At 32.2% G+C, this 119,692-nt stretch overlaps 22 protein-coding genes across 22 annotated transcripts in view; 11 read left to right on the forward strand and 11 right to left on the reverse strand.

Annotated features, from left to right (window-relative positions):
* HELRODRAFT_172942 (hypothetical protein) overlaps positions 1 to 2,692 on the forward strand; it is a gene marked incomplete at both ends in the record, with an annotated part of 2,904 nt that extends 212 nt beyond the window's left edge. Inside the window, 3 exons of the mRNA XM_009019602.1 lie at positions 520 to 755; positions 2,032 to 2,353; positions 2,568 to 2,692. Coding sequence (XP_009017850.1) covers positions 520 to 755; positions 2,032 to 2,353; positions 2,568 to 2,692 — 683 coding nt within the window. The remainder of the gene's footprint in view (positions 1 to 519; positions 756 to 2,031; positions 2,354 to 2,567) is intronic.
* Positions 2,693 to 2,911: 219 nt separating this feature from the next.
* Positions 2,912 to 5,743, forward strand: HELRODRAFT_172943 (hypothetical protein; the record flags this gene model as incomplete). The annotated part of the gene is made up of 6 exons (XM_009019603.1): positions 2,912 to 3,001; positions 3,299 to 3,539; positions 4,124 to 4,318; positions 4,532 to 4,567; positions 5,037 to 5,133; positions 5,386 to 5,743. The coding sequence occupies 6 exons, from the start codon at positions 2,912 to 2,914 to the stop codon at positions 5,741 to 5,743; spliced, it is 1,017 nt and encodes a 338-aa protein (XP_009017851.1).
* A 507-nt stretch (positions 5,744 to 6,250) lies between these two features.
* On the reverse strand, positions 6,251 to 8,374 carry HELRODRAFT_111854 (hypothetical protein). Its single transcript, XM_009019604.1, has 4 exons — positions 8,240 to 8,374; positions 7,281 to 7,409; positions 6,745 to 6,872; positions 6,251 to 6,444 (listed from the first exon to the last, which is right to left on the reverse strand). The coding sequence occupies exons 1-4, from the start codon at positions 8,291 to 8,293 to the stop codon at positions 6,387 to 6,389; spliced, it is 369 nt and encodes a 122-aa protein (XP_009017852.1). The 5' UTR covers positions 8,294 to 8,374; the 3' UTR covers positions 6,251 to 6,386.
* Positions 8,375 to 10,121: 1,747 nt separating this feature from the next.
* On the reverse strand, positions 10,122 to 12,404 carry HELRODRAFT_185592 (hypothetical protein). The gene is made up of 4 exons (XM_009019605.1): positions 12,134 to 12,404; positions 11,147 to 11,244; positions 10,645 to 10,863; positions 10,122 to 10,411 (listed from the first exon to the last, which is right to left on the reverse strand). Exons 1-4 carry the CDS (start codon positions 12,282 to 12,284, stop codon positions 10,274 to 10,276), a joined length of 606 nt encoding a protein of 201 aa, XP_009017853.1. The 5' UTR covers positions 12,285 to 12,404; the 3' UTR covers positions 10,122 to 10,273.
* A 7,985-nt stretch (positions 12,405 to 20,389) lies between these two features.
* Positions 20,390 to 21,759, forward strand: HELRODRAFT_172946 (hypothetical protein; the record flags this gene model as incomplete). Its single annotated transcript, XM_009019606.1, has 2 exons — positions 20,390 to 20,430; positions 21,450 to 21,759. 2 exons carry the CDS (start codon positions 20,390 to 20,392, stop codon positions 21,757 to 21,759), a joined length of 351 nt encoding a protein of 116 aa, XP_009017854.1.
* Positions 21,760 to 22,941: 1,182 nt separating this feature from the next.
* HELRODRAFT_191798 (hypothetical protein) lies at positions 22,942 to 24,604 on the forward strand (the record flags this gene model as incomplete). The annotated part of the gene is made up of 5 exons (XM_009019607.1): positions 22,942 to 23,036; positions 23,414 to 23,492; positions 23,788 to 23,986; positions 24,198 to 24,325; positions 24,398 to 24,604. 5 exons carry the CDS (start codon positions 22,942 to 22,944, stop codon positions 24,542 to 24,544), a joined length of 648 nt encoding a protein of 215 aa, XP_009017855.1. The 3' UTR covers positions 24,545 to 24,604.
* Positions 24,605 to 25,198: 594 nt separating this feature from the next.
* HELRODRAFT_79614 (hypothetical protein) lies at positions 25,199 to 28,333 on the reverse strand (the record flags this gene model as incomplete). The annotated part of the gene is made up of 9 exons (XM_009019608.1): positions 25,199 to 25,393; positions 25,522 to 25,661; positions 26,106 to 26,226; positions 26,495 to 26,541; positions 26,827 to 26,917; positions 27,229 to 27,263; positions 27,564 to 27,657; positions 27,920 to 28,053; positions 28,138 to 28,333. 9 exons carry the CDS (start codon positions 28,331 to 28,333, stop codon positions 25,199 to 25,201), a joined length of 1,053 nt encoding a protein of 350 aa, XP_009017856.1.
* Positions 28,334 to 34,971: 6,638 nt separating this feature from the next.
* Positions 34,972 to 36,321, reverse strand: HELRODRAFT_172950 (hypothetical protein; the record flags this gene model as incomplete). Its single annotated transcript, XM_009019609.1, has 2 exons — positions 34,972 to 35,930; positions 36,129 to 36,321. The coding sequence occupies 2 exons, from the start codon at positions 36,319 to 36,321 to the stop codon at positions 34,972 to 34,974; spliced, it is 1,152 nt and encodes a 383-aa protein (XP_009017857.1).
* Positions 36,322 to 39,438: 3,117 nt separating this feature from the next.
* Positions 39,439 to 43,546, reverse strand: HELRODRAFT_172951 (hypothetical protein; the record flags this gene model as incomplete). The annotated part of the gene is made up of 5 exons (XM_009019610.1): positions 39,439 to 39,469; positions 40,088 to 40,240; positions 40,591 to 42,009; positions 42,940 to 42,961; positions 43,525 to 43,546. The coding sequence occupies 5 exons, from the start codon at positions 43,544 to 43,546 to the stop codon at positions 39,439 to 39,441; spliced, it is 1,647 nt and encodes a 548-aa protein (XP_009017858.1).
* Positions 43,547 to 50,185: 6,639 nt separating this feature from the next.
* Positions 50,186 to 53,557, forward strand: HELRODRAFT_172952 (hypothetical protein; the record flags this gene model as incomplete). Its single annotated transcript, XM_009019611.1, has 4 exons — positions 50,186 to 50,223; positions 52,389 to 52,617; position 53,306; positions 53,460 to 53,557. The coding sequence occupies 4 exons, from the start codon at positions 50,186 to 50,188 to the stop codon at positions 53,555 to 53,557; spliced, it is 366 nt and encodes a 121-aa protein (XP_009017859.1).
* Positions 53,558 to 53,748: 191 nt separating this feature from the next.
* HELRODRAFT_172953 (hypothetical protein) lies at positions 53,749 to 54,723 on the reverse strand (the record flags this gene model as incomplete). The annotated part of the gene is made up of 1 exon (XM_009019612.1): positions 53,749 to 54,723. One exon carries the CDS (start codon positions 54,721 to 54,723, stop codon positions 53,749 to 53,751), a length of 975 nt encoding a protein of 324 aa, XP_009017860.1.
* A 3,415-nt stretch (positions 54,724 to 58,138) lies between these two features.
* HELRODRAFT_172954 (hypothetical protein) lies at positions 58,139 to 60,162 on the forward strand (the record flags this gene model as incomplete). Its single annotated transcript, XM_009019613.1, has 6 exons — positions 58,139 to 58,177; positions 58,475 to 58,526; positions 59,027 to 59,100; positions 59,278 to 59,424; positions 59,799 to 59,895; positions 60,014 to 60,162. The coding sequence occupies 6 exons, from the start codon at positions 58,139 to 58,141 to the stop codon at positions 60,160 to 60,162; spliced, it is 558 nt and encodes a 185-aa protein (XP_009017861.1).
* A 599-nt stretch (positions 60,163 to 60,761) lies between these two features.
* Positions 60,762 to 63,323, reverse strand: HELRODRAFT_172955 (hypothetical protein; the record flags this gene model as incomplete). The annotated part of the gene is made up of 7 exons (XM_009019614.1): positions 60,762 to 60,917; positions 60,998 to 61,067; positions 61,182 to 61,273; positions 61,381 to 61,452; positions 62,442 to 62,693; positions 62,918 to 63,006; positions 63,302 to 63,323. The coding sequence occupies 7 exons, from the start codon at positions 63,321 to 63,323 to the stop codon at positions 60,762 to 60,764; spliced, it is 753 nt and encodes a 250-aa protein (XP_009017862.1).
* A 2,798-nt stretch (positions 63,324 to 66,121) lies between these two features.
* On the reverse strand, positions 66,122 to 69,701 carry HELRODRAFT_151843 (hypothetical protein; the record flags this gene model as incomplete). Its single annotated transcript, XM_009019615.1, has 3 exons — positions 66,122 to 66,357; positions 66,501 to 66,645; positions 69,633 to 69,701. Coding segments are annotated over 3 exons (450 nt in total), but the record flags the coding sequence as incomplete, so codon positions are not given.
* Positions 69,702 to 73,755: 4,054 nt separating this feature from the next.
* Positions 73,756 to 75,056, forward strand: HELRODRAFT_172958 (hypothetical protein; the record flags this gene model as incomplete). The annotated part of the gene is made up of 2 exons (XM_009019616.1): positions 73,756 to 73,881; positions 74,766 to 75,056. 2 exons carry the CDS (start codon positions 73,756 to 73,758, stop codon positions 75,054 to 75,056), a joined length of 417 nt encoding a protein of 138 aa, XP_009017864.1.
* Positions 75,057 to 76,930: 1,874 nt separating this feature from the next.
* HELRODRAFT_172959 (hypothetical protein) lies at positions 76,931 to 78,196 on the forward strand (the record flags this gene model as incomplete). The annotated part of the gene is made up of 1 exon (XM_009019617.1): positions 76,931 to 78,196. One exon carries the CDS (start codon positions 76,931 to 76,933, stop codon positions 78,194 to 78,196), a length of 1,266 nt encoding a protein of 421 aa, XP_009017865.1.
* A 4,504-nt stretch (positions 78,197 to 82,700) lies between these two features.
* On the reverse strand, positions 82,701 to 83,954 carry HELRODRAFT_172960 (hypothetical protein; the record flags this gene model as incomplete). The annotated part of the gene is made up of 1 exon (XM_009019618.1): positions 82,701 to 83,954. The coding sequence occupies one exon, from the start codon at positions 83,952 to 83,954 to the stop codon at positions 82,701 to 82,703; it is 1,254 nt and encodes a 417-aa protein (XP_009017866.1).
* Positions 83,955 to 84,714: 760 nt separating this feature from the next.
* HELRODRAFT_172961 (hypothetical protein) lies at positions 84,715 to 86,734 on the forward strand (the record flags this gene model as incomplete). The annotated part of the gene is made up of 4 exons (XM_009019619.1): positions 84,715 to 84,907; positions 85,015 to 85,250; positions 85,315 to 86,196; positions 86,468 to 86,734. 4 exons carry the CDS (start codon positions 84,715 to 84,717, stop codon positions 86,732 to 86,734), a joined length of 1,578 nt encoding a protein of 525 aa, XP_009017867.1.
* Positions 86,735 to 89,282: 2,548 nt separating this feature from the next.
* On the reverse strand, positions 89,283 to 90,536 carry HELRODRAFT_172962 (hypothetical protein; the record flags this gene model as incomplete). The annotated part of the gene is made up of 1 exon (XM_009019620.1): positions 89,283 to 90,536. One exon carries the CDS (start codon positions 90,534 to 90,536, stop codon positions 89,283 to 89,285), a length of 1,254 nt encoding a protein of 417 aa, XP_009017868.1.
* A 3,360-nt stretch (positions 90,537 to 93,896) lies between these two features.
* On the reverse strand, positions 93,897 to 95,150 carry HELRODRAFT_172963 (hypothetical protein; the record flags this gene model as incomplete). The annotated part of the gene is made up of 2 exons (XM_009019621.1): positions 93,897 to 95,000; positions 95,097 to 95,150. 2 exons carry the CDS (start codon positions 95,148 to 95,150, stop codon positions 93,897 to 93,899), a joined length of 1,158 nt encoding a protein of 385 aa, XP_009017869.1.
* Positions 95,151 to 106,351: 11,201 nt separating this feature from the next.
* On the forward strand, positions 106,352 to 107,618 carry HELRODRAFT_172964 (hypothetical protein; the record flags this gene model as incomplete). The annotated part of the gene is made up of 4 exons (XM_009019622.1): positions 106,352 to 106,377; positions 106,596 to 106,800; positions 106,868 to 107,119; positions 107,199 to 107,618. The coding sequence occupies 4 exons, from the start codon at positions 106,352 to 106,354 to the stop codon at positions 107,616 to 107,618; spliced, it is 903 nt and encodes a 300-aa protein (XP_009017870.1).
* A 7,279-nt stretch (positions 107,619 to 114,897) lies between these two features.
* On the forward strand, positions 114,898 to 116,966 carry HELRODRAFT_172965 (hypothetical protein; the record flags this gene model as incomplete). Its single annotated transcript, XM_009019623.1, has 3 exons — positions 114,898 to 115,455; positions 115,523 to 115,774; positions 115,854 to 116,966. The coding sequence occupies 3 exons, from the start codon at positions 114,898 to 114,900 to the stop codon at positions 116,964 to 116,966; spliced, it is 1,923 nt and encodes a 640-aa protein (XP_009017871.1).
* Between the last annotated feature and the right edge of the window lie 2,726 nt (positions 116,967 to 119,692).

Consider the following 119,692-nt stretch of genomic DNA (forward strand, 5'->3'; position numbering starts at 1 on the left):
GGGGACTGGGGTTGTTAAGCGTGGTCCAGCTGGCACCTATTGTTTACAAATCATCTGCCGCTGCCACGCTCGACCTGCAGTCTGCCCTGCTCCGGCAATCTTTCACGAATCTTGGTACCCCACCAGCATCACCCAACCGAGCAAAACATTTTCAAGCTCGGTTGCTGGAAGAGGCATACAAAACAACTTTTCAGTTTTTGTTGTCCTCTAGTCCCGACGATGCAACTTCGGCTCGTCTGCTGGCCGCGTCAAGCGACGCGAGCTGCGGTTGGTTGAGATCCTGGCCCAACTCATCGGTGGGTACCCGACTGGATGATGAGACGGTCAGGATGGCCATTGGTTTTCGTCTGGGTTTAACGGTCCACCATAAATATCTGTGTAGGTGCGGTGCGGAAGCTAACGAACTCGGTCACCACGGCCTGGTCTGTCGTTTAGGTGGAGGTCGTCAGTTGCGCCATTTCGCATTAAATGATTACATCTGCCGGCTTTTCTCCAAGGCTTCAATACCCGTTCTTAAAGAGCCCTCGGGAATTTCCGCGTTGGATGGAAAACGTCCGGATGGCTGCACGTTGATTCCTTGGAGAGCCGGTAGATGCCTGGCGTGGGACGTAACCGTTCCGGGCACATTAGCGGAACGGTACGTGCACTTAACCAGCAAAGAAAGTGGTTTGGCCGCAACCAGGGCATCGGATGAAAAGTTTAAAAAATATGAAGGTGCCCTGCCTTCGATGGATTTTTTACCTGTTTGCATCGAGGTTCTTGGCCCGATGGACAACAACACTTCAATATTTTTTAAAAAGATTTGCAAAATGATAAGTGGCAGGTCCGGCGACAGCAGAGAGCTATTTTTCGCCATGAATAATATATCTTGTTTGCTGCAAAGGTTTTTGCGAGTCTGTGTTACCGAAAATGTTCAATTAAACGCCGACGTGAACGAATAACGAGATATCAATTGTTAACCGATTTTTTCAGATGTTTGACTGTTTAGTGTCACTCATCGCTGATTTGGTTTTAACATACATACATACATACATACATACATACATACATTTATTTCGGTTGGTCTGAGGTTATGCAACATATTTTTACATAGCACAAAACGATGCATAACGACCATACCTAATTGAACATACAGATTAACGATGCAGTACAATATATTCCATACAATACAATACAATATATTCCATACAATATAATATATTCCATGCCATACCATACAATATATTCTATACAAAGCAATACAAGTGACTGATACAAATATAAACATACTTTCTTTTCTAATGAATAATGATTGTTTTTATTAAGCCGATCCAGATATAATTAAATCGAATCTATAAATTGATGAAGCGCCCGCCATGCTTGCATGCCATGACTTCCAGGAATCAATCAACTCTTTTTTGTCTAAATTTTATTACCTGATATATTTTGTTTATTTATGCTGCATGTTATTTGCACTGTTGTTTTTTCAAATGATTCAAATTCGAATTCTGATCTCTAAGGATTGTCAGGAAATCTACTTTCAAATAAATTATTATGTAAAGTTCTTCCTCCTCCATCTCAAACGATCGCAAAAGCATTTCCGATAAAAAAGCGAATTCACTGCTCTATAATTCACTTACGTAAAAAAAACTTCAAATAAGACTTGATGTATGGCTGATGCCCCCTACAGTGTAGCGAGCGTGTGTTTTGTATGTTGCATGTGTGTTATATGTCATGGATGTTGAACATTTAGAAGCCGGTTGCGGCGTGTTTAAAACGTTTGTCCGATGGTTTTGTTCGAATCTATCAATGCATTATTATAATATCGTTTAACTTTTTCTTTAAATTGCTGAATTGTGTTTCATTGTAACAAACGTATTAATTAATGTTTGTAACAAATATCCCTTGATTGTATTTTTGTTATTGGTAGATATATTTGCGCAGATTGCAGTGCCAAACTTTAATTTAATTTTTTTAAATTAAATAATTTCAATTCATGTGTTGTCGTTCGGTTGTGTAAAAAAGTGAACAACGTTTCAACATGAATGACAGCTGATGACGTTCCAACTGAAGAGCGTGGCGAGCGTGGAGAAGGAGGTCTGCAACTTTGAGACCTGGAGTGTCCGCTGTTCACAGCTTCACGATGTCCTCTTCATCGTGTCGGCGTTGTATGGCAGGATTGCTGTCGGCAAGTGTGTGAGGGACGACCTCGGTGTGGTGGGCTGTCACGTAGATGGCGTTCAACTGCTAAATGCATTGTGTCTAGGAAGGAAGGACTGTGTGGTGAATGTTGAGGAGGTGTTTGCTGGAGTGCATGGAGGCTGTGGTCAAGAATTGAAGAACCATTTGCTGCTCAAATATCAATGCATTCGTGGTTGTTAAATTCTTGTTTATTTTTTTTTATTCAATTTTGTTTCAACAAATGCAGATGATGTTTTTAATATCAAGTAGCAAGTCTGATGCCAGTGTTAAAAATGTTAATTCCATTCCGAAAACTCAATCGCAGTTCAATTTTCATAATTTGATTAAAAATTTTTTTAGGTACATTGCACATGCAAACCACTAAAAATGTTTTTTGATTTACATAGTGCAAGGCGCAAAAGTCTTCAACCTTCGCATCGGCACGAGCAACATTCGAACCACGGCAACGTGTAGTAGCGACAGTGCAACACGTGGCAACCACACTGACCACGTTAACAACCGACAAAATTGAATAAAACACTTAAATCAGTTAGCTTTATCAGCGTTGATTGACGGTGTTTCAAATGAAACTGTTCCACGGGAACATTATTTATTAACATACTTATATTATCAAAAGATTTTAAAGATTATAGAATTTGAAATTCAGTAAATAAAAATATTTATTCACTGTGATGGTTTGTGTCCGACTTCAAATAACTTCCTCACGTAGCATACTACTCCTTTTCCTCCTATGACCTCATGCGCAGTCGTCCTTCAGCTGGGTGCAGGCCGATCAGCCCGACCACCAGCAAGTTCCTGCTGCCCCACCATCCCGTGTGTGGTACGTCGAAACTAACAGCGTGGAAGCTGAACATTGCACGAAACAATCTATTTCAACTCCATGCAGAGAGTTTATTCGCAGTTAAACTTTCATTATTTATTTCAAGAGGTGGGTGTTACTGTTTATGTGCTTTAAAGTTTAAACTATGTGGCTGACTTCAAATAACAAAGTTTGCCTTTTTGAAAGTTGCGTAATAAAAAAAACTATTTAACAATTTTTTATGCAAATATACATGCTCAAATTATGTGCCTAAAATTTTATTGTTTTATTTTTTAGATTTCATTTAAATACTATCAGCAATTTCTATATCTAGTCAACGAAGCAACCCAACACAACTCATCAACATGCCTGTGTTCGGTGAGTTTCCATTTCAAGACGGATGCTGAGCAAGTTTGGTTCGAGAAATGCCATCAAGATGATCCGATAATCAACTCCACCCACCTCCTCCTCAGCTCCCTGCTTGTCACGCCTTCCAGACGAATAGAATTCTATTCGAAAGACTGCAAGCATCGTCACAAACTGGACTGGATTGTTGAAGGTTCGATGTGCCGCAAGAACATGTTGGACCTCGCTTTTCTTGGCCTCAATGTATTTTGTCCCCGCTTGTCTTGACGTCAATGTATTTTGATCCCGCTTGTCTTGACTTCAATGTATTTGATCCTGCTTGTGTTGACCTCAATGTATTTTGACCCCGCTTGTCTTGAGTTCAATGTATTTTGACCCCGCTTGTGTTGACCTCAACTTATTTTGACCCAGCACAAATTGTTACAAATTATAATGAAACTCCAATTTGATTCAATTTTAAGTTAAAGTCATTACACTAGACATTTAAATGGACTAATTAGTTATTTTGTAAAAAATTTGTCTACTTTAAGTGAAGTTTTAGTGGTTTCAATTGTTAGGAGTTTTCAACAAGCAATCGGTTTGTGAGGGCTGATGATAAAAATCTTTCATTATTTCAAAAAAAAACAATCACGTTATTTTTTTAGGGCTTTAAAAAATACTTGGTCAAAAATTGTTTGGATCTAAATAAGGAGGCCAAGCTGATGAACACTTTCTTGTTCTTCCTTGAATAATTGTTACAAAACATTTTAACACCCCACGTGATCAACTTAACGACAGTGCTGCACGGCCGAGGCCAATCACACGACGACCACCAATCCGCTGACCATCAGCAGACCAACATGCAAACTGAAGATCAGCAGACCAACATGCAAACTAAAGATCAGCAGACCAACATGCAAACTGAAGATCAGCAGATTAACATGCAAATAAAAAAGGAAAAAACCAAAAAGTCCCATCTTCAAATCAGTGCAGGTAATTACATGCATCGTCCATCCTCATCATTCTTGCCACTATCGTCTGCATCTCGACTAAACAACTTCACGTCATCTTCATCGTCAACATTTTCCTCCTATTCGTTGCCTTCCTCTTCATCTTCAACATCGACATCTTCGTCATCATATTCATCATCGTCGTCGTTTTCAGTATTCAAGACGTCTTCATATACATTCAATTCCTCCTTTCCAGCCAGTTATTTGAGTGCACACTCCAACCAGCTTGAAGGTCAGCATCCTTTGCAAGCACGTTTTTTGTAATTATTCTACTCCAATTTTAATTATAAACTTATTAAAAATATTTTGATGTAATTACATAAATATTAATAAGCAATTGTAATAAGTCAATACAATTCTGCTCTCATAATTAACTGAACAAAACCAATTTCCATTCTTAATATGTGACGGGCAGTTGAGCTAAATTCCTTTTCAACTGTACTAATTTAGTTTTTGTTTTCTTGTTCAAAAAATAGACAGCTAGAAAAATATCTGAGAGCAATAGACAAACAATGTTGTGTTGATGTGGGAATCACTTATAGAGCATAATACAAAAATGCTTTGTACAAACATGTGTAGCTATGAGTTGAGCTTATACAAACAATAATAACCTTTATTTTTGAAACTTTATTTGGTGAACTCATGCTTACAGAAACAATAAACACTACCTTAGAAAACACCAACATGACCTTCGTTTGCAGTTCACTTCCCACTCTCCTTCATGTTTCTGGGGCTGTTGGTCACTTCAGTCGTCAGCTTCCTCATCCTCATCATCGGCCTCTTCATCCACCACAGAAGGTTACGTTGTTGTTGTTGTTGATGTTGCTGTTGTTGTTGTTGATGATGATGATGTTGCTGTTGTTGTTGATGTTGATGATGATGATGTTGCTGCTGTGGTTTTTAATGTTGTTGCGGTTGTTGGTCTCAACTGCGTCCACTCGTCGCCACTGCCCTTCATCGATAAACATATTCATCAACGATAAACACAATTTTAACAACGATTTCAACATTTATTAACAAAGAACGTTTATTAAATTTTGTTCTTGGCAGATGTCGCAACAGTCAGAGAGAAAGAGAACTTGGAGCGCTGAGGAAACCTTTGCTGGGTGACGAGGCAGACGAGTTGAAGTTCACAAAAAGAAATTCGAAAGCTCAATTGGAGGTCACGCCAGACATAAACTGTGTTGACGATCATCACAATCATTACGGAAAAAGACAATATAAAAACATTTCAACAAATAATAATAGAGATATAAATCATTCAAAAGAATGTGAAGTTGTCAATAATTTGAAAAACACGACTTGCTTATGTAGGAATGTTAATAATAATTTTTATTTCAAACGGACCAACAGTTCAAAAAGTAAACAAATAATTTCTGCCAAAATCAAGCGACATTTGTCTCTCTGAAACTTCACTCAGTTTCATGTGATGACAGATTTATCAGTTGTACACATACAAAGTTAAGTTTAACTGCAATAATGGAGAAACCTTTTCGTAATAAATGTCTGTCGAGATGCTTGTTGGACTAATGAAAAAAAATAATTTTTTCATTTTTTCAAGTGTTCACTTGAATCGAAATCAAATTGATTTATTCCGGCACATCAACATACCAACTAAACATTTATAATAACGATGTCTTCATCAACACAACTGATCAGCTAAAAACCATGCAATTCATTTTACAAGGTCTCATCATTTATTTTATGGTCGTACTATTTAAATGTTGGAAAGTTTAGTGAATTTTAAAATGTTGCAGGCATCGTTTAGTAATCGTTACGAACTGGTTCAAGTATTAAGGATTTCGTTTGTTTGTGAGTTGTTTTTCGAGTTTTGTGAGTTTTATGAAATCCATCAGCAAACATCTTCATGACTGAACACATCATACAATATTCATCAACAAATGAAGTTCCCAAGTCAGTTTTAATTGTTATTAATAAATACTTTTTGTATTGTGCTTACTAAAATTTTTTAAAAACATTTCAAGTCAATTTAAAAATTAAAATAATAGTTCAGGTAATAAATTTATTAAATGAGGACACGTGAGAAGAACTCAGAGGTGCAACTTTCCTGAATATTTTGAATCGGTGACTTTGATGTGGTGGACCAACCTGTGAGAGATAATTTTTAAGAGTAACTCAAACATAATAAAATGTCTTCAAAAAAGTTCAGCTTTCTTAATTAAGATTGAATGATGGCAGCCATTTCAATCCACAATCCTAAGCAAATATCAAGTAATTAATAACTTCATTTGCAACTGAATTCATGAAAATAATATTGCACACGACATGTGCGTGTATGTGTGTGTTCGTGTGTGAGAGCGTTTGTATTTGTGTGTGAGAGCGTTTGTATTCGTGTGTGTGTGTCTGTAAACGCATATCAATGTACCGATCCAAAAAAAATTGACAAACCAGTTTTTGGCCCACTGTACAGACTCTTGCGCCACAGGTGTCTTCAACTTCTTGAGTGAGGCGAGGAATTCATCGTGGTTATCCTTGTGCTCATCGTGTCCGTCAAAAGCTGCTTTCTTCATTTCACGCTGTCACAAAATATGTTGTGTGTAAAGTTGTGATTAAGTTTTGGGCATTCTCAAATCATTCAACGTTTCGGTCTTTAGTTTCGGCATGCATGTAGGTGGTTGGTTTTTAATGAATAAAAATAAAAAGTATTGTCGTGTGTGTGTGTGTGTGTGTGTGTGTGTGTGTGTGTGTGTGTGTGTGTGTGTGTGTGTGTGTGTGTGTGTGTGTGTGTGGCACAGCCAATGTTGTACTTAAGAATATTCAAGATTATTTAAAATGCGTCTAAATAATGAAAAATTAATAAAAAGAATCTTCATTTCAATTTTCAAATATTTAGAATTTCAATTAAGTACAATCAAAAGAGAATGAATAAAAGAAGTGACGAGCAGAAATGGAGCAAAATTTCGTTAATGACTGAGAGTACATACTTCCTCGTGGGCAAAGTGGCTGTCCATGAGTTCCACCAGCTTGGCGAGGACCCCACTATCGTTTGGAGTTTTGCCGACATCGAAGATCGCCTGGAAGAGGCCCTGGTGCTCTCCATCCAATTTGTCGTACTGAAGCGAACAGAGTTGAAAATGTTAATTATACCGTCGTAAAATGGTGTGGTTTAAGAAAGGTGATATTTTTGTTATGTTTTATGCCTAACTAATGTCATATAATAACAAGATTTTCAGAAACAGTACATAAATAAGCTACAAATCAACACAAACAATTTCAAAAACGTCATCTAGTAGAGAATTTTATTAAGGTTAAACTAGTATGTCAGCAAATTTGGCAGTTGTGTGAAGATAGTAAAAAAAGTTTCGACTATGATAAATTATTTTGTGATTTCATCGCATGAGAGCTGCAGAAATTTCTTGAAATTCAACACCGAAAAAAAACAACAGCAATGCCTGTAGGTCCGTTTTTATTTAAATAAATTTACAAAAATTTTGCGAAAGTAGTTAAAACTAGGTTTTATCACAAAGGCACGCTGTTGGCGAACGAACGTTATTTAAAAGGTCATTAAAGAGTTGAGGTCATTCAACAGCCTTTGACCTTTAACGGTTGAAATGATCATTAAAAATTCGTTTTTATAAATTCCGTAATGAATTAAATTAATGGAATAACAGTAAAATACAGAAAACTTCGAGAAGTAAAAGTTATAAAGTTTCCACCAATTGTCCTTTTGTGGAAGCTAAAAAAATATTGGCTCCGTTATTATTTATTTTGCCTGGTTCGCAAAAATGTATGATACATTATTTTTTGTTCGTCTCCTTTTTATTGCCATTCAAAAATATCAAAGACACAATTGCAATGCCTGCAAATAAATTTCTATTTAAACTTTTCATGAAAGAACTTAAACTTTTCAAACAAATTAAGCAGAATAAAAATGAAAACTCACAAAAACTTTGAAGGACTCATCCCACACAAATGGTTCAGGAATTGGATGACTCATATTCAGTGTTGACGGATAAAATGCTTTTCAAACAATTTATTAACTATTATTTTTACTAAAAAACTCAAGCAACACAAAGATATAAACGGAGAATGACCTTGCGAAGTTAGCAGAGTTCATATGGCTGTTTATATACATCGTCTGTGTGTTTGTTTGCACAGGCATTTGCACTATTCATCATACCACTACAGTAGAAAATATATTCATTCTGTATATTTATGCGTATTAGTAGCAGCGAAAGTTGTTTGCTATGATGGTTGGAACACAGGCGTTAGTGATGTTTGCAAGTAGGAAAGTATGCCGCTCTTTAACCTAACCTAACTGCAATTCGATAAACATGAAAAATTAATCAGTAAGTGTTATATAGTGTTAATTCAAAACTGATAATTGCTTAAACAAAGCTTGTGCTGAATATTTAATGGTTTTATTAAAAAACAAAACAATGAGAGATCGTAATACAAATCATTAAACGAACTCAGTAAAGTAATCATGGACATGCAAACATAGAGACACAGACACACAAAAAAACAGATATATTATATATATATATATATATATATTTGTGTGTGTGTGTGTGTGCAATTTAACTGCTTTATTCTTGCGTGCTAATCGTATTGAATTAATTGCATAAACAGCGAAATCACTTTTACTGTTTGCCCGTGTGCCTATGTCTGCATGTTTGCTAACTTCATCAAATTCAAGCTCAATAAAAAAACACGAATCAACACCTAGCTTTTTAAAATTCGTGTTTGATTCTTAAGGAAGATTCGAGATATAATTTAACATCGTCTGGAATTTTACCACAACATTTCTAGATTTTGGTTTACACTTTGTTTTATTTCAGGCTGATCCTTTTTGTAATCCTTTTTGATCAAGTTTAGCGAATAATTCTTTCATAAAGATGTAATCTAAGAAAATCTTCGTCTATTAACATTTTCGTTACATCAACTATCCATTAATTTCCTTCGATATCTTTTTATTCGTCGTAGTCGTCAAGCTTCATGCATATATTGAATTTCACTATTTTGAAGCATTCGTTAACTATTTTTCGTGACGTTGTCATAGATGAGTGTTGTGCATTTTTATGATATAACATCGTTACGAATCGATTCAATTCATTAAGTGCCGCACCCCTTGACTACCTCGAGAAAACATCGGACACACATCTCGACGTCACAAACGAACTTTAACATTATTTTTTAAAAATTGCATTGTTGGAGCTCGTAAATAACAGCAGCCAAAAAAATAAAATGGAACTCGAAACAAACAGACGTCGTTTGTCGCTGACAGAATATTTTCAATTTCAATCATGTTTGTTGCAAAAATATTTGGGCCAAAAACATTCTCAGAACTTAAGCGCATGACGGCTTAGTTGTCGCCATGTGCTGTTTAGCAGTACATGCAGAGACCGAGTTCGAGACAAAAAGACTTCCACCTATAACATACTTCGAGTATGACGTGTCGTTTAAAAGGTTGAAGGTCAATACACTCTTCCTGGGTTTAAAGGAATCAACCACACACTTATCAAGCATTCACATATGCAGTTTGTATCGTTACGATTCTTTTGAACCTAAGAAGAGTGTTTCAGACCATTTTCCTATTTTTTAACAAATAAAGACATTATTCATATACGCCTAGTTACGGAATTCGATGGTCCTAACTGACAGAGGTTTCAGTTAATTTAATGTGCAGCGCCTAAAACGCATTCTGGAAGCAGTAGATTCGGGAGATGGCAAAAAGTTTCGATTTAAAGCAACATTTAACGATATGATTAACACGGAAATCCCTGGACATAGTGACGCCAGAAAAATAAAACAATAAAAATCAATTAATTCGGTTTAAATATATTATATACGTACACATTTCCAAATGAATAAAAGTCATAATAATTAACTGCTGGTGCAAATTAAAATAATATTAATTATGTATTGAAGATGCTTACATAAAAATTTTCCTAAAATATTTTAATCACGCCACTTGTTATTTATTATCTTTTTCACTTTTGTCAGTCAATAACTTTTTTAAAGCTGAAGGTTTCAAAAAGCTAGTTAATGGTTCTTTGCTGTCAGTCGGTTTTGACGGGATTTGAAGGATGAAAACGTTGAAGTATTTGACAATCTGTTGCAGCAAATAAAAATTTACTTGATGTAGTAACTTGAATTTAATGAAGTGAACGTTGAATCTTAAAATTTCATTCAAGAACTGTAAAATATTACCAGAATTTAATAAATTTCAAAAGAGTGATTAAAAATCATGAAAACAAAAAAAGGATAAATAAAAAAAACAGATTGATAGACGGACGAGCAAATAAGTGAACATAGGTGAGCCAAAGAATAAAATCTTGATACTACCTTACGAACATCTTCAATATTTAATTTATAGTCTTTGGCAATATCTTCAACAGGGTACTTTATAGGATCAGTGAAATGTTTGCTCAAAAACTCCATGGCTTGTTTGATAGTCACATGTCCTTCTCTTACAGTTTCAGGTTCAAGATAACCAAATTCAGGGTCTTCTACTTTTGATCGATTTTCTGGAAGGTTCTTTTTAACTTTTTCTTTCGTTTTTATCTTGCATTGAATGAAACATATTTTTTAACAAATATATAAAACAAGCATATTAAAAATGCCCCATGAGCAATAGCTTCAGAAGCATCCAAACACTTTGAGAACTAAAAAATGACAAAAAAGTTGACAGAAACACAACATAATCAACGTAACCTGGAACGAACATCAAAACAGACTCAAATCAGAAACAAAATAAACCCAATATAACAACCAACCAACAATACAACTTCACAAAACCTCAAACAATTTGACTAGCATGTCAACCTCCTTATAAACAAACATTCACCTCTGCTATTTGTGGAGTGTTAACAACCATTCCTTTCAGTCTGTTATGGAGACTTTCATTTTTATCCATAATTTCCTTTTTCAGTTCATCTTTATTTTCTGTGAACAATTGTTAGTTCATCTATTAAAATAAAAAATTGTTTGAATCTCAGCAAATGACATAACATGGGTGACAAGATGGTGTAATGTTAAAGTGACTGGCACTGCCATCACAGTGACCAGATTCAATTTAAAATAAGATCCATGCCTATAACATGCAACTTGAGTGATGCCTTATTTCATGTGTATTTAAATGCACTGCATGTTTGTTGTTTAAACCTCTGAAAATAGTGAAAAGAGAGTTGTAATAAATAATAAATAAAATGAATGGTATAAACACCCAACTAAACTTCTCAATAATAATACAACTAAACTACAGCATGCTCTAAAAAAATTTCATTTCACGAAACTTCAAATAATGACAAAACTTTATAATTTATAGGTAATGTTTTAAAAATCATATCAAATCCTCAAAGAGTTATAAGAAACACTATGAAGATTGACTTATACCTAAAGGAATCATGATCCACATATGAACTTTTAGCTCATCAATTGGGAATTGCTTTCAAAGAATTGACCTCTATTACAAATGTTCACAATAGGGGTCAAAATAGCAAAACCTCAATGCATTTCAAATACTCAGAGGAAATGTGCCACATGAAAATAGCCGAGAACCTAGATCAGACTTGTCAGCATCTCCATGCTCAGTCATTGGTCTTTAAGCTTATTTGAAGATGTGGTTTTATTTTTATGCCCAAGGATGCAACGTCATCATATGTCATATTACTTACAGTTACAATTACTATTAAATTACATTACATTACATAACATATAACAACTACCTACATTAACATTACTTTCTTCTAGAGTACATTTTTAATTTATTTATGATAAAAACATGAATAATAACAGAATGACACATAAATGTACTTTAAGACACAAAATAAACCTGAGATGTAGGATTGAATTTGATCGACCGATGATGGGTGCAGTGGGGCGGTCTTTGGTTTGTTGGACTTTTCAACAAGTTTGTGGGCTCTGTGCTCCACTGCAACATTTTGAAGAGGTCGCTTGATCAAAGTTGACGCCACTTTCCCCATCGTGTGACACGCTTACGAGCCAACAGACAGACCAACAGAAAATGAATCGGTGAAACCAGCAAACGCAAAACCTGGCCTCTGACCTTCTTCAGTAACTTCGCAGTCGGCTTTTGCTGACAGTTTGCATCAAATTTTACTTTTAAAAAAACGTGGGGTAAGATTGTAAGAAAATTATGTAATTGAAATTATATGCCTAGAATCATATAATTAGAATAAATATAACGGCCTTCGCTCATTTTTGGCGGTCGAACAAGGAGCTTACTTCCGGAGGAGAATTGGAGGGTGATTTTTTATCGCCCAAGTCAAAAGTTACGATTGTATATTTACTAATTTCGGAATATTGCTTTTATTTGGAATGTTTTAAAAGGTGATACTAGATGCTGTTTTAGGATAGATACTGCGGTATGACGGTTAAATATCTTTTTACAGTTTAAATGAAAGTTTTTTGTGAACCACTAACACTTAACTGTTAACATTATTTATAACAGATTAACTCATTAAGATTAACTGTAAGTAACAACACTAACGACGACTAATTAGTAATTAAATTAAATTACTAAACTCTAATAATTAAGCTAAAACTAAATTTACTAATTCTGATTACTAATTAAAATAAATAACAGATAACGATAACACTAACGAACATTAACAGATTAGAGACTAGACTAGACTAGACAGAGACTACCAACCACTACACTACTACATACTATGACTACTACAAGTACTACACTAACAGCACTTGTTCCTAAAATCCTAAATCCTATTGCTTGATTGGTTTTAAAATTTTTATTTATAATGCTTAGGCCTGAGAATAAAAAATATACTAAATTAAACAAATATATTAAACAACTTATCAATTTTGTTCAATTTAAGCTTCAAGCTCCTCAAGCTAACATTGCAATTTAATTAAAATTTATTAATTATGATGTGAGTGATTCAAACTAAATTTTTTTTCATTTAATGTTTTACAAAATATTCCTCATTCGTAAATTGTAGTACATGTTGTTATTAAATTTATTGAAGATAATGTGTCATTCCAGTGATTCATCAATCCATGACTTATTAGATCATGATCATTCAGTTTTAAAGAATCCCCATCACCATAACATAACCAATGAGGTTTGTAGAAATTGTACTTTTAATTTATTATATTTTATGCAGTTAGAATGTTGTGTTATTAATTATTATCATTAATTTATTAAATGCTGTGCATACCTATGGCAAGTAAATAAAATGATTAAGCATAGAAATAACCATAATCAAATTAATTTATATAGGCATGTGTATAATTTGGATAATAATAATTAAAAAATTAAAAATATCAGTATCATTGAAAATGGATAGTCATAAATAAAAAAGTAAATCATAAATTGCTAAAAACAATAGTTCTAGTAAGATTTTGCCATACATCTACATCTTGTTTTCATTCTTACATTATAATAAATGTTTGTTATCAAATATATCAAGGACAATGAGTGATTTCATAATCCATGACTAGATTGAATGTCATGATCTTTCAGTTCTAGAGGATCCCCATCTCCATTAGTCAATAAGGTTTGTAGAAATCACCCCAGGCGTACCATCAATGTTTTGTAGCCACCTTTTAATGTAGTGTTAATAAAATGTCATTGAGAATAGTTATTTAAAACAATCTTATTGAAATTATTGAACAGGTATGACAAGATTACTTTCTTAATGTCCTAGTGTGAGGAAGATATAGGCTATTTGTCGGAAGATAATCATATGCCTTAGGCTCATACAAATGCAGTGTCAATGCGAATGATTTTTGATCAGAGTCATATGTTCTAATTTTTTTAAACTTTTCCAGAAATTTTTCTGTTAATTTATTACTTACATTAAATACTAGATGTGTATTTCATATAAAAAACTTGATTATGCCAATTTAGTTAACTTGTTAAGCATTAATATAAAATTGACTCTACTTGTAATGGTGATTGGTATGATGATGATGATCCCAGTCCTAAGCAGGGTTTATTATCCACAATGTCATTATGCCTTAACTAAGTTTTAATAAATAATAATAATAAATTAATGATAAATACATGGGAAATATTGTTGAATGCATTTTATATTTTTTGTATAGATAAGAATGTTGCAATGTACAATGATGATGTGAATTGCTTCCTTGTGTAACTGATGACATATAAATATAAAACATGGGGATTCTTCCTTCAGCATTACTTTCCTTTCTCCGCCATAGCCCTTATAATAACAATCTTTATTACAGAAATGGTCACTGCATATTTTTGCATTTTTTGATGGAAGCCATTTGCAATCATTTATTTCCTGTCTGATGCACTTAATGTTAATCCAATCGTTTTCCATTTCTACATTTTGAGGAAATCTAAAATTTTATAAACTGTTACAGAAACTTGTGCATTTCTTAAGTATTGCTTTTAATAATAAAATGGTAATCCATGATAGCATTATAAATTATAAAATAAAATATATGTAATTGTAAAATGGTTCTATTCAGTGAGAATAGGGATAGTTGTTACATTTATTTTAGTGTGAAGTTAAATTTGGAAATAAACCTGTGAAAAGATGCATCAGAAATTTTCTTATTTCTATCAATATCAATGATTAATTTAATTTTAATATTAATATTAATAATGCAATTTTCAATGCAACAGTAGGCATATTATATTTGTATACCTACGAAAATGGAAAAATAAATGATGATATAAAAATTTAAACATTGATTGAAAGAATTTATTCAGTCAGAGAAATTAACAGGACAAAACCGAAAAGTAAAAAAGCTTCGATTAACACCATAAAAAACAATTTTTAAGTCATTGAAATTTGTAACAAAATTTTAATTTTTTTAATTGTTATTTAATGTGATAATCAATTATTTTTATTTGGTATAAATTTAAAAAAATAAGTTGAAAAAATTGAGGTTCTTTGCATATCTCTGCTTCAACCTAATGGATCCTATATGATAACAAACGACGTTCAGCTCAGTGGTTGGACCATGATGAAAGTCCAAACACTTTTCCAAGCCAAAATTGTACCAAAGAAAGTTAATGGTGACAGTTTGGTGGTCTGCAGCTGGATTGATTCACCATAGCTTTTTAAAACCTGGTCAAACGATTAATGTAGAGTTGTACTGCCAACAAATTGATGAGATGCACCAGAAATTACGCCAACTACGTTCTACATTGGTTAACAGAAAGGGTCCGATCCTTCTCCACGATAACGCCAGGCCACACGTCGCACAACTAACGCTAAAAAAATGAACGCGTTGGGTTACGAGATTCTCCCTCGCCCCCCATACTCACCAAACCTCTCACCAACAGATTTCCACTTTTTCAAACACATCAACAACTTTTTGCGTGAAAAGTGCTTCAAAACCGAAGAAGCTACAAAAAATGCCTTACTACAGTTTGTCGCCTCTAGAACCCCTTGTTAGTACGAACTTATGCTACTAACAAGACACCTTGTTGTGAGTTAAAATAAATAAAACAAACACAATTCAGGCGTAATGAAATATTATCTTTATTCCCACGTGAATCTCGAACCGTTTCGTTTACAAGCTCCCTGGAAAAAAAGGAAGAAGTCGAGAGAGAAGCAAAGACATAAAAATTAACATAGATTAGGTAACATTGAAAATTGCAATAATCTTTAAAAATAATTAATACATAAGATAGTTAATAAATGAATGTTTGATCCCTACAATACTACCACACAAAAGGCGGAGCCGTTTAAAAATAAAAATATTCATTTCGTTTGTTGAATGTCATTCGCCTCCCTTTTCTGGAGTGTTGGGTTGTTGGTTCCGATGTGGTTGACGTCGGTCATGTTTCTTGTGTTGTTGTTGCGCCTGATGTTGTTGTTGCTGTTTCTGGTGTTTCAGTAGATTTTGTGTCTGATGTTGCTGGTTTTGTTGAATCTGTTGTAGAAAGTTTGTTATTCGTTGTCGAACTATTCTTGTTGTTTATTCCGGTTTTGGCTGTTAGAGGTAATGATAAACAAGCTGGCTTTTGGGGTGAGTGATGTTGATTGTTAGTTGTTAGGTAGTCATTAAGTTTAAACATTTCTTTTGCTAGTTGTTTGATTTGACTAGATGTTATATCTTCATTTGAATCTGGGAATAAAAATCGACTTGGTAATAATAAGTTGGTTCCTGTTACTGCTATTGCTGGAGATATTTCATTTTCACAATATTCCCCGCAAGAGGTGGAGCCATTCAAATGGAAAAATGTTTGTCTTTTTATTTGAATTTGAATTTTCCACTCTTCTTTGAAGATATGGTTATTGGTACTGATATCGCTGACGTTTAACTAGTTTCTTGTAATGATGTTGCTTTTGTCGCTGATAATGTGGTTGACATTTTTCTTGTTTCATGAGATGATGATGGCGTTGTTGCAGAAAACGTTTTTGTTGCTGGTTCAAATTCAAATTTGATGTAATTACGATAAGAATGTTCATTTTCGTTATTTATGATGTCATCTATATTGCTTTTGTGGTGATGAAAGCAAGCATTAATGGCCAGCAGCTTAATGGACGAAAGCAATAATAATATACGCAAATGAAGCGAATTTAATTAGTCAAATTAATTCGCGAATTACAAAATATTTAGTTTAAAAAGATTAGCAAGTTTTTGCATCATAAAATGATATCTGAATAAAAAAATTATTTTAGCAAAGAGATATTGTTTTAAAAAGTTTGTTGATGTTAATATAAAACAAAAACCATTATCAGTAAACATTCTTCACATCACTCGAATTAATCTTTTTCAACTGCTTAGTCAAATTAATTCGCCAGTTACAAAATATTTAGTTTAAAAAGATTAGCAAATTTTTGCAACATAAAATGAAATCTGAATAAAAAAATTATTTTAACAAAAAGGGCATTGTTTTAAAAAGTTTGTAGATGTTAATATAAAATAGACACCATTATCAGTAAGCATTCTTCGGCTTATAACGACAAATACAACAACGGAAAGTTATAAGTCTACGCACAGGAGATACCGTGATCAAGAAGGCGGTTCTCCGAGGACGAGATCCAACCATTGCACTGAGGTTGGATTGAGTCTGCGATTACCCCAAAAGTGGGTAAATCGATGTCCAATTTCTGATAGTGGGAGACTGCGTTTGCGCTATTTCCCTAATCACCAATTAAAAAATAAAATTTGTTGTTAACGTCATTGTTGTCTTTTTTTGTCAAGATCATTACGTCTCGAATGATGATGTAGATATGACAATCTGAATAGATGGGAATGTTTTAAACCAACGTTTTACAATCACAAAACTTATTGCGTGTTTGGAATTTATTGTATAACTATTATATAGCGATTATGTAATAACAGGTTAAGTTTAATTTTTTATAAAATTAAATTTAATATACAGTACATAATTATCGTGTGTGTGTGTATATTTGTGTTTGTGAGTGTGTGTGTGTGTGGCCATTCGATAATTACGTCACGCTGGGATGAGGAAGAGAGGGGGTTTGTCCAGCGTGACAGTGTGTGACAGGTCATTAAAAATTCACATAGTATGAATATTCATAAACATGTATATTTGTTAACCTAATGCGTACGTAAGCATATTGTTTTTATGCTGCTGCCGAAATGCCGATTAGAGGTGAGCATGGGAATGGAAACTTTGGGGAATAGGTAATGATGGACTGGAATGGGAAAATGGGAAAAACAGCATGCACATGCCCAAATTTGAAAAATTATTTTTTTGATAAAAATGTCAGTTATCTAATTAATCTACGCAACTCTACACGTGTGTTTTAACAAAGAAGATAACCACGTGCAAACAATGGAAAAATAAAAAAATTGTATGTATATATAAATATATATATATAATTATTTTATATATATATATATATATATTTATTTATTTATTTACAAGTACACATGTGATCGAGACATACACATTCACATACGTACACACGTGTGCGTTAACAATGAAGATAACCACGTGCAAGCAATAGATCTATGAAGAAATTTCATGTACAACATCTACGCGCAAACATATGCTCGGCTGCACTCGACACACACACACACACACACACACACACACACATTGTGGTCATTAAAAATTCACATGGTATGAATATTCATAAACATGTATATTTGTTTAAAATTGTTTTAATTGTTATAATTGTAATTTATTATTGTTGCTTTAATTATTTTTAGAGGTTTTGGATTTTTATTTTGTTTGGTACTAAATCCAGCGCCTCTGACGCTATGCATAGGGCGCTCATAAATGACATTATTATTATTATTAAATCCATGTTAATTGTGAATTCGTGAGTGAATCGGGAATGACAAACAAAAATGGGAGAGAATTGGGAACAAATTTCAATTCCCACTCGCTTTTAGTGCCGATACGTTCCAAAGTACCAGGTCGGGTTATGTTCGATATTTAGGCAGAACATTATTGCTGCCATTTTAGTTTTAGATATTTTAGATAATCTATGCACGCAATATAAACAATTAAACAAATGTTCAATTTTAATATTAAGCAACAGAAAATAAAACGCCTAATTTCTTTCTGTACAGGATTGAATATAGACAATGCTGGCAATGATACACACATTTCATTGGTTACAACGGAGCAACATCTGGCAGCAGTGTGGACCGAACTGTAAAATTAGCCATGAACATGAACTTGATCGTTACGAGACATTTTTATTCTGATTTAAAACATTGTACTTATGTCGTGATGTTATCTCTATAATATATTAATAATAGATTACAGGTCGTGAATTAGGGGGGATCAGCTGAGCGTGACAGGGTGTGACAGGGAAGGGGTGGAGGGGTTAAAAATGGTATAAAACCGTGACATAATTATTGAATGGCCTCTTTGTTTATTTGTTCCCAATTCCCTCCCATTTTTGTTTGTCATTCCCGATTCCCTCCCGAATTCCCATTCATGACAACGTTTCCGTTTTCTTTTGTTTAACTCATTTCCGCGTTTTCCTTCCATTTCTCTTTTTTACATCCTTCCATTTCTTTTTTTTCCATTTTGCTAATTTTCGAACACCTAAAACAATTTTTTCAAAAAAGTAAATATTAAGAACATGTCTTTAGTACCAAACAAAATAAAAATCGAAAAGCTCTAAAAGTTAATAAAACAGCAATATTAAATTAGCAGTTCATATATATATCCTTGAAGTTAACTAACTTCATGAGAAGTTAACTAACTTCATGACGTATATTCATAAGCTCATGCAAATTCATTCGCAATTACTGCTTTGTTTCTATCCCCTTGTCATTATCAACTCTCACTATCATCATTTTTTCCCAAATTTCATAATTACAATAACTAAAATTATCATTATCGCAACTGATAGTATCAGTATCATAACTAAAACTATCATCATCACCGCAAAAAGATACTGCTTTGTCAGCTCCTCGTTTAATTATTCTAGCTCATGCGTGTAACTAAATTTTTTTAGGTAATTTTCAAGAAATTTATAAACATTTAGCCATAAAAAATTAAAAAACAATAAATTCAAACCAAAAAATCAAACTTTTACAAAATAGTAAATTACAATCATACCTATTAAAAACATTTTTAGACATTTTTATACTAATTACCATAAGATGCATATAGATGCATTTATGAATGAATGAATTTCATAAATTCGAATGAATTTTACAAATTCATAATCACAAATCTAAGTTCATCCAAGTTTCCCGAAACGATTTTTAAAATATTTAACAGGGCACGTGGCATTAATGCACTGTTTGTAAGTAAATGAATGAATGAATTAATGAATGAATTAATGAATGGATGAATGTATCTATGTGAAAGATTTGTAACAATAATCTGTTTATAAACGGTGTTTTTAATTTTGAAGTAAAAAAAAACTGTTTTTCGGGGTCGAAACATTTATATATAGTACATAATTATCGTGTGTGTGTTTATTTGTGTTTGTGTGTGTATGTGTATGTGTGTGTGTGGCCATTCGATAATTACGTCACGTTGGGATGAGGAGAGGGGGTTTGTCTAGCGTGACAGTGTGCGACAGGTCATTAAAAATTCACATAGTATGAATATTCATAAACATGTATACTTGTTAACCTAATGCGTACGTAAGCATACTGTTTTTATGCTGCTGCCGAAATGCCGATTAGAGGTGAGCATGGGAATGGGAACTTTAGGGAGTAGGTAATCACTGTTCGGGAATCGGAAATGATGGACTGGAATGGGAAAATGGGAAAAACAGCATGCACATGCCCAAATTTGAAAAATTATTTTTCGGATAAAAATGTCAGTTATCTAATTAATCTACGCTACTCTACACGTGTGTTTTGACAAAGAAGATAACCACGTGCAAACAATGGAAAAATAAAAAAATTGTATGTATATATAAATATATTTATATAATTATTTTATATGTATTTATATATATACATAAATTTATCGATATATATATATATATATATATCAACATCACAGTCAACAACTATAGTAACCAAAACAACACCTACTACAAAAACGCCAATATTAACAATAACAATACTACTAACAGCATTCACAACAATAATAATAATAATGATAAAGATATTATTCTATATTACCGCAACATCATGTCCACTTCATATAAAACAGATGAAAACATTTTAAGAAAACTAATTTACAACAATATCAAACCCGTCAATCCCAATTGCAAAGTTAAGTTAAGAATATATTATAAAAACGCCAAAACATCACACATGATAATCAAAAATAACTGTCAACCCAACAACAATTCCATCATGAAAAATAGTCATCTTATATATAAATTTTCCTGTCCCATTGGTAACTGTGTGCACCAAACTTCTTTATATATAGTAATGACCACCACTCAACTTTCTCGTTGACTTACCATGCACAAAAGAGAGGGTGCGATCAAATCTCATATAGAAACGACACATAATACAACATTAACACGTTCAATTCTTGACAATAACACAAATGTTCTTTACAAAAACTCCGATTATTTCACCTTAAAGATAGCCGAAGCCATATTAATAGAAATAAAAAATTCAAAATTAAATGTTCAGCTACAAAGTTTAACAGTACTTCCGACTCACAAGCAGTTATCTAAACTAATTAATAATTCTCTCACCACCAATAATAACAATAACAACCACGTTACCACCACCACCACCACCAACAACCATGTTACTACCAACAACAGTGTTAACCATGTTAGAGATGCCAACGACCATGACCACAACACCAACAATAATGTTAATAATTGCAACAACAACACCAATACAAATGTTAACAACAACAACATCATCATTGTCAATAACAACAACAACAATAACAACAGCAACAACAACAATAACAACAGCAGCAGCAACAATAACAACAACAACAATAGTAATAATAATGATAATAACAATAATAACAACAGCAATAACAACAACTACAACAACAATAGTAATAATAATAATAATGATAATAACAATAACAATGATAATAATATAAACTTGGAAACATGAATGTTGTAGTATGATGATATGGCTGATTTTTGTTTTTTATTTGTTGATTTACTTTATGGTGTTTTTTCAGCAATTTTAAAATTTTAATTTATTTTGTTTAATTCTAATATATATCTATGTAAATAATTTTAAGTTAATTTTATCAATATGTTAAATATATAGTATATAATAATTAATAATAGTATTTTCAAAAATGTTTCACGCTTAAAATTAAGTTATACGGTCATTTTTATTCGTTATTATTTAAAATATTTTGCACTGAAAATGATATATTTTATATCGAAAAAGCTTCCTGTAATTATTTATTTATTTTAATAAACATGAACAATAATAATTTTAGTTTTTTACTTAATAAATTAAATATCTATAAAAAAATTTTAATTAGAAAACTTAAAAAATTAATGTATAAATATAATAATTGTATTAATGAGGTTGATTTTCTTAAAAACTGTATATATATATATATATATATATATATATATATATATATATATATATACAAGTACACATGTGATCGAGACATACACATTCACATACGTACACACCTGAGATGTAGGATTGAATTTGATCGACGGATGATGGGTGCAGTGGGGCGGTCTTTGGTTTGTTGGACTTTTCAACAAGTTTGTGGGCTCTGTGCTCCACTGCTCCATCGCTTGATCAAAGTTGACGCCACTTCCCCCATCGTGTGACACGCTTACGAGCCAACGGACAGACCAACAGAAAATGAATCGGTAAAACCAGCAAACGCAAAACCTGGCTTCTGTCCTTCTTCAGTAACTTCGCGGTCGGCTTTTCTGACAGTTTGCATCAAATTTTACTTTTAAAAAACGTAGGGTTAGATTGTAAAAAATTATGTAATTGAAATCATGCCAAGAATACATTTAGAATGGAATAAAATAGAATAGAATAAAATAATTTTGCAGCGCAGACAAAGTTTCTTGCCATTATAATGATAACAGTTTTTAAGAATAAATAATTCTATAATTAAAATGTTTGGTAGAAAATGTTCAGTTTAGCTGTACATCTTTTCTCTCTTTTGGTTTGACATCTTTACTTCCAGGTATAGAATTTACTCTGCTGTATACAAGAAAATAAAATATTCAAATAAAACCATATATGTGTATTTCAAGTATTTGACATATATGAAATATATGAATCTGTTTGGTACTTCATACCAACATGGAAGAAAACTCAGACTGCCTTCACTTACGTGGGTTTACTTTTACTCAAAAAAAGTTTAGAAATCGAAAGACAGGACTTCAGATAGCAGGATGGTAGTTTGAAGTTTTGTAATTATGTGCAAATCTATATTTATTTTTTAATTGCCCTTTTCTTTAAATCAAAATTTGGCAAATTGTTTTATAAATTTGAAATATTTTATTAATGATTGTAACAAAAATCAAAGCAACACTGCTCTAGTCTACTCTCTAACAACTAAAACTAAGTCAGTCTAAAGTCTAAAACTAAGTTTGTTCAACAAACGTTCCCTAACCCTGACACTAACCAACTCACAAATATTACTAAAAATCATCATAAACCTAAAATTATTTATTATTTCATTTAAATTTAAATAAAAACATTTAATACACTTTTAATTTTTTCAAAATGAATTTAATGACACATTCTAATCACCATAGAACACGGCTTGCAGCCTCCTCAAAAGCAGCAAAACTCTCATTGTTGCTACCAGATTAACATCCAGCTTTAAGTGGTACCAAATTCTCAAAGAGGTATTTTGAGTTTTGTTTTTGTTATTTTTTCAAATGTTTCATTAACTTGTAAAGTTGAGTTTGTTTGCACACTGATGATAGGGCAAGCTGGCATTCTTCTAATTTATAAGACACAGCACAGTGGAAAGAGATACCGCATTTCATTATCCCATCATTATCTGAGCCCCAATAGATAGTTTATTCAGTTTATGATAAAAGTTAATTAAAGATTTTCACATTCTAAAGTAAATCAGTGAAACATGAAGAAAGTGCCAAACACTCATTGCATTGTTCATTTTTTGATTGTTCCATTCAGCCTCAGCCATGCGACATTCACACCTCAAAAGATGGCATCCCAGTCATCAAACCACCAGAGCCAACGCTGACTGAAGTAATTGAATCTAGGGATCCAGAGGAGTGGAAGCATGTGGAGAAGTTGTTTCCTCGTGCCACCGTCCCTGACCCTCCTGTCCACACATCCTACCCAACACCATCCGGATGGTTCCCACCAAAAGGTTGTCTCAAAATATAATTTGTTGGTATCCATTGTATTACCTATTTAGAAAGGTTTTGTAGTTAATATTTGATAGCTGCCTGAAACACTCCGGTAATATGTAAAGGTATTAGATTACTCCTTGATCACATAACAATTCACCTTATTTTGTTGCTGGCACTTTAAAAACAACACCCACAAAACTTTCATGATACACTATATATATCAAACAGATCCACTGCCAGGTGAACTTTACAGAGTGAGAAGAACTCGCTTCCACAACTTTCCACTGTACAAGGTCACATTGAATGGAGGCAACAGACATTTCACAGTTGTACACAAAGTTGAAGGAGATATAAAGGTTTAACCTCTCTGCTGCTTCAATTAGTAACAATTAACTTTACATCTGTCATTTACAAATGTATCCCTGCAGAAATTTGATGAAGAAGTCAAAAAATATCTGAGCAAAAAGACCAACAATAAAATATACACAACAGTCAATGAGGTTTGTTGCAAATTGTGGATCAGAGGACTCCATCTGGAAAATGTTTCTCAATTTCTTACAGATAAAGGATTTTAATCTATTTATTTACAACATAGTTTAGATTAGAAAAAATAATAAATGCAGTTCACAATTTTTTTAATTTTTGAGAATTTCAACAACTGGCTGACAAAATTCTTGAGGCTACTAAATGAGCAGGCATAAATAAGTAAGTGTTGGCTAACCTGGCACTTCTTGTTGAGTCATTTTATATTTAATGTGATCGTTTGAAAAGTTTAGATCAAGTCGAAAATGAAGAAGATGATTCAATGCAATTAAATAATTGTATTTTAAAACAAACAATAAAATAAACGTAGCATTACATTTTAAACAAATTAAACAGCTAATGTTGATCACGTAAGACCGGCTCTCCTCAGTATGGCTGCATGTGGTTGGTTCCTCCTGGCATGAACCAACTTTTTCTTTTTTAGATAGAATGGTTTGTCCAGGTAGAACCAATTGATATCTCGTTTCGGTAATTCACATTTCCCGCCATAATACAGCCTTTCAAAATCAACCTGTTCAACAAAAACAGGTTTATTTACTGTTCACTTTGCTTAGTTTTGTTCCTACCTCCCACGTGTGCAGCATTTGACTATCCCCCATTTGTCATTAATAGAATATTTTTCACACATTAAATGTTCCAATATGGAGATGCAGAAACCATAAAAATTTTTAGATGGGTGAAAGCAATTAAAAGCATAGCGAAAATGCTTCAACAATCAAGGCATGGCAAGCACAAACTTCAAGGTCTTCAACTTCATCTTCAATTGGCTTCTTATTAGCAGGAGTTGAAGGTGAAGCAATCAGACGAGGGAAGTAATCCTCCTCCTTCTTCATCTCGACCACGTGGTAGCCCATTCTTTCTGCCAACTCTGCATGGGTCTCCTGTCACGTTGTACGTCATTACATTACATACATTAAAATTACTTACAATTGTTTAAGGAAGAGTATGTTCAGTAAGTAAATGGATGCTGCGTTGCGTGGTTATTCATCTGCAATAAATTGATACAAACCTGATGTGTAACCGCATCAAAAAATGCCCTTGTAACACTTTGGACATTTTTTGTGCTATTTTCAACTTTGCAGTGCAAATCTTTGATGCCCAGCAAGTCACAAATTGTCTTCAATACTCTGTGGCACCTCAGACCATAACCTGGAAAAGGAATCAAACAGTAACAAGCTTCATTTTCGATGTTGGTCAACAGTTCAGTTGGTGTGGTAAGAAGGCCAGGTATCATGTTGCTGTTGCAGGCTGCCTCAGTTCAAATGTTGTCTCACAAGCTTCAATGGCTACCACACAATATGCCAACCATTAGCTAGGTGATGTGGCTGGACATGTAGACTTTGTAGCACATCCTCAGTAATGGAAGAATTGTAAGTAGATTTGCTTTGCAGGAGATGCATAATTAAAGCCAAAAAAAATGAAAACGAGTTTACTGCATCACTTTCATTTATATTACTGATGAATTTGCTTGATGAATGATATATTAACTTGAAAGGTTTGCAAAATACTTGATACGAGGAAAACTAAGTGAACCAACAAAAATATAATAAATTTATATTACAACTAGCATGACAATTCCAAAACAACATCAACCTCTTTCCTTCTTGTGAATGAATATTTTGGACCTGTGGTATTGAGCGAACATGTTGTGGTAGACTGTGTGATCCTCAAACCTCGGCACGTACACCAGCTTCTGGGCTGCCTTATTTTTGGCCTGGTACATTTATAATGATACTACAGGTAATTGGCGACAGTAAACATCATAAATATTTCTATTTTGTAATTATCAATCATCATCTATCAAATGAGAATCTTTATTTACGTTCTTCATCATTTTTATCATCGTATCGTTGTCAATAAACATAAACATAAAGAAATAATGGACGCGAAGAACATATGCCCATATCTAAATGAAATAAAATGTTATTATAACATCATTATATATGATGACTCTTCAAAATCGTTGTCAATAATTCACTCACAACTCTGATGGCAGCCTTTGCATTTAGTGCCTTGCCCAACCCATAGCCTGCAATGAAAGCATGAAGTGCTAGATGAAGTAAATTGAAACTGCAACAAATGTGGATTGAATGTGATGGTGCAAAGATAGTTGGCAAACAAATCATTTTAACTGCTGGTGTAATTGATCAATTGGTTGGTTAGTTGGTTGGTTGATAGGGCTGATGAGGAAATTCAAAGTTGTTATCATAACAAACTACATCTTGAAAACTTTGATTGTTAATGTGATGAAATAGTGAACAGAAGACTTGGAAACATTAAGATGGAAAAATGAGTGACTGTGCGAGCCAATGACCTGCTACTCCGTTTTTGTTGCCAGTGACAACAAATGCAGAAAACCTCATCTTCCTGCCTAGGGTGCCTGTCATGTTGCATACTGTCTTGAACTGGAAGTCAGTGGATGGATGGTCAGATGGATGGATGGTCAAATGGATTGTTGGTTGGATGGATGGATAAACAGACGGGAAAATGTGTGTACATGAAATTATTCATTTACAGTTTAATCAATTTTATTTTCTGCCTTATTCGCATGAAATTAAAAATATGTACAAGCCATTTAATGACAAGCAAACTAAATATTGAAAATAATAACGGTGATGTTTATAATCACTGGGAACAATTTTGAGATTCGCTGGAATGAAGATAATCTTGATGATGAAGATTTTAAATTGAAATGATTGAATAAATTTGAACTGACCTCAAGGACCCTCGTGTCAAAATCATCAAATGTATCTGTAGAATTTGTAAATTATGTTGAATGCGTGACAAGGGTTGGCTAATTTGAATGTCTGTCAGCACATATATACAAGGCTTGTGAATTGTGCAAATCAGGCATTCCATTACAAAACATTCAGATATTATTATCCACAGTTTGCTTTCCAATTCGAAGCTTTCATGTTTTGAAAACAAAAATTTTTTAATAATGATTCATTGATATATCAAATACATTTTCCTTTTGTTGTTCTTTACTTCAAGAACAAAGTGAATGGGACAAAATTTAAATAAGAAACATAACAAAATGCTGGAACTCACAGTCAGCAACGGGGTCAGGAGGTCCCACACTCTGACCATTGAACTTTGACCCTGAATAACCTCTCAGTAGGGGAGGCAGTGCTGGATATCGAACCTTAATAACCAACAAAGATTCACTATTGTATTGTTTGTTACCAAGATATTTTCAGACAAGAATAGAAAATAAAATCATCTCATGCTCTACATGGGTAGTAGAAAGTTTCCATATTTTGTCATGAAACAACTAGGCTTTATATTGATATAGAGAGATTTACAAAATGATAACATGAAAAACGTTTAAATTTAGACAAAATAATTATTTAAGAATTATTGATAATCAAACATTATGAAAAAGTAAAAAAAAAATAAGACAGAACCTTGCTCATTTGATCTCTCATTCTAACAATCTCTTGAGCTTTTTCTGGATCAGGTGGAAGTTTTTGCCTGGAAACAATGGCCTTCCCCTTCAAGATGGGACTGTTCAGACCAGGCCACAACATGTTCTCACGACCTGTGGAATGAAATGATTGCTGCTTCATTCAAGAATAGGTCAGTTGTTTGAATGTTGGATTGATGAAACAGATGAAAACCTCACCAGCGCCAATAGTCTGTCCCCTGTTCAGATCGGTGACCTTCTTCCTGCCAACTCTTTTGCCTCTCCCTTTTTTCTTACCAGCATTACTGACACTCACAACACCTTCCCACAAATCTGACGCAGGCACTGGTAATGAATAAATAATTGACAGAGTTTTAAGGATGAGCAAATTGTTTCTCAGGAGTGTCAAATGCATATATAATATATTCAAAAATGAGGAAAAAAGAATCAAAGAATAATTTGCATAATAAGCAATTTAACAATTTCAAGCCAAATTGAACAATACAATCATTGAATTAAAAATACAAATGAATATATTACAATAAGAAGAAACCTTGGGTCATAAAACTGGAATTTCTTTTCTGTGTAAAGGCGCTGCATTGGACTGTGGTGCATGTCTTTAATAACTGAGCACACAAGTTTGACTGTGTGGCATCTGTTGTAATAAAAATAATTTTGTAATATGAGAATGATCAATTGAATTGAATTGTTCTAAAATCTAAATTCTAAACTAATAGATTAGTGTTAGAGTAAAATAATTTTTATCATAAGAAGTTAGATGAGTTTTAATTTTGCATGATTTATGAATGATGTGATCTGTGATGAATTACTAAAAAAATTATATAATTAATTTTAATTAAATTAATATATATAAATTTTCTAAGCATAAAATTATTAGGTAAACCAAGAAAAATATTTATAATAAATTTTTTTTTCAACTTAAAATTCAAACTATTTTGCTATTAATTTTTTTATTATTTATTAATAATTTTTTCGTTTTTTTTCAATAATTGAATTGAAATTATAATATAAAATTTAAGATATTATAATTATAAAAAAAATATTTTGTTGTTACCTATTTGAATAATTCTCCGTACAGAGGAAATAGCAACTTTCCACATTATAAAATCAACAGTTCAGATTTATTCAACATTTATTTGAAAAAATTTAAACTGTATTTATATTTTTAATAAATTCAACTTTCAATGCCTCGACTACGAAAAATTAAAACTAAAAGTGCATTCAGAATTTGGTTGACAATAGAGGGTGGGAGAGCAGAAAGGGTGAGTCAAATAATTTTATTGCAATCAATCATCCGTTTATACTGTATGTTCGTCATCATTTTCAATATTATCTAAAGATGAAGAAAATACTGTTGTTTTCTTCATTTCATCTGAAAGGAGAGAACTTTCATTCATCTTTGAATGAAACGTGAATGGGATGGAATTTTGCTGTTTTTTTCGTTACTTTTTAATCTCAAACACACATTCGCCCAAAGACAACAATCACAGAGATATCATACGTACGTGTCATATATGGAGACGACAATAAAATACATTATGTTTATTTGTTATTTATTTATTCATCCATTCATTCCATTCATGGATATAGGAATCAACATGAACATTTATTTGAAAAAATTCATCAACATTTGGATTTGTTTTTTAAGTATATGGATTTTTAGTTATTTATATATTATTATTGCTATTTATTTTTTAAATATTATATATAAACATGCGGTTATATATCATTAAATTTGGTTTGGGTATGTTATGATGTTGAAAGCAAATATTCCTTTGTATTGTAAACTTTGGGGTGTTGAAAGATTCTAGTTTAGGACATATGCACAGGAATTACATCTTAATTTAAAAATTATTAGTTGATTAATTTATTTATATAACAATATAAAATAAATTGATTGTGATGAGTTATATTTTTTAAATATTAATAACATTTCATTTTTACAATAAAATTTTTACCGACTTCTTTTCGTTTTCTAGATTCTAATTTAATTTAGGAATGATTCTTACTCTAATGAAATGATATGAAATGAAGTAATGTAAATGAAGTTCATCATCATCGTGATTCGTGGGTGCTGGGAAAATAAATGAAGAAATCTTTATTTCAGAAAAATGAGGATCGCTAACGAACTTATTATAAATCTTCGATTTTTCTGATGCATCAAAAAAATGGCAATATCTATTTAACGATTAAATACGGCATCTTATAAAACCTAAAACTTCACGGAATGTTGAAAACGAAATAAATTTTAACTAACAAGCTGAATGCAGATCGGCAAAGAGTCATTAACATAACTTCGGGAAGGCCAAGATTTTTTCTAATTATATCTCAGATTTTTCTAAAAATAAACCAAAATGCTCATGAATAATTAAATTTTAGGAACTTGCTTCCAGATGTAACTTGCCCGTTGAAAAAAAAATTCAATGTTAAAACGCTGGTAGGGCGCTTCCAGTTATAAAATTCCATGTTATATATAATCATGGTTGCGGTTGACCGGTTATGGGTTTTAGTCGGCGCGACTGCGAGTGGCCTCATTCTGTTGCGGTTGCAGTCTCAGTCAGGTCTTAATCGGTTGCGTTTCAATCAATCAGCCAATCAATCAACTAGTTTGCAGAGCACATTAGTTATACTTTACAAATATGCTATATTAATGTGTCGTAAAAAACACTACATTTCATTATTTTGTACAACGTATATATTGTAAAATTTAAATGCATGATTGTCTGTGCTATTCACTGAATTATTACGCACGCATTTTTCTTGTATTATCGGCTGCTCACTGAGATATTTAAAATATATCAGGATCAACTATTAAAAACTTCTGTTCACTTTTACTATGTGCTACTGAAAGTATTTACATTTGGTTGCCCAGAACCATGCTAAGTTTTGTTTGTTTTATAAATCAATTCTACATTTATTTGCTACATTAGCGAAAATGTTTTTAATGTGGAAAAACTTCAAAACAAAATGGAGGAAGGCCTCATTCGCCAGAAAAGGATTGCCGTTTTTTGTTAGTAATTTTTTTGTGTTTACTGTTTACTTTTTCTGTTTGTCTGAAATTTATTTCTATTCATTTAATTTCTACTTCTAACTCCTCTACTCTTACTTTCGGAGTACCTCAGGGTTCTATCCTTGGCCCTCTTCTATTTATACTCTATACTTCTGAACTACCTCATATTATTAATAACTTTTCCTTCTCTAGTCAACTATATGCTGATGATTCTTACATTTATACTTCTTTTCCTCCATCTAACTAATATCAATAGTGTTCTTCATAATTTATCTCTGTCTTTCTTCAATTATCGCTTGGTCTGACTCTATGTGTCTTAAACTTAATCCTTCTAAGTTTGAATTAATTTGTTTTAATAAATCTAAACACATTACTATTCCTCCTATTATCTTACCTGATTCTAAAACTCTTAATGTCTCTCATAAGTTTCATAGTCTAGGTTTTATCTTTGATTCTACTATGTCTCTCTCTTCTCAGATTAATAGTGTTGCTAGAAGCTCTTACTTTCATCTACGTAGAATAAAAAAACTTTTGCCTTTTTTTGATGATCCTACTTCTCCTTCTTGTTACTTCGTTAGTCTTATCTAGGATTGATTATTGTAACTTGCTCTACTATGGTCTTCCTGATTCTATACTCTATCCTTTAAGTAAAGCTTTTAACTCTGCTGCTCGTCTAGTTGCTCGAGCCCCTTTCTTTTCTCATATATCTCCATATCTTGTTCTCTTGCACTGGCTCCCTATAAATGAACGAAATGAACGAAAATACTTTATTTGAACCAACTGAAAGAAAAATTTAAAAGAAAATAAATCCATCAGACAGCTGATTCCGGAGACCACATAAGATAAAATAATCTTGTGAAGGCCACCGTGATCACTGAACAGTTAAATACAATTTATATACTTTTATTAATTAAACATAAATGAAAGATAAATGTAAATTTGATGGATTACATACATAAACCAATGTAACAAGCCCACGAAAACAAAATAATATCTAATACTATTTGTAATTAGTTAAACAACAGAAAAGAAATTAAATGCAAGTTTGATAGATAAATGTTACAATGTTACAGGTCCATTAATTAAAATAATAGTCCTCATGGTGGATCATATTTTATCAAAAATTTCTTCAAAAACTTTTTAAATGACTTCAAATTAGATATAATTTTAATGTCCTCTGGCAGAATTCCATCCCATATACTTGGGCCAATTACAAATATACTGTGTTGGTAAATATTTAACCTATTTGGGTATATGTAAAAAATATTATTTTGCCTAGTCGATAAAGAATGAATGTTAGATCTTAGATGAAAACATTAACAAAATAATTAGGTAATAAGTGTTAATCAATTTAGACATAAAGATTGATGAATAATAAATGTTCAATTGTTTAACTGTTAAAATGTCTAATTTTAAAAACAAATGATCAACATGAGACATTAAGGTTAAATTATAATATATTTTAATGAACCATTTTTGCATAATAAATAAATGATTAACAATATACGACGGGCTATTACCCCAAATGATATTACAGTAAGATAAATAAGGTAGAATGAAACTATTATATAGAATAACAAGTGTATTTTTATTAAGTTTATTTTTAATCCTGTTAATTATATAAAGAAATCGATTGGTTTTACAAGTGATATCTAATATGTGATCATTCCACAATAAGTTACTTTGTAAATAAACACCTAAAAATTTTATCGAATCAAGTTTTTTTATTGCGTGGTTACATATGTTAATATTTAAATCAGGAATAGTGTTAGTTACAATCTTAGGACCCATAATAGTATAAGAGCATTTACTTGTGTTAATTAATAATTTATTTATATTAAACCAATGTTCAAATTTAATCATTTCACTATTTATAAGTAATTTTTCATTCATAAGATTTTTCGATGAATAAAATATGTTAGTATCATCAGCATACAAAATACAGCGAAAAGCAGATGAAACATTTGGTAAATCGTTAACAAAAATGATAAAAAGTAATGGACCGAGTATGGAACCCTGTGGGACTCCGCAGTTCAAAGGCAAGACATCCGAGACATGATTTTCCAGCCAAACGTATTGCAGTCTATTTTCCAGATAACTCCTGAACCATTGATTAATTTTTCCACGAAAACCATAAAAATTTAACTTTTTGAGAAGCAACGAGTGATTGATCAGATCAAAAGCTTTCGACAGATCGATGAAAATGCCCATCGTAACGTATCTATCATTCATGTTCATTAGTATACGATGGGTAAGCTCAACAATTGCCAACTCTGTCGAGTGAGCGTTTCTAAACCCGTACTGATTGCTGGATAAGATATTAAAGCGGTTGAGAAAGGTCATCATTCTAACACTCATTATTTTTTCGAGAATCTTAGAAAATGGAGACAACAAAGAAATTGGTCTGTAGTTGCCAGCATCTCCTTTATCTCCCTTTTTATGTATTGGAATAACTTTGGCTAATTTGAACCGATCAGGAAAAGTTGCCGATTTTAGAGACAGGTTGCATATGTGCTTTAGTGGAAAAATGATTTCGTCCACAAACAGTTTGACCATAAACATATTGAAACCATCATCAGACGTGGATTTGTTAGGTTTGAAGGAATTGACAATGCTGAACAACTCAGCAGTATTGATTTCATCTATGTAGAATGTGTTGATATTCTGATCTGAAAACATTTCATGCTGCAAATTCTGGTTAAATCCGCCTTGGAGTGAATTTATCGTATCAATAAAATTTCGGTTGAGTGTGTTACAAATCTCTTTTTTATCGGAGATTGTGCAATCATTTAACTTCAAATGGTCAATTCGAGTGGTCTGCTTTTTAACATTCATTTATCAAGCGCCATTTTGCCTTTATATTATTATTATTTAATTTAAAAAGTTTGTCGTAAAATTGTTTTTCTGCATTACGTTTAGCTTTTGTAAAACTATTTCTAAGGCATTTATACACAAATAAATTATTCGGAGATGGATCTTTAATGAGTTTTAAATACTGCTTATTTTTTTCTTTGCAGAGCTTCAGAAGATCCGCATTCATCCAGCTTTTTTTAAATTTAGAACTCACAGGTGGCAAAAACTTACAACAATCATCCACCGTCCTTCGAAAATAATCAAGAAATTTTTGCACACAACGATTCACATCACCATCATTCAAAATGAAATCCCAGTTGGTGTTGTTTAGGATTGACTTTATTTTATTTACGTTCAATTTGGGTACATTATTTCGATTCGAACTTGAATTAACTTTTTGAACTTCCATATTGTTCGTTAAACAAAAAACGGGATAATGGTCAGACAAATCTGCAATTACAACTCCAGCCTGATGAAAACCATTTTGATTAGTTAAAATATTATCCAAAACTGATGCAGATGAGGTTGTAACTCGCGTTGGCAAATTTATCAAGGCGTGAAATTTGTGGAACAATAATAATCTCTCAAAATTCAATTTATCTTTCGAAGCAGAATCCATGTTAATATTGAAATCTCCTGCAATATAAGTGAGTGAATTACCTCCAAGCAACAAATTTTCGAATAAACTTATAAATTCATCTAAATTAGCACCCGGTGGTCGGTAAACAGATATGATTTTAACACATTTATTGTTGTTCATAGAGATTGTTAATGTCAAAGTTTCTATTGAATCATGCATTACTTTTCCATCGACATTGTAAGCTATCTCATTCAGAACAAAGATTCCAACCCCCCCACCTTTTTTGCTCTGTCTATTATTAAATATGAATTTATATCCGTGTAAATCAATTAAGGGGGAAGTCATATCATCTAACCACGTCTCTGAGATTACAACAACAGTAAAACGAAAAGGAAAGGAATCCAAAAAAAATTTTAAATTACTCATTTTGTGAAAAATACTTCTTGCATTGATATGTATAATAGTGAGAGCATGCTTTGCCGAACTAATGTTATCAACATTTGAATCATTAATTATTGAATTTGAAACGTAGTAATATTTACAATCACAGGATAAATCATTTTTAACACAATTATTTAATGATGAAATACTAGCCATTATCAACGGATGGAGTTTTAGGCGCTAGATTCGTGTAAAATAACCATTCACGAACATTGGCGTGTAAAGGCCATATATCAGCATTAAAAATTTTATCCTTTTCAATTTCAGGAATACAGATTCTGAAAGAACTATACTCCTCATCGTTGTCATTGGTTTTCTCAGCATTGTTTTTTTGAGGTCGTTTAGCAGGAAATATATTGTGGAATTTGATATCAGAATTTCGTAAATGTTCAGCGACTGTGTCTTTTGAACATGGGGTAATGTTACCAAGGTATATTACTGATTTCTTTTCCGCGCCTTTTAGTTTAAGTGACCCTGTGGTGTCGCATAGCTTCCCGACCGTTTTTTTGATTGGTAGCGAAGTTGGCTTCAAAATCCTTTTATTAACGTTATTGATGTTAGCATCATCTTGTTTACGTTTATTAACTTTATTGGGAACCACCATCCAAGGAGAGCTGTTATTGCTATCAACAGCAACATTATCTGCTGGAAGATTTAATTTCGCTGTATCCAAGTATGACATTTTAGTGGCTTGTTTGACATCAGTTTCTCTGGCGTTGAAAGAGACATTCCCTACTTGGTCACTGCCGGATTGAGGTTTGGTGACGCCACTATGAGACTGCATAAACTTTAAGAACAACTGGTTATTTTTTTCGATGTTGTCTAATCTTTCATTTAATTTATTTAAACTTTCGCATACCATTTTACTATTATCCTTGGCCAGACGTATAGGAACTCTTTCAATGTTAAAAATAACAAATATTGGCAGCTGTTCAGATAATTTATTATCCATCAGTTCAACAAATATGTCAACAATATCACAAACTTTTTCATATTTATTACTTCCTCGGTTCAACTGTTTGATTTTATCCTTTTTCAACATTTCATATTCGGAAACTAAAATTTTTTTACCGACCGAAATCTCGTCACACGTAAAAAATGATGCAACTTCATTTTTGAAATTATTATCTGATATAATTTCTAAATTCGTACTTAATAGCCATAAAATCTCTGAAATACAAATCCTTTTAGAAGCCATTACAACATATTTGTTGTAATATAGAACAATTTTTAAAATTTGCACGTTCATGTATAAGTCTCAATCTAAATTATTTCCTAAGTATTTATCAGATATATTAATTGAACCTAAACGCCCCGGTTTACGATCGTCTTCTTCTTCTCGCTTTTTCTTAACTCGTGTTAAACACTCTTTTGCCAAATCTGCTTTTGCTTTTTCTTGTCCTTTTCTCTGGAACTCTCTACCTACTTCTCTGACTACTTCTCCATCACTTGCGAAGTTCAGAGCGGATCTCAAGACCCATCTGTTTACAAAATTCATTGAGGAGCGCTGTTGAACATCGCTAAAATAGCGCTTTATAAGCTAATTGATTGATTGATTGATTGATTGATTGATTGATTGATTGATTGATTGATTGATTGATTGATTGATTGATTGATTGATTGATTGATTGATTGATTTAATTAAATAATTAATTTGAATTTAAATTATAAATAAATTGAATTGAATTGAAATTCTAAAATACTAAAGTAATATAAAAAACCATAAATAAACAAAAAGTATAAAATAAAAATTAAAAACCATTATTTGTATATTGTAGGGGCTGAAGTAAAATGTAATGTTTTTATTTGACAAGATGAGTTATTGTTGATGCTGTTGTTGGTCTTTTATTTTTTGAAAATTTACGTCCAAATGTTTTAAAAGAATAGCTCTACTGTCAGCAATTCTTGTTATACAACCCCTCATCGAGTGATTAATACAGTTCTTAAGTTTGATGTAGTTTGCTTCCAACATCTTTACAACAAGAAGAAGCAAAACTTATGTACATATAATAGATATATTACTTCAGCATGAGCCTAATTTCATGTTTGTCAGCAGACCTAAAACATTGTTGAATATGCTGATCAAGCTTTGCTTTATTTTTTAATAACCTTCCGTATAATATGCATATTTTTTATTTTGTCATCAGGTGTTATTGATATGTGGATCATATGGCCTCAAACACTTTGCACAGCTTAGAATAACATTTAGAAATAACAAGGTGAGTATTGAATAAGTTTCTTGCAACATATTTATTGGCATTCAATCAACATTTGTATCATGATTGTATTATGAAATATAAATGTCTGTCTGTTCGTTTGCTTGTTTGAATTTCTAATAACAAGAAAAAGATGTTAAATAATGAAAGCTGAGCTTAAGAGTTTGTTAATTTTTGAGAATATAAATATATTGCGGATACTATTTACATTTTTAAACTGAGGCTTGATATTTTTAATGTCATTATGCCTTCTGTAGCTTGTACTTGAATCTGACCCTGACTTGAAACCTCTGATGAAACAAAACGAGGACACACCCACCCTTGAGAAGGAGTACGAGGTCATCAATTCATCAGTTACTATTTCATTAACCAATCAATTCACAATCAGCATTGTCATCCGACATATAATTGCAATTGCAATGCATAATGTAATTGATATTTTTGTCAATCAGAAAATATCCAACATGGACATTTCAAACTGGAAGAATGTGAGAGGACCAAGACCATGGGAGGCCAGTGAAAATAGTGCAAAATAAATTTTAAATGAGATGGTTTTTAGCAAATTACCTGAAATGTGTTTGCTCATAGTCTGGGGTTTGAGATCAAAGACAGAGATAGAATATTATCAGCACATATAATGAAAACGTGAGAAATTATCAATCGACAATTCACCAACTGATTATATTTATTCAACTTGATGCTTCTGTAGTTTGGATCGCAGTAATTTTTGTTTTATTTATTTTATAAGAATCATTAAATTGAAAAAAATGTTAATTATTTCACCGTAAGTATATTTTGCCACAAAAAACCATAAAATCTGTCATCTTAATTTAAAAGGTAAAATTAATCATAAATTTTTGGATATATCTGAAAATACCAAACATCTAAATAACTTTTACAGTAAGGGTAGGATAAAAAAAGTTCAAGGTCACCAACATTAAATTCAAAATAAATGGAATACAACATGAAACAATACATTTAAACGTAAATATCAATAATCAAAAGTTAATTAACAAGTGAAGTACAGATAATTATAATTGGAAAAAATGCAACTTGTTTTGACATACAAAGTGTAATATGATGTTTGTAACGCATGTGGTTGGTTCAGAAATACAAGAATAGTGAGGAGAAGTTTGGAGATAAAAATGTGAGACTGCCAAAATCTTGATGTTTCATGAAGTCAACCCGAATTTTTGAAACGTTCACCAAAAATATGACTTGGTTCTATCTTTCCAGTATATTTGAGACCACTTTGCTATTTCCACGCGTCAAACATTCATAAAATGTGAATGACGTTCAATGTTTTTTGAGATGTTAAAAGATAGAAATCACTTTTTAAGTACTTTCATACGAACATCCTTTCAAAAGTCATCAATGCATCGTTCATACACATTTCTGTCCGCAATGTTCAAGTGGTTTGTCGATGAAGCGAGAAAGTTTGAACATTTGACGACATACAAAAGAAAATTATAAAGTCACGAGTGCTGTGTGTGAAAGGTCAGTTGGAGCACGTGCGTTAACTCCAGTGAGATGTCTTCTCTGCCCTTATCAAGACCAGAAATTCACACAACACATGCAAGTACAACGTACTGTACTTCATTTAAACTTGCAATGAAATCGAGGCGATAATAATAAAAGTGCAGGTTAAATATATACAATACAAACGAGCTAACAAATTGTAGAAGTTTGAAATGCAGATTACATAATAGCAATAATCACCAAATGATAAATGTGAAGTTAATTAACAAAATTTTAAAAAATGCTTACAGTGTCTGTTATCATGTTTTCGTAATTTCGTCACAACGTTCTTCATCTTACAATTCCGTGCGTAAATATTTATTAGTAATAAATCATAACTAAATGTAACATCAATATTAAAGTTAAGGGACTTGTTATCGCAGATGAAACGTTATTGCGTCCGTTATAAATGTTATACACATACGAGTTGTGATATATTTTCTACAGAACAACAACAATCAGCCATTAATCGATAAAACACACAATGAAAAAGGATAAACTTTAAAAAAATCAAAACTTAAATATTAAAAATATTGTTTAAATAATTTCTTCCAAATAATTAAATCACCTGTGTTTATGCTTGATTGAAGACTAGTTTTAAAGCAAAATTTCAAAAAATAATTATTCAACTGCCCAACAAAAATGAAGAGTTCAAATCTCTTGCTGATTAGTAAAAAAAAGTTTCTGACCGGTCATGTTTGTAGTTGAATAAATGACAGTAGTTACCAAATATACACGTCGTGTAGACATTTCTATACATTTCTATGTGACTACTTTTAATTATGCAGATTATTATTTTTTAACTCAAGTGTGGCATGAGTGTGCACAAGAGTGCCAACTATTGATTTAATGTCAAACTAATAAAATTATTTTTCTCCCTACTAAAATGAAGTCAGCCACCAGTGTGATGGGCTACGTGTATGTATATATATATATATATATATATATATATATATATATATATATATATATATATATATATATACATTCACATATGTATATATTCGTAATTATACATACACGTATTGTCTTATTCAGTTGACTGAAACATCAAAAAATAAAATAATCAAGTAACATGATGCAAAATAACTTCACTAACAGTTAACACAGAATTGAAGAAAATGAGATAAATGATTTAATCAAAACACTAAACTGCTGATAGCAGTACATTTTAAATAATACTGAATCAAGCATAACATTGAAAATTATCGCGACTGAATTGCTTGAACTTAAAATGAGTCAAGAACAAAATGTTGAAAATGTTTCTACAGTATAATGTCAACAGTATAGATACGATGCAGCCTTGGAAACGTCACCAAACAGAAAAAAGATATGATTGTATAATACGTTATGCACTGTGTAGTAGTTTTGTAACATACATAACTACATTTAACCAACGACAAATGCACCAAAACAAATTAAGCCATCAACAAATGCGAGCGACAACAATTGATCAGTCATCGAATGAAGCTGTTGTGGTTGTTGTTGAGGACTTGCTTGCGTCACATTGGCGGCCGTTCGAATGGGAACCTGGAGGTGATCATGATGATCTTGTCTCGAAAGCAGAATGCGATGATGCCAGCTATGAAGATGACGCCGATGGAGAACATGGGCCACCATAAGATGTCGTCGTAGTTGAGTGGGTGGCCTGGCAGGTCCATCATGTCATCATCATGACTTCTCCTGCAATAATTCGTTTCAATGACTTATTATAAATTCATTTTTGCAATTCATCCTCAATTATAGAAAAATTCAGAACTTGGTAATTATGGTATTCATATGATTATTCTCAACAAGAAAGATTAGTAGTAATGCATTTTAGTCATCCATCATCGTCATCATAAACTGCCATCGTCATTATCATCGTCGTCATCAGCGGAACAAAAACGTTGGCAGGGGTGATTACAAGCTCAGTCATGCATGGCAACAGACTGACACACTCACTAATGATGTGAGTTAATGATGAACATTTGAATGATAGAAACAAATGATGCAGGTTAACTATATCCTTCGGTGGGAGGATAACAACGAACCATTTCTTGCTGCTGAGCTTGAGAGCGCCTCTGCGATTGTGTTTCCTCCTGCTTTCATCGTCAACATCATCCACGTCATTAACCACGTCATCACTCGATCGACACTTCTTCATCTTCTTCAACTCTCTTCTACTCGTGCTATGAAGTGATGATGATTTCAAGGGACCTGATGATGATGACGATGTTGTTGGTGGTGGTGATGAAGGCTGTTGAGTTTTCGATGAAAGATGTGTAAATGATGTCTTGCTGAACGTTGATGTCGTTGATGATGATGATGATGATGATGACTTGGTTTCAGCAACGGGGGACGAAACTTTGTTGAGTGCTTTTTTGTTTTGTTTCTTTTTATTGAGCAGCGTGGCAGAAGCAGCAGCATCAACGTAGATCGAACTGCCATCTGGTGAGGCATTTAACAAAGTTGAATGTTTAAACACGCCACCGTTTTTAATTGCACCATTCCCTTGCAGTGCATGTGGCCGTGTGGATTTAGTCACCTCATCAACGAATGAAGTTGTCTTGTGTGGAGTAACTTTTGAATTGCTTGTAATTTTTTTCGCTGATGTTGTTGCTGAAGATGACGTTTTAGATGATGTTGCTGGCGATGATGCAGTTGAAACTGTGGAACTGAAAGTTGTTGTTGAAGCGGATAATTGTTGTGGTGTGGATTGCAGGCTGGTTGAATGCGATTTCGATGATCCCATATTTTGTTGCTTCTTCTTGTTTTGCCTAGCATGCCAATCCACATTGAAGTTATCAACCCAACTAAGATTGTTGTTGACATCTTCGAGCACTTCCACACCAGGTCGGTCAACTGAACTGCCCACGTCTTCCGGGTGACCATCACTTGAATCGTCTTCAATCAACTTCCTTCTCACGTTCACAAAATTATTCATCTGAGATACACCGACTGTAGAAGATTTTTGATTATATTTTGTCTTCCTGTGATTGTTGGTTGCAGGTTGCAAGCCTTCCAACAATTTGTCTCTGTAAGTGTCTCTCTTCCAAACGAATTCATTGTGTAGAACTTCGTCTGATGGTTGCTTGTTGAAATGGTCTTCAGATGTGAGTGGTGGGTGGTGGATGTTGTTGTGGTGGTTTTGTTGAGGTGTTGGATTTGTTGATGAGTTGCATAGCTGATCAACACGAGGGATGGTTGGACCATTCGGAAGTTTTCTATTCAAGCAAGTGAATTGAGTTGTGTTGAGATTGTTGGCATCAACATCGGCTGCCACGTCGACATAAGTGGTGCTGTGATTATTGACATCAACCGCCACAACAACATTGGTGTCATCAGTTGCGAGTTTGTTGCAGGAAGTGGAACTTTCAAGAAGTTGGTTGGTGTTTGAGATGGTTAACACATCTGAAGTTGTTGCGGTTTCGCTGGCTGATGTCTCATCCAAACCATCAACTACTTGGATTCTTGAAAGAAAATTGGAAAACAAATATTAAAATATTTTTAAACAACAATTTATTAATTGGAGTTTTATAACAAATGAAAGAGAAATTATTTTTGATAATTATTCATCTGTCTGTAAATATCATAATTTTAAATGAGCAGTTGGTCTATTTCCCACAAGGGAAACATATTTCACCAATACTAAATGATATATACTTTTGATATATTAGGCTTCAGTAGATATAGCAATACTAATAATAAACAAGAACGGCACACAAAAACGAATTCAAACATCTCAACAGAGTATCTCAAAAATGCAAATTTTAAGTGCTCTTGAAGCAGGCCGTTCAGAAGGTAGGTAGACTTGTGAATGAATGAATTGACACAGTTGACGAGTTATACACAAAAATGTTCATTATCGGATGACATTCTTTAAAAATTTCTTGATGACGAAATAGAGCATGTGTAATGAGAGATTAAATGTTGGTTGAACAGGACAAGAAAGACATCGACACACTAACCAACCAGGAACCACTAACCATCAACCATGCTAAATTTTACTCCAATTTATAACTGAAAGGCTGATCATGTAAAAATAAACCAAATAAGTTAACTTAAATTATTGTGAAAGTATACAAATGTGAAAGAATGTGTGCAATTGTTATCTACTCAGATCTCCTCCATGTACCTCATATGTAGTGCTTACAATGTAATATGTAATGAAATACAAGTTGTTGCAAAGAAGGAAATAATTTTGTAGCTTATCACATGATGAAACATTTTGTGTAGAGGCATTCCACTTAATTATCCTAAATTTGTTTACACTTGTGAATAACTTTTTACCGGTCACAGAGTTAGCTCAGTCAGTAGAAGTGCCATGTCTCAGGCTGCTTAATAGCTGCTCGATGGCGTGGTTCGAACACTGTCCGTCCGAAACTCGAAGACCATCATACCCGTATAATGCGATGCTTGCGCCTGCATACGTGCATGATGTGTATGTGCATCGTGTGGTGTGTATTGTGTACAGTACACGTACATCCTTTGTGGCACGATAGTTTAATTATAAGTATAGAATAACATGGAAGCAGTTCTTCGTTTGACAGTTGAATTATAAAGAATAAAAAAAATTAATAAATAACGACCAATTATTATTCGTGAATACATCAATTTAGAACAATTATGTAATAATAGCAAAGATTATAAACCATTACAACATTTCTCAATTTTAGGAAAACCTTCTCTAAAAAAGATTAAATTATTTCATAGCGGGCAAAAATTAAGATAACATTTTTCTCTGGCTAACTCAGTAAATTAGTTAATTAACTAATCAAAAATAATAAGAACTTATCAAGTTTCGTGAGTGCTGTGCTATGTATCCGCCTCCGTAGCAATATAACAATAATATACACGTAGAATAACCCATTCAAATATTAATTAAATTTTTGTGTGAACATATAATATATATATCACAATTCATTTATTCGTTTTTCATACGCAATTGTAAACAGTCAAAAGATTGCAACGTTGCTGTTAAAGACCTGTTGAAAAAAGTTCAGACATGTTTCTCTTTTTATATTTTATTAAACCATCAACTTAAAACCTTTCTGAACGCAACCATTATGCTAAATCAGCACTGTTTTAGGTAAGAGGTAGAAATAATTTTAAAAAAGCCGTTTCAGAAAATTTAATGATGCGATGCGGTAGGTACGCAATCTTGCTCCACTACCAGCACTCCAACACACACACATACACACACACACACACGTCAGATCAGACAAGCTAATGACATGTTTGTTTGTATTCATTCATATATACTATATAGTACAGTGCTCAAACAAATGACAAAAATTTGTTTTGGATGGCGTATAGATAACTGCCACGTTGTTCAATTGCGCGCGCGCGTGTGTGTGCATGATTTCAAATATGAGTGTGTATGCGTTCGTTTGTATGCATGTTCGTAGTGGGTGTATGGCTTTTATTAAATTCATAAGATTTGTTTGCAGCGAGAAAAATGTCATCGTATGAACAAACTTCGGTAAAAATATTGCCATTCAAGTTTAACAAGAGCGCAAATAATATCTATAATTTAATTTAAGGTTGCATTGCCAATCCAGTCAACTGACAATCATCAGATAGTGGCAACACAAATGTGTAGCACATTACTGCATTCTTTGGAATTGTGGATTTGTCTTATCAAATTATGTCTTGAAATGAAGATAAGAAACTCTTCTAAACTTATTCTAGAACAGAGATATTAAAGATCTGCCTACATAGAAACAAACATGAAGAAAACATAATTTAAATCTATTTGTGTTTGTAGTTTGTTTGTTGTTAGTTTGTTGTTAGTTATAATGAAATGATGAAAATGTTCGCAAAAGTTGCAGCCCTAACAATAAATTGTACTCAGTGTATTTCCTGCAATAAAATAGAACTTGCAGTACATCTAATGATAATTCCCCACCCTATATTCAAGAGGTGATACAAGGATCCAATAAATAGGCAAGATAATCCCATGAGTGTTGTTTAGGCACAAAATGAACATATAAGAACGTCATTTACACAAATGAATCATGAAAGGAAAAAACAAACACACAAGCAGGCACATTTTGTACACACATGAACGTTGAAAAATTACATATTCAATCAAAAGCAGGCAACTATGATTCACTCTGCGTGCGAGTAAAAATGGAAAAAAGATGTTTTATATTTATACGAACATGCATATATTACCACATTAGCCAAATGAAAATTACATCATCACATCCTAAGACTAGGTTCATTCCAGTGTACTGTACAAAACAAAAATATGTTGGAAGCACGTGCACTGCACAGATCTACGTGCAGTGCGCACATGATGGTGTCAGTGAGAAGTTGAACACAAACGTGAATCATGCATGTGGCTACAGCGTGGTGGGATATGTTCTGAAGAGGTTTACTACAACGAACTATACGAGTAGCCATGTTATCTGCAGGAAGGAAGGATTTTTTGATGGAGCAAATATATGAATGAACAAATTAATTAATTGATTGATTGATTAATTTAATTAACTAACAAAAGATTATAATATTGAATGGATGAAAAAAGGAATGAGTGAAAAAATGAATGAAATTATTAATAAACAACTGATAAAACAGCCATTTTAAATGTAATCAAAGCAAGTATAATGATTAGATAAGGGAGACTTAGTGCACATTTAAACTCATTTAAAATTCTAATGACCAACCATTAGACATTAGTTCCATCCAGTACAACTTTAGCTCATATCATTAAAAAAAACAATCCATTCATCTATCCATTCATCCATCTATCTATTCCTCCATCTAACCATTCATCCATCTATCCATTCATCCATCTATCTATTCCTCCATCTAACCATTCATCCATCTATCCATTCATCCATCTATCCATATTATGAAGTGCACACAAACAAGTAGAAGCATACACACGAGCAGTACAGTACAAACACACACGTCTGCTTGGTTACATTACAGGCATACTAATTTGAATGAGCATCAACACCGGCCAGTATAGTGGTGTAGGTACATGCATGCAACAGGTTTTTATAATAAATTTCTACATTTCAATAAAATTCAATGGTAAAGTTTCACCATATGTGAACATTAATATTTCATCATGACTTGATGACTATGAACTAAAAATAAATAAAAATAAACTTCATTTGAACTAAAGTAAAACCGAAAAGATACTCAGGCACCTCACAAACATATCCTGCATCATTTTAAGATTTTGAAAAGAGAGAATGAAGTCAACAACCCTAATGAATTATGTAAGTTCCAATCAAGTGGCGGATCTAGATGATTTTACGGGAAACAAATATTTTGAAAATAATTTTAATGGAAGGGGGCCAAAATTTTGACGGGTGGGCCAACATATGTGGTAGTGTGGCAGACAAACTTTTTTGCTCATCATTTCCATTTTGGTCAATTTTTAAACTACAACAACGGTGCCTTTTCTGTTAAAACAACGAGTTTCACTGACGTTTATAATAAATACTGCTCACAACGGGGAGCACCCTTCTAGATCCGTCGCTTCTTCCATCTTACTGAAGCTGTGTATCAACACTTCTGGAGTCTGGAGCACCCACCAACAAACTGTTACATTTGTTGAGTTTGGAGGCTGGTGTTGGAGCGTGTGAACAAAATGGATAGAATTTTTGGAGATGGAAATGAACGTAAATGTTCAGGAATTCAACTTGTGAGAGATTGTGCAAAAAAGATTTGAATTTAAGAGGAAGACAGGATATCAAAAAATGTTGTTTTGATATTAAATCTAAAATTAATATGACATTTTCTGAAATGAATTACACATTCACTTGCAACTGAGGACAAATGTACAACTTGAAATTAAACAAACATAGATAGTGCAACAATATCAATACAAATTAATTGAAGAATTGAAAAAATTCTAGAAGAAACATGTAAGGCATGATTCAGAAATCCAAACCAATCCCTGAAGTTACTCAATTAATTTTAAATCTTATGATACTATGATGATAATAGACAACAGCATTGTTTATAAATACCCAAACATCTAAGATACCAACATACAAGCAACACCATTGCTACTATCAACACCAGTAGCACCATTGACACAGGCAATATCAATATTCAACTCAACAAATATGCTCTAATTTTTTTCTCTCTTAAAAATAAATCATTTCTCCATTCAACAAACTTTCAGCAGACAGACAAAGAGAAGCAAGAGGCACAACATTTTTTACGTTTATATTTTTAGCAATCACAAATAAACAAAATGAACAAACCAACAAAAAACAAACATAAAAAAAACGCATACACGCAAAATATATAAAAAAAAAACAAATAAACAACTATATCAATCAATCAATTAATTTGTGAAGCACTATTTCTGCGATGTGTCTTGAGATCCGCTCTGAATTTTGTAAGTGATGGATAAGTAGTCAGAGAAGGAGGTAGAGAGTTTCATAGAAAAGAGTTCAAAAAAAGCAAATGCAAATTTAGCAAAAGAGTGTTTAACAAGAGTTAAAAAAATGTGAGAACAAGAAGACCATCGTAAACCGGGGCGTTTAGGTCCAATTAATATATCTGATAAGACCTTAGAAAATAATTTAGATTGAGACATACATAGATGTGCAAATTTTAAAAATTATTCTATATTTTATAGGTAGCCAGTGCAAGAGAACAAGATATGGAGATATATGAAAAAAGAAAGGGACATGAGCAACTATGTAGACGAGCAGCGTTAAAGGCTTTACTTTAAGGATAGAGTGTAGAATCAGAAAGACCATAGTAGAGCGAGTTACAATAATCAATCCTAGATAAGACTAACGAAGACTAACAAGAGAACAAGACATGGAGATATATGAGGAAAGAAAGGGACACTAGCAACTTCAACATACAAGCAAACACACAGAATAGCAAACAAACAAACCTCTTTCAAATGGATGCAGTACAAAACAAACACAACTCCCATCACTCACGAAACACTCACTCACTACAACAACAAAAATATTGAACGTACATATATTTCAAATTTTTATGTTTATTTTCCTTATCTGCAACAATGGTGCATTATTATTCTCCTTCCTCTTCTTGTAATACGGTTAAAAAAAGACTAACTTTCTTATTTTCACGGTAAATTTAGCATTTACAAAACAGTAACAATAATAATAATAATAACAGCATTAATAATTAATTATTATTACTATTATTAACTTATCAATTATTATTATTACTATTACTACCATTACTAACAAGCTCTCGTTGCACAATCATAAAATTCATGTTACCGGATAAATAGCATAAAGCAATTGCTGTTGATGTCTGCAAACTATAACCTACTCTCACAGTTTATTGCAGGGTTATATTGTAAAATTATTTATGTATAATTACGTCTATTATATATAATAATAATAACAATAAACATTAATTCTAATAAATACCACCACGTTTTGTTTCTCGCATAATCTTGTGAAGGTGATGAGGATGGATGAATAGATGGATGGATAGACAGATGAATGGGTGGATAGACGAATGAATGAATGAATATATGGATGGATGAATGGATGGATGGATGGATGCAACTCCTGCTTCATTCCAATACATGCAGGGAAACATTGTGAATAACATTTCAAAATAATAAAGTAAATAACAGCTGTAAGATTATACAGTTATGCAATAATCCAGTAATCTAGGTAGGTAGGTAGGTAGATAGGTAGATAGGTAGATAGGTAGATAGGTAGATAGGTAGATAGGTAGATAGGTAGATAGGTAGATAGGTAGATAGGTAGATAGATAGATAGATAGATAGATAGATAGATAGATAGATAGATAGATAGATAGATAGATAGATAGATAGATAGATAGATAGATAGATAGATAGATAGATAGATAGATAGATAGATAGATAGATAGATAGATAGATAGATAGATAGATAGATAGATAGATAAATAAATAGATAACTGAGCATTATCACAACATTGTTATTAACAACGTTAATTACTATTATAGAAGACCTTCCAAACCCCAAATTAGTCATCCTCACTGATCATCATCATCATCAATCAAGGATTTTGTAAAAACTAAAAAAAAACTTTAAAAGTTAACAAAACTAGTTACATCATATTATCATATCATCACATCATCTGATCAGCATCTGAATAGGAACCCTGCATAGAAACAGCTCTTGAGATTAAACAGGATTGATTATTTGATTGGAAGCACGCCTACCTACACACACACACACACACACACACACACACACACACATTTATACAAACATACCTTAAAAGTTAGAATTTTCGTTTCAACTACGAAGGCTCAGACAGATCAAAAATTCGCTTGGTAAAGATACATTGAAATGTCTAGTTCATGCGTTCATTCATTCTAAGCTAGACTACTGTAATAGTTACTGGTGGATTGAAGTTTGACCATGTTAGTCATAGTCTATTGAATCTCCATTGGCTGACAGTAAGGCAAAGAATCAAAATCGCCATCATGGTTTTCAAATGTTTGAATAGTCTGAGTTACCTGTCTGACAAGTGTTTGCATAGGTTTAAACCTGTTCAACGTTATCTGTTACGTTCAGATTGTCAAAATCTCTTCTACCGGTGCCAAAAACACAATTATCAGTTGTAGGAAAAAGAAATTTTTCCGTCGCTGGTCCAACAATTTGGAATGATTTACCCCGCCACCTTTGTCATCCTGGATTAACTCTTAATTCCGTAAAGAATTCCGTAATTCCTTAATTCCGCAAAGAACTAAACACTCATCTTTTTATGAATTAAAACGAATGACTTAAGCAGCGCCTTTGAGAAATTTAAATGGGCGCTAGGATATGAATTCTCAAATAATAATACATATATTTATGCATACATACATACATACACACGAAACGAAACTTTATTTGCTTTATTTGCTTTATTTGCTTCTCAAAATTGAAAATTAAAAGAAAGCAGGATAACCATAATAGAATTTATATAAAATTCATCTAGTATGGCCACCTAAACAGAAATATTCCAAGTTCACACAAATTTTCAGCAAATAATAAAAATATTTCCTAAATGATCTATGAGAGGCATGTTAGATGTTAGTTGTTAGCAAATTAACAAACTCGACTATGTTAGCAAAACAGGTGTTAGTTGTTAGTACGATGGTTCATGGTTTATGTATAACAATGTTTGGTATCTATCCAGAAAAACACGGGATAGACATTACATAATTATCTATATATTTAAGCAATATATAGAAAGACATTGTTCTAAAAGTTAAACAGAAATGTGAACTAAACAATGACAATTAAAGCGCAAATAAAAATTGAAAAATAGATCTCCATATCTATATTGATTTGCGGTTAGTCATTGGTCATTCAACAACAGAAATAGTTTTAATTTCTTTTTTAAAATTGCAGACAAATTTTCATAGCAAAAATATCTTTCAAAATTTGATTCCACACTCTAGGACCCTTACATACAACATGCGAATACAGAATATTTGTCTTTGATTTATTTTATAATAAATATTTGACTTGTCTAGAACTTTTATTAAAGGTGAAATAATTATTAAAAATTGATGGGAGCCTATTTGTAAGTTGCTTGAAAACAAAATGTGCCACAAAATAAAGATTTAATTTGTCAAAGTTTAAATTGTTGGTGGCGACGAATAGTTGATTAGTGTGCGCTTGCTTCCTGGACAGCGTGATGACCCTCATTGCCCTCTTCATCAGCATCTTGACGGGGTTGGTGATCGTTTGATATGCACTGGCCCAAACAACATTGCAGTACGTCACGTGAGGTAGACAGATGGCATTATAGATCATGTTCATCCATTTTTTCGGAAGATAAAATTTTATTCTGTTCATTATTCCGATAGATTTCGCTAACTTGTTTGAAACGTAATTGACATGGGGTTTGAATGTTTGTTTCTGATCTAATAAAACGCCTAAAAATTTTATTGTTTTACTCTCGATTATTTCTTGGTTGTTGATTGTAATTTTATACGGTTCTTTATAATTTAAATATTGCACTGGTCCGAAGACAATCAATTGCGTTTTTGAAATGTTTATAGTCAGTTTATTGGAGTTGAACCATTTGACAACGTGTTTTATTTCAGCGTTGGTTTGATCGATAACATCATCAATATCTTTCCCGCTTCTAAAAATGTTGGTGTCGTCAGCAAAGCAAACGTAATCGAAGTAGTCGGTTGCATCTGGTAGATCGTTGATGAAGATGATGAATAGCAGTGGTCCTAAGATGCTTCCTTGAGGAACCCCGACACCATTGTGTCGTAATGTTGAATTTTCATTTCCCCAACAAACAAACTGATTTCTTCCAAACAGACCATTTCAATGTCGTACCTCTTATACCGTAGTGCTCAAGCTTGCTTTGCAGGATGTCGTGATCGATACAGTCAAATGCCTTCGACAGATCGAGGCATGTTCCTACAATGAAATGTTTATTCTCCGCTAAATTATCAATTTTTCTTATCAGTTCGATGATGGCCAGTTCTGTTGAATGTTTCTCTCCAAACCCAAACTGGTAATTTGAAATGATATTATTTTTTTGTAAAAACGAAATTATTCTCCTGTGCATAATTTTTTCAATTACTTTTGAGAATGCTGGTACAAGTGAAATTGGTCGGAAGTTAGAAACATCATTATTACCAGTAACTTTCTGTATTAGTATGATTTTGGATATTTTGAGGCACTTTGGAAAAACACCGGTTGTGAAGGAAAGGTTGATGATGTGTTCAAGGACCTGGGCGGTGGAGTGAATTGTTGATGTTACAATTTTTGTTGGAATATCATCCCAACCGCTAGATGACTTTGGTATCAGCAATTTGGTTGTGAAAATTATCTCATCTGCAGATGCATGGAGACAAAAAAATGAATTCAATGTTTTGTTGCGAAGAAAAGTTTTCCATTGTTTGTCTGTTTAAAATGAATTGAGCAAATTTGGAGCTCTGTTGACAAAATATTCATTCAAAAAATTTGAAGGGTTTTCAATAATTAATTAAATAATTAAATTTTCGTTTCAAGTTAACTGAGATTTAGTTTTATGACTGGTAGATTTTTTTGAAATTTCCTTTATTATTGACCACGTTTTTTTACTACTATTATTATTATGCTCGATTTGATCCATGTAATATTTGCGCTTCAATTTGTTTTTTAATTTCGTACAAAACTGACTTAACGTTTTAAACTTTGATAATTTTTCTGGAGATGGATTTTTAAAATAAGTTTTGAATAGCAATTTTTTTTTCTTTAGTAATTTTTTAATTTCTCCAGTGAACCATGGTTTTGTTTTCGCTAGTTTCTTTTTCTTATTTTGTGAATTTATAACGCAGATATCATAAAAACAAGTTCGAAATCTGTTGATGAATAGCTCGAAGCCCATATCTGCCATAGCCCATACACGTACATACGTACGTACGTACGTACGTACATACATACATACATACATGCATTCATACATACATACATACATACATACATACATACATACATACATACATACATACATACATACATACATACATACATACATACATACATACATACATACATACATACATACATACATACATACATACATACATACCTACGTACATACATAGCTGTGGGTGGTTGAGATCGTGGCCCAACACCTCTGTGGGCACCAGGCTTGACGACGAGTCTGTGAGATTTGCCATTGGCTTCAGACTTGGCCTGGTCATTCAAAATAAATACACGTGCCGATGTGGCGCTGGGGCGGACGAGTTTGGGCACCACGGTTTGGTTTGTCGCCTGGGTGGGGGCCGTCAACTACATCACTCAGCATTAAACGACTACATCTGTCGGCTCTTCTCCAAGGCTTCAATTCCAGTTCTCAAGGAACCATCCGGCATTTCTGCGCATGATGGTAGGCGCCAGGACGGATTCACACTAATACCTTGGAGAGCCGGTAGATGTTTGGCGTGGGATGTTACGGTCCCTGGCACCCTTGCCGAACGATATGTAAACCTGACAAGTAAAGAATGCGGTTTGGCCGCGGCCAGGGCAGCGGACGAGAAAATGAAAAAATATGGGAATGCCCTCCCCTCGATGGAATTCTTCAATTCAATTCAATTCAATAATGAGTTTATTCAGCAAAAAGTATGTATGTATGTATACATACATACATACATACACACACACACACACACACACACACACACACACACACATACACACATACACACATACACACATACACACATACATACATACATACATACATACATACATACATACATACAGGCATACATACAGGCATACATACATACCAAACAAAAAGAGCTCTTAATAAAACACAACCATAACAGTTTGATATTCATGAAAACCAACCTCAGCATCATAAATATTATTTAACAGAACCCCGCAAAACAACTTGGATAACAAAATTGAAAGTAAACACTCAAAGAAACATTTCCACCGAAGTCATTAATATGTACAAATTAATATGTAGAAAAATATTATTGAAGAATTTGAAAATTATTTAAAATATAATTTATAGATATTAAAATTTAAAATCATCTATATATAAAAATTTTATGACCAAGTTGGAATTTTTATTGAAATAATTTTGAAACCTGATCAGTTGAGTTTGTTTAAAAAGATTAATAATGTTAAATTTTATTTGTTTTCTTTATAAGAAGCATTTCATTTATGACAAGAGCTGTGTGAAATTGCTAGCAAGATGCATCATAACATATGGATGTTGTTTATAGTGAGGAAGAATAATTGTAGTTACTTCTTAATTCTATCACATCTATAATATAAATGAATCTAAAATTTACTGAAGGGTAAGTGATAAATACTTGCTATGAGTACTATTTTTACTATGTAATGCACTGCCACTGACAGACATTTTTTAAGATACAACCTATAAATATGCAATGTGTCATACAAAAACTGAACATACATAAAAAAATCTAACAACACACAACAACATGCAGTAACACGCAACAACACTTACCTTCTCACCTCATTCCCACAACAACACATAATATTAGAAAGCCTCTTAACAACAGTTCCACCATTTAGCCCATCCTGACCTCCTGACCCCCATCATTCCTTTGCATCAACTCTTAAATTATTCACTCTGAATGAAAATTGCTCAATGTGCATCAAATAGTTTTACCAGTTCCACAAAGGTCGCAAAATTAAACAGATTGCAAAAAAAAATAGCATTTATCAAAACCAATTACTAAATAATAAAAAATTATAAATAATAAAATACAAAAATTAAGGAGGATAGCAGAAGGAGACTAACTGATCCCATTGAAACTGGCATTCATCAATATTGGAGAGCATTGAGTGAGAGAAGGCAGAGCAACCATTGTCATTCATTCCTTTCTTCAAAACAATGCCACAGTGAGGATAATGAAGTGGACTTCTGTCACAGACCCACACAGTTTCGAGGTAGTTCTCTTCAATGTTCACATCATCTGCTGCATCTTCATCCTCAAAATCCCCACCATTCATAATGATTTTAAGCTGCTCATTTATCAGTTGATCTGCTACTTCCACTCCAAACATTGAGCCATTTTTATTGATTTTCAAATTATTCTTCACTGGAGTACTGTGCATTTGAAACTCACCCAGTTGACAAGATGTTAGGGAATCATCTTTTGTTAGATTCAATTCGGTCTTCATATCTTCAGCCACCTTCCAGTCTTCTTCGTCATCATCACTATCATCTGAATTTACTCTAGTGCAAAAATCTGTACCAATCAAAGGAGACTTTTCAGAAAAACTGGCTGCCAACCTGGTGAAATGTTTAGCCATCTGCTCATATTTGGATTTTGTAATTGAATAGATGATTTCCTTCTCACTATTACATGAACTATTTATGATACTGAAATTTTTTTGATCAGAAAATTTTGAACTATCCAACAACATGGAAGACTGCAAATGGTTTGAGACATGTTCATCTGAAACAATGAAACACGGTGCTCTCATCCATTTCAACTTCAAACTTTCATTTAAACGTTCATCCAAACTCCTCTCAGAAAATTCAGTTGCATCATCATTTTCATCACATTCATCAATGAAAACAAAATCTTCAGGCACCGGTGGGTTGCAGCAGTTGGAGCTGAAACCATCTCCATTGATATCAACATTTTCATCCACAATTTTTAAATTGTCTACACCAGCATGTTTTTTGAAGTCATGAAAAGAATTTGTAAGCAAATTGTCATCAACCCTGTTTCCAGACATTATTATTATTTAATTTAACAATATCATTTAGAAAAATAAATTAATTAAATATTCTTTAATTTAGAAAAATTAAAAAATTAAAAAAATAAATTCAAGTAAGATTATATTTCAATTATTATTTATAATTATATAATATAACAAATAAAAAACTCTTTTATTTATTGTACCTATTATTTGCAAAACTTTTTATTGTTGATTTCATTTTTTTATCAATTATTTAAAATTTAAATTTAAAAATAATTCTTATTCCAGCTTTTTTTAATCAGATGAAATTTTTTTAAATACAACTCATGGTGTAACAACTGTACTCATCCATTATAATTTAAAAATTTTTATATTTAGAATGCAAATCAATCAAAAACGAATGTAAACTTTATATTTTTTAATTCTTATATATTTTTAATTTGAGTTAAATTAATTAATTTTTCAATAATTCAACAATTTAATATTATTAATTAATTAATTTAATTTTAAAAAATACCAGAGGTCAGTCTGTCAAATCACTAAGTAACTAAAATTTAATTTTTAATCAGAATGAGGCTTAGTAAGTTAGCAATAAAAAAAATTCCGAGTCTGAACGTGAGAGTCGCAAATTAAAAAAAAATTGTAGATTTCCAACTTTCGTGCAAACAAAACGAATTTCAATGAAACACCAGCTGTTTCCAGTCCTAAAATTTTACCAAAAATCCCATCGCTAAATTAGTTTCATATTCTAAATTGCCTTACCTAAACAATACTCATTCAACTATATAATATTTATATATAATAGAACAAAATATATATGGTAATCAATATACATATGGTATATAGTTAATTTTATAAATATGGCATATGGATGTAGATATATTTTTAATATTCTAGACAGATATGAGTATTTGTTTAATTTTTAATAGTATTTAATATAGTATTTTTGAATTTTTAAATAAATATATATATATATTTACAATATTCTATAAATTCTACTGAATGTTTGGCGTTAATATGTTTGTAGTTCGTTTACTACAAACATATTAACGCCAACCATTCGGTAGAATTTATAGAACATTGTAAAAATTATGGTCTATTACCAACATACATACATACATATATATATATATATATATATATATATATATATATATATATATATATAAGCCTTATACTAGATACATATGCCTTATGAAGCAGAAACATACATTTTCTACGACATACATAAATCTACAATTAATGAAATATATAACAATCAGGGCAATACCTGTCAAGCATTACTATCTGGTTTCAGACCTGCTCACAGTACTGAAACTTCTTTACTCAAAATACATAACGATATCCTTCTTCTTTTTAGTGGCAATAGTAACCTTACTCTTCTTTTTGCTCTTGACCTTTCCTCCGCTTTTGATACTGTTGATCACACTATTCTCTAGAGGCCGCTAGATCTTTCTTTTAATTATTAAAAGACTATTAAAATTTAATACTACTAAATGTTGTCTATCTTGGTTTTTTCTTATCTTTTTAATCGTTTTTCTTCTGTTCTCAATAATTCTACTTCTAACTCCTTTTCTCTTACTTTCGGGGTACCTCAGGGTTCTATCCTTGGCCCTCTTCCATTTATGCTTTTTACTTCTGACTATTTGACTATTAAAATTTAATACTACTAAATGTTGTCTATCTTGGTTTTTTCTTATCTTTTTAATCGTTTTTCTTCTGTTCTCAATAATTCTACTTCTAATTCCTCTTCTCTTACTTTTGGGGTACCTCAGGGTTCTATCCTTGGCCCTCTTCTATTTATACTTTTTACTTCTGACTATTTGACTATTAAAATTTAATACTACTAAATGTTGTCTATCTTGGTTTTTTCTTATCTTTTTAATCGTTTTTCTTCTGTTCTCAATAATTCTACTTCTAATTCCCCTTCTCTTACTTTCGGGGTACCTCAGGGTTCTATCCTTGGCCCTCTTCTATTTATACTTTTTACTTCTGAACTACTTCGTATTATTAATAATTTTTCGCTCACAAGTCAACTATATGCCGATGCTTTTTATATTTATACTTCTTTTCCTCCATCTAATTTCAATAGTTTTTTTCATAATCTATCTCATTGTCTTTCTTATATTATTGCTAGGCCTGTCTGTATGTGTCTTAAACTTAATCTATCTAATTTTGAATTTATTTGTTCTAATAAATTTAAACATTCTATTACTATTTTTTTTATTATTTTACCTGATTCTAAAACTCTTGATATGTCTCACAAATTTCGTAATCTAGGCTTTATCTTTGATTCAAGTATGTCTCTTTCTTCTCAGATTAATAGTGTTGCTAAAAGTTCTTACTTTCATCTACGTAGAATAAACAAATTTTTGTCTTTTCTTGACGATTCTACTCTTCTCCTTTTTGTTACTTCGTTAGTCTTATCTATGATTGATTATTGTGACTCGCTCTACTATGGTCTTCCTGATTCTACACTCTATCCTTTATGTAAAGCTTTAAACTCTGCTGCTCGTCTAGTTGCTCGTGACCCTTTCTTTTTTCATATATCTCTATATCTTGTTCTCTTGCGCTGGCTCAGGCTACCTATAAAATATAGAATAATTTTTAAAATTTGCCTATTTATGTATAAGTCGCATTATACATTATACATTATTTTCTAAGTACTTATAAATATATTAATTGAATGAACCTAAACGCGCCAGTTTACGATCGTCTTCTTGTTTTCACTTCTTCCTACCCGTGTTAAACACTCTTTTGCTAAATCTGTATTTGCATTTTCTGGCCCTTTTCTATTCCTCTTTCTATCCCTTTTCTATAACTCTCTACCTCCTTTTCTGACTACTTCTCCATCATTTACGAAATTCAGAACGATCTCCAGACCCTTCTGTTTGCAAAATTCACTGAACATCGGAAAATGTTGATTGATTGATTGATTAATTTACTGATCGATCAATCGATCGATAGATAGATTGATTGACTGGCTGGCTGGCTGACTGACTGACTGACTAAATGACTGACTGACTGGCTGACTGACTGACTGACTATTTGTTTCAAACTAATAACAAAAGGCAGTTGCTTATGTAACCCAATTAATTTTTATTATTTTTCCGGGTAACTCTTTTAAGCGAAAATATATTAGTTCAAACTGTTCAGCCGATTTGACACGACTGGGTCCGCCTGTATGATATGCTTAACAATCAGATATTATTTCGTAATTTTTAAATTATTAAATACAAATTTCAAACAAATGTAATTTTCATAAATTTTAATTTACTGTTTTTTTATTTTTTACTTATTATATTATAAGATTATAATTAAATTAAAAAATTAAACCATTAATTATAATATAATTATTATATTAATCTTCCTTTTTATTTATTTGATTTGAAATTTTGAATGTTTTGTGTTTTGTCATTTGTAATTTAGTGCCCTAAATTATATATTGAAGATGGATTGCACCATGACTTCGGCTACTCCATGTAAAGAAGTGAGTTTCAGTACTGAATTTATTGGCCCCAAATAAATCTCTTGGAAAACTTTATTGATGCTATTCAGCTATTTGAGAACTGATTTTTTATCATTATATTATAATTATATTATATTGACTTTTATCTAAATTTTGTGACTTGCATCATAGCATCATATTGTTAATGAGTATTATAATATTAAAATTATATTGATTAATTAATAGTGTTTATTTTTGAATGTTGGTAATACTAAAAAGTTATACTATCGTTATCATTATTATTGATAAAATTATTAAATTAAACTTTTTTTTCAACAGAAGCTCGAGTTCATGGCATGTCTGAATTTGGTATCTACATCATCTATAAAAGGTTTTTATATTTAATTAATAAATAATTTTTGTATTATTCAATGATTAATATTTAATGTGTAAATAAAAAAAATAAAAATTTATTTTTATAGTGTCCCAATAATAGTAACAATACTATTATTGTTACTATTTCTATTTTTCCTTGTAAACTCATTGATGTTGAGTTTTCTTCCTCCTCCTACCTCTCCATCTGTATGTCTCATGCATTCAATCCATGCATTCTATTATTCACATATATCTTAATTTTGTTATTTATTTAAGTTATTTATGAACTTTGCCAGTTCCAATTTTTTATACTTGCAATATGATGTGGTGTGATGTTATACGGTGATGCGATGTATATAGTGTAATGTGATGACTTGATCTGTGATGTGATCTATGATATTATATGCACTGTGATGCTTTGATGTGATGTGATGATGCATGTGATGTAACGTGTTGGTGTTATTTGATAGCCTGGTACATGTGATATGCTAACACTATCCAAATCTTCCAATGCAGAAATCCAAACTCGAAAGTCAGAGAGAAAGAGGAAAAGCACAGCCAATCCACAGTTTTGTTACTTTGAACAGGAGGTTGCATTCCTCATCATTATTATTGGTGTATTTCTATGTCATAATCAACTTTTTTAATGCACTTTTTCTTAATTTCTTAGTTTCAATTTATTATTTAACCCTAACCCCACGGACCACCCTCACAAATCACTCCTCACGGACCACCCACACGAATCACTCACCTAAACCACCCACCAGCCAAGCAGTAGGCATGAGGACAGTTGTTCAGTGTGTCAGAGGAGTGGCGAGTTGTTGATGTGTGACAACTGCAGCCTCATGTACCACCTGCAATGTATCCACCTGATGGCCGTCCCCAGCGGACACTGGACATGTCCAAAGTGTTTGGTTGGTCATCTTTCTTCCTATTTGTCCTGTTTGTTGCATGCTCTTTAAAAATGTGTCGTGAGATAACTTTCATGAAATTTGGTGATTGGATTGAAGCTTGGTGTGAAGTATAATGGTTTGCAGAGTGCCGCAGTTAGCTTGATGTAACTTCAGCAGTTTCACTTCAATTTTTTGGCTGCATAGCACCCACCACACTGCCACTGACATTACATCAATGTAACAACAAAAGTGACAAACCACTTAACAACCGAACAACTCCATCAATTATTATGAATTGAAGTTATTTCATTGAAACTCTCAAATTACTCCTGATTAATATCAGTGCAATTATTTTTATTACGTTGACAAAATGAAGGGAATGATTTTTTTAACAGTCCGGCAGCAAGAGAGCTGGCATCACGACGGGAATGATTGCTGATGACTGGACAGGCAACATAGCTCTCATCCATTCGTACGTCATGCTCAAAACCGGTCTGCCTCTAATGTGTACATTTTTTTCATTAAATGACATTCAAATCAAAATTTCTGTATCGATGAAGACATTCGTTTCACTTCACCTTTCATCATCATTCTTTGAATTTGTCGTTAGCCAAGGAGGAAGAGAAGAAGAAACTGAGTACGTTGTTGTGTGAGCTTGTTGGGAGGAAAAAAATGCTGGAGTTGGAGGTGGATCAAATTAAAGAAAATTTCTTGGTTGGAATAATTCGTTTGGAAACTAACTATTCAGTAGTGATTTAATTTTGTATTTTATTGAAGAAACAATTATTTTATTTAATTCATATATCATATGCTTGATTTCTTATTAGGTTAGGTTTCCAATTCATTAAAATATAAATTTGGGTTTACAGTCAATTGTAATGAGTAGCAACATTTAAATGTCAACTTTGAAGATGAAACAGAATGAGAAGAATGATATGTTGGAGGCATACAATTCATCGCAGGGAATGTTACAAGCCATCCAATCGTTCGTTGCTCTGGTCCAAACATCGTGATCTCCATTTTAGAACTATTTTATTCTTCTCATTTATTTTATACGTTCATTCCATTGTCTCTTTAATAGACATACATACATACATATCACATCTCTTTTAAAATATTCACATTTTAAGATTATGATTTCAGGATCGTCTATCCATGTAACTGTAATGTTTATCCATTCATTTGCCGTTTCAAGTCAATAATTTATATGCCGCTAATTTATTTTTTTCATCATAAATTTTATGGATGATTTTTTTTATAGTTACAACTTTTATGTTTATTTTTATATGTTTTATTTAACTTTTTAACCTTATTTATCTTTTCGTTCGTAAAAAAATTTTTTGACGATGTTCTATGAATCATTTTGCGGTTGTGTTTGTACAATATTTCAAAACATTTTGATTGAGGAGGTGTTCGTACGTGTGGAAACAGGCCTCCATCAACTTCATCTTGTACTCCATCCTCCTGATGTCCAACAAATTCTTCATTTCCTCTGCTGTCATATTTTTTGAGAGCTGGAAAAAATTTTTATTGTACCTATAGACTGGTAACTTGTATGAAATAAATTTGAAAGGTGACAACTTCATCGACGTACAGCGTTCTCGTCCATTCTCAGTTTCAAGCACATCTTCTCTATGCCTTTCTTCGTCACATGGTCTTCCAGCCTGTTTCGAGTGTAAACAGTGTAATGTTTATTATGACAAGTTACTAACTACCTGCTAGATGGTTGTTATATTTATTTATATAGTTATTTTTAAGAACGTTACTTCATTTCTTACAAGTTATTCGCGGTCCTTTCCGATGGTTGACGTTTCGGCTTTCTGCTGCTCACGTGCTTGTCCGTCAATGAGCTCCTCTTTTCACTCAAAATCTGTCGTATTTAACATAACGTAACCATTGCAATGAATTAAAACGCGTAAGAAGCCCCGCAAGCTACGTTCACATCCATCCATCTAATTGTGTTGATCATTAACCAACCTCTTTCGAATACTTGCTCAGGACTTCTTCCAACCCTTCTGAAATTCTGAGCAGCGTCCGATTGACGGAAATCTGAATGTTTCAGTTGAATGTGCTCTTAAAAGCACTTTTTGCTTAACAACGTTAAAATATTTTTTAATTAAGACTTTTAATGCAGATTCCACGTCAAAAATAAAATCGATTGCTGTTGGATCATTTCAATCCTTGAAATATTTGTTTAGATGAACAAAAAGCCAAAAGGTTCCGCCGAGATTTGAACTCGGATTGCTGGATTCAGAGTCCAAAGTGCTAACCGTTACACCACGGAACCACATGTTGATTGACTGCTTATAAAGTGACAAAAATAAATTGATTTTTTTCGTTTCAAATGAAAATTGGGTCAATCATTTGAATTAAAAAATAAACTTGTTTACAATTATTATCACTACTATTTACTTATGATAAGATATCCATTTGTCGACATAATAAAATTTAAAACAACTTCCTCGACGGATTTTATAATGGAAAATTTTTGCTTTGAATGGCTTTTTTAAAATTTTGAAATAAAAATAAATTAAATTAAAACAAAACCAAGTGAAAAAAAAATTAATTTTACACACGTGCAATTTACAATTTACATCGTTACAATCAGTTTGTAAGATGTTAAGCAATAATAGAAGAATACTTCTTAATGAATTAGCGAAACAACTGAGTGGTTGTGTTGCACAGGCGGATACCTTTCCAAACAATTTAATTTAAGCAGCATTACCTTTATTTATTTATTTATTTATTATTATTATTATTAATATATATTAATATTATTATTATATATATAATTATTATAAATATATTTCACCCGTTCTGCACTTGACTTCACAATGAGCAAAATGGTCTTAATCTTTAATATTATTTTATACAATTTTTACAAATTTTATCATTATTATTATTATTATTATTTTATAATGTTGTTTGACTTGTTAATGTACGTAACATGTTAAATAACGCACGTAATGTTATTTTATGGTATATCTGTTTCTTTGAATGTATAGCGCTTAATAAGACATGTAAACAACACGACATACCAAAGAATTGTTGACATTGTCCAAGGCATCGTGAAGTGCACAATTGTTGGAAGGTTGGTTGTCTTCCTTCTTATGAAAACTTGAGTTCCCATTTAAAAAACATTTGAAATCCATCTTATCAGCCATTTTATACTTTCCAACATAACCATTTGGAGTCACGTTTTTATTGTCAATAAAACTACTCGGATCGGTGACACCCAAAAATTCGCAGCTTCCAACACCATCCATTATTGATCGGCCTACCAAAGTTCGCTGAACAGGCAATGTAGCAAAGTTAAAAGTTTTAAAGAGAAGTTTGCGTGTAACCATGGTATTTCAATAGGCGTCGGTGGTGAAATGCGCTGTGTTGGTTGAATTAAACATTGTCGGACACAGACTATAGATACGAACCTATGTTTATTGTTGTGCTATTTAAAACTATATAAACTTTTTTTACTAATTTGTAATAAAAATTAAAAAAATAAGTTTTTACGAACCCCTCCCCACTTGTCACAAAGTGTCAAATTTTTCATCCACTCCCCCTCGTCTTTAAAGAAGGTCCAAAGACTCATCTTTTCAACACAGCCTCCGTTTATCGATTGGTTAATTGATTCGATTTTATTAATTAATTAATAAACTGACTAACTGATTAGTTATAGATGATTAGTCAGTTGGGTTGCTATGTTACACCCTTTTCTAGTAACAATCAATTGCATGGATACCTTCTTCGAACGCAAAGTGATCCAGAACTACTGTTATGTTTTTTCACACGTTGCCTGCGATTAGTTGGGGATCTGTTCGCATTTGAATTCAGTCAGTGCAATAGCAGTGCAGGGCATCTTAACCATTACACTACCGAGATGCCCAATCTGAATTATGACCTTCTTCGAATCCAACTGTCATTGTTTACTTTTTAAACAAAAATTTTCGGAATTTTTTATGAGTGCATTCATATTTATAGTGGTATGTGACGTTGTTGAATTTTAACCTTCTACTCAGCGGAGTGAGCAATAGCAATTAAAATATAATAAAATTATAAATACTAATACTAATAATAATATAATAATAATATTAATAATAATATTAATGATTCAAAGGTTAATAGATAAAGGTTTTCAAAACATTTTTACGAATTAATTTGAAGAAATTTTTTTTGCGAAATCCTTGATATTATTAACTTGAGTCTGTTATTCTTATTATTGAAATTGAATTACTGTTATTATCGTTATATTATTATTATTACTACTATATTTTGATTATTATTATTATTATTCAAAATCTCCACATGTTAACTAGATGTGCAAGCGGTTTTGGTATAATCTAGTGACGTTTCAGTGCTTCTGCTTATAGTTCAATTTATTTTGTTTATAGATGTGTGTGTATGTGTATATATACTAACGCTATCAAAAGCATTCATCATCATCGTCGCCACCATCACCATTCTTGTCATCATCATTATCATGACCATCCTCACCATCTTGACCATCATCATCATCATCATCATAACCACAGATATGGTCGCAAAACTGTTCTGCTTGCGTCTCACGTTTTGAAGTTGTTCGGTGAGTTACTTTATTTATCACCATCGTCTGTCGCTAAGTTTTGAATACGATCCGTTCGCTCCAAAGTCAAATGTTCTACCGCTACACTATGAAATTTACGCTTCTGTTTATTCTACAACCATTCGTTACGGTGATGAGGAGCATTTGAGTACGTTTGTACTTAAGCGCCTACATAAGTACCGACATTTTCACGTAAATATTCATACATAAGCTGAAGAAGCTAGGTTATAAAATGTAACAGACGCACAGCACCACGTGTTGTGTATTAAATTTTGCAGACAGGACATGGAGGAATTTCTATTTGAGTACATTTTATGGGTACTCACCTCAGCACTAATTTGTTGATATTATTATTGATAAATTTTCCATTTCATATGCTGCATCATTTATTTATTTACACCTTCCTTCGTCCATCAATCCATTCTTTTATTCATTTGTTTGTCCATTCATCTATCAGGTAGTGTCTTCTCCTTGTACTCACCCAACTACAGAGCATTCAACTTTTCCAGGTTCATCATCGCGTTTGGATCCACGGCCAAATATATGGCCGCCTTTGTGCTTTGTGAATTGGTTGGTTGAATGGTTGGCTGGTTGGTTGGCTGATTGGTTGATTGGTTGGCTGGCTGATTTGTTTGCTAAATACATAATTGATTGGCTGGTTGGCTGATTGTTTTATGGTTTGAATGATTTCTTGAGAAGATGATTGATTCCGTTCTAACGTCACATGGCTTTGCTATCATAATTTCCGTCACCTTTCATCTCATCATCATCTGCATCATCATCATTGAGATTGACATCATCATCCTCATCATTAAATATTTCTTCATCCAACAACGACATCTTCTTTGCCTTACTTAACTTTTTAATTTCGTTATTATTATTATCATCGCCGTGTTCTGGAAAAATAATTCAGATTATTAATAGCAGAAAATTAAATTATTATTAAATTTAATTATTAATTTAATTAAATTAATAATTAAAAAATTATTAAATTTAAATAAATATTAAATTAAAATTATTATTCATTAAAATTATAATGTGAAAGCAACTCCAGTTTTTTAACCCCATAGGGTTGACCTCACGAGCGCGGTTTTAAAATGCGTTGTGTCAAATATTTTTATTTTAACTGAAACCACAATGCCAATTTTGCAATATAAACCTTTTTCCATTTAAATTATGTTTTAAGTTTTGATATAAATATTAATTTATTACTAGCTCTGGCTAATGGCCAATCTCATTTAAATCATTAAATACTAAAAAACACACACAAAAGGCTGACGAAATAATCGGAATATTAAAACAATTTATACTTTATCTGAAGACCAGTTCTTTCTTGATTAATTCTGAAATGATTCAGCAGCCAATCAAACATAGTACGGTTTTAATCTGGATATCTCACACACACACACATACACACACAAATCACATTAATAACTGAATGACATTTATTACAGAATCACATTAACTACTGAATAACATTAATAAACAACATGATGAATAACACCATCACATTAATTACTGAGTCACAAGTGTTACTGAATCACATTAGTTACAGAATCACATTAATTACTCAGTTACATTAAATACAGAATAACATTAATTACTCAATAACATTAATTACTGAAAGCATCAAAACATAAATATCAATCGTCTTCATTCGATTTTATATTTTTAATAAGTTTGAAATTTTACAAATAGCAAAAATTTTACATAGAAAGCATGGTAACAATGAATTTAACCATACCTACATGAAACTGAATCGTCTTCATTTGGAATTTATATTCTCAATGTCAGAAACAAACAAAAAGTTACAAGTTGCACAAATTTCACGTTGAAAAAGTACAGTTGCTATGAATAGTGCCTCCGCTAAATATAATATAATGAATGCTTGTGGGCAAACATCGTCTAATGTATGATTCAAACGAGAGAGATTTGGCGAAATTTTTCGCTTCAAGTTTAGATGAAAAAATAAAATTCAAATTTTAAAATGTTTAATTATTAATGCTTAACAACTATTAAAAATAGAAAGGTATATCTAATATATATGGAGAAAAGAAAGTTGACAAATGAACATCGGTCAACACCTTCCTACAAGTTACGCTTCGCCATCATCCTGCAGTAACTAACAGGAGAGTAAGCGTAATCAAACGATGAACCATAAACTCCATTCAAACGCTGGTAGTAACAACTGTTGTACCAACTTCCAGATGAATACTGAAACGCGCAGTGGTATGCTGAGAAAAGATCGTTGTCTTGATCTGGCGAAGAAAACTTCATTCCATTATGAACGTACAATGGATTCGGATGGTTCAGAATATCACATTTATCTCCTCTGTATCCAGAAACGTTGAGAAAGTATTTTTGAAATTCTGTGCCTACCTACAACATTATTTTATCGTTTAAATCGTGTTGATATTTTAACGTTTTATAGTTTTAGTGAAATTTTTATGGGTGAAACTGGTAAAAAAATTACTTTTAGAATCATTAAAAGTTAAGAATTTAGGTATTAAAAATTAACAAACTTTGAAATGATCATACTCATCGGAGTACCATTTACCACTGACGAGTACTTCAAATCTTAACCTGTAATCAGCCGATGTCGTTAATTGATGCATCTTCTCCAAGCCTAACCAGAAGTTTTTGTTGTAAGTTCCAAATCCGGACTGTCAAATTATTTTATTAATCCAATTTAACAAGCGTTTATTGATAATGGTTTTTTTGTACTAATTACCTTGTACGTATTCCAAGTTTGGTTGAAACTCTGCGAGCCATCAATCCTCTGCTGAATGACAATCCACTCATTGACGGACGTGACAGGAGTTGAGTTAGCAAACGTTGGAATGTTCAACAGGATTGTTTCGTTGACTGCATTGTAGGCTGTTATGCATTAAAAATTAACTTTATTTTTCTATTGTTATAGTTGGATTAACATTTTCATCAAACCTCATCATTATCAAACACAACGGTTATTAATAAAAACCTTGAGGATCGAGACAGATGGATAACTGCCTGTTAGCAGTGAGACACATGTAGAGAGCACAAGGATTGTTGATGCCGGGTAGTGAGTTGGAACAAGAGTAGAACAATCCACCGTTGAAGGTGAATGGAAAGTTGCAGGATTTGCTCAGGGTCAGAGAATCATTGGTAAGTTCTGAAAAATTGTAGCAGCAACTTTGTTTCAATTAAAAGGCATAGATATTGAAATTATTTCAAGTTTTGCTGTTTGTATCCAAATTATTATCAATCAAGTTATGCGCATTAGTTGGTTAGTAAGAAATGAACTCTAAATTCGTTTATGAGAACATGTTAAATATAAGTTAGATAGTCAAGGTTTATTTAATTAAAACCAACTTAAAGCTTCTTTGGCATCAAAATCCTGATAATAAAATTTAAAAAAAATTTGTTCGATTGTCAGCCTTTGAGAATATTTAAATAGCATATAATAAAAAAATAACAGCCACTGATCCAACCGCGTATGCTCGGCAGTGAGTTTCATTCAGAACAATCTTGAAATGGACATCGCAAGTGAAATGAAACAGTTGGCAATATTTAGCTGGATGACTAGCATTGTTGGATATGTAGTTGAATGCGTTGCAAATGTTGTTATCATCAGTGGGAGTAACATAATGAGAACATTTGGTAGAACATTCCATTAAGGATCGTATGTTGGTTAGTACTCTGGTAGGTACGGACGCAAAACACGCTGGGTTGTCTGGATCTCCTATCATTCCATACTTCTTATCAACTGCTGAAGCTAACCAGTTAACTGATGTTGATAATAAAACAATGATTGATATATACCAAATCAACAACATTTTTAGCAAATTTTAAACAATTTTGTCCAATTTGTAACTGGCAATTTGACTTATCATCAGAGTTTACTAAATATATTTAACTTCTTTTTTCGTCTGCGTTAATTAAAATAATTCATATTATTACACGTCGTGATTGTTCATTGTTCACAGCAGACGCACATACATCAATTATTCATAATATCTATCTAATTCAAGTAAATTTTTACAAAAAAGTTAATTATTAAAGCCAATGAAATTATTTGGTTGAATTTACGAAGTTCGGTAATTAAATTTTAATCCATAATGGAAAAAGCTCGCGATCAACCTCCAATTGTTGGAAGCGGTATGCATGCATATTTCATTAACTTCATTTTTTAAAATTACTTTTGTTATGTTTGTGTGTGTATGTAGGGTGTGTTTCTGTGTGTGTGTGTGTGTTTTCAACAATTATTTCTATTATTTTTTGGACTATTATTAACTGCTCTCTCTCTCTCTCTCTCTCTCTCTCTCTCTCTCTCTCTCTCTCTCTCTTCTTTCTCACTTTCTCTCTGTCTTTAATTATATCTTTCGCTTAGACCTTAAGCCTTTTTTGGAAATATGAAAACTTAAAACAAAATCTGTCAAATCTATCAAACGAATGGTTGATTCAGTTGGAATTATGATTTGTCATTGTCATGAGAGGTCTTTTTTCTTTATTATGACACTAGTGTTGCGTAAAATGAAACCATCTACATTTGGGATTGTTAAATGTCAAATGTTGGCGTGAATATTTAGCAACAGGATGTTGGATAAACGTTTAAGAGCACGCAAAAATTTTGAAATAATGAAGAGTTTAAAAACTTGATATTATTATTCAAACTAATTTCAAACTGACGTTTGTCTTAAAAACTATGGAAAATAAATAGAAATGTAAGTTGTTTCGCTATTTCATTTTAATCCTACATAAATTATTGAAATAACAGTTTGTCACGAAAATGATGTAGAATATAGGTACATTTGTTTGGTTAATTCATTTATTAATAAATCATTCTAAACTAACGATTAGTTAAATTAATGTTTTTATGATTTGAAAACTAACTAAACTAAATTTCCAAACTAAATTTGGTTTTCTCAAGCTTAATTTTTCATTGCTCATCATAAAATATCAACATTGTCTTAGTATGATATCAGGTTTAAAGTATTTCAATATCAGGTCATTCAATTCAACTTGATCATCATCCTGCAGTAAACGAGTTGACGCCAAGTTCCAGTTTTAGCTGTGTAGTACATTCTATGCGTCCCACCATAAATTCCATTCAAATTTATGATATAACAATAATTGAACCAGAAACCAGAACTGTGTTTAATGGCGCAATTGTCGGCCGTGTCGTGATCTGGAGTTGAAAACCTTGCGGCATTTTGACAAAGTTTTTCACCTTCATTCATCACATCCAAGTTATTCCCACAGTATCCGGACACATGTACTGTGTAATTCGAAACTTCCGAATCAATCTAAATGAAATTAAAATACATATTATATTTATTAAAAATAAGTTAATAGAAAGGGTTATCTTTCTTTGAAGCTGTCATATTCATCCAGCAACCAATCACCATCCACAAAAACTTCAAATCTCAATATCTGGCTGGCCGAGTTGGTCAGCTGGTAGATTTTCTCCAATCCCAACCAAAAATTAGCATTAAATGTTTCGAAACCTGTCTGAGATTTTTGAACAATTCTGGACTTAAGGGAAATGTTATATAAAAAGATTTTTTTCTAAGAAATTAAAAAAAAACGTTCGATTTGCTTTAGTTGTTAACGTTTTATTCCAATTCACTAAAATTAAACCTTTTGCAATAAATTTTCTTCGAACACTTACTTTATATTTTGCCCAATTCTGAGTGAAACTTTGCGATCCATCAATTCTTTGCTGGATGACAATCCATCCGTTGACCGATAGCACAGTAGTTGGTGATGGAAAAGTTGGAACGGTCAACAAAGTTGTTGCGTTATAATCTAAAATCGAATTTCCAAAAATCAATATTCGCAACTTTCTTAATTTACTCAACTTTGAAATACATTCCGATAAACAATTTAAGATAAAACGTACCTGACGGATTGAGACAAACAGCCAAACTCCTGTTGGCTGTGATGCTAAAGTAGGTGGAACAGGGATTAGGAACTCCAGGCAATTAGTTGGAACAATTGTGAAACAGACCATCGTTGTATGTGAATGAAAAGTTGCATTGGGAGCTGTTGATTATTATATCTGGGACAAAAATGTTTAAGTTTTTAATACTTTGCACATGCTCATTATTTCAAAAAAATAACTTGTGGAATAACTCTAAACTTAAGAAAATTGGAAGCGTGCTTCTATTTAACATGAATGAAAATTTCAAAAATGTAGCATTACTTTTAATTATTTAATTTTAAACAGAACAGTTTAAATTTTAAAAATTAATTTTCATTTTTCGATTGAAAAAATCGTTACATACCTGTTTCTGGGACAGTAGAATATGCGTTTCCAAAAGCAGCTGTTAAATTAATTGTGAAAAATGAAATAAAATGATGTTTACTGAACGATTAAAGAAACCTACCTACTGCTTGTCTTGCTTCTATATCCTAATTTAGAAAAAAATTGTTATTTTATGAAATTAAACTGAATGAAAAATTTTTCGTAAAAAATTAAAAATTTTAAAAATGTTTTTCAACATCGTATCCACGGGAGAGGCAAACTTTCGGCAGGACTTCAAATTGTTGATTGCAGGTGAAACCAAACAGCTCACATTGCTTAGCCGAACCATTGCCGTCATCTGCCTTGTAGTTGAATGCGTTGCAAGTGATGTTATCATCAGTGGGAGAAACATATTGTGAACATTTAGTAGAACATTCCAGTACTGATCGTATGTTGGTTAGTACTGTGGTAGGTTCGGAAGCAATACACATGGGATTGTCTGGCTCTCCTATCATTTCATACTTCTTATCAAATGCTGGTGCTAACGAGTTGCCTGATGATAATAAATTAATTAGGAGAATAATTTCATTCAAACACATTTTAATATCTTGCTGTTTACGTTAAATTTTGCTAAAAAGTTGTTTTTATGTTGTAAAAGTTCTGTTTACAAAACCTAAAAATGTTGCGAAACTTCAAATGTTTGCTTAACATCCACTGTTTGTTACTCATTTGCTAAAGATAAGCCATAATCATCTGCAATAAAAATTTTAAAATTTGAATTTAAAATCACGATTGTATTATTATATTTTTGCCAAATACTGTTGCCAAATACTGTTGCCAAATACTAATGAAATATACTGAAATATTCATATCGTAAAATTTCCCATTCCAAAATCTTTCATTATAAGAGGCACTGACATTATATTAATTAAATGATAATTAAATATGTATGTTACAGTATGTAATTTACGATCATATTTTGTTGGCGTTAAAAATTAAAACTGCATTTTACTGGGTTTGTTCGTCTGTTCGTTCATTTGTTCGTTCGTGTGTTCGTTTGTTCGCTCATTGTCGTTTGTCATAATAAAAATATTTGAAAAACTATTCAAAATATGTTTATAATAGTTTGTCATAGAATTTTTGTTTAATATTTTGTTATAAACGCACTGAAATGAACACAAACTACTGAGAAACGATTCAGTTTATTGTTGATTACTGCAAAAAACTTGTTTATAGACTCCAGTTTTGCTAATATAATTTTAGATATGAAATATTTAGCATTCCAGTTTTAAATAAATTTTTTTTAACAAAATATATCAATATCCTCTAAACTTCCACAGCATTCATCAAACGTTTGCTCATTTATTGCTAACTTATGAATGATAACTCCCTGAAAAACCAATAAAATGTATTGCAGATATGATTACACAAAGTCATGACAAAAATGATTAAATATAAGTGTGCGTGCATGTGTTTGTGTGTGGTGTGTGAGTAGTGTGTGAGTGTGGTGTGTGTGAGTGTGGTGTGTGTGTGGTATAGCGTATAAATAGCTACATTTCAAATTACAAATTTGATTGAGTTTTTTTTTAAGTATATAAATTGATTGGAAAAACATATGAATTGTTTGGAAAAAACATGCGTAAAAAACCAGTAAATTAGTTTTAGGTTTTAAGCGATCGGAACAAGTTTTAAGCTCTCAAACCATCTTGATCATCATCCTGCAATATGTGACTGGAGACCAAGTATTAACTCTAGCAGTGAGGTACATGTCCCATAAACACCATCCAGGTTCTAAGCGTAGCAGTAGTTGTACTAATTACCTGCGTGATAACTTTGGCTACAGTTTCCACGATTTGGAGTGCTGTCCTGGTCCGGAGTTGAAAATTTCATGCCGTTGTGAAAACCTGCTGATGCACCGTATGGTGGTTGGTTCAAAATGTCCAAGTTATCACCGCTGTAGCCAGAGACATATATCGCGTATTGGAGAGATTCTGGGTCGATCTAGAAGCAAATCAAATGAATATACTTCAATTCTTAATAACAAATACTTTTACTTGTAAGATTAAAGTGGAAATCATTGGAAGCCGGTAGGAAGTTTCGCCTTGAAAATGTCATATTCATCCGATATCCAGTATCCTTTGGAAAGAACTTCAAAACTTAGTCTGTAATTGGTCAGTTGAAAAATTTTCTCTAGCCCAAGCCAAAAATTGGTATTGTATGTGTATATGCCTGAATATGTTTTCGAATTTTAGTATTAACAAAAAAGTTGATATAGGTTTTACATAAAATATTCAAAAGTATTTCAGTAATTCAAAAACTTTGTTTCATACCTTATAAGTTGTCCAATTTTGATCGAAACTTAGCGAACCATCAATTCTCTGCTGGATGACGATCCATCCATTGACAAACGTAACATGAGTTTGTGATGGAACGTAGAACAGGCCACCGTTGTAAGTGAATGGAAAGTTGCATTGGGAGCTGTTGATTATCTGGAATGCTTCTATTTAATATACAATTTTCTTGAAACCTAACCAAGAAATTTTTTTTTAAAGTATGATTTATAAATTTTCAAATTTTGATAAAGAAAAATATTTTAGCGTTAGTTATTTATGAAATATATGAGGTGCTGTAGAAATCAATTTGATGGTTTGGCCGAAATTAACATATCACCAAATTTTTGTTTATGCCATAAAGATTCCTTTTTATAATTTGATTATTTATAAATAATTGCTAAAAATAAAACACATAGAATGATACAAGGATTGTTTTTAAATTTACAACAAACCATTCTCTATAGCCGAATTACCATCAGACGCTGAAAAATTCATCAGTTAATTAATTAAAGATATGTGAAAATTTACTTAAATGGGTGAAAAAATTGACATCCCAAACCTAATCTTTCCCTGGCTTCAGCATCCTTGAATTTGTAAAAAATTTTAAATCGTTCCATTTCATTAAATAAGTTTACTATTCATAAGTGATTTTCAATGCTCATAGTGAACTTTTTTGACCATGCTAGGCTAGACAACGTTCTTTCAAATTTGCCAAGCACGGCTTACGATCAAAAATGAAACCTCATGGAGACCATCATATAAAACAGTGTAATTGCATCACGTAGGGTTTCGTTTGCATTTGAACAAGGTCACTGGCATGCTAATACAACACCAATTAAAATGTAAAAATATTGAATTGCTAGCGTACCGTATACCATTTTAATTTTACATGTGCATTATGTGTATTTTGAAAAAATTATAAAATTGATAATAATTTAAAACGAATAAGGAAAGATACGAACATTTTTCACAAATTCAAAATCAGCCACGAAATGAAACCAACCTCAAAAGAATAACATTGATTTATTTTCAGAACAATCTTGTAATTAACATTATAAGTGAAATGAAACAGTTAGCAATATTTAGCTGGATGATTAGCATTGTTGGATATGTAGTTGAATGCGTTGCAAGTGATGTGTCTAGCACATTCAATAGAACATTCCAGTAACGATCGTATGTTGGTTAGTAATGTGGTAGGTTCGGAAGCAAAACACATGACATTGTTTGGCTCCCCTAACATTCCATACTTCGCATCAACTGCGGATGCTAACTACGGAACTGATGTTAATAATATTGTTTGTGAAAAAATTTGGTTCAGCCGCATTGGTACAACTTTGCAAGTTTGAATAAGGAAAATTATAAATATAAATAAAAAATTGAGTTATTTTTTTTCTTAAAACCATATATTAATTCAAGTTCTACTTTCAACACTTTCTGTAAGTACGTTTAGCTATCTTAAAACCAAATTTTATAAAAATTTTTCTTGTCTAGTAGCTAATATAATGTAATTAACATTTTAATCTCAAATTCGACAATATTATTGCAATAGCCCAAAAACGGATTAAATCGATCAATCTATTTAAACAATTAGACAATATCATTGTCGTTTAACATACAACTGCCATCATTTGAAACAATGCAAACCTACCATCCTACTTACAATACAAAAATGATGGAAAATTCCGAATCAATATGTGCGCCTAATTTAGTGTTGTTTTATGAGGTTCCGAGTTTTAAAACGGATAACGAATAATGACAGCACTCTTAATTGCTACGAGCAATTTGATTGGTCGGTTTATATCGAAATTATGTTGACGTCATAGTTACAATTGTTTTTAAGGTAGATGTTAACTTTTGTATCTCAACTGTAAATTTTTGCAATTAAGATACCAAAACATTGTTATTATTTCGGCAGGGCTTCATTTTAGTTTTGAAATTTACGAATTTGACGTTAGGTAGGTTGTAAATGTGATGTGGATATCAAAAGAAGGAAAGGTATCTATGGCAAAGATGCATATTCTGAAATGAAAACATCCTCACCAACAGTGAAATCAGAGTATCAACAAAATTAAAACTGTTAGGGTGTTACATTTTTCCTGTGCTAACTTACGGCTCTGAGTCCTGGACAATTTCTAAGGTAATGGAGAAAAAGATTAACGCTGCTGAGATTTTGTTTTTGAAAAGAATTATGAAAATTAGTTGGACCTCTTATACTTCGAATTAGGATGTATTAAAACAGTTCGGATATGAAAAGAGGAAATTACTACAAATAATCCGACGGGGGCAGTTAAAGTTTTTTGGTCACATCATGCGGAAGGAAAGAATGGAAAATCTAACTACTACTGGAAAGATTGCAGGGAAAAAAGATCGCGGTCAACAACAAATAACATTCGTGAAGTTCTTGTGTCACTTGTTGAACATCACCACATTTCAACTTTTACAGTTTTGTATTCGGAACAAATTCTGCGTCTTTCGAAGTCTGATTTTATCAAGAATAAACAATAAACAAAGTTGAACAAATTAACTAAAATTAATATTAATAAATAAAAATTAAATTAACTTTGTTATGACTTAATTTTTCTAACGACCCTAAATTGTGTTTTTAGACAGATTCACCGTAGCGAGTTTAAGAAAACTCTATATTTATAAGTTTCCAGTCATCGTGCATTCCAACTGGCGTGCTTCAGTGGTCGGATATTTTTTTTGTTGGATTTGGAATTTTTTGGTGAGCTTGTTTTGAGCGGATATTTTTCATCCGACTACAAAAAATGTTATGAATTTGAAAATTTTATTTTTTATTATAAAATTTTTTTAAAGATCTTGTTTTTTAGAAGATAAATATGTGTAGCGGTACTGAAAATAAAGACTATTGTACTACTAAAGGGAATTAAATAAATGATTTTTTTGGTATGCTTAAAAACATAAAGTAATTTTACTGAGTAAAACAGTTAAATTTACTGATTCCAAATGTTTTTAAAGTTATGTTTATCTGGTAGTAAAAATAAGGTAAAATAATGATACTAAAATTGAAAATTTTTCGTGTCGGAAGTCAGAGTCGAGAGTTGGAATATTTTAAAGGATCGGAATCAGAAGCCGATATTTTTCCTCCAACTCTGACACCTCTTCAATTAGTTTTTATAGATCTTTTTTATGTTGATTTCGTTTAATTTAGCTATAATATTTCATTTAGAATGGTATCGCCGAAAGTTAATATTTAAATGATCTGATTTTGAACTGTTTAATTCAATAATTGTTTTCCAGAACATGTTCACCCACTCAGACACATTCCACCCGATTGCACCAGATGTCATTTTCAGATCTCGTGTATAGCTGCAAGTTGAACTCTTTCATAAATTCCATTGTGGCTTTTTGAATTAAGGTAACGATTAAACCAGGTCAGTGTTGATTCTTTGTGGCTCCATTCTATGCTAAGCAGTTCCCCATTTGAGTTCAAAATTTTTATCAACAACGGAGTTAAAACATATTCAAAATCGTTAATGTTTGGTTGAATTTGTTAATTTGTTATCGATGCTGGTTGTTACCAATGAATTCCACTTGACCTCATCGTTGACTTGCAGATGTTGGCGTTCATCTTTTTTGTGCCTCAACTTTCGCCGAATACTGCTTGGAATTTCACTGCTTGAATTAAAATGAATGTGTGACTTTGTTGCTGTTTTTGTTTCCAGTGGTCCGTGCGCTGATGTGATCTCGTCAGTGAGTCAAACAGAGGTGTTGAACTGTTTCTGTCCCATTCACTAGAGAAGTTTATTCATGCAAAACAATTCAACATTAATCCAGTAATTATAAGCTTGTCAAATTGAAATCAAAAAGGCAAAAATACCACGAGCATACATTAATGAACATCTGCCATAACAATTTTGTTAAAAATCAACAATTTTAAGACTACGCAAAAAAATTACAAAAATTAAAAAAAAATTGATCAAACAAACAAACAAAAAAACAAACAAAAAAACAAACACGAAAAAATTTTTTGGCTATCAGACCTCAACAACCAGCACACGTTCACTTCAAGCATATGTTCGATCAACACAGCAAATTCTAACAATCCGTTGTAAAGAGAATCACCTCTTAACGGTCTCCCACTGTTAATTTCAATTAGAAAGTTTATTACACGTGCCTATAATCGATCGTTCGAATGTTGAGCGACATCAATTAAGGTGACTAATCATTTCCAATCTAGACTATCACAACCAGATTATTAATGACCTTTCTAACAAACACATCGCTGGTTCCACGCCGTCAACTACTATATAAGCTGCAAATGTCTCGTTAGTACCTGAAAAATTTCGAGTTAAACTGGTTATAACATCTGCTTGCAAACATTATCATATTTTAAATTACAAGAGCGTTTCATATAAGTGAATGAAAATGGCCAGACGAGTATCATTCCTGTTGTTCAACGAGGTGGATCAGAGTTACCAGGTTTATAGCAACATTTCTGACGAAGGACTTCCAATCAAATTTGTTGAAACAGTTACTGAACCATCAACTGACGCAACACAAAGCGTGAAACGAAAGTCAATATTGAAAGAATCAAGTAGATCAGTTGAACGCACTGAGCCAGTGAATCCCGAATATGATACGACGAACAACGACGATACGACGAACAACGAAAAATACATTCATCCTTCCAACAATTGTTCTACGTCAAATAATACAAAAGAGGCATTGCATTCATTATGCTGCTGCTGTTTATACAGAGAATGTAAAACCCTCGAGAACACGAGCAACAGCCAGCAGGAACGTACGACAACAAACAAAACATCTTCATCGAAACGTCTGTCCAACATCATCAACAAAAGAAGAAACAGCATCAACCATTCACTACTGAGATGCTTCCAAGTTGTCACAAACGATGGAAGTGAGGACAGCGATGATGGCATTGAGGAAATAACATTCCCATCTTATGAAACTAGTTGTTCATCGAGCTCTTCAGCTGACACCAATGTAACATCACTTGCGAGCTGTTCTTTTATAAATGCACAATTATTTGGAAATATCAAGTACATAGACGACGAAGACAATGAAAATGTTCAAAGTCGTATTGAGCCAACTTTTGAAATCCTCTCAACAAGCAGTTATTCAGGAGATCAGGGCATCGACCTCACTGGCGACACCACACCACAACAGATCACTTCAACGTCACTCGACGCATCCACAAGTAATTTGAGCAACTATTTCAGCGATGCTTCAAACGCATCCACACTTTCTTCAGCCACTTTACCAAGCAACAACACCTCGAACACAACTATCAACTGCCTGAACTTGAAAGAAGGTTGTTACGAAGTTACTTGCGATCCATCTGGTTGTTTAGTTGAGGTCATCTGCACGTCTCATGAGTTGCATTTCAAATGTCCTTGCTGTTCAGCTGTTAAAACAATGCAACCTGGACTCAATTATTACTACTTGTTGAAGCACATCTTCGACGAAGACCATCCTCATAAGATCATGCAACAACTCAAGAACTGCATCTGTTCATCGGTTGAGGCTGACAAACAGGAGAACTACGAAACAACGAGAACAAAAAATTCTCTGCCTAGAAGAGTGGCAAAATCTCTTGTTGGTCGATTTAGACGTTTGAAGCAACAGAATGGTTCTGGTGCTAAGGTTTCACGGAAGCAATGCGTTTTGTGAATATTTTATTAATTTGTTGTTTTTAATAACATTTTTTTTTCATATTTTGTTCCTGAATTTTTTAATTTATACCTAATAAATTGTATATAATAAATACATTTTTTCAATGAAGATACTATAATAGTATTATAACATTGTCGTTAAATAGTTTTGCGCACGTTCTAATCAATAAGAATATTAAAATTTACTAAAATTAATATTAAAATGTCTTATTTTTCATCACAACATTCAAGGCTTTTCAATTTGGAGTAGTAATCACTGCAATATTTTATTTTCTAAAAATGCTGAAAAATTGTTTTAAAATATTTATTTATTTCCTTAGGTGATTTATCAAATATCTAGAAATTGAACTTTTTTGATAAAGGTTTACATATTGAACGACTTACACTATACCATTCAATTCTGTTAATTTTCTTCATTTTATAATATAGTCTTGCTTTCATAACAGTCCCTTGGAGTCTGATTTTATAAAGAATAAAGAATAAACAAAATTAAACAAATTTAAAAAAGTTAATATTACTTTAATATTAAAAAAGTTATTCATCAACTAAATACACAGTTTTTGTGGAGGTCGATGGTCGCCAATGTCCTGAAGGGATAAGGTATGAGAAAGAAGATGAAAAAGAAGGTTTAGGTCTTATGTACCGAATTATAATACAAGATATTTTTATTTTTTAAAGTTTTAAAATTACTGTTTAGTGTATTGAGTATAATAAACAATAGTTGAAGCAGTAATTTGTGATATGTTTTGTCAGAATGTTTGATTTTATTGCATAGCAGCTTTTTCAGATGTTTTTTCTAGTTGAATTTTTTTTGATATGTTGAATAACCTTGCTGGATTGGTCTAATTAGTTAGTTGGTCAGTTGGTTGGCCAGTCATTTGGTTGGTTTGCTGGTTGGTTGATTGGTTTGTTGGTTGATTGATTGGTCGGTCGGTCGGTTGGTTGGTCGGTTGTTTGGCTGATTGGTTGGTCGGTTGATTTGTTGGTCGGTTGATTGGTTGGCTGGTTGGTCAGTTGGCTGGTTTGTCAAAATTTCTTGGACTGTTAGTTGGCCGTTTTTCCACTTCATTTTATAATCTCTTAAATCCCATCTTAACCTGCATGAAAATTTTGTGGACTAACAATTCTTTTTACAAAATTATTTTCTCCATCTATAATTGCAAATTTATGAACACTTACGACAATGTAACTTAACCTATGAATGAAATGTCATAGCTATGCTTCAACTTCTAACTAAAAACAACTTGTCTATAGAAATATCTAGAAACTAGAATCTTGTAGTAGTTGTCTGGTTTGAATCAATAATTTGATTAATAAAATAATAAAATAATTAATAATAAATACGAATAAATAAGAATGATATTCATGATACAATAGGCCTTAATATAACTCTTTTTCCAATAGTATCAGTTGTAATAAGAGGACTGTGATCCCCATCTTATTACTAATAACAGTAGAAACAACAACAATAATAATATCAACAACAATAATAACAACTACAATAATAACTACAATAGTAACAATAATAATAACAACAATTGCAACAACAACAACAATGAGAACTCTTTTATTTCTTCGAAAGCCAAAATATAAATGAAAATTACAATAAAATATAAAATGATCAAATATTAAAACAGTTGAAAAATTAAAATAATGTATAATTTAACATCAATGCTCGTCATTATGAATGTGTACAAAGGTGATGAAATAATATAAAAACTAGAGTCAAGACTTATTTCTGCCAAAATATATTGCGTAAGTAGACGCTATCGCAGAATTGATTAAGCTAGATCTAAAATCGTCAAGCCAGTTTATTTTAGCTTGAGATAATTTGAAAGAATTATAAAGTCCTTTTTTTTCTTCTCGGGGTTTGGCGGTTTTCTTGTTTGTCAGTCTAAACTAATGAACAGATGCAGTTCTTGAGTTACTGCATGATCTTATGAGGATAGCCTTCGTTGAAAATGTGCTTCAACAAGTAAGAGAAATAATTGAATCCAGGTTGCATTGTTTTAACAGCAGAACCAGCGATGTGTTTGTTAGAAAGGTCATTGTTCAATTAATAATCTTATTGTGATCGTCTAGATTGAAAATGATTTGCCATCTTAATTGATGTCGCAAAACATTCAAACGATCGATAATTGGCACGTGTAATAAACCTCATAATTGAAACTAACAGTGGGAGACCGTTGGGTGGTGGTTCTTTTACAACTGATTGTTAGAATTTGCTGCTGTTGGACATATGTTTGAGTTGGACATTTGTTGAAGTGTAATGGCCAAATGAATTTTCAATGTACGCATATTTTTTGAACCTTATTTAGCAATTTTCTGTTATTTATTTTTTGCGTAATTTTTAAATTTTTGTTACAAAATAAGTTTTATAGAGATGTTAAGAAATGTATGCTCATGGTTTTTGTTATATATTTTGTTTCAATTAGACAAGGTTATAATTACGGCAAAAATAACCAATCTCTTGACTCTAACGCTTTCTGATTTGCTATGCATGTTGATTTGTTATCGCATCAATGGAACAGAAACAGTTCAACACCTCTGTTTGACTCACTGACGAGATCACATCAGCGCACGGACCACTGCTCAATCGGTAATTCAAAAAGCCACAATGGAATTTTTGAAAGAGTTCAACTTGCAGCTATACACGAGATCTGAAAATGACATCTGGTGCAATCGGGTGGAATGTGTTTTTTTTGGTCTGTGAGGATCTTCTGGAAAACAACTAATGAATTATAGAGTTTAAAATCAGATCATTTGAATATTAGCTTTCAGCAATGCATTTCTATATAAAATGTTATGGCTAAAGTAAACGAAATCTACATAAAATAGATCTCGAAAAACTAATTGAAGAGGTTGGAATCCGGGTGTCAGAGTTGGATGAAAAATATCCGTTTCTGATTCCGATCCCTTAAAAAATTCCGTCTCTAGACCCTGACTTCCGACTCTGGTTTCGATTTCCAGAAAAAATTTTCAAATTTAGTATCATTATTTTACCTTAGAGAATGAAAGATGTCACGCTTCAAGGGGGAGAGGGTCCAAATATTTGTGACACTTTGTGACCAGGAGGAGAGTGGGTAAACGTAAGTGTGACGTTCCTTTTTTTAAATCAACAAAACAAATAAATTTTTTTCATCTATATTTGCGCAAAATGAATATTAAAGTTATCAAGCGAGCAAATAGCTCATGAATATTAGTTATAGGAGGAGTCAAATTTTAATGCCATCGTTAAAGTTTACCCCTGTGTAGGTGTAGAAGTTAATATTTATTCATTATATTTTAACTACGGTAAAGCCTTTAGATATCAAATTATCGGTAATTCAATATACACGAGATCTGAAAATGACATCTGGTGCAATCGGGTGGAATGTGTTTTTCTTGGTATGTGAGAAACATTTAATGAATTATAGAGTTTAAAATCAGATCATTTGAATATTAACTTTCAGCAATACAATTCTAAATAAAATATTATAGCTAAATTAAACGAAATCAAAATAAAAGAAATCTAGGAAAACTAATTGAAGAGGTTAGGGTTAGGGTGTCAAGTTGAATAAAAAATATCGGCTTCTGATTCCGACCCTTTAAAATATTCCAACTCTCGACTCTGACTTTCGACAATGGTTTCGATTTCCAGAAAAAATTTTCAAATTTAGTATCATTATTTTACCTTAAAGAATGAAAGACGTCACGCTTCAAGGGGAAGGGGGTCCAAATATTTGTGACACTTTGTGACGAGGAGGAGAGTGGGTAAACGTAAGTGTGACGTCCCTTTTTTTAAATCAACTAAACAAATAAATTTTTTTCATCTAAACTCGCTATGGTAAGCCTGTCTACGAACACAATTTATGGTCATTAGATAAATGAAGGCATAACCTAGTTAATTTAATTTTTCTTTGCTTTCCCAAAATTTAAAATTTCGTTGATGAATTATTATTTTATTCATAAATTAATTACTGATTTTATTTAATTTGTTTAATTTTGTTTATTGTTTATTCTTTAAAAGTCAGACTTCGATAGAAACAGAATCTGTTACGAATGCAAGACTATATTAAAAAATTAAAAAATTAACGGAATTGAATGGCACTGTGTAAGTCGTTAAATATGTAAAAATTTATCAAAACATCTTAATTTCTAAAAATTCGATAAATCACACACAAAAAATAAATCTTTTTAGAAATATTTTTTTAACATTTTTATAAAATAAAACAATGCAGTGAATACTATTTCAATTTTGAAAAGCTTGGTTTGTTATATTGAAAAATAAAACCTTTCAATATTATTCTTAGTAAATGTCTACAAACTTATTCATTCTAAACTTCGCAAAACTTTTTAACGATAATTTGTTAATACTATTTTAGTATTTTCATAGAAAAAAGGTAATGTTTTTATTATATACAATTTAGTAAGTAGAAATTTAAAAATTCATTGAAATAAAATGAGGATAAATAGGTTTTAAATACATTTAAACAATTACAAACAACAAATTAATAAAATATTCACAGGACGCATTGCTTCAGTGAAATCTTAGCACCAGAACCATTCTGTTGCTTCAAACGTCTCAATCGACCAACAAGAGATTTTGTCACTCTTCTAGGCAGAGAATTTTTCGTTCTCGTTGTTTCGTAGTTCTCCTGTTTGTCAGCCTCAACTGATGAACAGATGCAGTTCTTGAGTTGTTGCATGATCTTATGAGGATGGTCTTCGTCGAAGATGTGCTTCAACAAGTAGTAATAATTGAGTCCAGGTTGCATTGTTTTAACAGCTGAACAGCAAGGACATTTGAAATGCAACTCATGAGACGTGCAGATGACCTCAACTAAACAACCAGATGGATCGCAAGTAACTTCGTAACAACCTTCTTTCAAGTTCAGGCAGTTGATAGTTGGAGATGTGTTCGAGGTGTTGTTGCTTGGTAAGGTTGCTGAAGAAAATGTGGATGCGTTTGAAGCATTGCTGAAATAGTTGCTCAAATTACTTGTGGATGCGTCGAGTGACGTTGAAGTGATCTGTTGTGGTGTGGTGTCGCCAGTGAGGTCGATGCCATGATCTCCTGAATAACTGCTTGTTGAGAGGATTTCAAAAGTTGGCTCAGTACAACTTTGAACATTTTCATTGTCTTCGTCGTCTATGTACTTGATATTTTCAAATAATTCTGCATTTATAAAAGAACAGCTCGCAAATGATGTTACAATGGTGTCAGCTGAAGAGCTCGATGAACAACTAGTTTCATAAGATGGGAATGTTATTTCCTCAATGCCATCATCGCTGTCCTCACTTCCATCGTTTGTGACAACTTGGAAGCATCTCAGTAGTGAATGGTTGATGCTGTTTCTTCTTTTGTTGATGATGTTGGACAGACGTTTTGATGAAGATGTCTTGCTTGTTGTCGGTCGTTCCTGCTGGCAGTTTCTCGTGTTCTCGAGGGTTTTACATTCTCTGTATAAACAGCAGCAGCATAATGAATGCAATGCCTCTTTTGTATTATTTGACGTAGAACAATTGTTAGAAGGATGAATGTATTTGTCGTTGTTTGTCGTATCATATTCGAGATTCACTGGCTCAGTGCGTTCAACTAATCTACTTGCATCTTTCAATATTGACTTTCGTTTCACGTTTTGTGTTGTGTCGGTTGATGATTCAGTAACTGTTTCAACAAATTTGATTGGAAGTCCTCCGTCAGAAAGGTTGTAATAAACCTGGTAACTCTGATCCACCTCGTTGAACAACAGGAATGATACTCGTCTGGCCATTTTTGTTCACTTATATGAAACGCTCTTGTAATTTAAAATATGATAATGTTTGCAAGCAGATGTTTTAACCAGTTTAACTCGAAATTTTTCAAGTACTAACGAGACATTTGCAGCTTATATAGTAGTTGACGGCGTGGAACCAGCGATGTGTTTGTTAGAAAGGTCATTAATAATCTGGTTGTGATAGTCTAAATTGAAAATGATTAGTCACCTTAATTGATGTCGCTCAACATTCGAACGATCGATTATTGGCACGTGTAATAAACTTTCTAATTGAAATTAACAGTGGGAGACCGTTAAGAGGTGATTCTCTTTACAACTGATTGTTAGAATTTGCTGTGTTGATCGAACATATGCTTAAAGTGAACTTGTGTTGGTTGTTGAGATCTGATACCCAAAAAATATTTTTCGTGTTTGTTTGATCAATATTTAGCAGGTTTTTGTAATTTATTTGGGTAGACTTTAATTTGTTGATTTTAAACAAAAATTGTTATGGCATATGTTCAATAATGCATATGTTCAATAATCAGGTTGCCAGAACCACCGTTGAAGATACATTGGTTAAGGTTTTTATAACTGTTATGTATATACAAAATTTATTCATGCATTGATTGTGTCACATTTTAAAAGATATACCACTTGTTTACTTTCAGCCTGATCCAACAGCTTCTGAATTACAAAAGGACATTAAACAGGATGGACAAAAACACCAGCTCAGGACTTGGCTAAAACAAAACTTCAGTCTACAAATGCACAACTGATGTTGGTACGGAATTCTGGATTGTGGAATGATGAGATGAAGGCGACAGCTAAAGAGTTAGAAGCAGGCCAAAAAACCCTTGAGAAACGGTTAAAGCGTCTGGCATCTGACCAAATCAAAAAAAAGAAATCACGAGTTGAATTCAAACAAAAGATAGAGGAACTCTCACAGATAATCCAGCGGTTGCGAAAAAGTTAAAGAAATTCAACAGAATCAAGACTGGAAGACCACGCTTGGAATGTGATCAACCTTTGTTACTTTAGACAATAATTGATATTGCTACGGTTGGTGCATCAGCAGATGACAAAAGACGAACAGAGAAACTGCAGGCTTGCAAAACATTAGATGAACTGCATGAAGCGTTACTGGAACATGAATATCGTATAAGTCGATCTGCGACTTATTTGCGCCTTCTTCCTAGAAATTCGACCTCCATTGAAGGGAGGCGTCACATAACAACAGTGCCTGTGAAACTACTTAAAGCAACAAACAGCGAGAGGCACAGGCATGATGATGCACGCTTTGCTGCTGCAACAGTGAGTTATCTTAAGGATATAGCGGTCTGCATGGGTGAAGAATGTGTTTTTTTTTCTGAACCAGGACGACAAAGCCCGCGTCCCGCTGGGACTTCCTGCTGCCAACAAACAGTCATCAATACTTATGCATTTAGACTATCGTATTCAGCTACCCGACCATGACTGGGTTGTTGCAAAGCGTCATAAGCTCATCCCATCTGTCTATGCTGTATGTGTAGTGAAAAAGGATCATGTCAGCTACAGCGGACCCACAGCAATTTTAATTCGCAGCGGGAAACATGACAGTAGTACAGCAGCCACTCATGCATACAATTTTCAAACACTGCGAGGTATTTCTCAGTTTGAAGAAGTCATGTGTTCTGGAAATGCAGTCAAACCAGTTGTCATAATTACGATAGACGGTGGCCCAGATGAAAACCCTAGATATCCAAAGACTCTAGCGGCAGCATATCATGCTTTTCGCAAGAATGATTTGGATGCTATCTTCATTGCATGTCATGCTCCTGGGCACTCGGCATACAATGCTGTCGAGCGCCGTATGGCTCCACTTTTACGAGAATTATTTGGGCTTATACTACCACACGACCATTTTGGTTCACATCTAGATGCAAGCCTCAAGACAACTAATGCTGAGTTGGAAATGGCCAATTTTCAGAAAGCTGGCGAAGTCCTTGCCGAAGTATGGAACGCCACTGTCATCGACGGTTTTGATGTAGTAGCGACGTTTGTCCCTTGCTCTACAGGGAAATTGGACCTTCAAGCACCACCAAACGATTGGTTTGCAAGTCATGTTCGACAGTCGCAGTACTGCTTGCATATAATAAAGTGCAATACAGAAGCATGTTGTGGTCTAAAAAGATCACATTTCAATGAAATTTTTCCACATCGTTTTCTGCCGCCACCAATACCCTACATCATCACCAAGACAGGAATTGCTTGTTCACAGGTACTTGTTTACGTTCAATGCAGCTAACAATATTGTCATTTATTTTTATGTAAAGATATATACATATATATGTAATACGGATATATTTTTTTAATTGTATTACAAATAAGAATTTAATTCATAACTCAGATTGTATATTTTAATGTTTTAGGTTGGAAGCACTGAAGGCTCTTATGGTTCGATCTTTTAACGCATTGCATTGTCGCATTTACAGAAGGACTAGATACCTTTTGATCACTTCTGTACCTCGTTGTCCTCTGACGTACTACAGAAACAAACATGTTTTCTCTGCCATTTGTACTTCCCATCACAAGGTGCGATGAAAACACACTCACGTAACCACAAGGATAAAGGGCAGCCACCTGTTCAGCAAGATCAAGATGACACACCACATGTTGAACAGGATCCAGATGAAGGATACAGTGGGGAGATTTTATGTTCAGAAGCTGTTTCACCGCCTGTCAGAATGGATCAGCCCTTTCCAGTTGTGCGTAACCTTTTCGAATGGTTGCAGAGTGCTTTCGTTGACATTGAATGAAGTTACATTAACAAAAAACTTATGAAAAAATTTTATGTTTTAATTATAATTTTGAAACATGTCTTTTTTTACGCATACATACGGATTTTACAAGTACTGGTTAAACAGAAATGACTTTGTTATTAAAAAACTTTTTATAAGAGACTTTGTTTTAAAAGACCCTTTTAAAAAGACTTTGTTTTAAAGGACCCTTTTAAAAAGACTTTGTTTTAAAAGACTCTTTTAAAAAGACTTTGTTTTAAAATACCCATTGCTTTTTGGTTGCTATTATCATTATGATATAATAGTAATAACAACAATATAAATATAAAATTATTAAAATTCAACAGTTCTGTACAAATATAATTTTTAAAGTTCAAAAGTTCTGTATTAAGCTCAACAATTTAATAAATTTTAACAAATCGATAACAAATTAAAAAATTCGACCAAACATTAACGATTTTGTTTATGTTTTAACTTTGTTGTTGATAAAAATGTTGAACTCAAATGGTGGTTAACTGTTTAGCTTAAGAATGGAGCTACAAAGAATCAACGCTAATCTAGCTCAATCGGTAATTCAAAAAGCCACAATGGAATTTTTGAAAAAGTTCAACTTGCAGCTATACACGAGATCTGAAAATGACATCTGGTGCAATCGGGTGGAATGTGTTTTTCTTGGTATGTGAGCATCTTCTGGAAAACAACTAGTGAATTATAGAGTTTAAAATCAGATAATTTGAATATTAACTTTCAACAATACAATTCTAAATTAAATATTATAGCTAAATTAAACGAAATCTACATAAAAAAAATTTAGGAAAACTAAATGAAGAGGTTAGGGTGTCAAAGTTGGATAAAAAATATCGGCTTCTGATTCCGACCCTTTAAAATATTCCAACTCTCGACTCTGACTTTCGACAATGGTTTCGATTTCCAGAAAAAATTTTCAAATTTAGTATCATTATTTTACCTTAGAAAATGAAAGATGTCACGCTTCAAGGGGAAGGGGGTCCAAACATATGTGACACTTTGTGACCAGGAGGAGAGTGGGTAAACGTAAGTGTGACGTTCCTTTTTTTAAATCAACAAAACAAATAAATTTTTTTCATCTATATTTGCGCATAATGAATATTAAAGTTTTCAAGCGAGCAAATAGCTCATGAATATTAGTTAAAAAAGGAGTCAAATTTTATTGCCATCGTTAAAGTTTACCGCTGTGTAGGTGTAGAAGTTTATATTTATTCATTATATTTTAACTACGGTAAAGCCTTTAGATATCAAATTATCGTTATATAAACTTGTCATTCGTTATTTTGATATCAATAAAAAATAAAATGAATAAAACGATTATATTGTTTTATGACTTATCATTAAGAGGGGTTAAATTTTTGTCACATGCTTAATTTTGGAGGCTTGGTCGATTTGTGTCAGTTTGTGACACGGGTGAGGGGGGTCAATAAAACGTTAAAAAAGTCCGGTATCCTTAATGGACAGCCCCTTATTATCACTAACAAATAAACATTTCATGAAAACATTTAAAATCAGTCAAATTAATTGTTTTGCTCAGCAAAATTATTACATGTTTATGTTTATTAACAGACCGAAAAAAATCATTCATTTCATTCCAGTAGTACAATAGCTTTTATTTTCAGTATTGAGGAGGATCGCTTATCGCTACACATATTTATTTTTCAAAAAACACCTTCTTTAACAAAATTTCATAATAAAAAAAACAAATTATTTTAAATTGATAACATTTTTCGGAATTGGATGAAAAACATTCACTTAAAAAAAACTCCTCAAAAAATACTGAATCCAGCAAAAAATCTTTGACAGACTGAGACACGCCAGTTGGAAAGACGATGACTGGAGAGTTTTTTTAAACTCGCTATGGTAAACCTGTCTACGAACACTATTTATGGTCATTAAATAAATGAAGGCATAACATAGTTAATTTAATTTTTCTTTGCTTCCCCAGAAATTAAATTTTAGTTGATGAATTATTATTTTATTCATAAATTAATTACTGATTTTATTTAATTTGTTTAATATTGTTTATCGTTTATTCTTTAAAAACCAGACTTTGATAGACGCAGAATCTGTTACAAATGCAAGACTATATTAAAAAATTAAAAAATTAATGGAATTGAATGGCACTGTGTAAGTCGTTAAATATGTAAAAATTTATCAAAACAGCTCAAATTCTAAAAATTCGATAAATCACACAAAAAAAATAAATATTTTTAGAAATGTTTTTTTAACATTTTTATAAAATAAAACAATGCAGTGAATACTATTTCAATTTTGAAAAGCTTGGTTTGTTATATTGAAAAATAAAACATTTTAATATTATTTTTGGTAAATTTTTACAAACTTATTCATTCGAACCTTCGCAAAACTTTTTAACGATAATTTGTTAATACTATTTTAGTATTTTCATAGAAAAAAGGTAATGTTTTTATTATATACAATTTAGTAAGTAGAAATTTAAAAATTCATTGAAATAAAATGAGGATAAATAGGTTTTAAATACATTTAAACAATTACAAACAACAAATTAATAAAATATTCACAGGACACATTGCTTCCGTGAAACCTTAGCACCAGAACCATTCTGTTGCTTCAAACGTCTCAATCGACCAACAAGAGATTTTGTCACTCTTCTAGGCAGAGAATTTTTTGTTCTCGTTGTTTCGTAGTTCTCCTGTTTGTCAGCCTCAACCGATGAACAGATGCAGTTCTTGAGTTGTTGCATGATCTTATGAGGATGGTCTTCGTCGAAGATGTGCTTCAACAAGTAGTAATAATTGAGTCCAGGTTGCATTGTTTTAACAGCTGAACAGCAAGGACATTTGAAATGCAACTCATGAGACGTGCAGATGACCTCAACTAAACAACCAGATGGATCGCAAGTAACTTCGTAACAACCTTCTTTCAAGTTCAGGCAGTTGATAGTTGGAGATGTGTTCGAGGTGTTGTTGCTTGGTAAAGTGGCTGAAGAAAGTGTGGATGCGTTTGAAGCATCGCTGAAATAGTTGCTCAAATTACTTGTGGATGCCACGTGTGACGTTGAAGTGATATGTTGTGGTGTGGTGTCGCCAGTGAGATCGATGCCATGATCTCCTGAATAACTGCTTGTTGAGAGGATTTCAAAAGTTGGCTCAATACGACTTTGAACATTTTCATTGTCTTCGTCGTCTATGTACTTGATATTTTCAAATAATTCTGCATTTATAAAAGAACAGCTCGCAAATGATGTTACAATGGTGTCAGCTGAAGAGCTCGATGAACAACTAGTTTCATAAGATGGGAATGTTATTTCCTCAATGCCATCATCGCTGTCCTCACTTCCATCGTTTGTGACAACTTGGAAGCATCTCAGTAGTGAATGGTTGATGCTGTTTCTTCTTTTGTTGATGATGTTGGACAGACGTTTCGATGAAGACGCTTTATTTTTTGTCGTACGTTCCTGCTGACTATTGCTCGTGTTCTCGAGGGTTTTACATTCTCTGTATAAATAGCAGCAGCATAATGAATGCAATGCCTCTTTTGTATTATTTGACGTAGAACAATTGTTAGAAGGATGAATGTATTTGTCGTTGTTTGTCGTATCATATTCGGGATTCACTGGCTCTGTGCGTTCAACTGATCTATTTGCATCTTTCAATATTGACTTTCGTTTCACGTTTTGTGTTGCGTCAGTTGATGGTTCAGTAACTGTTTCAACAAATTTGATTGGAAGTCCTCCGTCAGAAACGTTGCTATAAACCTGGTAACTCTGATCCACCTCGTTGAACAACAGGAATGATACTCGTCTTGCCATTTTTGTTCACTTCTATGAAACGCTCTTATAATTTTAAAATATGATAATGTTTGCAAGCAGATGTTATAACCAGTTTAACACGAAAATGTTCAGGTACTAACGAGACATTTGCAGCTTATATAGTAGTTGACGGCGTGGAACCACCGATGTGTTTGTTAGAAAGGTCATTGTTCAATTGATAATCTTATTGTGATCGTCTAGATTGAAAATGATTTGCCATCTTAATTGATGTCGCAAAACATTCAAACGATCGATAATTGGCACGTATAATAAACCTCATAATTGAAACTAACAGTGGGAGACCGTTGGGTGGTGGTTCTTTTACAACTGATTGTTAGAATTTGCTGCTGTTGGACATATGTTTGAGTTGGACATTTGTTGAAGTGTAATGGCCAAATGAATTTTCAATGTACGCATATTTTTTGAACCTTATTTAGAAATTTTCTGTTAATTATTTTTTTGCGTAGTTTTCTCGTTTTAGTTAAACGAACAAGTTTTTTAAGTTTATTGCTTCAGAAAATAAAACAGTAATCAATACACAGTTTTTGATTATTTGAAACAAGAGTATTAATATGATAAGGTACAACAAAAATAGAAATTAAAATAATGAGCATAATTTGCCACCATTCTTTTAATGCGTATGGCAGTGTCACGACTAAACTACGGTACCACCGGCGAGATAATTGTTCAACTTTTCTTTCGATTATTGCTTGCTCATTTTTTAAGCTATTGATAAATTTCCAAACAGTCGGGTGACTAGCTCCAATTAATTTGCCAAAGGCTTTATGCCATCCTTCGCAAGAATTATTAGCTTGCAGCATTATTTCAATTCCATAGTTCGTATAGAAATTGGGGAGGCCTTCTTTGACGACAATTTGGACGTCCAATCCATATGTCTTCAAATTAATCTATGACTGGTACCCTCTCAGCCAGAAATTTTCTTGATAACAGTTCAAACTTTTCAACAATTTCAGACGGGGGTACAAAGGCCGAGATCATCCGCGTCTTCAGAGCAAATTCAGCGTCTGTTTCATAGCGTCATTAAAAACCATTAACTTGAATGTTACGCCAAACGCACTGGCTGAAGGGAAAAAACAGCCCTTTTGTCTTGAAGGTGGGAACGTGTCACCAAAAGCATTAATATCTGACAGTTCAAAGTCGGTCGTAATCAAAACTGGAGCCTATTTGAGCTGTAACCAATTAAGTTGATTAAGAAAACAACGATATGTTTTTTTCGTTTTAGATGGTAATAGTTCAAAACCACAGGAATAACACGGTCGCCATCAATACCATGAATTGTGTATAGTTGATTGAACAATGTCGGCACAATTACAAAAGTTCCATCAGCGTACCAATTTGCCGAACTAGAGAAAAATTGAAGATTTTTTTTGTATTGAAGAAAGAGAATCCTATTTGGGCCATCGTTGCTATAGCGCAAAAAAACTGATCGCCAAAATGTGTAATTTAATAATCGGCAGGGTTATTAAGTTCCAGTAAAGTTGGATTTGGTGGAGAAAGATTCACCCTCCGTCTAGTTTGCGAACCGTTTTCTTTAGCCTGGTAATTGAACGCAATTGACCAACGACTGGTTGTGAATAACCAACAAATGCATCCGTAATTATTCGATGAGTGACATTCTGCGCTGCTTTTGCCTCATCTTTGATCACATTGGTAACCCTCGTTGTTTGCATTATTGCAACATTTGCAGCCTTATTATGCTCACCTATCCGTTTAAAATTTCAGTGTCGTCTGCTTTTCCATGAAAATTTTTGATCTGTAGCTCTATCTTTGATGTATGTGTGACCATAGTCAACTAATTTTTTTTCCATTTTCGCTTATCACAAAAAGTATAAAAAAAACATTTATTAAAAATACAGAAGAATTTTTAAAATATTCATGAAATCTCGTACTACTAACCTCGTACTACTAACTACTAAAAGTTTAATCTTCTAGCGATGTATTTTTGGCAAATAATGTTTTATAATACAGCAATTGTTAATCTCATAAATGCTTTTTATTGTGAATGAAAACGGTGACCAGACAAAAAATCCGAACAAAACCCGTATGCAATAAACCTCACTCTAAAGAAAATTCCCACAAAACTCACAACAAAAAAAGCGCTCAGAAAAAGAGAACCGAAACATCGTAGTAGTAATTTTTTGTTTGGAGGTGTAATGCACCGGGATTATTTATTGGGAGGATTTTAGGCTTGGGGATATATTGCACGGGGGGACTCCGGTTCCGATTTCTAGAAAAAATTTTCAATTTTAGTATCATTATTTTACCTTATTATCACTACCAAATAAACATTACTTTAAAAACTATTGAAATCAGTCATTTTTATTGTTTTACTCAGTAAAATTACTTTATGTTTATGTTTTTAAACATACCGAAAAAATCATTTATTTCATTCCCTTTAATAGTACATTAGCCTTTATTTTCAGTACCGTTACACATATATATCTTCTGAAAAACAAGATCTTTAAAAAAATTTCATAACAAAAAATAAAATTTTTAAATTCATAACAATTTTGGTAGTCGGATGAAAAATATCCGCTCAAAAAAATGCTCCCCAAAAATTTCCAAATCCAGCAAAAAATTATCCGACCACTGAAGCACGCCAGTTGGAATGCACGTTGACTGGAAACTTATAAATATAGAATGTATTTAGATTTCTTAAACTCGTTATGGTAAATCTGTCTAAAAACACAATTAAGGGTCGTTAGAAAAATTAAGGCATAACAAAGTTGATTTAATTTTTGTTTGCTTTCCCAATATTAAAATTTTAGTTGATGAATTAACTTTTTTAATATTTAAGTAATATTAGTTTTATTTAATTTGTTTAATTTTGTTTATTCCTTATTCTTTATAAAATCAAACTCCAAGGGGACTGTTACGACAGCAAGACTATATTATAAAATGAAGAAAATTAACAGATTTAAATGGTTTGTTGTAAGTCGTTAAATATGTAAACCTGAGTTAAAACAGTTCAATTTTTAGGTATTTGATAAGACACCTAAAGAAAAAAAATAAATATTTAAAAAAAAACATTTTTTAGCATTTTTAAAAAATAAAACAATAAAATGATTAATATTCAAATTTAAAAAGCCTAGTTTGTTGTGTTGTAAAATAAGACATTTCAATATTAATTTTTATAAATTTCAAAATGCTTATTGATTAGAACCTGGGCAAAACTATTTAACGACAATGTTATAATACTTTCATAGTATCTTCATTGAAAAAATATATTAATTATTTACAATTTATTGAGTATAAATTTAAAAGTTCATTAAAAAAAGATGAGGAAAAATAGTTTTTAAATGAATTTAAACAATTACAAACAACAAATTAATAAAATATTCACAGGACGCATTGCTTCCGGAAAACCTTAGCACCAGAACCATTCTGTTGCTTCAAACGTCTCAATCGACCAACAAGAGATTTTGCCACTCTTCTAGGCAGATAATTTTTTGTTCTCGTTGTTTCGTAGTTCTCCTGTTTGTCAGCCTCAACCGATGAACAGATGCAGTTCTTGAGTTGTTGCATGATCTTATGAGGATGGTCTTCGTCGAAGATGTGCTTCAACAAGAAGTAATAATTTAGTCCAGGTTGCATTGTTTGAACAGCTGAACAGCAAGGACATTTGAAATGCAACTCATGAGACGTGCAGATGACCTCAACTAAACAACCAGATGGATCGCAAGTAACTTCGTAACAACCTTCTTTCAAGTTTATGCAGTTGATGGTTGGAAATGTGGTCGAGGTGTTGTTGCTTGGAAAGGTGGCTGAAGAAAATGTGGATGCGTTTGAAGCATTGCTGAAATAGTTGCTCAAATTGCTTGTGGATGCGTCGAATGACGTTGAAGTGATCTGTTGTGGTATCGTGTCGCCAGTGAGGTCGATGCCATGATCTCCTGAATAACTGCTTGTTGAGAGGATTTCAAAAGTTGGCTCAATACGACTTTGAACATTTTCATTGTCTTCGTCGTCTATGTACTTGATATTTTCAAATAATTCTGCATTTATAAAAGAACAGCTCGCAAGTGATGTTACATTGGTGTCAGCTGAAGAGCTCGATGAACAACTAGTTTCATAAGATGGGAATGTTATTTCCTCAATGCCATCATCGCTGTCCTCACTTCCATCGTTTGTGACAACTTGGAAGCATCTCAGTAGTGAATGGTTGATGCTGTTTCTTCTTTTGTTGATGATGTTGGACAGACGTTTCGATGAAGATGTCTTGTTTGTTGTCGTACGTTCCTGCTGGCTATTGCTCGTGTTCTCGAGGGTTTTACATTCTCTGTATAAACAGCAGGAGCATAATGAATGAAATGTCTCTTTTGTTTTATTTGACGTAGAACAATAGTTGGAAGGATGAATGTATTTGTCGTTGTTTGTCGTATCATATTCGAGATTCACTGGCTCAGTGCGTTCAACTGATCTATTTGCTTCTTTCAATATTGACTTTCGTTTCACGTTTTGTGTTGTGTCGGTTTATGATTCAGTAACTGTTTCAACAAATTTGATTGGAAGTCCTCCGTCAGAAACGTTGCTATAAACCTGGTAACTCTGATCCACCTCGTTGAACAACAAGAATGATACTCGTCTTGCCATTTTTATTCACTTCTATGAAACGTTCTTGTAATTTAAAATATGATAATGTTGGCAAATAGGTGTTAAAACTAGTTCAACTCGAAATTTTTCAGGTACTAACAAGACATTTACAGCTTATATAGTAGTTGTAGGCGTAGAACCAGCGATTTTTTTTGTTAGAAAGTTCATTGTTCAATTAATAATCTGGTTTAGATAGTTTAGATTGAAAATGATTTGCCCTCTTAATCGATGTTGCTCAACATTCAAACGATCCATTATTGGCACGTGTAATAAACTTTCTAATTTAAATTAACAGTGGGAGACCGTTGGGTGGTGGTTTTCATTACAACTGATTGTTAGAATTGGCTGCTGTTGATCGAACATATGTTTGATGTGAGCGTGTTCTGGTGTTCATCAGGTGCGATAAAGGTTGGTTGCAATGGTGTCTAATAGTTATAATTATTTTTCATAAATATCTCATGTGTTGTTATTGGAATGACTTGAATGAAAATATTGATCTAAACTCATGCCGAGGATTTTTCTTTGTTATCAGTATATTTTAAATAATAATACTAATTCTTATTATTTTTATAGATAATAATACTAATAGCAAGCGATTTTTATAGCGCCAACTGAAATATGTGTTTTCAGCAATTTAAAAAATATATAATATAAAACTGAAGACACGTCTAATTCACCAGATAAACTAAAACCATACTATAAACTTTTTTTTATTAGAATAATGATTAGTGCCACATAAAAACTGCAAAACGCCTGTCCCGATAAATCACGTCTTCCAACGAATTGTCGCGATGATATTTCTGATAATGATTTATCTTTTAATCTGTTCAACAAAACCATTTTAATAATCTGGTGTGGTTGTGTGCTTCGCTCATGATATCAATCAGATGCGATATTTACAATAATTTTCTTATTGGATATCACAAGAAACGATTTATCATTATGCAAATGAGACACCAAAATCACATTTGCTAAATCATTTAAGTATCAATAGAATGTGATAACAAAATAAGTAGAAAAATGTGACAGGATTAGGAGCAGAATCGACATCTCCCAAATTAAAGACCAATGAGATTCATATAACATTAACATAAACATTAGTTAGTCCGGTCATGAAGGTCATAAATACCTTCCTTTGAAATGGCTGAGTAGAGGAAAATTTTTCATAACTAAAAATCAAATGCATAACAAAGGCGGTCATTTAAAATTAAACCAGCTGATTTCAAATGTTAATGAATATTCACTGTAAAAAATATTAGGTTCCGCCGAGATTTGAACTCGGATCGCTGGATTCAGAGTCCAAAGTGCTAACCGTTACACCACGGAACCCCTCGATCCTGGAACAAATAAAAAAGCAAGAGAATAGATAAGTTTACCAAATCTTGAATTTTTGTTGCAGATTTAGGGGAATGCTATAGTTAAATAATTATTTATTAATTTATTCAGAAATTTATTCGGGTAACAAAAAATCGTGAAAATGCATTCAAAAAGCAAGCGCGCTGCTGTACATGTTACTATGACTACTATGAGTAATTAAATTTTGTGTGAATATTTTATGAAGATTTAATTTTAATATTTAAAAAATTCATTCTTTTTTAATAATATTTTTAACATTTCACAGGTTATGTTACTTCAGCGGTCCTCAATCCGTGCTTGAGCGTTGATTGACTACTTCTCCATCACTTGCGATGTTCAGAGCGGACCCCATGACCCATCTGTTTTCAAAATTCATTGAGGAGCGCTGTTAAACATCGCGGAAATAGCGCTTCATAAGCTAATTGACTGATTGATTGATGGCCTAGGAGTTAAAACTATTAGAAATGATGTTTATCTCTTATAACGTGTGATTGAAAAATTTGTTGGAATTTCATAACAGTAGACCTAGTGTATCTGCAAAAACTTGCTATTTGTTCACATAGGACCGGCTAATTTACGAAATTTTGTCATACCAACCAGTGGCGTAGCTAGACTGTGGATTTAGGGCCGGATCGAAGAATTAGAGTGGGGCCCCTGATGTTCTTCTACATATTCTACATATTGAAAAAAAAACAATAAGCGAGTTTATGTATATGTGTGTCTTTCAGTGTGTATGTGTGTGTATACCGGTGCATTTTGTTTAAATATTATTTTTGGCTTGATACATTTAGATTATAAACAAAATTACAACTAAAATAGTTTGTTTATTTTTTGTTAAATTAAATCGAGCAATCATTGCCAATAGTTATATACAGTTGAATATATGCTATCGTGTTTTTGCTTTGACAAATCTCTATAATTCCGGCATAGTCAATCTCTGAAAATCGATCTTTTCTTATGCTGAAAAATCTTAAACCTGACAGCCTTTCTTGACCCATTGATGAGCAAAGGTATGATTGTAATTATTTCATCTTTCGTCTTTGAAAAACTTCATTCATTACTAGCAGTGGTCACTGGTAAAGTCATAAAAAGACAGTAGTAGATGACTAAATCAGGACAGCAGGAATTTAGTTCTTATTTCATAATGCTGTTTAACACATTATGCGTATTCGATGCTTTTCAGATGAATGTTTTTTCACATGATCTGAAAGCAAGAACCCGTCTTAGAAGATCGGATGTTACACCAGTCTTGTACACTTTCGTAAATTTCATGACTTGATGTTTCACATCTGCTTCCGATAAGTCTATCATGTGCTGCTGAAACAAAAATGAAAATAAATCGACAATATCGTGAAGAAATTCAAATCGAGTTAGAATGTTTCATATATCGGAGTAACTACAACATCGATAACTAGACGCCTGACCATGCACAAAAGGGAAGGTTCTATAAAAACACACTTAAAGCACACACATAATAAAAACAACAGAAATCCTGGACAACACCAAAACAATATACTGTAATTGTAGCCATTCCCATCTGAAATTTGCCGAAGCCATTTTCATCGACATAAAACACCTGGTAAACAAACAACAAAAAATTTCAACAATACTCCCGACAAGAAGGACAATAATAAAATACACTAACAACACCGCCGATGCACCATTTAAATTTTAGGCCAAATTAAAAACAACATAGTTATGCATTCCCACATGCTTGCTAATATAAATACTGTTGAATTTCTTGTAACGTAGATCGTTTAATAAATTCATATTAATATAATATTGAAAGACATTTAAAAGAAGAAAATAAACTTAGAAACGTTTTTCACTCGTTTATTATCAACCGGAATAACAAAAAGTGAAGTTACATACAAATCAGAGAGCATTTAGCCACAAAATAGATGTATATCATAATGTTTTAAAATAAAACATAAAACTTAACATCTTCTCATTTTATTTAAAAACATTAGATGACCTTAATTGTTCTGAAGACCCATCACACACATCAGATTCTTAAGATTTGGTACTACCATTGGTTTTGTCAGAGCATCAGCAACTTAAAGTTCTGTCGCAACTCGTTCAACTGAAACTTCTTCTTCTGCAACCTTTTTTCTGACAAAGAAATGTCCAATGTGGATATGCTTTGTTCTTCTGTGAAATTCTGGATTATGTGCTAAACGAATCGCTGCTTCATTGTCGACAAAAATTTCTGGCTTTCTCTTTAGATCTACAATGTCATTCAACAATCGTTTGAGCCATATCACTTTACGAGCTGCTTCACTTGCGGCAACGATTGTGCTTTGTTCTTTTGTGAAATTCTGGATTATGTGCTAAACGAATCGCCGCTTCATTGTCGACAAAAATTTCTGGCTTTCTCTTTAGATCTACAATGTCATTCAACAATCGTTTGAGCCATATCACTTTCCGAGCTGCTTCACTTGCGGCAACGAGATTCTGCTTCGGTAGTTGAAATCGCAACTGAGGGTTGACGTTGGCTAAACCACGCTTCCTCCAAACATACAGATTACACCTGATGTCGATCTTCCACTAGATTTATCTCTTCCATGATCTGCATCACTGTAGGCTATTAGTATATTGTTTTGACAAGACTTGTAAACAATACCGACATCAGCTGTGCTTTACAAATATCTGAAAATTTACTTGACTTGTGTTAAATTGAACTTGCTGGGTTTATCCAAAATTCTGGATGCTACTCCAACTGCATATGCAATATCTGGTCTTGTTCCCGTCATCAAGTACATCAATGTACAAACTGCTGATCTGTAAGGAAATTTCACTTCCTCGTGTTCATTTTTGTCTTCATCGAACTCCTCAGATTTTGTAATCGGAGTTGTACAGGGTTTACACTGGCTCATCCCAAACTTTTCAAGAATCATTCTTGCATACGATGACTGACTGACTTTAATATTTTTCTTCTCATCTTGATTAATTTCTAATCTTAGGAAAAATGTTGCAGGTTTAGATTTTATCTTGAATTCTGACTTTTTATTCTGTTTTTAAAATTTTAGTTCTTCTTTATCGGTTCCTGCAACTAGTCCATCATCAACGCACAGTACAAGTATGAGTTTTTTTCTTTCCTGTATTCTAATGAACAAACAAGTATCTGCATCGCTTTGTTTGAAATAGGAATGCACCGGATTCAAAATTCAAAAACCGGCCAGGGCCGGATTTTAGTTACCATTTTACATACGTTAGATAATATTAACAGTTATCTACATGTTGAAAATCAAAAAATAACACCAAGCAAATAGTTAATTAATTCAAATATATTCAAATAAGTTGTGCGATATGCCAAATTCTGTACACACAGATTATAATTTATGCATAACCCGTGTTATAGCATAAAGAAAATTGTCCAGCTCACCTCACAATTAGTGATGTTGTTATTATGTGTCATGTATGCACGTGCACAGCTTATAATTTATTCAAAACCTATGTTATAGCACAAAGAAAATTGTCCAGCTCACCCCACAATTAGTGATGTTGTTACTATGTGTCATGTATGCCTAGCCTAACCTTTAACATACCATGTTCTTAAATTATGCGCTTATGTATATGTATGTATGTATGTATGTATATATATATATATATATATATATATATATATATATATATATATATATACATAATAATATGTATATAATTAAATAAATTAATTCGCGCTTCTCGGCTGAGCGTTGATATTTACCTTAACAACCATAATATAAACAATCTTGCAGTTAAAAAAAAAAAAATTTTTAAATCACGTTTTATATTGTTTATAGTTATTAAATTTATTTTATTGGTTTTCTGTTTTAATTAAATAATTTATATAAATTAATAATTACTTGTTCCTTCTTATCAAATATCTTACATATCTTATATATAATGCACTGAAGATGAGTTATCTATAACTCGAAATAGCTATTTGCAAATTTATTTAATAAAAATTTAAAAAAAACAATAAAATGTCTAATTTCTCTGAAATTAATAAAATAAAAAGAAATATAAACAAGTTGAACAATGTTGAAAGTAGTGTTGAATTTTTGAAATGTTCCGTTAACAACAGTCTATATCTTCATTCTTTTCTTGATAACTCTTGAATGAGTTATCAAGAAAAGAAGAACTTTTTAAAAATATGGAAGCGTCAATAAAATTGTTAAGTGTCGCGATTGATGAAAGATCGTTAAATGAAATCAACTTGATCAAAGAACGCCATCGAGACCATTGCCATCAGTTGACAATAGATGAAAAACAATTTTTGAACCTCGGCTTAAATTGTCACCTCATAAAAAACAAACCACATATAAATAAACATATTGAGATGTTGATAAATGAAATTTGGACACAAAAACAATTAGGAAATATGAAAGTAAATCAACAATTAGCCAATGAATTATTAAGTGAATCTAACAAAAGACGAAATTCGTGTAATAGCAAATTGTTGACGAACGAATTGAAAATTGCTGCTAAAAATTTAAAAACTAATAAAAATATAAAAATACTGAAAGCCGATAAATCTTATTTATACGTAATATTAGACAATAAAACTTATTTATCTAAATTAAATGACATATTGAAATTGAAATTAATTGAGATGAAACTAAATTTAAACTGATAACTAAAAATCCAACACAATCGCTTAAAACGAAAACTAATCAAATTATTCGACAAATCAATGCTAACTCAACAGAACATAAAATACCGCTATTAACTGGAGACTACAGACCAGGTTATATGTATGGTACTGTCAAAATTCACAAAACTGGCGACCCACTTTGTCGAATAATTAGTCAAATACCAACAGTCACATATAATGTAGCAAAATGGTTCAACAACATCCTAACTCCATACATTCCAAATGAACATTGCCTTTCTTCATCATCAGAATTTATTCACATCCTAAAAACTAGATCATCATCAGGCATCATATCATCAATAGATGTGGAAACTCTTTTCACTAACGTTCCTGTTGATGCCACAATAGATATTATTTTAAACTATGTATATAATAGTGCTATGAATCCACTAAAAATTAAACCTCTCTCTGCTAAAACAGTTACTTCAAATCTGCACAAAAGAAGCTCCTTTCTACACTCCTGATGAAAAAATGTATCAGCAGGTCAATGGTGTAGTCATGGGCTCCCCTCTAGGAGTGATGTTTGCAAACTTCTACATGGGATATTTAGAAGAAACTGTTTTCCAAAAGAAACCACATCTCAAACCCATCGAATTATAGAATTATAGAGATTTGTCAAAGCAAAAACACGATAGCATATATTCAACTGTATATAACTATTGGCAATGATTGCTCGATTTAATTTAACAAAAAATAAACAAACTATTTTAGTTGTAATTTTGTTTATAATCTAAATGTATCAAGCCAAAAATAATATTTAAACAAAATGCACAGGTATACACACACATACACACTGAAAGACACACATATACATAAACTCGCTTATTGTTTTTTTTTTCAATATGTAGAATATGTAGAAGAACATCAGGGGCCCCACTCTAATTCTTCGATCCGGCCCTAAATCCGGCCACCAAATCCGACCGAGGCCGGATTCGACCGGATTTGAAAAAAAGCCGGATATTGGCCGAAGCCGTGGCCGAACTTCGGTGCATCCCCAGTTTGAAATGTCTCTTTTCAAAAATTCTGCAAAGCGTTTGTTCCAACATCTTGCTTGTTTAAATTTATAGAGACTTCGCTTGAGTTTACAGACTCTTCCTGAATTATCTTTAAAACCTTCAAGTTGTCTATGTAGATATCTTCATTTAGTTTGCTGTATAAAAATGCTGTAAACATATCAAACTGCCTGAGTGACATCTTTTCATTTGCAGCAACACTTAATAGTGTTCTTATAGTTGAACTTCTGACAACAGGACTATAGGTTTCTTCATAGTCAATTCCCTTTTTCTGAGAAAAATCTTTCACCACAAGCCTGATTTAAAACGTTCAACAGAACCATCTGAATTGTGTTTTACTTTGTAGACCCATTTGCATGTATTGCTTTATGACATTTTGGAAGATTTAACAAATCCCACGTTTGATTTTTCTGTAATGACTGCATTTCACTGTTCATGGTTTTAAACCACTCATCTTTTTCATCACTTTGAATGGCATTTTTGTAACTCTCTGTTTCAAGTTCTTCACAAAATGCAGACATAACAAAAAGATCATAACGAGATGGCCTTTCAATAATATTCCTGTCACGTAAAACCATACCTCTGGTTTTTTGATTATAACAATCAGATTGATCTTTTTCATCAGATAAAACTGAACTACGGTTGTAAACATTTTCCTCAGTTGAAATACTTTCTTTAATTAAAGTTTCTTTATTTTCATCTTTGATTTCATCATCAATCAAAACTGTATCATCTGAACAACTTTCTTCATGCAAAATCACTGAATTTGGCATGACAACTTTCTCATCAAAAATAACATTTCTTGATCGAAGCATTTATTTCCTAGATGAACAGAAATTCTGTGGCCATCGTCACCTTCATATCCAACGAGAATACCCTTTACAGCTTTAGTATCCATTTCCATTACAGCTTCATAAAAATATGAACCTAGGCTGTGCTACCAATGATTCGTAGATGTGTTATCTTAGATTTCTTGTTAAACCACAATTCATATGGTGATTTTCCTTCTACAGTAGATGGTCCAGTTCGGTTGAAAATGTAAGCAGCAGTTTTAACTAATTCAGCCCAAAGGGCCCTGAGACAGTTCTTCATGAGCCAATCTCATGGCTCTTGCTGCTTCAACTAACGTTCGATTATCACGCTCACTGCAACCATTCTGCTGAGGTGTATAAAGCATAGTTAGGCGTTGTCTAACTCCTTTTTTTGGCAAAATTGATCTGACTTCTTTGTTGTTAAATTCATCTCCATTGTCACTGAATACTTCCGAGACATTTTGACCAGCTGATCTTGACTCTTCAAGCATTTGTCTGAGTTTTTCTGGTACATCTGATTTTTGTTTTACAAATTAAACATATCTGTAGCTTGCAAAATCTTTGAACAAAACAAAGTGTCTGAAATTTTAAAATGAGAAGCAAAAAAGACCACATACTTCAGTGTGAATTACTTCTCCTGGTCTTGATGCCCTTACTCGAGTTCCAGATTTCAATCGATGTAACTTTCCATAGACACATCCTTCACATAATTCACTGTTCACAGGTATATCTATGTCTAGTTCACGTTTCATAAACATTTTAACATGTTTCTTATTCTGATGTCCCATTCGTTCATGGTTTAACTGCAATGCATCTTGATCATTGACGAAGTTAACTTCAACTTAAGAATACAACGGTCTAATAGTTTTTGCTACAAGTTTGAACAAACCTGCATTATTGTTTCTTATTTTAACAACATTTATCACATTCTCAATAAGTAGATGACAACTTTTTGAGGTTGGAACAAAAGAGCTATTTTTGTTCTTATCTTGAATTGCAAGTACTGAGAACAAGTTTCTTTTTACTTTTGGCACATACCAGACATCTGTGAGTTTGACAGTTTGCCATTTATTATTCACTTTCACTTGAAAATGAACAATTCCTTTTCTAAAAGCTTCTAAAGTATCACTATTTGCAACATATATTTTACTCGGTTGAAAAAATATTTCAAATCTTTGAAATGTGTCTCTTCGGAAAGTTAGATAACACGTTGCACCATTGTCAAAAAACCATTAATCAGTGTATGCTGACTCATCAATTGCAAAAACACTTGATTTCATAACAACTAGTGATTTCTTATTGTCATCGCGTAGATTGTTATTTCTTGGTTTTGCTAATTTACCATCGGAATGCCCTTTTTCACAATTTCTCACAATGTGACCTGGCAATTTGCAATAATGACATATCAGCCGCTTTGATTTGCTGACAAACTTATTTTGTTTCTGACCTTTCATGTTTTGAGATGATTTTTCACTTTTTGCTTTGACAAATAATACTTTATTCATTTCAGTTGCGCCTTCCAAGGATCTTTCATAGCTACACAATTGATCTGTGAGTGTTTCAACTGTCCTTTCAGTCTTGTTCAACAATCTCCAACTTGCAGCAAATAACAAATATTTTTCTGGCAAAGTTTCAATTATTTGACACATCAGCAATAAGTCACTGTTTTTATCTTTTCCTAACTCGACCTTTAAATCTTTCCAAAGATTCTTGAGTTTTGTGACACGAGTGACAACATCATCACTTTCATCCATTTTATAACTAAAGAACTTCATGCATAAATTGTATACTTTATCTTCATTAACTTCATCATACGATCTATGAAGTTCTAGCCAAATATCTCTGGCATTACTAAATAAACAAACTTTTTCATACGTTTCATCGATCATAATAGTTGGCATAATTATCATAGCATTACAATCTGCTTTATTGAATTTGTTCAAAGCAGTTTGATAATTTGCTATCTCATCTTCATTTGAGTCATCATTTGGACCTTTCAATTTCAACAATGCCATTTACTACGTCCATTGCATCAGGAATGCCCCATAGTATTATTATACGAACTCTTGATATCCAGTTCAACAAATTACTTTTGCCTTCTAGGTGTTTGATTTGCACTTTTGTTAGATCCATTTCTTCCTTGTCTTTCAATTTGACCTTTTTAAATAGAAGCAAAATATCGACTTTAAAGAATATATATATATATATATATATATATATATATATATATATATATATATATATATATAATTAATTATGATCACGGCGTTTCTTACAGAACTCAATCTATATGATAGTTTCTCGATTCTTCAAATAATTCTCCGATCTACCAAGCTTAACTTGTTAATGCTATTAACAAAATTCCTATTTACAGAAGATGTCATTATCTACATGTATGCATATAGTACTATTTCGACTACCTAGTCTCGTCAGTGCAGCATTATAATAAATTTTACTTTTTTAAAGTTTTTAAAATTTCAAAATTTTAAAAGTTTTAAAATTACTAAATTTTAAAAGTTTTAAAATTACTAAATTTTAAAAGTTTTAAAATTACTAAATTTTATATCCTATATATATCCTTTTTACAAAAATTTTAAAATTAACGCTTTTATTTATTAGTTTAATTTTTTTTCTTTGGCAATTCATTTCCAGCTGACATCTTTCTACAATATAATCTAAACTTTTTATAAAATTCATTACAATATCCAGAAAAAATAGTTATTGTTATTTGACTTACCAACTTGATGATTTAAAATATTTTTTATATCATTGATAATTAATTTAATTTAATCATTTATTATTGATTAGTAGTTTGATCAAATTTATTAACGAAACTGAAACAATTTGTATTCAAACTCACCTTCACTCTTTATCTTAAAAATAATATAAATTGACTTCCAGCTAAATCAAAATAACATTAATAACAGCAAACGCGACAGTTAATATTGCGACAACACAACGGTTTTTTTAAACAGAACATGAATTATTGCAGGAACAAATGAAATAAATTGTATAGTGCTTGACATATAAAAATTCAAAAAGCACAATATTTTGTATATATAATTATAATAAATTATATAATTATTTTATAGCGTTTGCAATTTAGAATTTTTTATAAGTTTAATTCCTGCCTCCTCCCCCCAATTTCGCCTCTGGTTTTCTCTTCACTTCAGTCTTCAAAAAAGGTTGAAGCCTCACAACATTCCAGTTCAAACATTGCAATACAAATTCACTAATAGTGATTTGAATAAATGTCAACGATTAAGGTTTTTAAAATGAAAGATATATCATTGAGTATTTGATAGCAGAAAAAAACAGGAACCGAATTTTGAAAGTCAAAGATGTTAATAGTAAACTTCCAAGCTGCGGAAGCAACGAAAAATGCGTCCGAAAACAAGCAATGATTGGTCAGTTGTTACAAGAACAAGACGGCCTACAGCTAAAAAGATATTTTCACGGGAAAATAATGATTCAATAAAAAATGGGAAAAAAGTTATATCAACTGTAATAACCATTAAGTGTCAAATAAGACAAGAGAAGATGACAAATATGGTTTAGGAACCAAGTTATTGAAACGTGATTTATTTTATTTTTTTAAATCCGTTGTTAGACCTTTTGGCGGCAGGAACAGTCTTTGTAAAAATGCAGAAAACCAATTAATATTGTCAGATATTAATATCAACAAGATAAAAATTTTTGATTTGAGCGGAAACTTGGAAACCATTGTAGGTTCGCCCGAAAGTGGAACACCTTTAGAATCTCCTGACAGAATATATATGTGTCCACGAACTAGAGTAATGGTTGTCTTCGAAAGACCTCCTTACAGAATGGTAAGCTAGTATTTTAAATGTTTGTTTAGTTTTTTACAATCTAATAACTAACAATAATTTTTTTCAGATCAAGGTTTTGGTGGCTTTGTTCCCAATAACCTCCTTCAGTTACGAAGCAACAAATCCGGAAGATATATGCATGGACAGCAGCTTCAAAATTTTTCTTCTGGACTCCCCGTCCAAGATAATTTATATATATGATACAACGGGAGTGTTGTTGAATGTCTTACATTGCCCAGATTTCCTCTACCCATGCAACATTGATGTCAATCAACACGAAGAACTGTTCGTCTGCGATAAGGAGAGACATTGCGTAGAGGTAGGATTTGTTCTTAACTTTATTGTCATTACAAAATTATTTTCAGAACTTGTTTTAAAATTCTAATTTCAACTTTCAGGTGATTAATTACAAAGGAAAAAAACTACGAACTATAGGTGGAGAAGGAATAACCGATTTTCCAATTTTCGCTAAGAACCCGAGTTTCCAAATGAAAGTGGAAACCTCAAAGACGATATCTGGCATTTTAAAGTTGGATAACAGCGATACTACGGCTGAAAATGAAAGCACTGAAGACGATATATGGGACATGTCTTTTGTGACAAATGTTAAAGTTAAAAATGAAGAGTTGTTTGACAATATCTTGGCGCAATGTCAACGGTTTGAAAGCTGCGAAAAAATGCTTTTTGAAAAGGGTGAATATGCGTTACCAGTTGAAAGTGGAAGCGTGGAAAAAGATATTACTTTTACAGAGCATGTCGGACTTAACAATGATGAGTCATTCAACCATATTCCGATTGTTAAATTTCTTGTCACGTAGATCGTTTAATTAATTGATATAATATTGAAAGACATTAAAAGAAGAGAAATAAATTAAGCAACGTTCTTGGCTTGTTTATTATCAACCGGATCAACAGAAAAAAAGTGAAGTTACATACAAAGCAGAGAACACTTGGTCCAAAAAAAATAAATGTATATCATAAATCATAATGTTTTAATATAAAACATAAAACTTAACACCTTCTCATTTTATTTAAAAACATTAGATGACCTTAACATAAATGTTCTGAAGACCCATAGCACATATCAGATTCTTTAGTCTTGGTCCTACCATTGGTTTTGTCAGGGTATCAGCAACTTGAAGTTCTGTCGCAACTTGTTCAACTGAAACTTCTTCTGCAACCTTATACCTGACAAAGAAATGTCTAATGTGGATATGCTTTGTTCTTCTGTGAAATTCTGGATCATGTGCTAAAAGAATCGCTGCTTCATTGTCGACAAAAATTTCTGGCTTTTTCTTTAGATCTACAAAGTCATTCAACAATCGTTTGAGCCATATCATTTCACGAGCTGCTTCACTTGCGGCAACGATTTCTGCTTCGGTAGTTGAAATCGCAACTGAGGGTAGACGTTGGCTAAACCAACTGATCACGCTTCCTCCAAACATACAGATTACATCTGATGTCGATTTTCCACTAGATTTATCTCCTCCATGATCTGCATCACTGTAGGCTATAAGTGTATTGTTTTGACCAGACTTGTAAACAATACCGACATCAGATGTGCCTTGCAAATATCTGAAAATTTACTTGACTTGTGCTACATTGGACTTGCTGGGTTTCTCCAAACTTCTGGATGCTACTCCAACTGCATATGCAATATCTGGTCTTGTTCCCGTCATCAAGTACATCAATGCACCAACTGCCGATCTGTAAAGAAATTTCACTTCCTCGTTTTCATTTTTGTTTTCATCGAACTCCTCAGATTTTGTAATAGGAGTTGTACAGGATTTACACTGACTCATCCCAAACTTTTCAAGAATTATTCTTGCATACGATGACTGACTGGCTGACTTTAATATTTCCCTTCTCATCTTGATTAATTTATAATCCAAGGAAATATCCAGGTTTAGATGTTATCTTAAACTCTGACTTTAATTCTTTTTCAAAAATTTTTAATTTTTCTTTATCGGTTCCTGCAACTAGTCCATCATCAACATACAGTGCAAGTATGAGTTTCTTTCCTCCCTTTATTCTAATGAACTAAGAAGTATCTGCATCATTTTGTTTGAAATGTCTCTTCAAGAATTCAGCAAAGCGTTTGTTCCAACATCTTGGAGCTTGTTTAAGTCCATAGAGACTTCGCTTGAGTTTACAGACTCTTCCTTAATTATCTATAAAATCTTCAGGTTGCTCTATGTAAATATCTTCATCTAGTTTGCTGTATAAAAATGCTGTTGACACATCAAACTGCATGAGTGATATCTTTTCATTTGCAGCAACACTTAATAGTGTTTTTATAGTTGAACTTCTGACAACAGGACTATAGGTTTCGTCATAGTCAATTCCTTTTTTCTGAAAAAAACCTTTTACCACTAGCCTGGCTTTAAAACGTTCAACAGACTCATCTGGATTGTGTTTTACTTTGTAGAACCATTTGCATGGTATTGCTTTATGACCTTTTGGAAGATTTACCAAATCCCACTTTTGATTTTTCTCTAATGACTGCATTTCACTGTTCATGGCTTTAAACCAGGGGCGTCATTTCAGATTTTGGTTGGGGGGGGCGAACTTATGTGGTCTATGACTTAGCATGTAACATATATATATATATATATATATATATATATATATATATATATATATATATATATATATATATATATATATATATATTATTAATTAAGATCACTGCGTTTCTTACAGTACTCAATCTATATGATAGTTTCTCGATTCTTCGAATAATTCTCCGAGCTTAACTTGTTAATGCTATTAACAAAATTCCCATTTACAGTAGATGTCATTATCTACATGTATGCATATAGTACTATTTCGACTACCTAGTCTCGTCAGTGCAACATTGTAATAAATTTTACATTTTTAAAGTTTTAAAAATTTCAAAAATTTTAAAATTACTAAATTATATATCCTATATATATCCTTTTTACAAAAAATTTAAAATTAACACTTTTATACTTTTATAATTTTAATATTTTATAATTTTTCTTCGGGGGCCCTGCCTCCCCCCAAATGACGCCTCTGCTTTAAACCACTCATCTTTTTCATCACTTTGAATGGCATCTTTTTAGCTCTCTAGTTCAAGTATTCCACATAATGCAGACATAACAAATGGATCATAACGAGATGGCTTTTTGATATTATTCCTGTCACGTGAAACCATACCTTTGGTCTTTTGATTACAACAATCAGATGGATCTTTTTCATCAGATAAAACTAAATTACGGTTGTAAACATCTTCATCAATTGAATTACTTTCTTTAATTTGAAGTTTCTTTATTTTCATCTTTGATTTCAACATCAATCGAAACTGTATCATCTGAACAACATTCTTCTTGCAAAATCACTGAACTTGGTTTGATAACCTTCTCATCAAAAATAACATCTCTTGATCGATGCATTTTAACACGTTTCTTATTCTGATGTCCCATTCGTTCATGGTATAACTGCAATGTATCTTGATCATTGACAAAGTTAACTTCGACTTCAGAATTCAACGGTCTAACAGTTTTTGCAACAAGTTTGAACAAACCTTCATTGTTGTTTCTTATTCCAACAACACTTATCACATTGTCAATAAGTAGATGACAACTTCTTGAATTTGAAACAAAAGAGCTATTTCTGTTCTTATCTTTAGTTGCAAGTACTGAGAACAAATTTTTGTTTTACTTTTGGCACATACAAGACCATCTGTGAGTTTAACAGTTTGCCATTTATTATTCACTTTCACTTGAAAATGAACAATTTTTTTCTTAAAGATTCTAGAGTAACACCATTTGCAACATATATTTTAATCGGTTGAGAAAATTTTTCAAAACTTTGAAATATGACACGTTGCATAATTGTCAAAAAACCATTCATCAGTGTATGCTGACTCATCAATTGCAAAAACACTTGATTCCATAACAACTAGTGACTTATTGTCATCGCGTAGATTGTTATTTCTTGGTTTTGCTGGTTTACCATCAGAATGCCCTTTTTCACAATTTCTTACAATGTGACCTGGCAATTTGCAATAATGACATATCAGTAGCTTTGGTTTGCTGACAAGTTTATCTTGTTTTTAACCTTTCATGTTTAGTGATGACGACTTTTCAGTTGTTGCTCTGACAAATAATACTTTAGTACATTCAGTTTTGCCCTTCCAAAGATCTCTCATAGCTAGACAGTTGGTCTGTGAGTGTTTCAACTGTTCTTTCAGTCTTATTCAACAAACTCCAAGTTGCAGCAAATGAAAAATATTTTTCTGGCAAAGTTTCAATTATTTAGCACATCAGCAACAAGTCACTGTTTTCATCTTTTCTTAACTCAACCTTTAAATCTTTCCAAAGATTCTTGAGTTTTGTGACACGAATGACAACATCATCACTTTCATCCATTTTATAACTAAAGAACTTTAAGCATAAGTTGTATGCTTTATCTTTATTAACTTCATCATACAATCTGTGAAGTTTGGATCAAACATCTCTGGCATTACTGAACGAACGAACTTTTTCATACGTTTTATCGGTCATGTTGGTCGACAGAATAATCATAGCACTTCAATCTGCTTTATTGAATCTGTTCAAAGCAGTTTGATGTTTTGCTCTCTCATCTTTTTTTGAGTCATCGTTTAATTCATCTAGAACTTTTAATTTGCCATTTACTATGTCCATTGCATCAGGAATGCCACGTAGTATTATACAAACTCTCGAATCCAGTTCAACCAATTACTTTTGCCTTCTAGGTGTTTGATTTGCACTTTTGTTAGATCCATTTCTTCTTTCTTGTCTTTCAATTTGACCTTTTAATTATAAGCAAAATATTGACTTTCAGAAAATGAAGAAGCACGTGTTTTCTCTTCACTTCAGTCTTCACAAAGGAATCTTCCGATATTTTTTATTTAAAATTTACTTCGTCAAATCAATTAATTAAGAAAAACGTTAACTGGGCCCATAACCTGTTAAAGTTCTTGTCACGTAGATCGTTTAATTAATTGATATAATATTGAAAGACATTAAAGGAAGAGAAACAAACTAAGCAACGTTATTGACTTGTTCATTATCAACCGGATCAACAGAAAAAAAAGTGAAGTTACATACAAAGCAAAGAACATTTGGTCCAAAGAAAATAAATGTATATCAAAAATCAAAATGTTTTAATATAAAACATAAAACTTAACATCAATAGATATTAAACATTTGGAAGAAAACGGAATCATGTCATTTGAGAACATAGATGTCTCAGCTCGAATCACCCAAGATGATGATTGGAGCATTTCTTTTTTGAAAAGTATTCATATACGGAATATGTGGAACAACAGCACTACAACTCAAAACGTGGCAAAGAATATCTGGAGTAACGTTGTCTTAGAACATATGGAGCGATAAAATGTAAAATTATATTTGGGTTGTTTGAAGCAACTTAGTCTTAGTAGACATGGAAAATAATTTTTGGCTTTTTAATATTTTTTTAATAACAAATCAATAATTAATAAAAGTTTTATTCACAAAAATATATAATTTTCTGACAAAAAAGTTCAAATTTGTCCCAGGATTTAACATTAACGTTTTGCTCGTTATATAATTATAGGTTATATAATTCAAATTTCACGCACATATATTAAATTTTTTGTAACGTACGTTGATTAGTTGATTAAAATACAATATCGGAAGTGTTTTTGAGATTTTTCTTTACACTCGTATTTCTTTTAATTGCGATGGAGCAAGAATAATGACGAAGAAAATTTTAAAAAATTCATGGTCACATATTGTCGTGTGGAAAAAAATTTTTAGAAATGAAGTTATGTTAATTGGAAAATGTTGCGCTAAATAAGTTAAACTTTTAAATTTATAATAATTTTGTTTCTAAATTGAATTTACAAAGTCCTATTTACCAGAGAAAAAGCTTAAATTATTGATATAATAATTATAAAATCATGTTTTTATACAGATTATTTCATGTTCTATTAATTCTCTGATTTTCACTATATTAAGATGAATGAGTTTTTTTAGTTCAAGTTTTATGTTTTGAAAATAAATATTATCAATTAAAAATATATGCCCGAACAATTATTATTTTTTCTTAAGCAAAATTTGTTGGTCCATTCGACACAAGTAACTGTGCTGGAAACGTGAGAGTAAAAGTGTTAGAATGTGAAATTTTTAAAACTGAGTCCACATTAAGTCAGTTGAAATTACGAAACTTTTTGTAAACTCCGTCAAAAACAAGAAAATTCGTCGAAATATTCCGCGGCGCTTGTTTGAGTATGTTCTCCTCCATGTGTGTATGTGCTAGTTTATGTGGATTACATATATGTGTCGTGAATAAATGTTTTACAATTTAAGCTGTTTGCGTTTTTATAAGATCTTATGTTTATTTTTGCGTGGTTTTATGTTTATTTGTGTGTGTGTGCGTGCCTGTGAAAATGCAAGTTTGTTTGTATCTACGTGTAGCTAAGCGTTTTTCAGATGGAACTTTATTGCTACGCATACAAAAAACAATTTCGATTAAAGCAAATACAAAGTGTATGTCATTTCATTTATATATTATTTAGATAACATTTCAAAGAGTTGCAACGGCTCAAAGAAATTACGGCTGATAATAAATTTCAAATATCCATGGTTGTAACTGATTTTGCGTCTGTCTAAGTTTGATTTGTGAAATATAAAATAAGCTTTGATGATAATAATCTTTATTGAAAGTTACCTTTCCTTATCAAAATATAATGTTTGCCTAACAATTGCAATCGATGTCATAGATTTATTCACAATTTCAAAAATTATTTTTAATTATATTTAATTTTGATGGTCTGCACAAGTTTCTTTTTACTTCTCCAGGATTTCTGTGGAATAAATTTTTGATGCTTTTAAAATACTCAACGGAGATTACTTTGAATACGAAATTTTTTTTAAACATTTAGTGGTTAAATATTTGCTCGTTTAACTTTATGGCATTCACCTAGCGTTGGAACAATGAATATTCAACCTTTCCAGTGGAAAACAAAATTTTGTATTAACTGGGAACGAACAGCCATTGTCAACTTGTTTTTTGTCAACTTTTTCCCGGAAACAGTTTTTTCAACGTGTTTTCATATTTTTTCATTAAAATCACATTAAAATAACCGAACATTAAAATACTTGATCACTACTTAAGCATATTTTGTTAGGTGCGTGAGTTGACACATTAGTTATTTTAAAAAACAATTATTTTTGGTAGTTTCCAATGATCATGCAGTTTATTTTTAAGTACAGTCTTAATTAGTGTTTTTTCACATGCGTATTTCTTTCACTTAACAAGTACAACATGCAAGTAGAATGATAAAGCGTTCATCACATGCATAAGCAGACCGGCAGTTTTGTGCATAAAAACTTAAAAAGAAATATTCAATTAAATTCACCTCGACCTGTAGATTTCTGAATGCCCAGTCCTTTAAATTAAACTAAATACATATGATGGAATCTCCATAAAACATTGCAGCCTGAATCATTCCACAAGTCCTATGCCGGAGAATTCTCAGAGGACAATCATGCGCTTACTTATCTATCTGATATCTATGATGTTAATATGAATAGATTTTAAATATTTATTTAAAATTTAAAGTTTTGCAAGTTGGTATTTTGTTATACATCAAAATACAAAGTGTATCTCAATTCATTCAAAAATTACTTAGACAGCTTTTCAAAGCGTTCCGCGGGTTCGAAGACATTACATTACGGCTGATAATAATTTTTACTTCATTAAAGTCAGACGTCTATTTCAATAAAATTTATTTTTTGATTCAACCTTCATTTAAACTTTTTATTTCAATTTTATTATTTCTCAATACAAAATTTTTACAGTAAACTGCGTCACCATAGAAAAATTAGCACTTTGAATAAATAACAAAGTACATTTTTACGTACAATTTTAACGATGATTGTAAAATGATATATGGACTTGTTACAAAGAGAGATGATAAAATTTATGACAAAGCTAAGTTAATTTTCAAATATAAATAGAGATGGCGACGAGGTTGAAGCATTACAACATTCCAGTTCAAACATTGCAATACAAATTCACTAATAGTGATTTGAATAAATTTCAACGATTAAGGTTTTCAAAATGAAAGACATATCATTGAGTAATTTGATGGCAGAAAAAAACAGGAACCAAATTTTGAAATTCAAAGATGTTAACAGTAAACTTCCAAGCTGCGGAAGCAACGAAAAGATGCGTCCGAAAACAAGCAATGATTGGTCAGTTGTTACCAGAACAAGACGGCCTACAGCTAAAAAGATATTTTCACGGGAAAATAATGAATCAATAAAAAATGGGAAAAAAAGTTATATCAACTGTAATAACCATTTAGTGTCAAATAAGACAAGAGAAGATGACAAATATGCTTTAGGAGACAAGTTATTAAAACGTGAATTACTTTATTTTTTTAAATCCGTTGTTAGACCTTTCGGCGGCGGAAACCGTCTTTGTAAAAATGCAGAAAACCAGTTAATATTGTCAGATACTAATATCAACAAGATAAAAATTTTTGATTTGAGCGGAAACTTGGAAACCATTGTAGGTTCGCCCGAAAGTGGAACACCTTTAGAATCTCCTGACAGAATATATATGTGTCCACGAACTAGAGTAATGGTTGTCGTCGAAAGACCTCCTTACAGAATGGTAAGCTAGTATTTTAAATGTTTGTTTAGTTTTTTACAATCTAATAACTAACAATAATTTTTTTCAGATCAAGGTTTTGGTGGCTTTGTTCCCAATAACCTCCTTCAGTTACGAAGCAACAAATCCGGAAGATATATGCATGGACAGCAGCTTCAAAATTTTTCTTCTGGACTCCCCGTCCAAGATAATTTATATATATGATACAACGGGAGTGTTGTTGAATGTCTTACATTGCCCAGATTTCCTCTACCCATGCAACATTGATGTCAATCAACACGAAGAACTGTTCGTCTGCGATAAGGAGAGACATTGCGTAGAGGTAGGATTTGTTTTTAACTTTATTGTCATTACAAAATTATTTTCAGAACTTGTTTTAAAATTCTAATTTCAACTTTCAGGTGATTAATTACAAAGGAAAAAAACTACGAACTATAGGTGGAGAAGGAATAACAGATTTTCCGATTTTCATTAAGGTTGGAAAAAACGACGAAGTGATTATATGCAACAATTACAATATTTTAAAAATAACAATCTTCAACAGAATGGGTGATGAGATACTGGTTGCATTGCAATCAATGTTGAGATTGGAGAAACTTCTCGATGTGACCATCACCTGTAATGGACGAGTTTTTGTTTCTACAAGTGATGGTGATTTGGTCATGATGGAATTCCCTTTTATAGCTTTCGACAAATTGAAATGGAAAAGAATTCAAATAAAGAACAAAAGGAAAAAAATGGAATATTGGGAGCATGAGTATCCAGAAAACGCAGAAAATGAAGTTTGGAAAAATGGTACTGTAGGTCGTTCTCTTACAAAGAATGTTGAATTTAGCGATGAAAAATCATTCAACGAATTTTCAGTGAAAAGACTGATAATTGAAAACAGTGAACGCGAGTTTCCAAATGAAAGTGAAAACCTCAAAGACGGTATCTGGCATTTTAAGAAAAAATGTTTGAACGACCAAATTTCAGTCGAAAATGAACAGTATGAAGAAAACAAAAGAATAAAGTTATATAACAACGATACCACGGCTGAAAATGAAAGCACAGAAGACGATATATGGGACATGTCTTTTGTGACAAATGTTAAAGTTAAAAATGAAGAGTTGTTTGACAATATCTTGGCGCAAAGTCAACAGTTTGAAAGCTGCGAAAGAATGCTTTTTGAAAAGAGTGAATATGCGTTACCAGTTGAAAGTGAAAGCGTGGAAAAAGATATTTCTTTTACAGAGCATGTCGGAGTTAACAATGATGAGTCATTTAACCATATTTCGATAGATATTAAACATTTGGAAGAAAACGGAATCACGCCATTTGAGAACATAGATGCCTCAGCTCGAATCAACCAAGATGATGGTTGGAGCACTTCTTTTTTGAAAAATATTCATATACGGAATATGTGGAACAACAGCACTCCAACTCAAAACGTGGCAAAGAATATCTGGAGTAACGTTGTCTTAGAACATGACATGGATAATCACATTCGCAACATATGGAGCGATAAAATGTAGAATTATATTTGGGTTGTTTGAAGCAACTTAGTCTTGGTAGACGTGGAGAATAATTTTTGACTTTTTTAATATTTTTTTTAATAACAAAGCAATAATTAAAAAAATTTTTTATTTACAAAAATAAATAATTTTCTGACAAAAAAGTTCAAATTTGTTACACGTTTTGCATGTTATATAATTATATGTTATATAATTAAAATTTCACGCACATATATTAAATTTTTTGTAACGTACGTTGATTAGTTGATTAAAATACAATATCGGAAGTGTTTTTGAGATTTTTCTTTACAAGCGATAATTATAGCTCACTCAAAATGAAGCAAGAATGATTACGAAGAAAATTTAAAAAAAATTGCGTTAAATATGTTAAACTTTTAAATTATATTTCAATCAATCAATCAATCAATCAATCAATCAATCAATCAATCAATCAATCAATCAATCAATCAATCAATCAATCAATCAATCAATCAATCAATCAATCAATCAATCAATCAATTAGCTTATAAAGCGCTATTTCCGCAATGTTCAACAGCGCTCCTCAATGAATTTTGAAAACAGATGGGTCTTGAGATCCGCTCTGAACTTCGTAAGTGATGGAGAAGTAGTCAGAGAAGTAGGTAGAGAGTTCCAGAGAAAAGGACCAGAAAAAGCAAAAGCAGATTTGGCAAAAGAGTGTTTAACACGAGTTAAGAAAAAGCGAGAAGAAGAAGACGATCGTAACCCGGGGCGTTTAGGTTCAATTAATATATCTGATAAATACTTAGGAAATAATTAAGATTGAGACTTATACATGAACGTGCAAATTTTAAAAATTATTTTATATTTTATAGGTAGCCAGTGCAAGAGAACAAGATATGGAGATATATGAGAAAAGAAAGGGCACGAGCAACTAGACGAGCAGCAGAGTTAAAAGCTTTAGTTAAAGGATAGAGTATAGAGTCAGGAAGACCATAGTAGAGCGAGTTACAATAATCAATCCTAGATAAGACTAACGATGTAACAAAAAGGAGAAGAGTAGGATCATCAAGAAAAGGCAAAAGTTATTGTTATTATTAGACCTAAGATTAAAGTAAAAAATTCGCCGCCGAACTACTCTCGTCGGAGACAAAGGAGTGTTAGAGTGGCTTAAGAGAAAGTCTCTAGAATAAGACATAATAAGATTTACAAGTTAAGAAAAAAGATGTAGAAAGATATAGAAAAAAAATAGTCATAGTAAAAAAGAAGAGAAATATTTATAAATATTTATAATAATTTTGATTCTAAATTGAATTTACAAAGTATTTATAATAATTCTGATTCTAAATTGAATTTACAAAGTATTATTTACCAGAGAAAAAGCATAAATTATTGAGGTAACAATTATAAAATGATGTTTTTATTCAGATTATTTCATGTTCTATTAATTCTCTGATTTTCACTATATTAACATGAATGAGTTTTTTAAGTTTAAGTTTTATGTTCTTAAAATAAATATTATCAATTTAAAATATATGCCCGAACAATTGTTATTTTTTCTTAAGCAAAATTTGTTGGTCCATTCGACACAAGTAACTATGCTGGGAACGTGGGAGTAAAAGTGTTAGAATTCAAATATTATTTAGATAACATCTCAAAGAGTTCCAACGGCTCGAAGAACTTACGGCTGTTAATAAATTTCAAATATCCATGGTTGTAACTGATTTTGCGTCTGTCAGAGTTTGATTTGTGAAGTATAAAATAATCTGTGATGATAATAATCTTTATTGAAAGGTACTTTTTCTTATCAAAATTTAGTGTTTGCCTAACAATTGCAATCGATGTCATAGCTTTATTCACAATTTCATAAATTATTTTCAATTACATTTAATTTTGGTGGTCTGCACAAGTTTCTTTTTACTTCTCCTGGATTTTTGTGGAATAACTTTTTGATGCTTATTTTGGGACTTGTTATTTTCAAAAACAATTATTTTTTGGTACTTTCCACTGGTCATGCAGTTTATTTTTATATACTTATACAGTCGTTACCAGTGACATTTTTCTAAATCAGATAAATTCTGGATTAATGTCTAAAACGATAAAAATGATGATAAAACATTTTGATTGCAATGAATTTAATATTTTAAACAAATCAATCACATAACAATACTTTTTTTAGTCTTTACTACGCACAACCAACTACAAATGTTACACATATATTTTCTATAATCTTTTATTACGTTCTTCTTATCTTTATTCCTTGTTTTGAAGCAGCCATCATCGCTATGTTTATCCTTTTCACACGACGTACACATGTATTTATGTGCACGCGCAACGCACCGCATCATGTATGCTGAGTATGTTTGAACCACTGAGATATCTAGCCGGCCAACATGCGACTACTTACGTCGTTTCGCCATCCGCCTCGTGAGGATGGACGGCTGGGTTGGCCGGGGGTCGGCTACTCGGATAAATCTGCAGAAACTGCAAGATTCGAACTGGGGTTGTGGGATAGTTGACGGACACGCTAACCATTTGGCGCACACACACACACAATACACACACACACACACACACATATATATATATATATATATATATATATATATATATATATATATATATATATATATATATATATATATATATATATATATATATATATATATATATATATATATATATATATATATATATATATATATATATATATATATATATATATATATATATATATATATATATATATATATATTTATATATATATA

This window comes from Helobdella robusta (genome assembly GCF_000326865.2).
Source record: "Helobdella robusta unplaced genomic scaffold HELROscaffold_25, whole genome shotgun sequence".
Lineage (NCBI taxonomy): Eukaryota > Metazoa > Annelida > Clitellata > Rhynchobdellida > Glossiphoniidae > Helobdella > Helobdella robusta.

What these genes read in the sequence shown, in the direction of transcription:
- HELRODRAFT_111854 (XM_009019604.1), bottom strand. Translation starts at nt 8,293, where the DNA reads ATGAGTCATCCAATTCCTGAACCATTTGTGTGGGATGAGTCCTTCAAA. An exon ending in GCCACTTTGCCCACGAGGAA is followed by an intron (nt 6,873 to 7,280) that starts GTATGTACTCTC and finishes ATTTTGTGACAG; the next exon opens with CGTGAAATGAAGAAAGCAGC. An exon ending in GTACAGTGGGCCAAAAACTG is followed by an intron (nt 6,445 to 6,744) that starts GTTTGTCAATTT and finishes TATCTCTCACAG; the next exon opens with GTTGGTCCACCACATCAAAG.
- HELRODRAFT_185592 (XM_009019605.1), bottom strand. Translation starts at nt 12,284, where the DNA reads ATGGGGAAAGTGGCGTCAACTTTGATCAAGCGACCTCTTCAAAATGTT. An exon ending in AATTCAATCCTACATCTCAG is followed by an intron (nt 11,245 to 12,133) that starts GTTTATTTTGTG and finishes AATTGTTCACAG; the next exon opens with AAAATAAAGATGAACTGAAA. An exon ending in ATATTGAAGATGTTCGTAAG is followed by an intron (nt 10,412 to 10,644) that starts GTAGTATCAAGA and finishes TTGCTGCAACAG; the next exon opens with ATTGTCAAATACTTCAACGT.